This window comes from Gopherus evgoodei, chromosome 2, assembly GCF_007399415.2.
Source record: "Gopherus evgoodei ecotype Sinaloan lineage chromosome 2, rGopEvg1_v1.p, whole genome shotgun sequence".
Lineage (NCBI taxonomy): Eukaryota > Metazoa > Chordata > Testudines > Testudinidae > Gopherus > Gopherus evgoodei.
This window is the reverse complement of record NC_044323.1, coordinates 30,696,867-30,841,045: the sequence shown is the minus strand read 5'-3', so window position 1 is coordinate 30,841,045 and position 144,179 is coordinate 30,696,867. Positions and strand designations below refer to the sequence as shown.

Sequence of the window (144,179 nt, the reverse complement as noted above, 5' to 3'; positions counted from 1 at the left end):
CATTGGCCTGCTAAACTCAGGGTTGTGAGGGGACCACTTAGGGATCTGGGGCAAAATCAGTACTTGGTCCTGCTAGTGAAGGCAGGGGGCTGGACTCGATGCCCCTTCGGGGTCCCTTCCAGTTCAAGGAGATGGCTCTACTGACTCTGGCCGCTAGTCCACACAGCCTTGATAGAGAGGACAAGTAGATTGACTTTGACTGGTAGGCCACATTACTCCTGAGACCCAGAGGGGTCCCGCAGACTTGAGCCTATAATGACCCGTGCCTCATCCCAAAAGGGGACAGGATGTGCATGACCCGCGACAGCCTGCAAAAGCCCGGATTGGGTGACCTGCAAGAACCTTCTGTGTGACACTATTCCTGGGGAATGGGCTGGCTGGGGTGATTGTAGCAGGGGGCAAATAGGCGGATGAAGTGAATTATGTTGTTTGGGGTCAGCAACAGGTTGTGGGAGGGCGTATCTTTCTAAGGGGTGAGAACTCACAGCCCAGGTGTGAGGGGAGGAAGCTGGCTTTAAATCATCTTTGCATCTTCCCAATCCTAGGCTGCTGTGGGGGCTGAGGAGCCCCCAGCATAATATAGACAGCAGCTTCGTTCCTGACATATCCCGGCAGCCCACCCCCACGCCAGCGCAGCGCTTACGAGCAGTCTTTAAAAGGCAGCCAGAAGGCTGTTGCCACAGCACCTGGGTTGGATTATCCTCTCCTGGCTGGAGGCAGGGGCCCTTTTACATTGCTCCAGCCCTTTTACATGGTTTAAGGGAGGTAGCTTTTGGTGGAGTACCCTATTCTGTTAGGCTTTTCCATTGCTTTCCTGTACACTTAGTAAAGTGACGTGAGTTCGAGATAAATGCATTTTGGCAATTCAAGAAAATAACTCTTCTCAAGTAATTTCTGGGGGTTTTAATCTGCCTAGCAGCGGGGTTTGCTCTGCTGCCCTTGAGAGACTGCCACAGTCCCTAGTCTTCCCGTTAGAAAACTTTTCCTGATATTCATCCTGAATATTTCTTTGCTCAGTTGCATCCCACTAATCATGGTTATGCCACCTTCGATCTAGCCTTCCCTGTGGAAAGGAGTTATTTATACCCTTCAGGTACTTATCACTGATTTAAGCAAAGGGTTGGGTTGGGATGTATGGCTGCTATGTCAGGCCAGGTCTACACTAGAAAGTTGTGTCAGCAGGGCTGGCTCCAGGCCCCAGCACGCCAAGCGTGTGATTGGGGCGGCATGCCTCAGGGGGCGCTCTGCTGGTTGCCGGGAGGGCGGCAGGCGGCTCCATTGGACCTCCCGCAGGCATGCATGTGGAGGGTCCGCTGGTCCCGCGGCTCTGGTGAAGCATCCGCAGGCACGTCTGCGGGAGGTCCACCAGAGCCGCGGGACCAGCGGACCCTCCACAGGGATGCCTGCGGGAGGTCCACTGGAGCCGCGGGACTGGCGAGCGGCAGAGCGCCCCCGCGGCATGTCGCTGTGCTTGGGGCGGCAAAATGGCTACAGCCAGCTCTGTTTGTCAGCATGGCGATGTCTGTCAATGGTGTGGAAAAAACTATACCCCTAGCTGACTTAGCTCTGCTGGCAAAGCTCCAGTGCAGAAACAGCTTTGCCAACAAAGGAATGCTTCTGTTGGCATAGCTAATGTCATTCAAGGAATTAGATGCCAGCTGCAAAACTCCTGTTGATGTACATTGCATCTACACTAAGTGGGCTCTGCTAATACAGAAACTCCTCACTTAGTCGTCCCGGTTAATGTTGTTTCGTTACGTTACGTTGCTGATCAACCAGGGAACGTGATCATTTAAAGTTGCGCAATGCTCCACTATTACGTTGTTTGGCTGCCTGCTTTCTCCACAGCTGGCAGCTTCCCTATGCCCCAACCCCTCCCGACAGTGCATCCCGCCCACTGGCAGACCCTGCGGATCAGTGCCTTCCCCCTCCTCCCCCTGCCTCCTGCCTGTGGCAATCAGCTGGCTTGCGGCATTTAGGAGGCAAGGGGGAGGGGGGACGAGCGAGGACATAGCGTGCGAAGTAAAGGGGGAGGAGGTGGGGGGAGAAGAGGTGGGTCAAGGGTCGTAGCTTGGGGGAAGAGGTGGAGTGGATGGGCCAAGAGTTGAGCCCCCTCCCCCTGGAAAAGTCAGTGCCTGTGCTTGCAAGAACAGCGAGAGGAGCAGCTTGACAATCCATATTCTTCCACTCTCTGACTCCACCACCTCAACCAAGCTTCATACTCAGCAGTGATGACTGTAGTATTAAATTGTTTGTTTAAAACTTATACCTGTATTAAATGGCTTGTTTAAAATTGTTTAAAATGTATATAATGCTTTTGTCTGGCAAAAACTTTTTCCCCCTGGAACCTAACCCCCCCATTTACATTAATTCTTGTGGGGAAATTGGATTTGCTTAACATCATTTCACTTAAAGTCATATTTTTCAGGAACATAACTACAACGTTAAGTGAGGAGTTACTGTACAGCTACACTGGCAAAGCATTTGTAGTATAGACAAGGCTTCAGTAACTTGCATGTTGATAAGAGCTGACAGACTGTGGAGGAGACCAAATGGTGACATCCTAAATATCTATCCTAAATTCTTAAACTGTTTTCAAATTAGGAAAGTTACGGACTTTTTTTTGTGTTGGATATCTGGGCATACACCTCACCCTTTTAGAGTATGAAGATGCTGTAAGTTCCTATCAATAAAGTGCATGTGCATGCCACACACTGAAATGTGCGTTGCATCTGGGCAGCATATGTCACTTGGAAATGAATGCCCATGTCTGGCACACATGTTTCATACATGCTAGTGTTGCTCTGTTGCAAATGAGCTGTTACAGTATAATCAATAAAAGTATCTAAAATACACACAGCACACGTATCTAAATATGTGAGATATGCAGGTCTGGAAGGGGCCACAGAGAAATATTACAGATTTTATCCCTTTCATTACAGTCTTTTTTTTTTCTTAAAACAAAAAGTACATTTTTTTCTGAGCACGAAACTGGTGTGTGACTAACACTGCTGCCTGCTCAATAGCAGTAAACAGCATCCCTTAGCCAAGCTTGAGTTAAGTGAGCTGGCTTTATTTGCCATGTTAGCTAATAATATTTTTCATCTTCAAATGATATTGAAATCCTCTGTGAGGTAGGTAAGCATCATTAGCTCCATTTTACAAACGGGGAAGTTGAGGCAGACAGGTTCAGTGACTTCAGTGCCACAGAGAAAGCTGGTATCAGCAGGGGCGGCTCTAGGCATTTTGCCACCCCAAGCACAGCAGGCAGGCTGCCTTCGGCTTCCTGAAGCCGTGGGACCAGCGGACCCTCCGCAGGCATGCCACCGAAGGCAGCCTGCCTGCTGCCTTCGTGGCAACTGACAGAGCGCCCCCACTGGCTTGCCGCCTCAAGCACGCGCTTGGCATGCTGGTGCCTGGAGCCGTCCCTAGGTATCAGGAAGGATTAACACTCAGGAGTTCCAAACTCACTGGCCTGTGCTTAGATCCCTTGACTTTGTCTATCAAAAAGCCATATAGCAAAGAGCCTGCCTCTACATTAGAGTCGGCTAGTTTGCGTAGGTGCTCTCTCTCTTTCTCTCTCTCTCTCTCTCTCTCTCTCTCTCCACAGAGGCAGATTAAGATTTATTGGAGCCTTGGGAGCAAAGAACATTTGGGTTTCCCAGGGGCACCGGAACCATGCCTGCCCACTTTTTACCATGGGCATAGTAGCCTCAGGCAGGTGTGGAGCGGTGGTGGCGGCAGGGACTGTGCTTCGCAGCAGGGGAGCTGATAAGATGATTAGCTCCCCTGCTGTAAAGTGTAGCCCCTGCTAGGGCAGATGGAGGGTATGGGGCTCCCCACAGCGGCCCAGGTTCAATGAGCGGCTCTTACCATGGCCTAGTTCTGGCTTCCAGCCTGGTCAGGGGGCAGGGCCTCGGGGGGGAAGAGGAGGAGCAGGGGGCAGGGCCACAGTTCTGAAGATGGTGGCTGCCCCACTTCTGCACCGGTTCTGGTGCTTCTGCAGAGGCCCCCAAATTGGCCAGGGCCATGGGGCACAGGCCCTGTGTGCCTGTGCGTTAATCCACCACTGTATATAGCTTCTTTATGAGGGGAAAATCTAATATTTCTCCTCCTTCATGTGATCAGGGAACTGATTCAATGCCCATCATTCTGGAAGCCACTGCTTGTTAGAATTCCTTCTCATTAAACTGTGAAAGATTTTCCTCTGGAGACGTTTCTAAAATTATCACACAATTGCAGAGAATATTATCATTTCTGTCAAAATGACCCTGATGTTTCTTGTTAGTATCAATGATATGCTAGCACTTCAGAGAAAGCAGATGCTCAAAGGGTCTCTTGAGAGTAATAGGAGGGAAAAACTGTTTTGACGCCTTTGCTAGAAGCATCTGTCTTCTCTGTATCTTTATAGTACAATCGGAGCTGGTGCTAGTGTAAGAACCTTTAAGTCTGTGGTGAGATGGGGAGGAGGGAAGCAAGCTAAAGAGGAAATTAAATGGAGAAAGCTGGGGAGAGAGAGTCCCTAGCTTGTGTAGCAGGTGAAAGACCCCCAGCTAAACAAAATTCTATGAATTCTATGCAGGCTCCTATACAGCCCTTATCAGTGTAGTATCCGAGAGCTTTCCAGAAGAATCTTCCTTTGCTGTCACTAATAGGCCTTTTATATGCTGTAAGCTAGCCACTAGAGGGTAGCGGTGCACATGCACACTAACTGGTGCTCTAAAATATTCACCTCTGCCTCTCTTCATGAGTGTGGTTGATTGACTAGAGACTTGTTAAATACTAGCCAAGACAAGGGAGCCCTGGCTTCTGAGTGTCCGTTGGCAGCAATGTCACAAACCTGCCTAGTGTCAGAGGAAATGAAAGAGATTGAGCAGTGAAATGTACTTCCCACCTCTGAGCACCTGTGGAGAGGAGGAAATCAAACTTGAGCTTGTCAAAGCAGCAAAGAATCCTGTGGCACCTTATAGACTAACAGACGTTTTGGAGCATGAGCTTTCGTGGGTGAATACCCACTTCCTCAGATGCATGTAATGGAAATATCCAGGGGCAGGTATATATATGTGTGCTAGCAAGCAAGCTAGAGATAACGAGGTCAGTTCAATCAGGGAGGATGAGGCCAATTACAGAACCAGTTTCTCCTCTCTTGGTTTTCACACCTCAACTGCTAGAACAGGGCCTCATCCTCCCTGATTGAACTGACCTCGTTATCTCTAGCTTGCTTGCTAGCACACACATATATACCTGCCCCTGGATATTTCCATTACATGCATCTGAGGAAGTGGGTATTCACCCACAAAAGCTCATGCTCCAAAACGTCTGTTAGTCTATAAGGTGCCACAGGATTCTTTGCTGCTTTTACAGATCCAGACTAACACGGCTACCCTCTGATACTTGAGCGTGTCAGAGCTGTGTGAGGGCTGCAAGAGCAATGAATTCAAGCTGTGTTAAAGGAGAGCAGTGCTCCAAGGTAAAGCAGTCACATTGTTGCCAAACCCCTGTCTGTTTGGTCAGGCTGAGTGGAGGGAAATGAGGTTAACTAGGTTCTCTGCTTTCCATTTGAGTTTAAGGAGAGGAGAGGAAATCGGCCCTTGAAATTTGCTTCTGTTGTTCCAGCTTGAGATGGGCCCCCAAGATGCTGTACAAATAGGATTTCCTTCTGCTGCCAGGTAGAGGAGGTGACAGACATTCCATTGTGATGTTAAGGCTTTTTTTAAAGCATGTCTGGTGAAGGAATGAGACCCGTGACATCTCTTTCAGAAATGTCAAGCTGGCTCACTCAGATAAGTGAGGGTCTCAGAGGATCCCCAGAACCCTACTTCATGCCTCGGAGACCAGAGGGAGATTCCCCACAACTCAAATTCGTCCCCAAGTGGTCTTTCTCTGGCCACAGTTTAGTGCCTATGTCTAGTGGTCACAAAATTAGCTCAAATTGGGCCTCATTCAGCATCTCCTGTTAGTTTATTGAAGACAATGAGATTTGAAGGCCCTCAGCATCTCACAGGGCTTAATATTTGAGAGTGGAGTAGGAAAGACTCCCTGTTAATTTTGAAGCTCACCTCAGTACACACGAGAAGAGCCCAGGACCCTAATTTCCTCTCACCAATATCATAGCCCTACCCATAAAAAAACAGGAGCACACTGTAAAGAAAGAAAAACAGGCAGCACAGCAGAGCTATGAAATAATTGCTGTTCATGCTATGCAGCTGTTAAATCTGTCTGCACCAGACAGTATCAGGGAAGCCATTTTCTACTCTGTACCCCATGACTCTCAGCTGATGATACAGTGTGCTATTGTGAGTTTTATATGCACAGGACATTCCTTTCCCTCTAACATAAAAGTATTCATTTTTCAAAGCACCTTGGATCTTATGCCCTCACAAAAACAATGTTTAGAGTCTAGCTCAAATGCACTAGAGTCAGGAAATTCAGGTTTTAGGGTGAAATACACTCCTCAAGGCTTCTTGAAGCTGTTAAAAGGGGTACTGTATCAGTGCATACCTAGGGGCTATTCTCCCTTTAGATTATTTTTGCTAAAATTCCTCAGGAAATTTTTGTTGATATAGGCTAGCAGAGCAAACTGCCTTGCTAAATGAAATGCCACGGTCTTGTTTTGCAGAGGGTTCTCTGCATGTCTGTTGGAATCCTGCATCAAGGATCCTCACTGTGGTCATAATTCTTGTAGATGAGGACGTTTCAATGCCCCCTCCTCAGAAATCAAAATGTTCAGTTTGGAATACCAGACAAAAGCTGGGTTTTGTGTTTAAAGTACTGGATACAGAGGTGGGAGATCTTTTCCTAGCTCTGCTACAGATTTTCTGTGTGACTGAGATAATAAACTTCTCCATGCCTCCATTTCTCTCTATAAATTGGGTGCAAAACAATGAACGGCATTCATTCCCTACTCCATGCTCTGTAGCAGGCCCAGTCCTTGTTGCAGCTAAGGAAGGGAGAGACCAAGGACAGAATTCAAGCCTCCAATAAAGCAACTTAGAAAAGTATCCCTGTTTGGACAGCCCACTATGCACAGTTTTTAAAGATGAGCTTTTCCAGTGCAGATAGTAGTTCTAGTGTGTATTACAGACCAGTAGATGCCAGGATTTTAAAAGTGATGACAAATATCTTGGGCCTGATTCACCACTGTCAGTTCAGTTACACTGGCATATCTCTCTGCTTATATGGCTTCTATTATTGTAGTATCTGAGCACCTCACAATCTCTAATGTATTTATCATCAACACCCCTGTGAGGTCGGGCAACACTACTATCCACATTTTACAGAGTGAGATTAGAGGCATGTCTAAGATCACATGAGAAGTCTGTGGCATAGCAAGGAACTTAACCTAGGTCTCCTGTGTTTCAGGGTAGGACCGGAACCACTGGTCCATCCTTCGTCACCAGTGCAAAACACTGGGCTGCCCTTTTATGTGGGTGCATACATAGTGCATGTATTTTGTGTGTGTGTATTTCTGTAAGGGAAGCCCTATGTGCCTTAGGATGTGCTTGCACTGGCAGGACTGATGGACTAGCTGACCTAATTTAATAGCTCTTTCTCATCTCCAATATCTGTGACTCTTTGACTACAGTAATTGCAGGGTTTCTGGTTAGCAGTTATAAAGTGGTTTTATTCACAGACTCTACAGGCAAAACCTTCCAAAAAGTCATTCTTCTGTGCATTTCTGGGCTGTGTTCCATGTGGAGCAGATTTTTAGTGCAACCTATGTTTCCATCAGAAAGATGTAGCCAAGAAAAAGCCAGTGGCGGCTGCAGGCACCAGCATAGCAAGTGTGTGCCTGGGGTGGCAAGCCGCAGGGGGTGCCCTGCTGGTCCCTGCGAGGGCAGCAGTCAGCCACAGGACCAGCGGACCTCCCGCAGGCAAGCTGCCAAAGGCAGCCTGCCTGCCATGTTTGGAGTGGCAAAAAAGCTAGAGCCACCCCTGGAAAAAGCATATACTTTCTCTGACAGACATGTGCTTTCACTGTTCTCTCTACTGGTTCAGAATGTGGCAGGTACATTCTGAAATGGGTTGTGGGGATCATGTCTGTGCTAACTCCTTGAAAGTCAGTGAATTGATTTTAAAATGTTGGGGCCTGATTCTTCAGTCACACTGATTAGGGCTGGCTCCCCCAGTCCAGCCACAACATGCGGGCACTGCTCCCCCATGGCATGAACCACAGTGGCCCCAGGGTGCCCCCTGCGCACAACGAGTTGCTGCTGCCAGGGCTGGCTCTAGGCTTTTGCCACCCGAAGCAAAAAAAAAAAAACAAAAAAAAACAGGATGGCCAGAATGCCGCCCCTGAAAATGTGCCGCCCCAAGCACATGCTTGGTTTGCTGGCGCCTAGAGCCGGCCCTGACACTGATCTGATATCACGTAACTATTGACTTCAGTGGATTTAATCCTAATTTTTACTAGGTGAGTGAGATCAGACTCAGGCCCATGGTATTTACATATAAAGTCATCTCTGGGTTGACACCTTACTTTTTATGTGAGATGCTCACCCTCAGGACGGCTGTGTAAAGGCCAGTTCTTTAAGGTCCTCTAGCTCAGTGATTCTCAACGTGAACTGGCACCAGTCCCTGAGATCTCCCTGACAGTTTAGGAAGGCAGTGAGTCGGTCTCTGGTATCAAAAAGATTGAGAAACACTGCTCTAGCGTATATCTTCTAACTTCTGACCAAGCCAGATCAAAAATAGACTGATTCTTCTCCCATTGAACTCTTGCAGTGTGGGATTCCCTCTGAAAGGCTCTCAGTGAAGTTCCTATGTAAATGGACTTTACAACAGAGATTCCTGAGCTTTCCCAAATGCTGGCCCTTACTTAGCGATCACTCAGATTCTCCTCAGAGTCCCTTGTGCCAGTTCTTATGTCACTCTAAAAAAATTATTGGGGGAATCAGTGCAGTGATTTATGGGACAGTCCTGCTGGTCTAGCAGAACAATTTACCATTGCAGTGCAGAGTAACACGACTAAAGTCAATGGAATCCCTCCTGTTGTACAGTAGGATAATGGAGAGCAGCATTTGACTCTTGGTGTTTGAGGAAGGCCAATGACTGACTGAACAGACTGTTTTCAGTAGAAGATGAAAGAGAGGGTTGGGATCAGACTCACATTCTCCACAGACAATTGCTAGTGACCTCCTTGAAGGTAGTAACCTGCAGGCTGAGAACCACAGTTTCCAAGACAGTCTAAATTTGTACTTTTCTTTTCAGATTATGGTTGGACTGTGGTGCTTCTCATATATTGCTTTTTAAATTTTATTGCAGTTCCCTCCAATGTGTAGCATATGTAGATGGGTATCCCATTTTGAAGATTCACTCTGCTGTGCCCTTACACTGCTAGATCACATGGTTAGCCTTCATCATTTTCAGAGGCCTTCTTAGTTACCATTTAGTAATGCACTTAAGGTATGGATGACAAAGAGCCGTATTTCACAAACATCAAAGTTACCATGCAGGATATTTTGCATCCTTCATACAGAATAGTTTTTCCCTTTATTAATTTCCTTTTCAAAAGCGACTTGCAGTACTTTAAGGAAACTACCAACTTATGTGCCAGATGCCTCATAGGTTCTTCCTGGTCTTTGGTTGAGGATGAAGTATAGTGTGACATTAAATATTTGATATGATCTCTATTGGGGGACTATATACAGTATTTGTAGGCTTGGAAGGATTCAATTTTTATTAGGGCTGTCGATTAATCGCAGTTAACTCATGCAATTAACTCAAAAAAATTAACTGTGATTAAAAAACAGTAGAATACCAATTGAAATGTATTAAATATTTTTTAATGTTTTTCTACATTTTTCAAATATATCGATTTCTACTACAACACAGAACACAAAGTGTACAGTGCTCACTTTATATATTTTTATTACAAATATTTGCACTGTAAAAATGATAAACAAAAGATATAGTATTTTTCAGTGCACCTCATACAAGTACTGTAGCGCAATCTCTATTGTGAAAGTGTAACTTACAAATGTAGAATTTTTTTTGTTACATAACTGCACTCAAAAACAAAACAATGTAAAACTTTAGAGCCTACAAGTCCACTCAGTCCTACTTGTTGTTCAGCCAATTGCTAAGACAAACAAGTTTGTTTACATTTATGGGAGATACTGCTGCCTGATTCTTATTTATAATGTCACCTGAAAGTGAGACCAGGCGTTCGCATGGCACTTTTGTTGCTGGTGTTGTGAGGTATTTACATGCCAGATATGCTAAACATTCGTATGTTCTTTTATGCTTCAGCCACCATTCTGGAGGACATGCTTCCATGCTGACGATGTTTGTTAAACAAATAATGCATTAATTACATTTGTGACTGAATTCCTTGGGGGAGAATTGTATATCTCCTGCTCTGTTTTACTGGCATTCTCCCATATATTTCATGGTATAGCAAGCTCGGATAATGACCCAGCACATGTTGTTTGATTTATGAATGCTGTCACTGCAGATCTGACAAAATGCAGAGAAGGTACCAATGTGAGATTTCTAAAAATAGCTACAGCATTAGACCCAAGGTTTAAGAATCTGACGTGCCATCCAAAATCTGAGAGGAATGAGGTGCGGAGCATGCTTTCAGAAGTCTTAAAAGAACAACACTCAGATGCGGAAATTACAGAACCTGAACCACCAAAAAAGAAAATCAACCTTCTCCTAGTGGCATCTGACTCAGATGATGAAAATGAACATGCATCGGTCCTCTCTGCTTTGGACTGTTATCAAGCAGAATCTGTCATCAGCACGGATGTATAGCCTCTAGAATAGTAGTTGAAGCACGAAGGAACATATGAATCTTTAGCACATCTGGCACGTAAGTATCTTGTGACACCGGTTAGAACAGTGCCATGCGAACACCTGTTCTCACTTTCAGGTGACACTGTAACCAAGAAGCCAGCAGCATTATCTCCTGAAAATGTAACCAAACTTGTTTGCCTGAGCGACTGGCTGAAGTAGGACTGAGTGGACTTGTAGGATCTAAAGTTTTACATTGTTTTATTTTTGAATGCAGTAATTTTTTTGTACATAAGTCTACATTTGTAAGTTCAACTTTCATGATTAAGAGATAGCACTACAGCAGTTGTATTAGATGAACTGAAAATACTGGTTCTTTTGTTTTTTACAGTGCAAATATTTGTAATCAAAATAAATATAAAGTGAGCACTGTACACTCTGTATTCTGTGTTGTAATTAAAATCAATATATTTGAAAATGTAGAAAACATCCAAAAATAGTTAAATAAATAGTATTCTATTATTGTTTAACAGTGCGATTAGTTGTGCGAATAACCATGATTAATTTTTTTAACCACTTCACAGCCCTAATTTTTATCAGTAAATTTTGGTAAATGTCAATTTCGCTTTACAAACACAAATGAAAAAATATTTCCATAGATGATAATTGAAATTTACAGGTAGTCAAAGTGAGAAAAATGCTGCTTGAGAATTTATAATTTGATTGAGGGACATTTACTTTGTATATTTTGACATGATGTTGACCATTTGTGTTGAAATGGTTATTAAGATTTAACTTTAAAAATTTCAGTGTCTGCTGTCATTGAACAATTATTGCCTGATCCTTCCCATAGTTTCCCCCAGCTGTGAAATTTAAATCAATAAAAAGTTTTATAAAGGCTTAAAAATAAACATTGATCTTATCCGCTGAAATTATATTTAAAAAATTGAATTCTGGCAAGCCGAAGTATATGTAAGTGGAGATTGATCACTGAGTCTAATAGGTCTTTTCAATATCCAACTTCTATTATTTAAAATAATGAGGCATATTTTTAAAATTAGGTATGTGGGAATTCAAGCAAACATTGGCATGTGTATAATTTATGTATATGAGATATTTGCATATGGCCAGTTAGACATGGTGCTTGTGACATCACTGACCCAATGCATGTTTGCACATCTCATGGAGCAGGAGTTGCAAGCCATGACTTCAGGGCACTTGAAAAGTAATAAGTTTATTAATATGATTTTATTATTTGTCGTAGTGCCCACTGTGTGACGGGCACTTTTCAAACATTTAAAATGAACAGTCCCTGCTCCGAGGAAGTCACAGTTTATGGAGAAATAAGTAGACAGAGACCAGGGGAAGAAGAATAACAATAGGTTATTTAATATAGACTTTATATATGTCAGCTTTACTGTCGATAGGCAGCACAGCAAAACTAGGTCTTTTAAGAGGGACTGAGATATGAAGAGTCTTGTGGATGAGCCAGGGAGGGTTGTATAATGTGCAGGGAGCCACAAGAAAGAGACATGGAGGTGATTATGAGAAGCTGGCAAATGCCTGGATGAGCATGGGCAGAGCAGCTAGGATAGAGTTGGAGGCCAGGTAATATTTCGCTTGACAATGGTGACTAAGCAGGGAGAGGCACTAGAACTTAGAATGTGGCAACCAAAAACTTCCCTTCCCTTTCCATTAGGACATTTAGTGGATATTCCTATATTATTTTATTATTCATATTACCATAGCATGTGGGAGCCCCCAGCATTGATCAGGACCCCATTATGCTAGGCTCTCTACAAATACAAAACAAAAAGATGGTCCCAGGTTCAAAAAGCTAACTTAATTACCAGACTTATAAAAAAGAGGACCGTGACCTACCTCTGGCAAACAAATCTGTTTTTGGAATGAGGTGAGGAAGGAAAAGGCACAATAACATTATTAATAATGCTCAATTCTATTTTGTTAAAATTATCATTAAAACACAGTAACATGCCTCCTGCTTTGAACACTTGTTTCTGCTTTTAAACAACGAAACTGTGAGGTGAAGGAAAGCTCACGTGACAGACTGGAGTTGTGTCCTTTAAAGCCTTACTCGGTATTGCCAGGAAACCAGAACTAATGTGATGTGGCAGCTTCACAAGGTGCAGTGTAGGACCTCTGTGTTTCTAGAGACTAGCCAAATAACAAGGTCAGATGTGGGAAGATGTATCTGCTACCTTGACTTATGAATGTTCTTTCATTTAAATATTTTCAAAAGAATGCACATGCTGAATCCAACTTGAAAAACACTTGATTGTTGATTGTGAAGTTGGCTCCAGACTTTCTCCCATTCCAGTTATTTGTCATTATTGTGTGTGAATGAGTGATAACTACTTTCATGTGGAAACAAAGGTGGTGGATGAATCATGAAAACAAGTCCAGGCAATTCAGCTGAAGAAGCATTCCCCATAATTTCTGCAAACTTCTAGTTTCAGTTGCATCCTATTTTGTTCTGTATGATGAAACCTTGAGCATTTTAGTCATTGCACTCTCAAAATGATCACTTTCTTGATGCAAGTATGAATAATCTCAGCAAATACATTTTTTTCTACTAGCCCCAGTAAAAGGATGGTGGCTCCTAATTAAGCCAGAGATATAAGGGATGAACTCTGAGAACAGGTTTACTGTATCTAGTTATGATTACTGAAATGTGGCAACTTGCCAAACCTGAGATTTTTTTAAAGGATTTAGTATTGTGAAAAATGTCCCTAGTTTGCTAGTTAGATTAATAGATTATAAATCCAGAAGGGGCTAATGTGATCATCTAGTCTGACCTTGTGCATTACGTAAGTCATAGAACTTCCATGAATTAATTCCTGTCTGAACTAGCACAAATCTTTGAGAAAAAACACCCAGTCTTGATTTTAAAATGTCCAGTAATGGAGAGTCCACCACAGGTCTTGGTAAATTATTCCAAAGTTTACTTACCCTAATTGTTAAAAATTGTTATGCCTTATGTCTAGTCTAAATTTATTTAGCGTCAACTTCCAGCCATTTGATCTTGTTATACCTTTCTGTTAGATTGAAGAGCCTTCCCATCCAATTTCTGGGTGTACGTACTTCTAGACTGTGATCAACTCACCCCGAAACCTTCTCTTTGATAAACTAAATAGATTGAGCTCTTTGAGTCTCTCACTGTAAGGCAAGTTTTCTAATCCCTTAATCATTCACATGGCTGGCTCTTCTCTGAAACCTCTTCAGTTCTTCAACGTCCTCTTTGAATTGCTCCAATTGTGATGGACAGAATTCCACTAAAACTAACTATGTGTGCCTATTAGTTTTCAGAAACTGGGCCAAATTCTGTACAAGCCCCTTGGAGTCTATGATTCAGTGGGATTGAAGAGGGGACAGGAGAGGACAGAACATGGACAAAAGTTTGTTTGGGGTGAGTTTTTTGGGGGGAGTTGAGATGAAGACAGAATGCTTGATGAGAAAGGGGTTGGAAGTTCAATACAGATATCTTATTACTTTACTATTTCATCCATTAAAGGAAGGATAATAGCAGTGTTGTGTAAGGCCTTGTCAATGCTAGCCTCTCTTCTCTTCCTTAAATTTTCCCAGTAGCTGCAGTGGAGGGAGTGGTAGTGTAGATACCAATGCCAATTGCCGAGGCCTACAGCAGCTGTTTAGATTGGCCACTAGGGAGCTGAATGGGAGAAGTGTGAAAGCACTAGAGCAGTGGTTTTCAACCTTTTTTTCATTTGTGGGCCCCTAAAAAATTTCAAATGGAGGTGCGGACCCCCTTGGAAATTGAAGACATAGTTTGCGGACCCGCAGGGGTCAGGGCACCACAGGTTGGAAACCACTGCTCTAGGGTAATAGGCAATAAATGTCATGCAGTTACCTTCATCCTGGTGCCCTGAGTCTGTGCATTTGACATAGACAAAGTGCTGACGGCCACTGGTGTCATCTAGATTTGCTCTGAGCCAAGCAATAGATAACACAATAGCTGAAATTCCAGCAACTACCAGAGCCTTCTGCACTACCACTCCCACCTTTGCTAACGCAGACAGCAAGTCTAATGTAGTTTCAGTTTCTGACACAGTGAATGTAGCACTTTGGGTTGCAAACATTAAACAGGTTTTTTTTATAATGTTACTGAACATTTTTCCTATAACGTTTTGTATTTACTTATAGAAAACTCTAACAACAATACCTTCCCCATTCTACTTGCTGGTTAAGACTATATGAAGCCAGTTTACTTTCTTAGAAACAATATTTAGTACATGATTCATGCAGATGAAAAGGCTTCTGTCACTTTTATTCTTTCTGAGAGTTTATTTTAGTGTCTTTGTTGTTTATGTTGAAAGTTTCAGGGCCTGTTTGGCAGCTCCAAATTTGCAATAGGGCTATTATCTAAACAAACACTCCCTATCATCTGGCTTTAAAGACACAGCATGTTTAATTTGTCCATGGAAGTTGACAACCCCATTTTGTGTTTTTATTCCAGGCATCATGTCCATGTTGTCCACATTATATTCTGAAGGAAAGAGACATTTATCTCTAACAGAAAGTGACTCTTGCATGACAAACTTTCCAGTGCAATGGGGTGAAACCTAGGTAATTAGGCAGTGTCACAGGGTATGGTGGTTTCCTACAGGAACACTATGTCATCCTGTGTTCCAAGGGATTGCCTGGTTTCCTCTGGTGCATTGCAGAGGGCATTTCTGCAGCTGCATTTATATCCCTGCTGCATTCACTGTTGTATGCAGTGTTGTTGTAGCCATGTCAGTCCTAAGATATTAGAGAGACAAAGTGATGAGGTAATATCTTTTGCTGGACCAAAGTTGGTCCAATAAAAGGTATTACCTCACCCACTTTGTCCCTGCTGTATTCAGTCACTCTGCCATATGCCATTGTGGGACAGACAGTTGAAATCTTTTACTCTGGTGGCTTATTCTTCCCTCTTCCTTCCCATTTTCTTGATGTTCCTGTTTTCCCCTTTCATTCTATTCTAGTTTTGTTGTTGTTGTTGTTTTGAAGTCCAGTTATGGGTGATCCTGGAACTATGCACGCTGCTTGTTTCTAGCGAACTGAGAAAGAAAATGCCCTGGGCCAAATTCATCCCTGGCATACCGCCACTGGAGGTCTAGGATGTTACTCCAATAAAACAAACAAGTAGAACTATTTCAAAATAGAACTCTTCTAGTTTTTTTCCCCAATACATCAGCTTCTCTGGGTATTTCCTTTCCCACTTATCCTCTAGCTGCAAATCACCTCTCTCTAAATTCCATTTTGGAGAGTCCATCCAGGTCATTATGTGGCTGGCATCTTTCTGAAAGTCAAGAAGATGAAATCTTGTTTTCCTTCTCCTTCACAGGCTGCAGTCATCTAGTCTACGGTGCTTTATGCTGGCCCTTTATGCAAACAATAGCACAATGAATTTCTTATATAGGAAGGATCATCATTGTCTCAGAAGCTATGATCAAGAACAATAGAGGAGGAGAGATGATAAAAGAATAACTCCATAAATGTTATATGTGCATATCTGGAGAGATGATGAAAGTCCAAAACTTAAAGAATAGTGCAGATTCGGGCCAGAGATTAGCAATCTTCATGACCTGGAAGTCAATCCTGAACCACCTTCATACATATTCCCTACGCACATTAATGCAGCCAGGTGGGTTTTTACAAGAGTCTTCAAAGCACCACACTAGAATGTTTATTTGTGTTTTTTTAAATACGTGAAATAAAAAATATACACAGATATAACATGGGTTGGAGCTCTTAAATACACATTATTTTAATGCTATAAATTTGAGTTAGCAGTGGGTCTTCAGGTGAAATGAGCATTCGGTGAAAGGAAATGAACTGACAGACAAGGAGCCTGAAGTCAATTGTTTATCTCCACAACAGTAGAGTCTGAGCATCAGCACTGCACACTTCCCAACACAAACTCATGGCATCTGTCCTTAGGGGGAAAGGATAGGTTGATCTTGATGTCTATTCAATCCTGAGCTTTTCTGCTGAGCCTACCAAAAAATAACCATTGTAATTTGGGCACATGTCCACTCAAAACAAGTCTGCGACCATCAACTCAGTCAACACAGGTCAGCAAAAGAAAAAGAGAATAGCTTTCATACCCACAACCTAGAGCTGAATGAGTTTGTATCCCATGACCAGTCCCCTAAACGATCCAATCTCTCATGCATAGCATTCTGATGAAGAGCACTCTTTGAAAAGCCATATGCTCCTGTACCTCTTCACTCGCATAATGTCCACAGAGGCACTTAATCTCCTCTATAATGTGACTCACAGATGGACTTGTCCTTCACTTGCACTTCTTTCTTTCTTCAGGGATGATAGACACTTAACACATGATCCACCTGTGCGGCAACTGCCGCGTGGAAAATTCCCTGGCTCGGGAAAAGCTTGGATCTTTTAAGGTGGATCTAGAGACACATCTAAGTGAGTCGAGATATCTGGTAAACTTTTTTTGGGACTTAAGAAAATAAAGGTAGACACTTGCCTTTGTTTCCCAATCTCATGTCTCTTAGGATGTCACTGAAATTTGCTTTAACATAGTACTATATAATATAAATGATTATTTTTCTCCTCCTGTCCTGTTTTTGCCAGGGATACCTGCTCTTGTGTTTAAAGCTTTTTCCATCAGTTTCTCCATTGATTCTCCATCCCTTTTTTCTTAGTTTCCCTCATCTGTTTCTTTGCTTTCATGGCTGTCTGGGGCTATTCTCATTACATAAATCATCTATAATGCAGACTTTCTTCAAAAGATAAAGTAATTAACAGCTTGCAATTTTTTTGGTAATTTTTCTTTCTGCACATTGTGATTGATAAACTCCCATTCTGTTCCTCACAGGTACATCTAAAAAGAGTATGTCAGCAAAGCTAAAACTAACAGACACTAGTAGATGGAATTCGTGTAGGTAATAAAACATTTCAAATCCATGAGGTTCCCTGCCTAGATAAGAGAAATGCCATTAGTAAAACAAAGCTACTTAAGGCAGGGAGTGGAGTAAATAAATTCTACTTCTTATCTCCCCATAATAAAGTTTGCTTCAGCTAGAGTCTTATTAGTCCTCATGGCATTTCCTTATGCATGCAATTAAGATTGATTCCGAAATTTAAAGTAATCTCCTAAAATACCACTTCTAAGTGAATTACATAGCTAAGTGCAAGTCCATTATATGTTTCCTTTTGTAAGTAAAACCTTATGGCTTGTATGTTGATGTAAAGGCTTCATAACACCTAGAGTCACCAGATAAACTAAATTCAAGCTGTTAATACAAGACGACTCATTTAGCAAATCCATGGTTGACTTGCCATATGAAGCTGTGGCTCTGCATGTTAACTACAGGCTCTCTCACCTTTTCTGTGCCAACAGAGGATTCTTTTTGGCAGTGCTGATGAGTAAATATTTTCGACCTTCATTAGTTCATAACAGTTCATAGGTTGTCTCATACAAAAAGGTACACAGCATCAGAGTAAGAGGACAGAGTTCTTGAATATACCAGCCAGTGTAACAATCAAAACTCACCCAAATTAGATAAGATAAAACATATATTTACTTCAAGGTAATATAAAGAAAATATGCACTGCTACCCTGATATAACATGGTTGGGGGAGCCAAAAATCCCTACCGTGTTATAAGTGAAATGCCATTATATTGAGGTAGCAGTGGCAGGGCTGCAGCGGTGATTTAAAGAGCTGCAGCTCCAGCCATGGGGAGCCCCAGGCCCTTTAAATAGCAGTCCTGGAGTAGCAGTAGCAGGGCTCCAGCGGTGATTTAAAGATATACTGTGGAACAGAGCGGCTGGCGGAGTGGAGCAGTTGCGGGGACAGCTGGAGTGGATCACGGGACAGCTGGTGGCAGTGGAGTGGCTGGCAGAGCCAAGTAGCTGTGGGACAGGTGGAGCGGCCCAGAGAGTGAGTGGAGCCGAGCAGTTTGCAGAGAGAACTGGAGCAGCTCATGGAGCAGAGCAGCTGGTGGAGCGGAGCAGTTTCTGAGGATGGCTGGAGGAGCAGAGTGGAGTGCTGGTGAAGCGGAGCAGTTCGTGGAGAAGGTGGAAGCAGAACCCACGGAGAGACAGGGCAGTTGGCCCCAGACCACGTAAGGTGCTTCTTTCTACCCAGGTCGGGGGGAGGGACCTCTACAGATAAACTCTCGAACTCTGGGGTGGCATTGACCAGAGACTTTTGGGTTGTTGGACTTTGGGGTGATTGGACTTAAAACCCTAAGGGGAAAAAGGACAGTGCCAAACATATTTGGAGGTGGGTTTTTGTTTATGGTTTGTGTTATAACCCTGTTTGTGGTGTTTCTCCAATGGGATGCCGCATTGATTCCTTCCTTTATTAAAAAGATTTTGCTACACTCAGACTCCGTGCTTGCGAGAGGGGAAGTATTGCCTCCTAGAGGTGCCCAGGAGGGTGTGATATGTGAGTGTCCCAGGTCACTGGGTGGGGGCTCGAGCCGGTTATGCATTGTGTTACTGAAACAGAACCCCTGGATACTGAACCCGGCCCTTGTTGCTGCCAACTCAGAGGGGCAGAAGGGTTACATGGATAAAAGTCCTTTTAATCTTTCCAGAGGGCAAGGGGATACATTCCTCCACCACATCTACTCAATGGCCAAGAGAATACTTCTGGATTGGTTAATGGCATTTTCTCTTTAGTAGAGTTCAGTGATTAAAACTCAATGGGAAAAAAAACATTTCTACATTAACAAGCTGCTTTTTTGTTGTTCTTGTTCTTGTTGTTGTTGATTGTCTGAAAGGACTTTCCCAGTCTCCCAGCAGAATCAAATTTGAAAGTTCTCACTTTGAACAAGACCTATTCACAATTCAGCCATTTCAAAGGCAGGATTCAAACAAGAAGTACAGTTACAAAAAAAGGGATTAAAATTGGACAGGCTATTAAATCTTTTCAGAGAGGCATAGGAAAATACAGTGGCTCTTAGATGGAAGTCAAGAGATTGAGAGTGTGGTTGAGTAAGTGATCTTATTTCTGCTAATGTTTGTCTTCATATGTCATTCACAAAGGTAGTATGTACCTAAGATAGAATGTATGTGACAATAGGTGCTGTTTTGTGATCGATATTTTTAATTCCTTTTGCAGGGTTGTTGCAGCTGTGTTGGTCCCAGCATATTAGAAAGACAAGGTGGCTGAGAAGTTGGTCCAATAAAACAGTGGTTCTCAATCAGGGGTCTGCCACCTTCTGGGGGTCCATGAGCAGGTTTCAGGGGGTCTGCCAAATAAACCCGAGAGTAGGTCCGGCGTTGGATTTGCTGAGGCCCAGGACAGAAAGCTGAAGCCCGAGACCCATTGCCTGGGGCTGAAGCCAGGGCTGGAGTCCAAGCCTGAGCCCAAGCAATTAGCTTTGTGGGCCCGCCCTGCATGCATTGCCCTGCTTGCTACCCCCTAATGCCACCCCTGGCTTTTAATCTACTGGATATGCAGAAAAACAGTTTTTGTGGCACAGGTGGGCTGTGAAGTTTATAGCATGTTGTGGGGGCCTCAGAAAGAAAAATGTTGAGAACCTTTCAGTAATAGATATTACCACACCCACCTTGTCTCTTTAATTCCCTTGTAATGTAATTATCAGAGGAGCGAGAGCATCAGTACTCCCTTAATATGTGGAGTGATTGCATTATAGCATTTTAATTCCTGTCCATTCTTTATGGGTCTTAGCTGTTGGCTGAACAGTGCCTACATGAGAGGAAATGCTGAGCAGGATACCCCTTAACTCCACAAACCCAGCTCTCAATGGCAGGCAGGGGCACATTCAACTTGGGATCTGCTGCCCTGCTTGTGCCCAGATATCCACAGGCAATGAAAAGACACACCTGCAGGCCTCACTGACAGGAAGCTTTAGGGCTAAGATTTGGATTATTCTCTAGTTTGTTTCCTCTTTACTTACATTGCTTCCCTCTCTGCCATAATTTCCCCTTTATCTCTCCTGACTGTGTCACTATCGTTCCCATGGCAGCACTTCCAGAAGGTGGGTCAGGCTGACTTTTGTTCCAGCTTCTGAATCTCTGGTTTGAGGGTTACACTGAGAACTATTTACCAGACACCTATTTGCTATCATTAGAGAACTTAAAAGAGAAATCTCTGCTGTTAATAGCTTAAGATGCCTTTATTCTCCTGCTAGGAACCCCATTATCTTTTAAAGCGAGTGCACAAGTCAAGGACCTCATAACCTTGAGCTCATTATTGTTCAAATGCCTTTCTGGGAGACTTAGTTCTTATTCACTTTCTTCCTCCTTTTCTCATTTTGCTTTGTGTGGCTTGTATCTCACTCTATCCAAGCTGTCTCCAAACCAAGGGCAAATTCCCAGATGAAATCTCTCCTCCCTGGCTCCCCATTTTGCAAGTTATACAGGTGTATAATTTGATTTCTTGTTCCCTTGTCTTACTTTATTCAAGATCTGCTAGCTATCTTCCTTGGCATAGTCGTCGTCCCTTTGAAATATCTTCTTTGCCAGACTTCAGACTTAGATGGTAGAATAGTTCTGTGCCCAGTTGTTTTAATTGTTCACAACCTGAGCAGAGCATCAATCTGGAAGACCTGTTCTCTAATATTCACTGGTTATTTTTCCATTTGTATAATAGTGAGTAGAGCCAAAGCATAAGTGCACTTGGCTGACACCTCTGTGAAGCCCATTAACCTTACAGTGCTCAAATATTGTTTAGTGTAAAATTAAATTTACTTCTTTTGAAACAGATTCCCTAGGGCCTTTGAGGTTTCATTAGTTAACTTTTCACCAAAAAGCATCAAATTCAGTCTCTGGTAAAATAATTTTTGCATCATCTAGATCCATAAGAGGTAGTTTCTGCATATCTTTTTGCCAAAATCCCAAATTCCTGGAAATTCAGGCTGGACAGTTGTAGGAACCTTAAATATAATAGTTTAAAAATTGCTCTGTAGCACTTCAAAATGATAAAGATGAATATTCATCACCTTCTCTTTCTCTTGCTCATCTAACCAGAAACAAGAGATGAAGCACAGCTTTAAAGAGGTAGGGAAAATGGAAAGTCCCTGTGTTAGTTAGCATTAGGTCAAAGGCTTCTCTTAAGGAAACCTGTCAATTTACTTAGAATATTGTGAGCAACGACAGAATAGTTTTCCACAACTTTCCTGCGAAGAATGAAGCAAAGTCCATGCAATAGGGGTTTAAATGGTCCAATTTTCTAAAGGACCATGCCATGGGGCAAGTATACCCCATCCCTCTTTGGGGGCAGGACAAGGGTGTCACAGCCCCATAGTTAAGTCTGCCTGCCTGCCTTTAGCCTTGGGGCAGTACAGCCCAATGGCTAGGGTCAATATGGTTGCCCTCTTCTTGAGGGCAGTATGGCTTAATAGCCATAGTCAGTATAACTGCCCTCCTCAGCAGGGCTGCGCTGCCTAGTGGCTTAACTCAACAAAGCTGCCATCCTCAGCAGGGCTATGCTGCCTAGTGGCTGGAGTCAGTGAAGCTGGTCTCCTTAGCAGGGCTATGCTGCCTGTGGCTGGAATCAGTGAAGCTGGTCTCCTCAGCAGGGCTATGCAGCCTAGTGGCTAGAGTTGGGGAAGTGGGCCACCACCTGGGGTGCTGGGGGTTGCAGCCAGGGTAGGGGGATGTGGACCATCCCCCTGCACTGGGTTCCTGCCCAGGACCTCGGTAGTGGCAAGTGGGCATGCCACTGTGTTGGTGGGGATCTGGCCGAAACACACAGATTCAAAACCTGGTTCACTAATCGGTCCACTGCCTAGTTCCCCTGGACTTGATCGTACTGTCTCCCCTGCTGCTGTGTCCTGGGCATCTTCTGGGTTCTTCAGGCTGTGCTACCCCCAGTGACTCCAACCCTCCACAGGGCATCTGCAGATATCCAGGCCCCTGCCTGGGTGTTGGCGTCTCTGGCTCCTACGATCTGAAGCTTTGGCTGCTCCTGGGCTGGAGCCAGCAGCGTGTGTCCTTCCTCTCCAGCGATGAGCCTAGAATGAGCCGGGCTGCTCCGTTTTATACTGACACAGCACGTACAGCATGCCCAGTAGTGGTGAGGGGGCATAGCTTCCTCTGTCCAGAGTGTGGGGCTAACCCCTTCCTGTCCAGTGTGGGGCAACCAAACCCCGTCAAAGATCTATATAAGCAACTTCTTATCCATTTTCAGTGCACCTGGCTTTAGTTAAGCATAGTATTTAGCAAAGTAAGTGTCTGCCCCTCCAGTCTTTGCTCAAGCAAAATTCCCATTTAAATCCATGGTGTTCTGTCTGAATGGACTGTTGGATTATGCTCAATACCATTACAGAGGATGGGATGAAAAGAGTACTGAGTTCTTCTTACTCTTTTTTCAGTGCATGCTTGATAACTGAAGCAGGGTTATGCTTCAGCAATGTGGCCACCGTGATGGTCTTGTTTGGTAGTGCAATACTGTGCTACTCTATGTGATCTGCTGGCATTCTGAATTCCCCTCCGGATTATGGTGTTTCTTTCCTTCTTGCCTTCCTCTGTTATCTCAGAAAAGCATTATTTAACACTCCTTCTCCCAAAAAAAACAACCAAAAACTATTTTACAACTTCTTCTAGTTCTTTACAATATTTGTCAGAACAAACTGAGCTTCCAGCTCTTTGAAAATGTGGAGTACCATGCTTTGTGTTGACTCTACCAGGCAAGGTTTAGGCAAAACTAATTTGTTAGTCTCTAAGGTGCCACAAGAACTCCTCGTTTTATCTCTGAACTGAGAATTTAAAAAAGATACACTGAGGATACTACTAATAAATAGTGATGCTTACTACTTTGCCTCTTCCGAATGCTTTACGAATGCCACCTGCTCATGGGACTCCCACTGAAGTTAATGGGAATTCTGGGCACTACGGCCTTGCAGATTGGGTCCATTAACATCAGGTGAATTATTCCTCTCAGCACCATTCTGAGGTAAATTGACTCTTCTGTGGCGCTTGAGATGTACTTAGTGCCCCTCAACTCCGCACTATGAGGCCAGTACTGCTTTAAGTATACCAGTACAATTAAAATAGATTAACTTCATAGTATAGACAACAAGCCCCAAGTCCTGAAATGGTGTCCTGAAGTTGTGGGTGTTTAGAACCTTGTCGAAGGCACTCAGCACATTGCAGGAACAAGTCATTTGTCAAATACACTGTAGTATCTCCCAGGGCCGCCCAGATGTGGGGGCAAGTGGGGCAATTTGATCCAGGCCCTGGGCCCCACAGGGGCCCCCACGAGAGTTTTTCAGGGCCCCTGGAGCGGGGTCCTTCACTTGCTCTGTGGGTCCCAGAAAACTCTCGAGGGGCCCGGGCCCCTGGAGCTTCTTGCACTCCGGGTCTTTGGTGGCAATTCAGCAGCAGGGGGTCCTTCTGCTCCGGGACCCGCTGCCGAAGTGCCCCGAAAACCCACGGCGGGGGGTCCTTCCGCCCTCGGACCTGCTGCCGAAGACCCCAAGCCCCCTGAATCCCCTGGGTGGCCCTGGTATCTCCTACTGCTGCAGTCCATCCTACCTATCACTAAAGGAATAAAGAACTGTATTCTTCTGGATACAGTCTCCTATTGCAGCATTATATAAGGTAGTTCCAGATTCTTAGGAAGCCACCATTGCAACTGAAATCTCTAGGTTGGTTGGACAGTGTTTTCACATATCTGGAAACCATATCAGCAGCAAGTGTATGTAATTTGGAGTCTGTATCTCCACACATTGAAAAGAGAATTATATTTTCCCTTCAGCTTCCTTTGTGCATCATTGTTTTCAATATCTTACTTTGCTCAAATGATCTTTTCCCTACTTCAGTCATTTAAACCATTTAAAATCTCATGATGAAATGAGGTCATTTTGAGGACACATTCCTCCTGTTTGAGGCAGGAAGGGAAAGGAGAGAGAAAGCAATCAAAAAACCACTCCCTTTTTCTTGCTTTGCTGTCAGCACCCTGATATGAACAAGTAGAGTATTATCCTATTCCTGTGGTGATAATTTCCTTTACTGCGCTGGCTAGAGAGTACTCATGACTATAAACTACAGTCACATTTTGGGTGTCAATTATAGGGTTGTAAAATTGTTATAAAAATTGAGCAGCCAGAGCACAAAATCTTCTTGCACATTTTTCACCATAACGATGATAGTTATGACTTCCAAATGTGATATTTTCATTCTAATACAAACATGTCAATATAAAGAAGCTTAGCTGTCAAAAAAATGACTTGCTTGGGGTGATTGGATGAATACCATTGTGCATGGCTGTTATATTATTACACCAAGTAATAGAGAATATTAATAAATAATGTGATGCAAAGAAAACATTAATAAACTAAGCCCCGATTCGGGGAAGTATTCAGGAAGGATGTTTGTGTATGTTGTTAAGCTTCATTGAAGTCAATAGGATTGAAGCACATGCTTAAGCACTTTCCTGAATTGGGACACTAATCCCTTAGTGTTGAGGAATCACCATCCCGCTATGTTGCTAAAGCTTTAGAAACCAGCCCAGTTATCTTTATGCTTCAGCCCAAGGTTCTGCCTGAAGTTAGCTGAGCTGTAGAGCTTTCTTGGTTCAGAGGAGGGGATCTATTCAGAGCTCAGTTTTTTCTGTTTAGGCCAGTTTTGTACACCTTGGAGCATTTGCCCCGTATGCATGTGGGTGTGTCAGGGCCGGTGCAAGGATGTTTCGCACCGTAGGCGAAACTTCCACCTTGCACCCCCACCCCCTGCACCCCCAACCTGAGGTGCCCCCCCACGGCAGCTCCCCCCCTCTGCCTTGAGGTGCCCCTCTTGCGGCAGTTCCCCACCCACCACCCTCTGCCCTGAGTCCTCCCCCCCGCCCCAGCTCACCCCTGCTTAGTGCACAAGCACCCCGAGCATGCCATGGCTGCTTCACTTCTCCCACCTCCCAGGCTTGTGGTGCCTAAGCTGATTGGTGCCTTAAGCCTGGGAGGTGGGAGAAGTGAAGCAGCTCACCCCTGCCCCGCCTTCTCCCCGAGCACATTGTCGCTACTTCACTTCTCCCGCCTCCCAGGCTTGCGGCGCCAATCAGCTTAGGCGCCACGAGCCTGGGAGGTGGGAGAAGTGAAGCAGCCACGGCATGCTCAGGGAGGAGGCGGGGCAGGGGTGAGTTGGGGCGGGGAGTTCCCCTGCATGTTGCCCCACCCCTTACTTGCTGCAGGCGGCTCTCCCTGCGCTCCCCTGCCCCAGCTCCTTCCGCCTAAATGCTGGCAGCAACCAGGGCAGCTGAAGATCCAGCCGCCGTGGTTGCTGCTGAAGAAAATGGCACCCCCCAAATCCCAGCACGTCGCCTAAATGGTTGCACTGGTCCTGGGGTGTGTGCATGAGAGACAGAGAGATTACTTTTCTTTATTAGCTCAGGTTTACTGGACAGCTGCATCTGAGTTGGCTTGAGTTTTTGGCTCATATTTTATTTGGGATTGTTTTTTATACAGCAGCCCACAATCTGCTAGGGGATGGATGCATTAAAATAATTAAATTGATAATGCTCTATATAAGTCCCATGTAGTATAGATAGGGCCCTACTAAATTTACAGTCCATTTTGGTCAATTTCATGGTCTTAGGGTTTTTTTAATTGTTAATTTCATTATTTCAGCTATTTAACTCTGATATTTCACAGTGTTGTAACTGTAGGGGGCCTGACACAAAAGAGGACTGTGGCAGAGTCACAAGTTTATTGTAGGAAGGTTGCAGTATTGCCACTCTTACGTCTGTGCTGCTGCTGACGGCAGCACTGTCTTCAGAGCTGGGCTGCTGGAGAGCTGTGGCTGCTGGCCTGATGCCCAGCTCTGAAGGCAGATGTGCAAAAGTAAGAGTGGCAATATCATACCATGCCATCCTTACTCTGGCATGGCTGCTGGCAGCAGCGCTGCCTTCAGAGTTGGGCGCCCTGCCAGCAGCCACCGCTCTCTGGCCCTCCAGCTCTGAAGGCAATGCAGAAGTAAGGGTGGCAATATAGAGAGCCACCCCCCTACAATAACCTTCTGACTCCCCCAGCTCCTCTTTTTGGGTTAGGACCCCCAGTTTGGGAAACACTGCTTGCCCCCATTAAATCTGTATAGTATAGATTAAAAGTACACAAAAGAGCACAATTCACAGGGAGAGACTAGATTTCATGGTCCATGACGTGTTTTTCATGGCCATGAATTTGAAAGGGTCCTAAGTATAGAAGAATGATAGTCTTATGGTTAATTCACTGGGCTGGGAGTCAGAAGTTCTTGGTTCTATTCCTGGCTCAGCCATAGCTGCCTTAATCAACAATTGCTCATCTGTAAGATGAGGATGACAATACTATCCTACCTCACAAGAGGATTGTGAAGATAAAGTCATTAATGTTTTGGAAGTGCTCAGATGCTGTGGTAATTTATTTATTTATTTATTTGGCTATGCAGTCCAGTCAAGCCACAGTATTCTGATCAACAATGTTCAAGGCACAAAGACCTCCAGGAAGTTGAGTCATCGCAGTCCTCAACAATGTGTGTCATGGTTTGTGGCTGGCCATATTGACATAGTGGACTGTCTCTAAAATGCCACCAAAATTCCGCTTCAGTACAAATTCCGTGTCAGTACAAAAGTGGTTGAGAAGGCTCCATTGCCTTCGTGGTAAATCAAACCCAGGTTGATGTTGAGTGGGTCTGAGACAATATAATTATTTGTTACTTTCTCTGTGAACCATGAAGCTCGCCATGTGTCCTCTACCGTAAATCCCTATTCACAAAAACTTACCCACCATGGGCACTGTGAGGGCAGACAACCATGTGGTGGATTAAACAAGTCTTTAATTAATGGTAGATGTGGCATATCACACAATTTTGTCACCAGTTTTGCCATGCTTTCTTTTCTGCAAAGGCTGGGTGGCGCAGTATTGCAGAGAACTGGTAACCAGTGGTAGAGGAGTAGATTTAAGTGTGCCTGAAATAATATGCATGGTGCAATTAAGTTGTATGTCGATCATCCTTGTGAGAGCCCAGTGAGCCCATACTGGACCTAGTACTCCACCACTGAATAAAAGAGTGCCAATGCTGAAGTTTATAACGTTTGGGTCATTCCGGCCAATTTCCCAAGCAGGGTGTTGTGCAATTTAACCTCAGTCAATGTCTTTGTAAGATGGTGTCATAAACAGATAGCTAAGGGTTAATGTCTTTTTCACCTGAAGCACCTGACCAGAGGACCAATCAGGAAACAGGATTTTTTCAACTCTGGGTGGAGGGTTTTTTGTGTGTGAGTCCTTTGTTCTTGGTCTTCTGCCTGTCCCTCTCAGCTATGAGAAGGATTTTTCTATTTCCTGCTTTCTAATCTTCTGTTTCCCAGTTGTAAGTACCAAAGATCAGATAGTGATTTATATGTTTTTTGTATTTACATGTTTATAGTTGCTGGAGTGCTTTGAATTGTATTCTTTTTGAATAAGGCTGTTTATTCAATATTCTTTTAAGCAAATGACCCTGTATTTGTCACCTTAGTACAGAAAGACCATTTTTATGTATTTTTCTTTCTTTTTATATAAAGCTTTCTTTTTAAGACCTGTTGGAGTTTTTTCTTTAGTGGGGGACTTCAGGGAATTGGTGGGAGGAAGAAGTTGGGGGAAATCTGTGTGTGTTAGATTTACTAGCCTGACTTTGCATTCCCTCTGGGTGAAGAGGGAAGTGCTTGTGTTTCCAGGCTGGAAACGGGGGAGGGTGGAATCCCTCTGCTTAGATTCACGGAGGTTGCTTCTGTGTATCTCTCCAGGAACACCTGGAGGGGGGAAGGGAAAAGGTTTATTTCCCTTTGTTGTGAGACTCAAGGGATTTGGGTCTTGGGGTCCCCAGGGAAGGTTTTTGGGAGGACCAGAGGGCCCCAAAACACTCTAATTTTTTGGGTGGTGGCAGCTTTACCAGATCCAAGCTGATAACTAAGCTTGGAGGTTTTCATGCTAACCCCCATATTTTGGACGCTAAGGTCCAAATCTGGGACTAGGTTATGACAGATGGTTAGAATACGTGAGAGTTCTATTGACCGTAGCAGCTGGTGCGAATCATGCTTTATTTACTGACTATTGAGAACTATATTCAGCTCTCTGCCCACTTGTACATGATGTAAGTAGAAGACACTTGACACAGTCTTACTTCCACTTGGTATCAGATGCCACCAACAATAATAATTGTCCATAGCCACCATATCTGCATTCAAAACACCCTCACGTATGTCAAAGGAATGTGACTGAGTGCCAAAGCATACATCATCTGCATATGCAAACTTGCAAGACCTGGTATGTGGCAGGTCATTCAAATATAAGTTGAATAATATTGAAGATAATACTGATCCTTGCAGGAGGCCATTCTTCTGGTGCCTCCAAGCACTTGTTCTATCACCTATATGCACACAGAAATGGCGATTTCTCAAAAACAGAGCCATTGCACATACCAGCCAACTGTGGTAATGAGTATTATTAATTATACAGCCTTCCCTAATTCTGGCTTGCAAAGCGCACACTTACCTTTGACCTCACTGCTAAAGCTTCAGAGACCATTATGAAATAGCTAGAAGATATACTTTATGTACACAAATTCTGTTGCTGGAAATATGCTGCTTGTGCTGAACAGTCTCAGCAGTATAGGCATAGCAGCACAAGAGCTAGAAGCAGCAACTTTAATCTAAGGATTGCAGTGGTCCCACAGCAATTAATTAGTGTTATTTATTAGTATTGGATCCTCCCAAATGTGAAAGCTGCTTACAGCCTCTCTCATCAAACTCTCCACTACCCCTCTCCCCACCTCTTCAGGAAAAGCTTTGGGAAGTAGATGTCTTGCAGCGTTCCCTGAAGCTCCGTAAATCCAGTCTCTGTGGAGCCAGAGCAAGAGACCAAGTTCTAGTCAAGGACACCTCATGCAAAAATGTGTTTATGTTAGAAGACAGTCTGGGGTTTGGCCATTCTCCACAGAGCCACATGTTTCCCTGCTGGTTGATGTGACCAACCTGCTGAAGGTGCTGCATCTGCTTTACTGAGTTAAAATGGACACAGCAAAGCTCCCTAGCCTTAAGAATCTGAGCTGTAGCTAGCAATTTGAAATGTATATGCCCCCTGGCTGATCCCTCAGCCTTTGCCCACACAACACGCTCCCTGCCTGCAAAATGCCCATTATCTCAGAAGGTAGACATATCATTACATGCAATGCAATTGCTAGCACAGCAGATGGTTAGATATAGATATCCAGCAGTATGTCTGCTGAGAGACAAAATACGGTACTAGTGCACCCTAAGGAAGTTAAAAAACAAACTGCAGCACCTGCTTACACCTGCTCTGGATCTGGCCCCTGAGTATATGGGATGACTACCATACTCAGGATAAAGTGGTAAATATTTCAGAGGAAGGTTAGGGAGGAAATAATGCCACCATTTTTATCCTCTTCCACTTAAAAAAAATCACACACACTGCTAAAAAAACAATGGCCTCAATACAACCAGGGTTATACAGTCTTGTCTTAGTGTAATGTGGGGCACAGAAGGTGGCTATGGTATTGCAAGACATCTGCAGCCCATGTTCACCGGCAAAAGGGTGGAGGTTCCAGCACCAGCCATCACAGCCCTAAAACTAAGTGGCATTGCCTGAAAGCATGGCCAGTGCACCTGGAGATGTGCCATATCACTGAATCCCCTGCACAGCCTCTATCTATCCTTCCAAGTTCTTACAGAGGGTACATCATCCTAGTAAATGCGTTTCTACTAGCAGGGCTCCTATGGAACACTGAGCACATGTTAAAGCTGCACTCCCTGGCTTGAGAACCAAGGAGACAGCAGCAATGTAACCCCCTCCCCCCCACATACACTGTATTTGTTGAAAAATCATTTTGGGAGATCATTTGGAGGGTCATTTGTGTGAAATTTGGGGATTGGTCCTGCTTTGAGCAGGATTAGATGACCTCCTGAGGTCCCTTCCAACCCCGAGATTCTATGATTTTATGAAAGGTTTTAGTTGAATTTTTTTCCCCCAAAGAGACAAAAAACATTGTTTCAAAGCATTTAATTTCATTTTTCAATTCAAAACAGCTTTTCAAATAAATTCTTGGCCAGTATTAAAAAAAACCAACAACCCATATACATATAAAAAAAAAAGTGAAAAATTCCCCAAATAATTAATTCTGAAATAATAATGTTTACAGACAACTCAAAACATCCAGCTGTCTTGAAAATAATATTTTTTTCTTTGCTTTTTTATTTCAACAAAACCTTTCAGGAAAGAAAAGATTTTTGGTTTGAATCAAACCTGATTTTTTGTTGTTGTTTTGGTTCATCTCATTCCGAACCAAAAAAACCATTATTCACTATGCCGCATGCATAGGTCATGAGCCTAAGATTGGTCTGAAGATCATGAGCTTTTATAAAATAATAATTTGGGGGTTCTGTTTATTTTTCTTCTGGTTTCATATGTTGAAGGCTTTCTTCACAAACATGAGGGCTAGAATTTTTATTTTTTTAATGAAAGCTGAGATGCTCATATAGTCACATATTCCAGGAACTGGGCCTCTGAAAAACACTAAGTATTCCAAGAGCTGGCAACATTGCCATAAACAAGACCATGTGATGACTCAAATGGATCATGGAGTCATCTTTGTGAAGAGTGTATGTTCTTTTTGAAAATTTGTATTTTACTGGAATCACTTCTTGTAACCTTAGTGGCACCCTCTAAGTTTTACAAGGGATTGAATGAGGCTTGAGGAGTAGGTTCTGGGAGATCATTCCAGGCATAGGGGCAGCAAATCCTGACAGAACTGGATTAGAGCAAATAAAGGAAAAAATAAGAGATAACAGCAAGGTCAGTGGAAGGGTAATTAGCAGTGCTTTGTGCCTGTCTGTTGCAGAGCACTCAGTACAATATTTGTGGTTAACTCTGATCCCGATCTTACTTTGGTTTTACCTTACTGTAACTCCATTGATACCAGTGGAGTTACTCATGATTTACGCTGGTGTACGAAAGCACAGAAACAGGCCCTCTTTGAGGGCAGGCTGATCTAGTGGATTAAGCATGAGCTGGGAATCACTCCCTGAATTTCACTCTTAGTTCTGACAATGACTTGCTATGTAGCCACTCTGCAACTCCATTTCACCATCTGTACAATGAGGAGAACAACATTTCTCTCCTAGGGATGCTGTGCAAATTGGTCAATTAAGGTTTGTGCCGCACATTGAAAAGGCAGCGTTATCTGATGTAAAGCCTCCAGAAAAGGGGCCGGGTGGAAAATGGAGATCGGCTTCTCATCTCCAGTTTCCTTTCTTCTGTCCATTTTTTGAGGCAGGAATTCAGTTCTGCTCTCAGATTGGTACATGCAACACCTCACTGACTTTCATTGGGAGACACAGGTATCTCTGAGGACAGATTTGGGTCTTGGGAGTTTATATAATTTTTTGTTTTTACTTCAGCAGTTGCATCTAGGAGGAGGAAGAGAATGAAAATACATTTCCAGGCAGCTTGGTTTCCATGGGATTTTGAGCTGATTGATCAGGTCACTTGATTCTCATAACACCTGCCATGAAGTTGCTATGATATAGTTTGTGGCATAGCATGGGCTTGCTAACACACAGATTTTTGCCATGTTAATAAGCAGGCGTTGGATACCATACAGCAGCAAAACTCCTTTTGGGCTCACTGCATTGTACACTGCCGTGCCAATCTGTATTGTAGAGGTGTTTATAAAGCAGAGTTTTAGCTCGGGCACTACAGTGATACAAAGAATAAATAATAATCCGTACATCCTAAGGGCTAGAGCTGGTTGGCAATTTTCTGATGGGAAGTTTGTCTGTTGGGAAATGACAATTTGTCAAAACTGAAATATTCCATGGAAACAGGCAGGTTTCAAAACCTGCCTAGTTTACTGCTGGCTTGCTTGGCCCTCAGTGGCCCAGGCTTCCAGCTCTTCAACAATCCATCTGGCAGACTGATGGGCTACCTGGAAGTCCTGGAATCCCAAGCTTCCAGCCTCATGGTCCTTGGCCATCTGGGTTCCCATGATCTGTAGTTCAACTAGGCAAGCCGTGAGTCCCCAGCAGCTCACATGGCAGCCAGGGACCCTGGACTTCCCAGGGAGTCAGGTGGCTGCTTTCTTGCCTGGCCAGCTGGCAGCTGTTCTGCAAAAAATTTGGAGGGTTTTTCATTTGCTGTGGAACAGAAGTTTTTTTAAAATCTCAGAAAATTCTGTTCCCGCTCAACTCTGTTAAGATCCTTGAAGGAGATATGAAATTCTGTATCTTTTCTACCTGCAGCTGGAGACATGAATACATGGATTTATTTGAATGACTATTATATTTTATTATTTTTCAAATAAAATACAATTAAATCAACATTAATACAAATATACAAAGAGATAGAGAATGTATAGTTAATTTACTAATCACACATTTAACAAATCTGCCTGTAGGTATTATAACGAGTGTAATTGTGTCTCCTTATTTAGACTGAAAGACAAGATCAAAACTGCAGTAAGGTCACAGTCATAAAAGCAAATAAATAATTACAGCAAATGTTATACACGTCCGTCTTTCTTCAGTGCACAGCGCCATGTTCTGCTCTCATTTACTCCAGTGCTAATCTTGAATAACCCAATTGACTTTATATCAGTGTAAGTGGAAGCACTCTAGAATATTAGTGCAAAGTAACTGACAATCTTGGAAACCAAAGTCCTTTACAGAAGAGAAGCAGTAAGGGTAATAGCCATCCATGCTTTCCTACAGCATCCTGCTACTGTGCCTTGTGCTTTAGCTCTGTTCTGGAAAGAAAGCTAGTTCCGTTTCCATGCCTACTCAGTACGACTTTTCTGTTGATACTGCATATTGCAACAGGGACACTTCTTCAGGATCTGAACTGAGACCACCAACTCATTCCATATAAGCCACCAGCAAGCTCTCAGAGGGCAGCTGCTTCTGATTGTGGGCAGCCTGAAGTAAATTAGAACAGGTTAACTAGAGGCAAGTAGCTTTGTATCCAGTTCAGTCCCCATGCCCAGTACGTGATCCTTTGATGCAATGCATCCTAACCTGGCATTTGTTAAGATATCAATAGAAATATACTGTACTCTGAGATGCACGTTAAATGTGGGTATGAAGGAAAATTACAGCATATTGCCTCTCTTCCAGCCTTTGTGTTGCTCAGTGAAAGATACCTGGACATCATAAAACCACCTTCAGACTCCAAAGACACACTTTTGTGGGGATCACTTATGATATTACAATATTTGGGCTCTGTACCATGCACAAAAGCCTGAGTATTGCTATTATATATGCAAAAGCCCTTTTCATTGGCTGGAATTTTCAATACTTCTTTGTAAGTGTTCCAGGAGCCCTCTCAGACTGTCTATTATTATATATGTATTAAAAACGTGTATTGCAGTGGCTCCCAGAGGCACCCGTCTCAAGATAGGGGCTCTGTTTTGCTAGGATGTTGTGCCAACACATACGCAGACGTGGTCCCTGTCCCAAGGAGTTTACTTACAAACTGAGGAATAGCTTACCATCTTTTCTTGAACCTCTCTGCACTGCCTTTGCCCTGCAAGTGAGGATGGTGGCCTCGTGTGTGTTTGCTGACTTGATGGAGTAACTGGGAAATGTCGATAAACAGGACAGAGGGAGGGATTGGTACTGATTCTATTGACAGAAGCTTCATTGCATTTCACCCCCTAATCAGAGAGCCTGGATTCCTCTCCTACAGCCATTCTTGGTTACAGGAAATGTCCCCTCACTTCCCTACAAGCGCTACCTGCATCTGGGGAGAGGGAAAGCAGCCTCCCTACAGTCCCTGCTCCCCCACCCACACGAGTAGGATGCAAGAAGATGGGCTGAGACAGGGAGTGGGTTTAGCCTTGGCTCCATCTCAAATGCCCCGGCAGGCCAGCACCTAGGAGGAAGTAAGCTGCGCCAGGAAAAAGACTGGCACAGTGTGCTTCCTCCCTGGGGCACAAGGGAAGCAGAGATTCCTTTCTGACTTTGAGTCACAGTTCAGTCCCTGCCGTGCTGCTGGAGCAGCACAACCTGCTCCCCTTGCAGTTACCTCAGGATCTATGAGGAGTTGAGTGTGATGACTTCTGTTGGAGCTGAGGGCACTCAGCACCATCCAGGACCTGCTCAGGCAGAATGAGGCCCTAACTGTCAGCTATACATATCTTCCCAGTAAAGTATGGCGCTTGTGACTTGTTTTCAAATCACTGGGTTATTTTTCTTAATTTTTCCATGTTTTATTGTAATATTTGGTAGGAAAAGCCGCTTTTATTCAGTTTTAACATAACTCCTAGTTTAAAATTTGAGGGCTGCCAAAATATCCTTATCTCTCTCCAGTACATCTAAACAGCTGAATGCGGCCAATCAGTGAGTGACCTATATGTATGTGACTAGCTTTGAATTTCTGCAGAATGAAAAACTCCAGGGGCGAGCAGTGTTTGACTGGTCCCATTTTCACTAACAACAGGTAGTTATAATTTTCACTCTCCCAGAGACAGTGTGTAATTTGGTTGCAACCCCCTCTGCAGCGTTATTTTGTGAATTAATCTTCAGATCTAGTAGGTGCAGCTTTGGTGTTTGAAGCTGAAAAGTCATAAGTGTTTAATTCCAACCTTCCAAAACCACAGAATGAATGCAGCTGAACAATGGAAGGACATTCAGTTTACCTGTAACCTGGAGCTTCAGTTCCATGTTTTCTGTACAATTCCCAGGAAATCCTGTTTTTTCTGCCCTCTCAGATGCTGTTAACTTTAGACAAGGTGTGCAAATGCTTGTTTATCCATATTGTTACTTATAGAGTACCCAAAAGTGTACTAGCTACACTACATTCATCCTTGTGCCCAAGGAGCATACCATCTTATCGTCTAAGTCAGTGGTTCCCAACCTTTTTCATCTGGCGGGCGCCAGACGATGAGCCACGGAGGACCGTGGTGGCGGACAAGCATCTGCTGAAATGCCTCCAACAAGTGGTTTCATCCAGAGGCATCGCCGCTGAAATGCTGCCGAATTTCTGCAGCATTTCAGTGGATGCTTGTCTGCTGGCCAGTACGTGGATGCACTTAGATGCCCCGGTGGGCACCATGGTGCCCACGGGCACTGCGTTGCAGACCCCTGGACTAAGTAGACAAAGAAAGAACAGATTAAGAAAGGACAAAAATGTAACATGACTGTTTCTTTTCCAGCGTTTCCCTTTGTATTTTTTTTTAATTTGACGCTTATTATTATTATTATTATTAGTTGTTTTACAATGGCATTTAGAGCCCCTCATGTGAGATCAGGGCTTCTTAGTTAGCTAAGTGCTGCATATACCCATAGTACGAGCTAATCCCTGCCAGGAACAGCGCATAGTCTCAGTGAGCCGGACAGAGGGAGAAAGAAAGGAAGGATAGTTGCTGCCACTTTACAGAGAAGAAACTGAGGCAAAAGGAGATTTGGGTCTAGATTTTCTAAGTAGCTCAGCACCCTCAATCAGTGACAAATTTCCAGAAGAACTTAGCTCCCATTTAGGCTGTCTACACTGCACACCTCTTTTGGCGGCATGTAGTGTACAAGTAGCTACATGCACAGTGAAACGCAGGTGGTGTCCACTCTGCAGTGTGTAACTACATGCCAGTGAAAGGCTCTGGCAGGAGAGAGACAGCAGGGAAAAGCTTCACTAGCTCCTCTGCTTGAGCCTTTCACTGAGGCAAGGAAAGCCTCTGGTGGTCAAAGGCATTTAGGAAAGGCTTAGCTTCCCCCCTGTCAGAGCCTTTCCTCATGAAGGGAAAAGATTGTGGCCACTGTGTGCTGCCGGAGTCTTTTCCTGCAGCAGAGGAAGGCTCTGGCAGCAGGGAGCCGGAAGGAGCCTTTCCTCACTGCCACAGTCTTCCCTTGCTGGGGGAGTCTTTTGCCTGCAGAGGGGAAGAGCTCCAGCAGCAGGTGTGTACATTACATGCCACCAAAAGTGGTGTGTAGTGTAGACGTAGCCTTAGACATCAAAATAAGCAGCCAGTTTTTCAGAACTCAGGACACTTTTGAAAGTCTGGCTCTTATTTAAATGCATTGAAAGTTTGGTCCCTACTGTGGGTGCTGAGCACTTGAAAATCTGACCCTAAGTAATGTCCCCTAAGTTGCACAGGAGGCCTGTGTTAGAGCCTGGTGCTGAACTCACATGAATATCATATGCAGAGAATACAAAATTATTCAAGAAAGTTAAGTCCAAAGCTGGCTGCGAAGAATTACAAAGGGATCTCACCAAACTGGGTGACTGGGCAACAAAATGGCAGATGAAATTCAGTGTTGATAAATGCAAAGTAATGCATATTGGAAAACATAATCCTAAATATACATATAAAATGATGAGGTCTAAATTAGCTGTTACCAATCAATAAAGAGATCTTGGAGTCATTGTGGATAGTTCTCTGAAAACATCCACTCGATATACAGTGGCAGGCAAAAAAAGGTAACAATGTTAGGAACCGTTAGGAAACGGATTGATAATGAAACAGAAAATATCATAATGCCACTATATAAATCCATGGTAGATCCACCATGGTAGACCTTGATAGTGTGCAGTTCTGCTCACCCCATCTCAAAAATGATTCATTAGAACTGGAAAAAGTACAGAGAAGGGCGACAAAAATGATTAGGGGTATGTAAGAGCTTCCATCTGAGGAGAGATTAAAAAGACTGGAACTGTTCAGTTTAGAAAAGAGACGACTAAGAGGGGATATTACAGAGGTCTATAAAATCACAAATTGTGTGACGAAAGTGACTAAGGAAGCGCTATTTACCCATTCCCAGAACACAAGAACCAGGGGTCATTCAATGAAATTAATAGGCAGCAGATTTAAAACAAACATTAGGAAGTTCTTCACATAAGGCACAGCCAACCTGTGGAACTTGTTGCCGGGGGATGTTGTGAAGGCCAAAAGTATCACTGGGTTCAAAAAAGAATTAGCTAAGGTCCACCAATGGCTATTAGCTGTGATGATCAGGGACACAACCTCTGCATGTGTGGCAGTCTGCTCTAATCCTTGGTAATTTTTTTTTGGTTTTTGGGCTGTGTTTGTATGTTATTTAGCCCTGGTTGAGCCATATTTGTGTCAAAGAAAATGACATAAACCAGATCCTGCCACTAATGAAAGGGGTGGAGCAATCTGTGTGTTTTTCGCTGGGAGAGTTCTGGGAGGCATTCTGCCCCTCTCAGGAGGAATGGCACCAACACTGCATTGAGGTCATGCTGTTGTACTCTGCCCCCAGTTTAAGATTGTACTGAGGTGGTGATCTATACTGCCGAATTTTGGGTGGAGGAAAGGCATGATTCAGCTTCTTCTTCAGCCATGGAGGTGCAATAGGATATTTCACTTTCCACACTCAATTAATGTTGGATAATTTCTGAATAAATATTGCCAGGATTTCCAAACTGATGGTAGTTTAACAGCAGGGAGAAAGTTCTTTAGCAGATGAAACAAAGGGAGACTGTAGCAGTTAATATGGGAAATCTTTTGTTTCAGCAAGACTGAATGCTTTGTTAGCAGTGTGGGAGGTAAACATTGGTTTGATAGTGTAGGTTTGGTGGTAATCTTTCTCTGTGTTTAATTCATAATGCTTTTTTATTAATTATATTTTCCCCTCAGCACTATCTTCAGTCAGATTAATGCCATGTTCTAGTCAGCAGTTTCGCCAACTGTAATATAAATAAGTAGCCAGAAGCAGGACACCTCATGTTGCAGCTGATAGGTAGATACTTTTTTTAGAAGTATGCGCTAAAATTTTGAGCCTGCATTCATTTCCCCACCCATATCAACTGTTTTGTTGTCTTCAGTCTTGCTGTGATAGCTAAGCAAATATTTACCAAACTGTTGAGAAAACAACACCCAGGACAGACAGGAGGTAGGCTAGCACTTAGATTTCAGTGGGCAAAGTTTCATGCAGGAAACAATCAGGGAAATTCCACTGACCTGCTGTGTGAACTTGGACAATTCACTTCACCTCTCCATGCCCATTTGCCTTCCCATTTTTTTTCTGTCTTCTCTATTTAGACTAAGCTCTTCAAAGCAGGGACTGGCTCTTACTGTGTATTTGTACAATGCCTAGCACAATGGGGCCCCAACTAGAGCCAGGTAAAAAATTTTGACTGAAGCTTTTTTCAGAGAAAAAGGCTGATTTAGTGACATTGAGCAAAATCATGTCAATTTCATCAAATTGTTTTGGTCAGGAAAAACAAAAAAAAAATTCCAAAAAAATGAAACATTTTGTTTCAACAGTTTTGAAACAAAATTTCAATTTTTTGATTCAAAATGGCTCTGTTTTGAAATTTCCTTTAATTTTTTTTTAAGTTGAAAAGCTCAGAATCAAAATGAAACACTTTGCTCAACTGGAGGTTTTTTTGTTTCTTTGTTTGTTTTAAATATCAATTTGTCAAAAATTAAAAAAAAATCACTTTGGGATCAACCTGAACTTATTTTTTCCCTGATTTTTTTCAGAATTGCCAGCAAACTGAAAGCTTCATTATTTGTACAGCTCCATCCTAACTTCCTACAAATGATTAATAATAAACAGATGGGTGAAACATTTATAAGAAAAGGGAGAGAACTTGGTGGACTAGCTGCAACACAGACTGGGAGATGGGAGTTCTAATCCCAATTTGCTGTCATTCAGGTTACTGGCAAAAATCTTACCGATTTCAGCAGGACTGCACAGAGGTTCTGAGAAACCTGGGGCAAAATCTGAAATATGGAGGATAGATCCATCAACGGCTATTAGCCAAAATGGTCAAGGATGCAACCCCATGCTCTGGTTGTCTCTAAACTTTTGACTGCCAGAAACTGGGACAGGATGACAGGGGATGAATCATTCAATAATTGCTCTGTTCTGTTTATTCCCTCTGAAGCACTTGGCAACAGCCACAGTTGGAAGACAGGATACTGGATTAGATGGACCATTGGTCTGACCTAGTATGGCCGTTCTTATGTTCTTACCAGGCCCCTAGCCTTCCAAAAAAATTACCACTGAGAGAAGGACCAATAGGGGGTAGGGAATGAGCCCACCCTGTGCTCACCCTGCAGTTGCAGCTCCTAGCCTATGGGGATGGGCCTGACTTCCTGCTTCTGGCATTGCAACCTGGTCTTTGGGGTCACAGTGCCATTCAAGTTTGGCCTGGCTACCCCTCAGTTCTAGAGGGGCAAGTGAGTCAAACTCATATGCCAGGTTACAACTGTCCCTTTTACCCTCCGCCCACTCCTGGGAGGCCCTGAATTTCAACAGGAGTAAGAACAGGTCTAATATCTTGTAGCCTCTATCTACCTCAGTTTCTCCATCTGTACAATGGGTATAATAGTACCTTCCTCACAGGACCATGGGAGCAGGCAAGATTGAGAGTCTGAACACATTGTCGGACCAAACTCGCCCTCTTCTTGGCAGTTGATTCTATTAATGAGGTAAATAATAATACAGCCTAAATTCCAACCCAATCCTTCTCCCCAGGCTTCTCCTCTCCTACTATGGAACCTGTAAATCCTATGAGAACTTCGTCTGCCAGCTCCAGGCTCCATGTCAGGGGACCTGGAAGCCCTTGAGTCTCTGACACTGGGGCAGTCTGCATGGCAGGCTCCACTAGAGCCGCTGACCCTGTAAGTCCTGGAGTACCTGATCCTGGGACAGTCCTCCAGGCTGCCAAGGAGATGGGTGGGTGAGCTGGCATGGAGCTAAGCAAGTTGCTGAGAGGAAGCTGTCTGTGTGTGGCATGCAAGTTTTGAAACCTGCATATATTCCCTCGAAAGATTCATCAAAATAGACATGTTTCCACCAAATGTTTCACTTCATTTTTGACAGAAAAGCGTTCTGTTGGAAAATTTCTGACAAGCTCTACAAACAAACACCTAGACACTGAATGAGCTATAAATCCTTCCCACCACTATTAAATGGGCTGGCTCCCCACAAATCCGTGTAGGGATTCAGTGTGAAATAATAGAACAACACTGGCTATGAAATGTTTCAAAGACAAGACCTCCAAGTTATAACAGTCACCATTCCATGTTGATTGCCTAACATTGGACTTCCCCAGAAAGCAAGGGAAGTTGTTATGCAGCCATAACTATAAGTCACAGATATGTACAGAACCTCTCTGTCCTAAAGGGGAACGTAGAAGCTTCAACAGGATGTAGGTAGTACATGCCACCCACCTCTAAAAGTAATAGTAAAGTACTCACAGCTGGCCAGGGCCATGTGCCAAAATAAAACAGTAGCTTTTTCAGCATATTAATATTAACTGAAATCCTCCCACAAATAGGAAGTCACTTCTGGAACAAATTACAACAGGAACTTATAATAAGGTATTGTTATATTAAAAAAAATTAGGGCCAAGTTACCCTCTTAAGTACAAGCAAATCCAAGTCTTTGGTCATTTCCTTCCTTGAATCCAAGAGCTCCCCTTTTCCTGCCTCGTGATCCATGATTGAGGCCACAGACTTCACCTCCTTAAATCCCTTTGTTTCTTCTATCTAACCAAATCAAAAATGTTTGTTATTGTGCACCCTTACCAGAGCGCCCTCTTTCAGCATTGTGCTGTGCAGCAGACACATCGCCTGAGTTTTCTGACTCTCTTCCTGGACGCTCAGCCACCACTGTCTTTTGGGTTGCAGAGACATAGCCTGCTGGCTAGGTCTCTTACTGTTCTACCCCTTCTGGGGCACTCAAAGTCCAAAACAAGTATAAAGCAACATAAATGCTTCCCATTCCTCTGGGAGATCTGCTTGGCACTGCCCTGGTCCTTAGGGTACAGCTTCACTGCACAGTTCACTCAGGTGATTAGCATCCAGCTCAGCCTAAGTCAGCTATGAGCAACCACCCACTGCAAAGCAAGACCTGAGTTACTGTGTCCTCACTGGTGCTGCACTGACCCCTGTGTATCACTAGGAGTTCTGGAGGCATAGGCCAGAGTTCTTTGTGTGGCTGAGCCACTCTATGATTCTTTCCCAATGAATTGTGGAAGGATTTATCTGTCCTTCTAGGCACACAGGGGGAATTATGGGAAAGCAGTGGAGGACTATCAGTATTTGAGTAATTTAGCCTGCATCCTCACTACAAAGTGAGTGGGTTATCAGCCTGAGTGAAAGCTGCACCTGAGTTCTAGCCTATACCTCCAGCGAGGGCCACTAGCTTGGGTTGACAGCGCCACCAAACTCAAGCGAGAGGTTTGGTGTGTGGACAGGAATGGGATTTGGGGCAACACTAGAGCTGGGCAACATTTTTCAGACCAATAGTTTGATGAAAAATGCATTTTCAGTTCACTTGAAACTATTCATAAATATGACATGAATAGTTTTGCCACTCACAAAATGGCTGGAGGAGGAGAAGCAGCAACTACCCTCTTATCACCTTTATTCATTACGGAACTCACTGGGGGAGCAGGAGATCCAGGTTCAAATGCTCTCTTTTTTGGATCAACCAAATATTCAGATTTGGTTTGATGCAAATGAATTTAATTTTTGTTGTTGTTGTTGCAATTTTTCAGAACTGCCACTGAACTGAAAAATCAGGTATTCTCCCAGCTCCAGTCAACACTAGAGTAAGAGCCTGAAATAACTCTGCAGTAAAGACATATCCTAAGGCATTCTGGGGAAAGTCATAAATTTTCCCTGTCAGGTTCTCTAAACTGCTTAATTTTGTCAAAAGAGCCAGCTAAGCAAGCAAAATTCCCACCCTGCTTTGAACAGTCTTTACAAACCATATACAGGCCAAATGTACCCTTTTCCTTACTGGTAATTCCAATTACAGAACAAAACACAAGCCTCAGCCCTGGGCCACCCTACAAATTGATGTTGGTTTAACTATGTCACTCAGGGGGCATGGAAAGAACTAAGCCTGGATAGAATGGTGTCTGTTTTCCTACTGCTTGGAAAATCTACCCCCTGAGAGCTGTAGTCTAACCCCTGATGTAGACAGCACTACGTCCCATCAGGCTACTCCCGTCGACATAGCTAGCGCCTCGGGGAGGTGGAGTACCTACGCTGACAGAAGAAGCTCTCCCATCCGCATAGAGAGTATCTTCACTAAGTGCTACAGCGGCGTAGATGCTCCACTGCAGCTCTGTAGGCATAGACAAGCCATCAGTCTGAATATTCTCCTCAGACTTGGCTATTCCCAGGACTTTCCTGCAGGACTTTCTCTGTGTCAGTTGCCTACTTCCTCTGCCCCAGAGAGATGCTCCAAACCTTCCTATAACCTCTAGGAACTTCTGGATAGCATGAGTCAGCCAGAATTACTCTGCATCTTTGGATGGCGGTTTAGCACCAAATCTTCTGGTGACTCAACAGAGGATCCCTGCATTCCTATGTGGAATCCTGGAACTCACCATCATAGATCCCTAAAATTCTTCCCCGTCTCACTTACATAACTGATACATGCCTGAATGATGGAACAAAGCCTTTGTCAGCATGGCTCGCTCTGGACAGGTATCGGGTTCAGCATGAGCTAAGATCCTGTATTAAAGGGCAACAAGGGTGTATTTGTGTACGTGTCTGAAGCCATGTTAGCTGGCTGTGTTTTAGCCTAGGTAGGAGGGTGTCATTATGTTAAGCTAATTTACTTGAACAATGCACCCTTTTTGCCCTTTAAGACAAAAAAAGGGGGACAAGGGGGCAATATGGCTGTGTTATCTGAATGGGATTTCAGGAGGTGCTGTTTTAAAAATAGATTAATTGAGATGCTCAGTACACCAGAAACACAGAATATGACCTAACTGGGAATAGTTGTGGCATTCAGGCCATCCTGGCATGTCCCCAATATCTCATCTGAACTGATTCAGTTTTAGTCTGGCCTAGTGCTGAATGTCCTGGCCATCATAACAGTCATTATCCTGTGCTGAGTGGCTCCATCCTTAATGCATTCATAAGACACATTGATGCTAGTGCTTAGTAAATTGTTTCATTTGGTTGGTTTTAATAGTTCATGTTTCCCTAGAGAAAAACAAACAAGATGTCAGCTTCCCTCCAGCAATCTGCTGTGAGTCTCTTGCCATGTCCAGTACAGAAAGACAAGGTGGGTGAGGTAATATCTTTTTTATTTGACCAACTTCTGGTGGGGAGAGAGACAAGCTTTTGAGCTCACACAGAGAAACTTGAAAGCTTCTCTCTCTCACCAATAGAAATTGGTCAATAAAAGATATTACCTAATCCACCTCGTCTCTCTAATATCCTGGGACCGACATGGCTACTGCTATGCTGCATAATTACAGTACACATAGTTCTGAGTCTCTTTCTCCATGCACCTGGATAGCATGGTGTCTGTGTTTTCCCACTGCTGGGCTGGGAGAGCAAGTGAGCTGGCTGAGATTTGCTCTAGTTAAGATGGAATGATATTGGTTGGGTGGGTGGGGATAGTATGTTACAGGGGGAGGGGTCTGCCCCTTACAGAATGTTTGTCCTTCTCTTGGCAAAGAGGCTTACAAATGAGGAGTCTCCGACTTTCTGATTGTCCCTGGAGTCCTAGGGGACAGTGGTGGAAGAAGGACCTTCTTTATCTGTTTAGCATAGTATTGGTGTCAGTTTCTCTGTGATCTGTGGGCTTTGCCACAGTTACCCAGTACCCTGTGACCCTCCACATTGGAGTAGTGCAATGTGCTCTGTAGGCGCTTCGACAATCGCTTGTGTAAATGCTACAGCCAGTGCAGGAGGCAGAGTTTTTTTTTTAGTGGGACAAGTCTTAAGGGGCATCCTTAACTCAGTGCTTCAGAGACTACACTGGCTTCCTGTTCACTTCCTAGTACAATTAAAAGTATTGTTACTGATTTTAAAACACCGTACAGTTTGACTCCTAGCTATCTGTGGACTGCTTCTCGCTCTCTGCTCTATTGAGATCAGTCAATGCATTTGCGATAAGAGTCTCGAGATTGGAATGTCCAGGGATAATGGAAGGGCATTTTCAGTGGAAGGCTATTGACTCTGGAATTTGTTTCCCTCATTGGTCTGACAGAGCTTGGGTCAGTTGACCTTCAGGTCCACCTGTTTTCCCTGGCTTTTCCCTGAGAGGATGTTCACAGCATATTGTGTTTAATGAGAAATTCTGCTGCATAACCTATTCAGTTTTAGTTAATATCTGTTAACTAGGGAGTTGGCTGTTGTTTTCATTTTTTTTTAAATTCAGATGCTTAGAGACAGTTGTGATAAGGGCAATTTTAGAAATTTTAAAAATTTAAATAAATTTTAAAAAAATTATTATGGCTGCCATCTAGAATAAAGTGACCCAGGACTGATCAACTAAAACCAATCCTGTTCTTCTAATGGCTTTGCATTGTTGCTAACGCTCACCTTTTAAATCAGGATTCTTGGGTTGTTTGCTGTATGTGTATGTTTAAGCCCCAGCCTCTGGAGTCCTTTGATTATGTGAGGAACTTAGCTTTCTTTTAAAATAAAAGTAAGAGTCTAGACCCCATAATTGCAGAAAAAAGCTTGAAAATGTGGCCCAAGTGCACCCTGTAGGGTAAAAACCAAACAAATAAAAAAATCTCAATTTTATTTTATGTTTTTTAAATCTCATGGTTTTAAGACAATGTCATGATTATTGGGGCCTAATGTGTGATTTTGTTAACACTTTGGGTTGGCATTTCTACTTATAGCAACTTCTTCCTTCTTCAGACGACTGTTTTGCCCTGGTCTTAGTCTCTATGCACCTTACAAGACTGACAAATTAAGCAAAATTGGTGCACCCATCCTGGTTCTCCATTGTGTGTTTTTATCAACAAAGTCTGCTATGAGCCCTTCATCCTTTTCATCCAGAAAGGGTGAGGATAGTGTGGGCATTTCTGCTGACATGCCATTGCTTGATAACATAGCTCACTGTAATTCATATTTCCTTTCATTTGTCATCCATGTTTCTCTAGTCAATGACTGAAATGCAAAATATAATTCCTAAATATTCAAATATAGGACACATTATAATATAGACTTCAGTGGGAATTGGCTGATTTCAGCAGTTTGTAGGACTAAGTCTTGTAAATGGGTTTCCCCTTTACCTCCTGGAATCCCTAGCTGGTAAGCCCTGTAGGTGAATTAAACAGCATACATAGTTCACCAGAGTACTGTCAGCAATGTCTTCATTATCATTTGCTCCCTTTGCCCCAGGTACAATACTAACATGGCAGTAGTTAATAGAAACCTCCCTTCAGGCTCCATGGCTCATCCTTTTATCCTACTTGCCTTCTTCTCCCTGCTATTCATTACCTCATTAGCCCATAAGGTTCTCTATAGATACAAGTGATCCCTTCTCATCTTCCAAACCCACTCCCACTCTAACCACACCCAGTGCCCTGGTTGATCTAAGTGACAAGGATGCAGGCTTCCAAAGGCTCTCTTTAGAGCTGCTAACAGTCCATATGTTTCAAAACAACATAATGAATGATCTGAGAGGAATGTTTGTCTCACATTTGGACACTAATTTGTTGCTGTTTAAGCTCAGAAAATAGCCATGGTCTGTAATGTTAGGGTTGGATGGGACGGGAATAGCCCTATGAAAGTATGTAAAAGGCTCTTTGCTTTGGAAGCAGCGTGCAGCTTTCAGGTCTGTGCTGTAATAGCAGCACAGTGCCAGATGGAGTGACCGTTGATAGCCTATACAACCCAAGAGGGAAAAATTAATAACCTCATTAACAAGGCATGTGTCCTAGTTGCAAATTCAGGCCATTAAGGCACAGGCACACGTTTAGATTATGCAGAACAGCACCAGCCAGGCGGAACTTTCAAATAGTACTGTAAGTCAAAGCGTGTCTCTGAGAATCACAAAATGCAGGGGATGAGTCTGTAGTGCCCTCCCCACTTTCAGAGGGTGAGGCTCATGCTCCCAGCTATCTCCAGTAGCTGGCGTGTAATCAATGGACCTTTAGATCCACTTCTGTCCTACTGACTTTTGATTGACTAGTACATATGGGGATGCTAGCAGGGAGAGACCTTGGTCTGAGATTATAGGGACTGCACCTGTACCTATTCTCTGTGCAGCGAATATAGGAATGAGAAAGCTCCTTGCACCCTCTCCCCTTTTGAGGGCCTAAAGAGAGATCAGGGACAATCAAGCCCATGCTGTTCCAGAAAGTGTCAATGACATGGATTTTCCTGTGACTGTGGCAATAATAAAGAGGTGTCTGGATTAGGAAAGTAATAGATTAGGTGGAGATTCACTGGGAGAAAATGCAGAGAGTAGGATGGACCATAATAGCAGTATCACAAAATCCTACATCAATTTGGGGATTCTGTTCATTGTATTTTCTGGTTTAGGTATATGCCCTTGCCTGGTTCACATTTCAGATGCATAGGTTTCCAACAGCCTCTTCTGTTCCAAATGCAAAATTGGCATAGCCAAAAAAAATTAGCTAAATTGCATGAGGCTGGCTCAGTCAGAAGAAGAGAGGCTTCCAAGGAACATGCAGAGTGCTTGGTGCAGGAAGTAGGGTTGGTGAGTCAGAAGGTGGTACTTCCTGTGTAGTGTGTATGGAACAAATGCCCCAGCATGTTATTAGGAAGCATTTTGTCACTAGACAGCTCGTGTGGATGAAATGTAAAGCAGCTCTTGATGGCTGGTGGTCATTAAAGAGGCACTTGGGCTTGATCCTCAGCGGTTGTAAATCAGCATAAATTCCAATGAAGCCAATGGAGCTCTGCCAATTTACACTAGCTGAAGTTTTGACCCCACACCCCACAAGAGTTAGGAGATTGACACTGATATATTGGCCAAATTCCAGCTCAGGTAATTACAGTACTTGCTACCTGCCTAACCCTACTGTAGTTTCAGCTGGCTATGTTATTCCCCACTTCCTAGCCTAAACTTTGGGGTAACGTTCCTGTGTTCTGTTAAACAGCTTCTGCATTTCACCCCAGCAGCGGCTATATTTTAGTGGTGCGTGAAATGATGTCTGCTGATAGTTTACAAATGAGTCAATTATGCTTTAAAGCACTTAGAATGCTTTGGGTTGAAAAGCATTATGTAAATGTAAGATGATATTATTTCTAGATCTCAAATTTACTTAAAATGGAGCAGAATTTCTGTTCATGGTGTTTTTGTTGTCAAGGACAGATTGGAGTGTATTCTTGTTCTCACTGGTTTTTTCCATGCAAATGATTCCCCTCTGTTAAGTCCAAAATTCAAGGGCATGTTTTATTTACAAAAATGACTTTCAGCTCAGAAAGGAGGCCTATTGGCTGAAATTTTTGTAAATCATTGCTTTTGAGGTGAGCACTGAAGTCTGTCACTTAGCCTAGCCAAACCATGATACTTTGCCACTGTGTCTGTTATGAGAAACCAGGCAATGAATACAGCTTTTCAGCTTGATTTTTTTTTTAAAGTTTTGTGGGCACAAGTTTTTTCCTGCATTTAACTATGACTACAGCTGTCTGCGAGTGCAAATGATAGTTTCAAGAGCTCTCGTTATCTCCTTGCTCCTGCTGACTGTCACCTATGCACCTATAAAACTGGAGAGCCCGGTGAGGCCCCTTTACAAATGTTGCTTTTTATTCTAAAAAGATGCTATTTGCTTTACTGAAATATTACATCTAACTATGCAATTGCCATGGATCATGATCAATCAAATTTCTCTGATGTCTGATGAAACACATCCTAACAGGTGTTGGGAACATTACTGTATAAGGTACTGTACCTTAAATAGGTTAGTCTGTAGAGTTCATCTGTTGTGTCTCACTTGTGTCAGTATCTAGCATGAAATTCCACACATGCCTTTTATTTAAGAAAGAACACAAAAGTATGTTATCTTATTCCTCTGGAATTTTCCACAGTTATTTAACATGTTAGTTTAGGCATAATTGGTATGAGGGCTCTTGAAATTTATATCTCAGAAGTTCTTATTTACATCAGGCTTAGAGTAGTTAATTTCACTTGAGGTAAACCTGAAGTATTAGACTGCGAACGTACCTAATCCATCTCTCCTCCCCCATGACTAGAAATCCTGTGGTTAAAATAACACAGCCTCTATTCAGAGCACAAACTTAGAGCCGCTAGCTGAAGCAGACTTGGGATTTAGAGAACTCTCAGCAGATGAGTCTGTTAGGGTTTTGGTGGGGTTTTTTATCCTACTTCTGATCCATGAGAGGAAACCAGGATTTCTCCTGTTTGCATGCAAGGTAAAAATTTCCTGCAATCTGTTTATATATCTGTGTGTGTGTCTCTGTGTGAAAACTGCAAAAATGTTGCTACTAATAGAGCAAGAAGCATTTGGCAAATGGCTTCACATTCTTTAACTGTTAATCTGGTTTTGTGGCTATTTCACTACAATAGGAGTGAAATGATGAAATGATAAGCTTACATGGAGAGAGGAGAGCAGCACTGATTCTCTCCCTGTTACACGGAAAAGAGGCTGAGTGTTTAGAGAATAGATAAAATAGGGTTTGGTGCAGTAACAAAACTGGATTTTATTCTGTTCGAGTCAGCCTAATGCTAAACTAGAACCTGATTTGTTTTGTTGAATGTTAAGTACAGTCCACTCCCAGGGTTGTCTGATCAGTGTAATCTCCATGCAAAAGCTGTGCACTCTAGGATTTCACTGGATATGTTTACAGTGTATATGTTAGTGCTGTTAAATAACAACAGAGCTATTATTCTGGAGTATTTCTGATGCAGTGTTGCTGGATAATTAAGTGCCTTTATATTTGCTGTGTTGCTTTCAAAGACGTGGTATAGTAAAAAATCATTATCTCTTTCTTGAAACCCTATTTGATTCTGAAATCAGGCATGAAACGTAGTGCTCCAAACAGAGCTTGAACTGTATTCAGAGGTTTGAACTGCACAAATTGTACCTGCCTTGCTTCTCCCCCACAGTTTAGATTATCACAGATCCTGGGCATGAAATCAGTCCTTAAGGTCTTCATTCTTGGAAATCAGTGGTCATACCATCTGAAAATACTGGCAGTGTCCATTACTGAGATAATTGCTTGTTTAATTTTTTTTCATGTTGTCACTCACTAGCCTGCTCTTTGTGTTCTCCCTAACTGCACACAGCATCAAACAAATGCTGTTACAGGTGGCACTCTGAATCCTCCAGCCCATCCACATTTTGCGGTGCTGACTTTCCCACTGCCCCCTCTCTTCCACTTCATCCTTTTTCTCTGTTTGATAGCTGGTAGAGTGGCTTCAGCCTGTGGGCTGTATTCATACAGTAAGTGGTCATCACCTGCCCCCACTATCCCCAACATGCGTCACCTCCCACAGTATGTCCTGGACTCCACTGGTCCTAAGGAGAAGCAGTCCTAAGATGGGTAGCAAAGTCAGGTTTCTCATGCCACAGACTATGCAATGCCAGTATAAAGCCATTAGGTTGGCAAAACCACGCACATCTTTAAAACTGACAGTGCCTCTTTGTCTTGTAGAGAGAAATGCAGCTTTATCACTCCGTATCACCGCTTGCTTTGTGGTATGGAACACAGGGAATTATAGTGAATACACATGCACAGCTTTTAATGATACCCATGAACAGTAAGCCATATTAAAGAGGCAGCCAAGAGGAGAGTGAATATTCTCAGGACAAAGAAATGTGGTTAGGCAGCAACTATAAAATTTCAGTCTAGAAAGTCAAGCTGATGTCATTTTAACTTCACAGGCTAGTGCCAAGAATTGTAATTTCCGTATCAAGATTCAGAGGAAAAAACCCCCACATACTTACAATTTGTTCATGTGGAAAAATGAACTTTTATGGAAGATATTTATGGGAATCTGCCAGAGGAGTGTGTGTTGTATTATTTTTGTATTGATGATGATGCGTATGTTCAGAGAACCAGTACATTTTACTGTAAGCTCCTTTACCCAAGAAAGGAGAAGCTCAAATGTGCATGAATGTTATGGAGGGAGGATGGTTCCAGCAAAACTGGTCGATAGCATTGCCAGCCTTTCGCTTTTTCTACTGTTTGAATGTTGTTATATATACAGCACCATAGATGGGCATGGTGCTTTAACAGATGAATGCAAATGATTGAAATGTAAAATGGAGGTCCTGACCACTTGGAGTCCCACCTACTTTCCAACCTAGGTAATTAGGTTCTTCCAGTCTAAATGCCCCCGGAGTGTCAAGTTTTTGGGTATCTTTCATTTTCTGCCCTATCCTGTTGTGCACAAAACTACACTATTGAGCAGCTGCTGTGCTTCACTGCGAAGTGGCTGTGTACTAGTGGTGAGTAAATTCATGTACAGAGATGATTTAGGCAATGCTGCCAAACCTTCAGCTGCAGGGGGCCTTGGATTATGGGGATCCAGCCCATCAGAGATGCGTTGATACTTGTGACTTATGTTCCAGTGACATGTTTTGTGGAGAACAAACAGCTTCTCCCTCCCCCTATTTAAGAGGACACCTCCATCCACTATCCCCCTAACTCCATTTGCAAGCATACATACCCGTTCTGGACACATTCCCTGTTGCCTTCATGTGTTTGAACTCTCCCTTGGTGGAGGCAATTTGAGGGACAGAATCCTGTATGATCTGACCTAGCACAAAGGAGCACTGGCTTTGAGGCTGAATCGGTTACTGCTTCTGAAGTGCTCTGAGATGCTCATGTGAAAGCTATTGAAGAAGAAATCATTATAGTATATTCATTATTAGCATTGTTTATTTACTATCTACTGGGTGAATATGGTGCTCAGGAAGGTGATGGACTAATATAGCCATTGGATTATAGTCCAGGAATGTGATCACCATTGTGCCTAGTGCAGGCATGAATTTTACAAGCTTCTTCACATGGCTCTAGAAGAGCATCTCATCCCTAACCAGCAACACTTGCTGTCCCAGTCCTTTCATTATTAGTAAACAGTGCAGTAGCTGACACATACGACAAACATCTCTCAGGAACTAACCTGACACCATCCAACTCATTTTTATTTCTAACCCAGTTGGGATTTGAACCCAGCTTTTACTGCACCACTTACCCCAAATAGTTACTCTTTATATTTGGTTTGCTATAACCCATTAGGTTATTGCCTAAACCAACAATTACTGGAGTACTGTTATTGGGGATCTGGTTGGAGAGTTGGTGTTTGCTGCACAGGGCCACTGGGGAGGGGGGCAAATGGGGCAATTTACCCTGGGCCCTACAGGGGCCCCCATGAGAGTTTTTCAGGGCCCCTGGAGTGGGGTCCTTCACGTGCTCCGGGGGCCCCGGAGCTCCTTCCGCTCCGGGTCTTCAGCGGCAATTCAACAGCGGGGGGGTCCTTCCGCTCCGGGACCTGCCACCGAAGTGCCGGGTCTTCGGCGGCAATTCGGTGGTGGGGCCCCCTGCCGCCGAAGACCCCAGGCCCTCTGAATCCTCTGGGCAGCCCTTTTGCTGGAGAGTAATGGACATGAAGCTAATTCTGCAGTTCCTCACAGAAAAATGATGGCTCTTGTGCGATTTATCTTCCCAACTGGTTTCCACATACACCTCTACCTTGATATAATGCTGTCCTTGGGAGCCAAAAAATCTTACCATGTTATAGGTGAAACCACGTTATATTGAACTTGCTTTGATCCACCGGAGTGTGCAGTCCTGCGCCCCCAGAGCACTGCTTTACCACATTATATCCAAATTCGTGTTATATCTGGTGGCATTATATTGAGGTAGCGGTGTACTTATGAATTAATTGCCTTTAATTCTTACAGATCATTATTTGTTGTTAATGATACACTTTAAAATATAACAAAGAGTCCTGTGGCACCTTATAGACTAACAAATGTATCAGAGCATAAGCTTTCGTGGGTGAATACCCACTTCATCAGACGCATGTATTTACCCACAAAAGCTTATGCTCCTATACATCTGTTAGTCTATAAGGTGCCACAGGACTCTCTGTTGCTTTTTACAGATCCAGACTAACATGGTTACCCCTCTGATACTTTAAAATATGTTTCATATGTTCCCTCTCTTCTGTCACTGGGGCCCAGGTCCTCAGATCTGCCGTGTCTGTGCTGCAGGGGGGCAGGGTTTGCAAAAGTGGTTTGAAGCTAGCTTTATAGTTCCCAGATCTTGAGGCCACTAAGCACCAAGGCACAATTTAGAGCAAGGTCATGGCTGCTCTAAGTTGCTCAGACTGCCCAAGGCTCAGGGACTGTTCCAGCAGGGCAAGGATTGCCAGGGCATGGGGCACTCTAGCCATATCTTTTTTTTGCACCCACACCCCTTCCACCATGGACCAGGGGGGAAGATAACATGTCTAGGGTAGTCCTGCCACTACTCTAGACATACTCCACTTGGTGATTCCCTCATGCTAGAAGATTATTCGGGCAGCTTGGTCTACCATCTGCACGGTGGCTTTGTGTCAGCAGACTGGTACAAAGAACTGCAGCAGGTGTCAGAATCTGTTCCTGTGTTATGCTCAAACCAGTGAGATGGGGTAAGGGAAATCTGTGATGAACAATTCAGATAACGGCAGAAAGGATTTTGTCTCCCAAGGAATACAATCTTAGGTGACAATACAATCTCTTGTAACAAATTTTCTTGATGTTCCAAACAATATGTTTCTATATAAAACAGATCACACGCTATAATAGGCCTCATGTTATCTTCACACACCACCACTAAACAATGTGTACATTTGGAGATGTGAGACCCTTAAAGAAGTTTATAAACTTCAGGGTTAATACAAAAAAAAAATCTGATTTTTAAGACTTGGTTTGTTTTCTATTGGCTTGTGATTCAGTTCCGACTGAGGAGAGAATAGAAGTCTGGTAACAGAGAGAGAACAATATCTGGCCTTACTTTTTGATTAACAGTAGAAGTAGATGGATAACTAATTATTAGATGCCCACTAAGTGGGTGCTTTAGGTATGTACTTTCATTCTTGTGAGTATGGGTATGTCTGCACTACAATTAATAATCCTCAGCTGGCCTGCGCCAGCTGATGTGGGCTTACAGGGCTCAGGTTAAGGGGCTGTTTAATTATACTGTAGATGCTCAGGCTGGAGCCCAAACTCTGAGAACCCTGCAAGGTGGAAGGGTCCCGGCGCTGGGCTGAGCCCGAACATCTGCTCTGCAATTAAACAGCCCCTTAGCCCAAGCCCCGCGTTCCCAAGTTGGCTGGCATGGGCCAGCTGCAGGTGTCTAGTTGCAGTGAAGACATCCCCTCAGTTACTTGTGTATATCATACTGTTTTGAAATGCGAGGCACACTGTGAGCTGGTTGTTTCATTGTGTGTCAAATACTTTAAAGCAGAGGAGGCATCTAGAGGCCGAGTCAGGGAAGTTCGGCGAATTGCATTGCTAGTGGTGCTGGGTGAATTTAGGAAGGAAGCAGCAATGAGGAACAAACCACTGGGTATGAGCAGTCAGTTCTTAACCCGTGCTGTCCAGCATACCAACTCCTGGATATCCATCAGACGTGTATCTCCTGGACTGTTGAAATTACCTGGTATGTCATGATGGTATCAGTGCAATGCAAATGTAGTTGCACAGAATCATGTGTGAAGACAAGGGGTTGATGTACTACCTCTTGTTTGAGAATACCTAAATCAGTAAAAATAAGCAGAAGTGACCCAGAGCCACAAAACTTAGGGGATAGTTCTTTATATTTATTTAAGGCCTCCCTCATCTGAGGGATGACTTCAAAGTCCTGTTCAGATTGGGCACTGAATCTAGGTGGTGTGAGGGGAGAGTGGGTGTTTCACCACTTGACAGTAATAAGGCCCCTCCTGGAAATTCAGATCCAGATGCAGGTTTTGATTCTGAACTCCTCTAAAGTTTGGGCCCATTTTTAAAATTAAATGTATAAATTGCCAGAGACTTACATAGGGAAAATATAAGTAATTGAACAGAATATATGCAGGGCTCTAATCACATCAAAAGCACTGGAGTTTTGGTGCCTAGTCAAAGCCTCTTGATACAGAAATGATATTCCCTTTTACTTAATAGTGTGGCACCTTGGCAGTGTGTTCCCATTCTCTCTCTCTCTCTCTCTGTCCCTCTTTCTCTTATTTTGCAGATACTGAAGCTTGGCTGTTTATGCTCTTGGCATTTTCTACCTGCAGGGAAGAAAGTGCCTCCTTCTGTTAAACCTCTGCTGTAGTCTGATGTTAAACTTTGCACTGTGCTGAGCTACGCTGCACAACTCAGCACAGTGCCCAAAAGGGAGCCATAGGAGCCTAACAAACATAACTCTTGTGGTTTCCATGCCTGTGCCCCACACAGATCACAAAGGTTTTTTAAAAATGAAAATGTACCTAGAACTTCCAGTCCTAGCATCGGGGGCAATCACCAAGCCATTGTCAAAGAGCTGCCACAACGCATGATGGAGCATAACTTGACATGCCTCCTTTTGCCCCTTACCTGCCCCATGCACACTCAGAGTGTCTAGTTCTGAGTACGGACTTCTGCAGTATCCATTGTAAGTTAGCTATCATCTGTGACAGCACTTCACACTAGAGGCTAAATGCTCTGTTTACGTACACCCAGGGCAATTTTACCAATTTAGGCGGGGTGAAAAGGGTGTATGTCAGCACAGAAAGGGCTTTATTTACTGTGTACTAACCTTTGCTGCAATCACTCATATATACTTCAGTGCAAAGTAGACATTTAAGATAGAAATACTGTTGTCAATACTGCATCTTGAAGAAACACAAATAGCCTCCTCCCTGCTCTTTATTCCATGCTGAAGATCTTTCTCACACACACACACACTTTTCACGTGTTGAAACAGTCTACTTTTAACTCACATAATGCACCTTTCCTTTAAATATGAATCAAGACAAAATATTGCCCACTAAGACAGTCATATTTTAGCCATGTTATTTTAGTGGATCTCATTTTGTAAAAGGCCTGGGATCTTACTGATAGGCAGATCATTCCTAGGGGCTGCCACAATCACAGTGCCGAGTGTCAGACAATCTCTGAGTTGATTTTTTTTTTGCAAGTTTTCTAATTGGTATTATTGCTGTCCCAGAAATTTAATGTTCTAATGACTTCCAGGAAGAGGAATTGTTTTGGTCCACGGCAGGGCCGGCTCCAGGCACCAGCATTCCAAGTTGGTGCCTGGGGCGGCAGTCTGTAAGGTGCAGCAGTCCCTGTTGTTTTGCCCCCAAGCAGCACATGGCATTGCCGCTGCGGACGGCGCGGGCAGTTCCTGTGCCCTTAGGGCAGCAGGCGTGTTTCTGCGGTGGCACCAATTTGGCGGCAGCTTCTATGTTTAGCTGTCAGTGGCGGCTTTAGCTAAACATAGAAGCTGCCGCCGAATTGCTGCCCTGCCGCGGAAATGCTCCTGCTGCCCTAAGGGCACAGGGACTGCCCCCGCCGTCCGTGGAGGCAATTCGGTGCACTGCTTAGGGCAGCGAAAACAGTAGAGCCGGCCCTGGTCCACGGTCAATTATTTCTGAAGACATGCAATGCTAACAGCATGGGTTCTTTTTCTGTTGTCATTAATAAGCAGTAACTCTTACAAGCTTGAGTGAAAATACAAACATCTGTATCAAATATTTGTTTTAACTTAAACAAACTGAATTTTAAAACCAAATTTGATTAAGTAATAATTCTCCAACAGAGGGATAATCTAGTGTTTTTTCCACAGGATCAGATGACTACATGAGGCACCTCAATAAATGGCCTGATTTCAACAATGCTCAATACTCTCAGCTCTCATTGAAGTCAACACAAGCTCTACGTGCTCTGTTCCTTGCCTAAAAAGGCCTAGATTCACAAAATTATTTAGGTGCCTAAAGCCTGATTGAGGAGCCTAGGTCTGGTTTTAGGTTTCTAAGTCCCAGTTTTAGGCTCCACTGTGATTCACAAAACTCCCACTGAAACTTGTAGGCACCTAAGCTCACTTGGTGCCTAAATTGTTTCAGCAAAAAGCTTCCTAGGCACCTGTGTTTTTGCAAAAATGGTACAAGCTCTTAACTCCAAAGAGGGTCCCAGGTTGTGAATTGCTAGCAGGAGGCTGCAGGGAGATCCTAAGATCTCCATAAGAAAGGCACCCCTCTGGTTGGCATCTGCCACTGATTAGCTTAGGCAGCTCCCTGCCTAGCATGTTGGCTTTTGTGAATTTCTGTCCTGCCTCCCTTGATTTTACTTCCTCAATCATCCACCATTTTGATGCAAACAAGCAGTGACAAAACCTCTGCAAGCATAGATTTGGAGTGGAAAACTGACTCTTCACTTCTAAATGGTAGAAGAGAAGGAAGAGACTCAGGATTATGATCCATCACCTATAATTCAGCCTCTTCTTCCTGTTCTAGGCCATTTGGGTTTAGTCATTACGGCAAAGCAATGGAAAGAGTCTGTTGCGTCTCTGAATCTTTTTTTGATCTTGTCCTTGTGTGGTTTTGAGTTCGTTCTTGTTAATTACATCAGGCCAGATTTCCACAGAAACTACAATAGCATCATCAGCCTGCAATCTGTCAAGTCCCTCTGAAACCTTCAATTGCTTTGGTAAACCTAGTGTTTTTCTGTAGAGTCTCTTATGTATAAAATGCACTGTTTGAATCAAAACCCGTCTTGTACTGAGTGCAAATCCCAACATACTTATGATAGTTTTGAACTAACTGAAGAGAATGCATCCTCCTGAGAGCTCCATGGAGTGTTTTTGGGATAGATGGGGTTTCCGTCATCCTTTTCATTCAATCAACCCTGAGGCTGATGATGGCTGCAGAAGCATTTTTGAATTTGCACAATGCACTGTAACATTGCTTTATATATTACAATTTTTTCCATAAGGTTAATATATTGTGCTGAATATCTAGACCACAGTAGTTCTCATCCTTTTCATTCTATTTTCATTGATGGAGCAACTGCAAAATACCTTTTGTCATACTGTTTTCTGAATTATTGGACGGCATCTGCAGCAAAATGGATGCAATGTTCCACAGTTTAATTTCAGATGTAGAATCAATACTTTATTACCTCAATCCATTAAGCAGAAACACATTTTTCCCTGTTTGGGAAGTTGTAGCCATTATACAGCCATTCCTCATGCTCAGCCAACCATCCTGCATTAGTGTCAATGTTGATTCTTTAAGGCTCTTCCTTTAATTTTCCGCTCTGTCTTCACTTGCGTCATGTAGTAGTGGACTTGTAAGTTTAAATCTGTCCAGAAGAATATATCCAGGGAGAAGAGCTTCAGCTATTTCTTTAAATTGCTATTTTGTGCTACATTATCTGAACAGTCCTTTATTAACACAAACTAAGCTTGGAACTTTTCTATCTTTTCTAGTTTAAGTCTCTGCATTTCAGTTGTTTTTATAACAATTTCCAGACCAAGAGCATGTTAAGGAGAGCTGGCTGGAAATCCCTGTGGTTATGTGACTCCCATAGTGTATCACAGTGGTTCAACCAAGGGGTAGAATTGACTACAAGGGGAGCTGTAAGTGCTCAGCACTTCAGATAATCAGACCACTCATATTTAGGTGCTTAACCTTAGGCATCTATGTTTGAAAATTCTGGCATTTTAAAATTAGAAATCCAAAAAAATTGAGATTAGAAACTATTTTTGAAAATGAGGCCTCATCCTCTCAGTTTCATCTTCCCCATCTGTAAAACCTGGATAAGAATAGTTGCCTAAGGAGCTGTAGTGATTAATTCCATAGTGTCTGTAGAGCACTATGAACATGGAAAGCTGGATAAGTGCTAACTATTAATTATTACTTATTAACTAAAAACACAACGTAGTCATTTAGTCTCAGTTTGACTGGAATTATCCAAACATGAACCCAATATATGTATATATCAGTCTTGCTGGTCTCCAGGTAGCGTCTAGCATCAGTCTAGGCACTATACATTGTTTACACCGAACCATGGTTACTTTAACTGTGTAAGTTATTTAATATCATTTTGTCAGTCAGATAAGTAAATATTTTGAACAACTCCTGAACTCCATAACAAGCTACAGCTATTCTGGCAATGCATATTGCTGACCAGCTCTGAACGAATAAATTGCCCTGATTATACCCCATGCAACCTCACTAAAGTTAATGGGGCAGTATTGGCTCATTGTGGTTTTTTTTTAATTCCTAAGCCTTTTAGAACTAATAAGATGAACAAGCCAGTTAAAGGTGTTCACAATAGAACCACTTTCCTTCAGTTCCAAATAGTATATTGCTGTGAGTCAAATCCTCCTAATCCTCTTATCCTGAATCAATTGTATTGGGGGGGCTCTGCAGCATTAGGGATGGACAGAATCCCTTCATGAGTCACTATTACAACCTCAGTGTTTGGACTCCAGCGTGGGCTCAGATACCACGGAAGTATAGTATGATAGTGGGTTTGGAATCTGTATAGCTGCAGATTCTCTGCATAACTGGGCACCTGTTCCACTGCCTTTGCCTCCCACATGTCCATGATGGAAGGATGAATTTGTTATGAACTCCATTGCCTGCTAGTTTTAGTGATAGGCCATTGTGCTTTTGAAAATGCACCAGTTAAAGAGGCTGATCTAAGCTTTGCATCTGCAGCATTCAATCTACTGTGTGGTTTAGGATGTATTTTATGAAATATTTCTTGATATTTCCTATGACTATTTGATTTTTATTTCTTTAGGGATTCAATGCATTATATCAGTTCACTTCCCTATACAAAGGGGATCATATTACAAGCAGGAATGCTTAAGTAAAACCATCTGAGCCTTTCCAACAGCAATTTGTTGGAACTGAATGAGTGAGGAGGAGAAGGGGAAATGGGAAGACCACCAAGACTTCATGTATGAGCAATGCTATTCCACTCTTTCAGAGAGGTGTAGCCTGGGCAATCTGCAGATAGGGGTTGAGTCTGCTCCAATTGAAATCAATGGCAAAACTTTCATTGACTTTAATAATGCAGCGCTGAGCCCCAAAATGTTAATTTAAGGCCTGATCTGAAAACTACAACCAGGAATAGAACTTTCCAAATGACTAGTCTCACTGTCTTCTAGGGAACTATTCCCATTACTAAGGCTATATCTACACTGCAGGGCTGCTGCAGACACGCCGTTGCAAGGTGCACAATGTAGCTGGTGTTTGTCGTTGAGAGAGAGCTCTTCCAGTAACAAAATAAAACCAACCCCAGTGAAGGGCAGTAGCTTCATTGCTGAGAGAGCTGATGACGAAGTGCTGTCCACACCGGCGCTTTTCGTTGTTAAAACTTCTGTCATTTGGGATGGGAGGGTTCCACACCCCTGAGCGACAAAAGTTTTAACCATGAAAGTGCAGTGTAGACAAAGCCTATGTCCTAAGCTTGCTAGGAAGTGTTTGCAAGATCAGACCCATAGTACTCAGCTCTTAGGCCCTAACTCAACAAAGCTCTTAAGCTCATGTTTAACTTTAAGCATGGTTTTAAATCTCATTGACTTAAAGTTAAGCAGGTGCTTAAGTGATTGGCTGAACTGGGTCTTCAGTAGAGATGCAGTTTATAGCAACGTTCACTTAATTGGTACCCTGGATTGGGAATTAGTTTTGTAAAATCCTATTAAAGGAATTCCACATCTTCATTTTTGCTGGGCTTCCTCTGAAATCTCTTGGTAGACACTGGTCTTTGTAAGTTGATTTTTAATATCTCTGGACATCTACACCTCTACCCCTATATAATGCTGTCCTTGGGAGCCAAAAAATCTTACTGCATTATAGGTGAAACCGTGTTATATCGAACTGGCTTTGATCCATCAGATCACATCCCTCCCACCCCACCCCCAGAGCACTGCTTTACCATGTTATATCCGAATTCGTGTTGTATCGGGTGGCGTTATAACGGGGGAGAGGTGTGCTTATTTATCAAGTACCAACCATGTGCATGGTGCTGTTCACATACAGAAGACAGAGGGTGGGATCCACAAAATCACTGAGGCACCTAGACCCCAGACTTAGGTGCCTAAATGCAGGGTGTAGACACGTAAGTCCCAGTTTCGGCTCCACTGCGATCCACAAAACTCCTACCCAACCTATAGGACCCTAAACTCACGCAGCACCTACATTTTTCAGAGTAAAAACTTCCTAGGCATCTGTGTTCCTACCTTTGGGTATGCACAATCCTGCCTCACTAGCTGTCTGGATACCTATCTAAGCCCCAGAGTGAGCGACTGGACCAGGGAAAGATAGGCATTCACCCACCTAAGTCACAGGCGGGACCCAATCTGCTAGTCAGCCTCCAAGCACACCTACTGGATCGACTCCCATTCAGAATTGAGAAGGTAGTGGTGATGGTGCTGCCAGTGCCCAACTTATAACTTTTAGCCTAGTGATTAGAGACTCAGGTTCAAATCTCACCTCTGCTAGTGTAGGCGAAAGGGTTTGAACAGGGGTTTCCTACCCCCCAGGAGAGGTCTTCAATCATAGCTATGGGATATTCTGATGTGGGGCTCCCTCAGTCTCTCCTATTGAAGTTGTTGCATTCTGGATAAATAATGAAAAAGATAGTTGCAAAGAGTCCTGTGGCACCTTATAGACTAACAGACGTTTTGGAGCATGAGCTTTCGTGGGTGAATACCCACTTCATCAGATGCATGTCCATCTATGGCGGCCAGGGGTCAGCTCCCTCATGCATCTGACGAAGTGGGTATTCACCCACGAAAGCTCATGCTCCAAAACGTCTGTTAGTCTATAAGGTGCTACAGGACTCTTTGCTGCTTTTACAGATCCAGACTAACACGGCTACCCCTCTGATACTTGAAAAAATAGTTGGAGCATCAGGAACGGACCCAGAGTCTTCTACTTCCCAGGTGGATGCCTGTGCTCTATCTCTCTGGCCCAATGACTGTTCCACTGTGGATAAATACTTAGACAGTCATTGGGCTGGCAAAATTGAGAGTGACTCTAGTCCAGTGGTTAGGGCACTGTGATGCTTCAGGGTTGTGAGGCTGCTACCTTGCTACCATCTGCCCTTAGCATGAGGAAGCCTGTCTATGGTGGCCAGGGGTCAGCTCCCTAACTCCGCTGATCACAAGCAACACAGTATCAGAGGGGTAGCTGTGTTAGTCTGGATCTGTAAAAGCAGCAAAGAATCCTGTTGCACCTTATAGACTAACAGACGTTTTGGAGCATGAGCTTTCGTGGGTGAATACCCACTTCGTCAGATGCATGTAGTGGAAATTTCCAGGGGCAGGTATATATATGCAGGCAAGCTAGAGATAATGAGGTAGGTTCAATCAGGGAGGATGAGGCCCTGTTCTAGCAGTTGAGGTATGAAAACCAAGGGAGGAGAAACTGGTTCTGTAATTGGCAAGCCATTCACAGTCTTTGTTTAATCCTGAGCTGATGGCGTCAAATTTGCAGATGAACTGAAGCTCAGCAGTTTCTATTTGAAGTCTTGTCCTGAAGTATTTTTGCTGCAGGATGGCCACCTTAAGGTCTGCTATCGTGTGGCCAGGGAGGTTGAAGTGTTCTCCTACAGGTTTTTGTATATTGCCATTCCTAATATCTGATTTGTGTCCGTTTATCCTTTTCCATAGCGCCTGTCCAGTTTGGCCGACGTACATAGCAGAAGGGCATTGCTGGCATATGATGGCGTATATTACATTGGTGGATGTGCAGGTGAATGAACCGGTGATGGTGTGGCTGATCTGGTTAGGTCCTGTGATGGTGTCGCTGGTATAGATATGTGGGCAGAGTTGGCATCGAGGTTTGTGGCATGGATTGGTTCCTGAGCTAGAGTTCCTATGGTGCGGTGTGCAGTTACTGGTGAGAATATGTTTCAGGTTGGCATGTTGTCTGTGGGCGAGGACTGGCCTACCACCCAAGGCCTGTGAAAGTGTGGGATCGTTGTCCAGGATGGGTTGTAGATCCCTGATAATGTGTTGGAGGGGTTTTAGCTGGGGACTGTATGTGATGGCCAGTGGAATCCTGCTGGTTTCTTTCTTTCTTTCATTCACACCTCAGCTGCTAGAACAGGGCCTCACCCTCCCTGATTGAACCAACCTCATTATCTCTAGCTTGCCTGCATATATATACCTGCCCCTGGAAATTTCCACCACATGCATCTGACGAAGTGGGTATTCACCCACGAAAGCTCATGCTCCAAAATGTCTGTTAGTCTATAAGGTGCCACAGGATTCTTTGCTGCTTTTACAAGCAACACAGACCCTTTCCTCTCGTCCTGCACAGGCTCCACTGTCCCTCTGCGGATTAGGGATAGGTACCCTGAGCCCTGTGAACATCTGCCTGGAGGGTCCTGCCCCTGCTCCACTGAACACTCACAGTAGTTAGTCACTGCTCCCAGCTTACCAGTACATTCCAGCTCACCAGTTTTACCTCTGATCACTGCTCTGTTTAACACACAGCATTTAGATACGTTTATACACAGATGCCAACTTTTCCTTTACCGGGGTGGGGGCTCCACCCCTGCTTCATCCTGAGGCCCTAACCCCACTCCACCCCTTCCCCCAAAGCCTCACCTTCACTTTGCCCCTTCCTGCCCTCATTCCAGCCTGTCCCCAAAGGCCCTACCCTTTCCCCAGCTCTTCCCGCCCCAACTCTGTCCCCTCTCCGAGGCCCCTGTCCATTTGCTGCTCTCCACCCTCCCCAAACCTCTTCCCGAACTGCCAAACAGCTGTTTGATGGCAGCACGGCCCCCATCAGCTGTTGGGCGGCAGCGCCCCACCATCAGCTGATGAGCGGGCCGGAGATCAGCTGTGACAGGTGAGTGCTGAGCATCCACAGAGTCAGTGCCTATGGGTTTATAGTGAAACCAAGCAAAAGTTTATTTTACAAAGAGATTCAAATGATAGCAAGTGGAAGTGTTAGAGCCAAAGGGGTACATATCAAATAAAGTCATAACACACATTCTAGAAGCTAGATTTATTTACTTAGATACTTTTGTGTCTTATAGAGCAAAGCTCACCCCAAAGTCCTTCCAGAGTTTTCAGCCAGGCCTTGCTGTGATCCTTTTTACATCAGACAAAACACACTGCCATTTGTCCCTTTGGTGAAGGATACTGTGCGTCTCTTTGCAACCTCAGATATATCAAAACAGTCCTTTGATCTTTAGTCATAAACAGACACCCTCCTGCTGAGTGTTTCTTCCTGTAGATTTCACGATCTTGTTAGTTTTGCATTCTTGATCAGCTGGTGGCTCAGTATGCAAATAGACAATGACCAGACAGAGAGAGAAGCATTTACTGCCCCATGCCTGAACAGGCTTGTCACCTCTTAGTGACCTGCTTTGAACTTCAAGGATTTAAGAACATAATTTCCAGTATAGGTCCATAAGTTCTTAAATATTATCTGTATTTCACAATCATTACAATGACCAGTGGGCTACTGGCTCTCAGGAGGGACCTTATAGGCCAATCTGTGGTGAATTATGGTGCACATACCTGATGCAAGGATTCTGTGTACCCCTTCTGCCCTCTGGCAGAAAGAGGTTTTTGGGGTCACAGACTCCCACCTGCGAGGTGGGAGACCCTGGGTCCATTCCCCCTCTCCCAGCTACTCTTCATTACTTATCTAGAGTGCAACAGGAGGGACTGAGAGAGCCCCACATCAGAATATCCCATAGCTCCAGGGTTAGACTGGTCTCCGGAGGGGAGGGGAGGGAAACCCCTGTTCCTTCCTCTGACAGGGAGAGGGGAATTGAACCTGGGTCTCCTACATATTGGCCTGTGTGCTAACCACTAGGCTAAATGTTTGTGTAGAGTGAGACAGATACATCACTCATTCCTGCAAGTTACTGCGTAGATACCTAAGCCACCTGCCTACAAACAGCTGGTTCCCACTCAGAGTGCTAAGCGGCATGAGGTGCCTTCCTGCAGCCTGAACACCATGATGCTCAGCATTGCAGTGCCTAAGTCCCCTTGTGGCTCTCACCCAGAGCCTGCAGAAGATTCATGGGACAATCTAATTCAAACACAGACCATATTTGATACATACAACATAGATTCAAACTTCCAGAGACTCTGGTCTCTTTGCTTATTTGTTTGTGGCTACAGCCATCTGTGTCTCTCTCTTGCTCTGTATATGTGTGTTGATTTTTAGGCAGAAGGAAAGGGAGGAAGTGCTGCACTTTAATGATAGCATGGAGGAAAGCACAAAGGTGAGAGCAGGAGAAAGGTACAAGTACAGCATTTAGAATGTAGGCAGAATTAAAATACAAGTGGTATTTTTGAAGTGCCTAATGTATGGTAATAAAGCCTATGAAATTTTCTTTACATTCGGTTAGCATTTCTATGGGCATACATCTCTCTCACATCACAGTAGAACATTTCCTAATGTATGAGGTATATGTAGTAAAAGTGCAATTACTGTACAGATTAAAGTGCTAGTCAGGGGACGTGCATAGAAAATAAAGGTCACATTCAAATTCCATGCTCAGTTAATCTAAATTAACCTAGGCATTACCTCTTACTACAAGTGTCCTGGGTTATATTCCTACTGTAAAAATCAGTTGTCTGAACAGCTATTTGCATGTGCAACCACCCAATTTGCTCATCAAATCAGTGCAGCTGCATGTAACTATAGAGATGAACAGCACGTGGCCCAAAATGTATAATTCTGAACAAACGGTGAATTCCCTTTTCCAGTCTGGCCCACTTTGGCCTGCTCTGGTGGCACAAAGGAGCCTAAAAGGATCTCCCCACCTGGAGATTGTATAATCCAGGTCCTGCAGCACCACTCCCTCCAGCCTCCACTGTAGAGGCCAAATCTAGTCCATAATTCCTTTCAGTGGAGGTAAGACTAAATCTCTTGAGGCTTTTTACCAAATTTGTTATTGAGAAAGTCTGGCTAATTAGGGATACCACTGTGGAGACAAATGTGCTGTTAACCAAATTCTAAAATAAAAGGTTAAAGAAACCAAGCAGAGACAGGTTTGCTCCACACTAAGTGAATTCCTTCTTATCTTTATTGCTCCCCCGGCCCCCAAACCTGTCACTGATTTTTGGTCCATTAGTGATTTTTTTTCTTGTCTCTGATTTTTCTGTCAAAGACTCTCGAGGTATGAAGGGAATATTGTCAGATCTCATTCACATGATGGAAGAGGCTTAAAATCCACTCCATATATCATGTGCCCCAGGTTTCCAACACCACAAAGGATTTCTTCAAGTCCTCCTCATTATCTTGTGTCACATTTTAATAGAAAAGCTAAAAGGCTGGTGCCAAATGGCCTCATTTATCACATTTAATAGACTATTCTTTTAAGCCCATGAAATACACACTTTGGGACAAAGGCAGGGAAAAATAACACGTCATTTGCACTGGTTTGCTGCCAGGTCACATTAAAAAGTTCAAGAAGTATGAAAACCAGTTAATTCGGTGTTCTTTCTGGTGCAACGTCCCTCCATTCACACCACCTCTCTTTCCCTTCAGATACACACTATACAGGGTGAGAGGTTGAATATGAGAGTCCTAAATGTCCTTCATTAATAACATTCATATTTTTATTAGAAATGTACATATGCAGAGCAAGTGCCCTGCTATTCACAAAGGGTGGAACTGAGTGAAGGCACAGAAGAGCCCCCAAAGCAGAAGAAATACAGCAATTCACTGTTCTGGGGGTGGTCACTCTGTAACTTTTTATTTTTTTTTTTTTTTATTTATGTTACAGGACCTAACTGAGACTGGGATCCCATCGCGCTAAGGGCTGTGCAATGCCATCATGACAGACACTCCCTGCTCTAAAGAGCTTACTATTTAAATCAACAACTGAATAGTGGGAGTGGGAGAGAAATTGGCCACAGGCAGACATGAAGTTACTCACCCAAGCTCCCACAGCAGACCATTGGCAGCACAGGGATTTGAATCTTGGTTTCCTGCATCCTAGTCCAGAGCCCTGGCCACAGCTCTGTGTTGCCTCTCTGGAGGCAAGCAAGGGGGCCACATACTGAGCTGGGGGTGTGAGCTATAGGCCTGCAATGCTCATGTCCACATGGGGTGCTGCAGTGCTCCAGGCTTGGCATGCAGTCTGTGGTGTGACTTCTCTCCAAAGCCCTTTATTCAAGTTTTTTGTGAGGGAGGCAGAGATTGCCCTTCACCAGGGCCAGCGCTAGGTTTTTGCCACCCCAAGCAAAAATTTTTTAGCTGTTTCCCCTCCCCCCACCTGCACCAGTGCCATCCCCCACCTGCACCCCCTGCTGCCCCAGCCCTGGGCTCTTCCCCCCCCCACCAGTGCTATTCCCCACCTACACCCCCTGCCGCCCCAGCCCTGGGCTCTCTCGCCCCCCACACACTCCCTGCTGCTGCAGCCCTGGGCTCCCCCCCACCAGTGCTGACTCTGCCCATTCCCACCTTGCCTCCAGCCGGTCCAGTGCTGGCAGGGTCAGGGTAAGCAGTGGGGCTCCTGGGCTGCGCCTCAGCCCAGGGTCCCTCCAGCGAGGGCTCCTGCCTCCAGGACTGGCTGGGACCCAGGAGGGCAGAGCTGGGGGACCACCTCGGCAGGGGCTGAGAAGCCAGGGCAAGGCAGCTCCAGAAAAAGCGGAGCCCTGGAGAGCAGGACATGGGTCCCGCATGGCAGCACCCTGCCCTATCTAGCCCCGCTGCTGCTGCTGCTTCTTCTGGCCGCCCTGCCACAGTCACTGGGCAGCCCGGGCCACTTCGCTCAGCCCCAACTGCGGCGCTGGGGGGGGGTCCACCCTGCGGCATCTGCAGGCTACTCTGTGTGCCCCTCGGGGCAGCCCCCAGCCCGAGTGTTCCCTTCTCTGCGCCTGCCCAGCCCAGCCACAACATGCGGGCGCTGCTCCCTCACGGCACGAACCACAGTGGCCCCAGGGAGCCCCCCCGGGCACGATGCGCTGCTGCTGCCAGGGCTGGCTCTAGGCTTTTGCTGCCTGAAGAGAAAAAAAAAAGAAAAGAAAAGAAAAAGAAAAAGGATTGCCGGAATGCTGCCCCTGAAAATGTGCTGACCCAAGCATGTGCTTGGTTTGCTGGTGCCTAGAGCCAGCCCTGCAATTCACCGTACCAATAATTATCCCCAGGGCCACAGAGAACACCCTCACTTTGCCAGGGAAAGGGAAGGGCTACACAGACCATTCGGTACAGCATGTGTATCATGCTAATCAGCAAATCACCACACAGACTCCCCCTATAAATGACAACCACTGCCATTTCCAACAAACCTCATAGTAAAGGTTATGCTCAGGCTGAGGGGTCTCTCATGCAATGTAAATATTAAAGCCTATCTTCTTTCTCCAACCCTAACCCTTCTCCCACCCCATGCTTGGTACCAAGGGGGCTCCATAAGGGTTGGGGTGTCAGGAATCTTCTCCCCCTTCCTAGCCCTCTCTAGCTTGCAGGGTAGTAGCTGGACTTGAAGCTGCAGCAACTGGAGCTGCTGCCTTGGAGGCATTGGCCAGTCATTCCATGCAATGGTGGACCCTGTGGCCCTGTTCCCATTTCTCCTCTTACCTGTTCTGCTTCATCCTCTGCCAACCCCACTCTGTTGCGATGTGTGGGATGCTCCTACAAAACTAGGTTCCATTTCACATAGGGAGCAGAGTCACTGACTTCTGCCACACACCCTCTATGGAATCACCCAAATTCCTCAACCACTGGCCCTTGAGGAGCAGTCAGAATCCTACCCTAAACAAGGGACACTGACAACTCCTGCCCTGACTGACATCAGTAGGATTATCCAGGCTGGTCGATAACGGCAGGATTGGGCTCAGTGGCTTCTAAGGCAGGGCTAAACAGTTCAGACTCTTCACTCTTCTCTAGTTCATTCTGGACCCTGGCTATGCCTCAGGGGGCTGGTCTCCAGTGTGAATTTGTACAATATTTTAGCAGTCCAGTAAGAATTAGTTCAAGGTTTCAGTTACTCTAGTTCAGATGAAGAAAATGGTGGGTTTTGAGGAGGGCAGTGAAATCCCACCCTGCAGATTTTCCCTTAATTGTATATTTATTTTGCAATCACTTTCCTCTTCTGTGTCTGAAATCTGCAGTTTCTGAAGGCAAGAGACATGGGAGGAGGAGGAGGAGGAGGGAATGGCTGTGTGATATAGTAGTTCTTTTCTGTGCCACCATTTGTTTAACGGAGGGAATGTATCTAATGACAGTTACTACTATTTAAGGAAATAGGTTCCTATACAAAATCCTGTGGTTTCGATGTGATCCTTTTATAGGCATAAAGAGATTTTTCCACATCTCTTTCATTTTTGTTTCACTCAAACGTGGCCATTCAAACAGATAGTTCCAGAACACCATGGAACTGGACACTCTGCTCCTGTTAGTGCTATGAGAGATGAACTGTCCCACCAATTTACCAACAAAAGCCACAGGGATGCACTCTGGACCAAGCTGAGGTCAGTAGAGTTATCCTAGATTTTACAGCAATGTAAGAGGGAGCAGAATTTGGCCATATTTATCCAGATGGGTTTTGAACTGGAAATACCTCATCATGTAGTTTGATTAACAGAATAATATTCTATATGGCAAGATGTTGCAGGACATAAAACAATTTCTAATGACTGGCTGATTCCCAGTTCCTTTACAAATGCCAGTAACATGGACTAGTTAAAATTAACTATAGGTTACCATATAAATACTAATACAGCTTTTTAGAGTGATTCATCTCTGATATCTTCCACCTGAGTTTAAGAAGCCACTGACTCCCTTGCACCAGTTTTACACCTGTGTAGTTCTATTAACTTCCAATTGGCTATTTCTGATTTACAACAGTGTAAGTAAGAGGGGAATCAGGCCCTGACTGTTTAGCCAAAGTTCTGGAAATAACATGAACTTTACACAATTTAGAGCTTTATTGAGATCTTTAATTTATTACAGCATGCTATATAATCATGTATGATGCTGGCAGTAGCTGTTCTGCATGCAATTACAAAACAAAGATTTAGTGAGTTCCAGTAGCTGCTCAGTGCCAGATGAGTATTATCTCATCACATACATATGCAGTGCAAAGAAGCTGGTGCTAGTATTTTCCTTCCCTACTGCAGAGGCATGCCTGGTACCACCAGTTTGTACTGTCATAAATAATAACCTGTTCAAGCATCTCCCAAATCAAGTGCTTGGGGGGGAAGGGCAGATACAATGTTTCAGAAAGAAACATAACTGAAGTCCATTCACTGATCTAGCTTTCCAATTATATAACTATCTTGAGTAAGAGTTGGGAGCAAGAGATTCATATACAAATTAATTGCATATTTTATTTGATTGCTTATGCATTTCTTTTATTATTGTAATTTATATGAAACTATAGATCTTTGTTTCTATTACAAACCCTTCTTTTCAGTGAAGGGCTCTGAACTAAAGGCCTGTTTCCTCTGGAGGCCTAGGATTTGATTTCCTGCTCACTTACTCCAGTATTATACTGGAGTAACTATTGGCTTAAATGGAGAAGCTCCTGATTAACCCCATTCTGAGTAAAATATCTATTGGGTTTCAGTCCTGACTCAGGGTCACAGGTGGGAAAGATTTGAATGGCCTCAACCTAAACTTTAATCAGCATTTCTCCCTGGTAGAAACCACCCCTGTCCCTGTTCTTTTACCTGTCCCTGTTCTTTTATTAGTTGTCCCCCGCACTCAGTGGGTTCTGTGGCCCTGTGGTTCCTCCCCTTAGGCTGGGGGAGGATCCTTTAGCAGTGGGCGGGCTTCGCCCACCCACTTCCCAGACACCCAATAGATGCTTCTTGAGCCCTTCCCCAGGGCCAGAGGTTGCTCTGCAGGTGACTTACCTCACTTTCCTTTTCTTCAAGGGACTTCTTAAATCAACTTCATACAGACTTTCTTGAATGCAATGACAACAGCCCTCCTTAGGGCATGGTTTATTATACTAAAGTTCAGCAATAAACCCAGAAGTTTTCTCTCCAGCCTTAAGCTAGGAATAGCCCCAAACTCTTCTGGTGTCTCAAGGTCCTTCCTGCCTTAGCAGGTTACTCCTAGCCCTCCCTAGTTAGAGAAACTTCCCTTGTCTCAAGGTCTTCCCTGCAGGAACCTCTCCCGTGTTCTACAGTCTCTCTTTAAGCTTCCTGAATACATTTTCCCCACCTACTCCTCTGTATGGGAGAATCAGCTCTTACATACTCAGCTGGTCCTACTAATTAACCCCAGACCCCATCCCAGGTGTGTGAGGCAGGCTAACAGGATGGAGATGGCCAGCTCCAGGTCTCAGAGCTTTAAAAGAGCAGGCCACCCCAGCACCCACAGGAAGTTTCAGATCAGGATTAAGGTGTATTGGTAGAAGTGGGATCCAGAATGGAACAGTGCCTGCCCACACAAGGACAAATTTAATGGTGTTATTCCAGATTCTCACTAGTGTAAGAGTGGTTCATTGTGCTTAGTTCTAGCTAATGAAGAGCATCAAATTCACACATGCAGAAGTGACTCCAATGGAATTATTTACTTTGAATATACCAGTAAGTATTGTAACAAACATTTTGGTAATGTCTGTATACCTATAGTTACAGGTCTACCTGCATCTCTAGTATACAGTCAGCCCCTGTTCACAGAGTACTGCAACTTGGTTAGGAAAATTAGCTCCAAGTGTAAAGTTAGCTTTAAAGAATTTATTCAAAGAATGAAGCTGCTAATAGTTAGTGGTTATTTTTTTCACCCTGATAGTACAAAAGTCTGCCAGATGTTTCTGATATGAAAGTGGAATAGGCAACTAATATTGCTAAAGATAACAGTGCTTGTCAACTTAAGAGCATGCATCAGAAACACTATCAATTGTAATTCAGTAATTACATACTGCATAAGTGTTTATTTCTCAAAGCATGCCAGAATTTCTGGGTCTGGTTCTCTTATTTATACCAGTGCACATCAGGTGTCATTGTTTTCACTTGTACTGTTAGTAATTTTGTAAAGGTTTCAATGACAGCATATTACTTCTCCACAACTGATTTGGTAGCTTCCCAATTAAAATAAAACACAAGACATACATGCAAAACCATGCTTTAACTTCCTGCAGTGTTGACTGGAGACTGGCTAAAGGTAACAATACACTTTAAAATAGGCCCTACAATAAGACTGTACAAGCAAGTATTAAGAGTTGCACAGGGTGGGGTTAGCTGCCGTGGGGGCAGTTTCCCCAGGTGGGTTAGCTGCTGCAGGGAGGGGGGGTTACTGTTGTGGGGGGGAGATCCCTAGTGGGGGCTGGCTTAGCTGGCAGGGGGTGGCACAAGGTGGAAGTTTTGCCTAGGGCACAAAAATTCCTTGCACCAGCCCTGCCAAGGTCTGTTCCTTTAGCTTGTCCCTCCATTATGAGTAAAGGTGACACAAATGGCAGCAAGGAGTAATTCCTTTTAGAGCTGTATCAAACTATGCCTTTGTCTTTGTGTAAGCTTTTGGATAGCCTAAAGTACAACTTCCTTTCATACACATGACTTAATGATAGTCTTCAGTGCTGTAGAATGATTTCAATCCTGGATTTACCCTGATATCAATTAACACTTCAAAATGCCACAGATAAAAAGAAGTTTAATCCTTTCTTCTTTCATTGTTTCTTTATTGCTTTTACAAACACAGATTTTAACTTGTGGTCTTTTTTGCAATTTAAAAAATGCATATCAGTTAATTTACCAGTTGTGTGGCTAACTAGTTTAGGACGCAGACCTCTATTAACATGTAAATTACATGTTTACCCTGGCTCCTCTCTTTCTGAGATCTCAAGTGGGAAATGCCGTGTTTGGATTAGAGATTGTTAGAGAAATCCCAACATCTACAAGATTATGAATACAAATAGATGAAGTGACATGAATATCAGATGAGATACTGGAAAGCTGGGCTATGTGCCCCATGGCTTTTTATATTTCACCATTAAAGCCTTAGGGTGCATCCATTGGCTTATTGGCAATGAGTGCACATATCAAAGGATAAGCAACATACTTTCTACCTCCATGTGAAGCAAATGAGAAGCTTTCTTCAGCAGGTGGTGCAATTTCTGGATCAACTTCAAAGGGAACCCAAAGCAGAACAAACTGTAGGAATCTAGCCCAGAGGTGATGGAAGAATATGTGGAATCCTCCATATTAGTGAGCAAAGCTAGTCAAAAAGTGTTCCTGCCAAAAAGTGAGATTTCATCAAAAATGATGCTTGTTGCAGGAAGATGTCACTTTGGATTAAATTTTTCAATGGAAAAACTCAAAGTGAACTGAAACTAGCATTTTCATTTAATTTCACATTTAATTTAAATTGTTTCATTTTTTGAAAACATTTTTTCAAAATTTTGAATTTTTGTTTTTCCTCCTTTCTCTCTTTTTGTCACTCAGTTCAATACAATGAATAATGTACAATGGTTTTTCTTGTTTTTTTTACATTTTTCTATCTTTCCTTTTGAAAAATCACAGTGTAAAAAGAACAAAAACGGCTCCAACTTTAGAAAACTTGCAGAGTTGCAAGAGGAAAGTACTGTAGCTTTTCTAAAGCTGATGAAGTTTTTAAAAGGTAGAGTGGAAAGGGAAAGGTGGAAATAAATGAGGGAGAAAACTAAACATTTTTTCAGCCTATTGAATTCAGCAGTGAAAAGGCAGGATAGAGAAAATGGCAAGCATTTTAATACAGCTAAATGTAATTGTAAACATCTAGGAACAAAGAATGTACTTTCAGGGAAGCAGTGACTCTGAAAAAGATTTGGGGAGGGAGAGGGATAATCTGCTGAACATAAGCTCCGACTGTGATGCTGTAGCCAAAAGGGCTAATGTGATCCTTGGATGAATAAATAGGGGGATCTTGAGTAAAGGTAGAGAGGTTATTTTACCTCTGTATTTGCCACTGGTGTGACTTCTGCTGCAATATTATGTCCAGTACTGGTGCTCACAATTTAAGAAAGTTTTTGAATAATTAGAGAGGGTTCAGAGAAGAGCCATGAGAATGATTAAAGGATTAGAAAACCTGCCTTATAGTGACTGAGCTCCTTGAGTCTATTTAGCTTAACAAAGAGGAGCTTAAGGGGTGATTTGATTACAGCCTGTAAGTAACTACATAAGGAACAAATATTTAATAGTGGGCTCTTCAATCTAACTGCAAAAGGTATAACATAATCCAATGGCTGGAAGTTGAAACTAGACAAATTCAGACTGTGAGAATTTTTAACAGTGAGTGTAATTAACCGTTGGAACAATTTACCACGGTTGTGGGGAATTTTCTATCATGGACAATGTTTAACTCAAGATTGGATGTTTTTTCTAAGATTTTGGGGAAGTTTTATGGCCTGTGATTCACAGAAGGCCAGATGAGATTATCACAATGGTCCCTTCCAGCTTTGGGATCTATGGAAAAACAAAATCCAAAATTTTGACCTTTCAACCTTTTTTTAGTTTTCAAAAAAACGTTTGAATCAAACATAATCAAAATGTTGGATGGAAACACTATGTGTAATTTTCTGGGATAAGTGAAACACATGAAATGAGAAATTTTTGTTTCAAAATTTTTCATGAGGGGAAAAATGCATTTTTGACCAGCTGTAGTGGAGAAAAAATAATTAACTTTCCAAATAGCCAAGAGATGGTGTTATGGCAATCAGTCTGAACACAGAAGCTCATCTTAGTCTAGAGAGCAGGCCAGCGCCTTGACTTGTAGATGTTAAGCTCTTTGAAAATAGCAAAAGTGGCCTCTAAATTCTGACTTTTCTGAAAGAGATAATACCCTGTGCCCCTCAACTCCCCCAAGTTAGAAAGCTATGAACAATTTTTTAAAAATTGCTACAGATAGCTTCATGCTTTCTTCAAGTATCATGCACAGAACTGTTCCCTCTCTCTGCTCTCTTCAGGTGCTAGAGACCAGCACAGAAAGTCAAAGGCTGAAACGGTCACAGATTTTTACACTCTGTTCTTCTACACTCCCCTTTCCTCCACCCCCTCTGTTGTGTTATTTAGACACCACTCTGCATTGGGGTGGGGAGATTTCCTTTCAGAGCTCCCTGGCACACATACAGGGGTGCCACATATTCCCCCCATCAACCTTGTCCGCTCTGCTTGCCAGTGCTTGGGGACAGATCCATAACCTCATCTCCTCCACACCCACTGTTTCAAGGGGTATAGAGAGGGAGCAGTTTCTGGACTCCAAAACAGGCAGGGAATGCATTTGTTCCTGGCTGCCACTCAGAGGCACCCTACTCCCTTCCTTGCATATCTGCAGAGCAGCATGGCACAGCTTGGTCCCCAGAAACTGCAGCTAAAGAGCTTTCCCAGCTGTTCTAGTCCTCTCATTATTTCAGCCCCATCCTAGTGAAGATTTGAATTATTACTTTGCCAGCAGCACATACCTTGTTACCTTTCTTTATTAACGCTCAAAATTAAGTCTTAGATGACAATGCGCTTTCCATGCTGAAATTCCATTTTAAATGATAAAGCCGTAAGGGTGCTACATTTAGAAACTGAGATAAGATTCAACTGGAATGTTAATGTCAAGTCCACCAGAGCTGGAGTTAATAAATAGCTCAATACTGGAAAAGACATAGAGTTTAAAAAAAAAACACCAATTGAATATTTATAACCATGACCAAGTAGGACAAGTCTCTTTGGTGTTTACCTGTCAGAATTTCTAAGATACAGGCTATCTTGTAATGGACTGGCTTGTGTTTACCATCCTCCTTTGCTAGGGCGATATGTCAGATTGCTTACAGGTAAACGCTACTGGCCAAGCTCACCGGTTCATTCTGTTACCAGTGCCACAAATGTGCAGTTAGCTGCTGATCATGGTGTCTGCACATCTGATATATATTATGATGCTTTAAAGAATAATACAGACAAATGCACATACACAGAAGTAAGTTTTCAAAGGGCCTAAGGTCTGTGTGTGCACATGCCTGTACACAGTAATCGGGAAACTGCATACTTTAGTACCCACTTTGGCTATGTAAATCTGTGGTTTGGAGGCCTGAGCAAATGCTCAGTGTACAGAAAGTGGGGGTCCTTTGAAAACTGGGCCCACATTCATGCTGGCAGCCATTCAAGAAAGCAGCAGCTACGAGAAAAGACAGTGGCATCCAAAATAAAAAGGTGAGCTAATGATTATGACAATAACCCAGTAGAACTCCTGGGTTATTTTGTTTGGTTTCTTTAAGTGAGTGTAGTGTAGGTGAATTTTCATTGCCAGGCTGAGGCTCCTGGAGACTGGAAATCTCTGTTCACCTACAGAGCAGAAACAGCACAGGCAGCAGTGTGAGAGTCCCGTTACTGTCCTGCCTCAACCCCCATGGAAGGGGTCAACCCTGGGGCAAAGGTAGTGCATATTCCCTGTCCATTCAGCCCTCGCTCTCCCTGCTGAGTCTGCCAACAAGAATACCTGTTAGTGCCAATTGTGGTGGTAGTTTATTTATGGATGCACGCCCACTAGGAGCTGGACTCTTGGGCCAAATCATCCTGTGGGGTAAACTGGTGTAGCTCCTTCGGCTTCAGTGAAGTTAACCCAATTTTCACCAGCTGAAGATCTGTTTCTAGTTAACAACTCTCTCTAATTTGTTTTTAAATGTGTATCTGATGTTTGCGTCTGTGATCTCCTCAGATTGGCACCCTTGCTATTACTGGTGGAGAATGACAACCGTTCCAAGAGAGCTCTGGGGTGACAGCCGCTTTTATCCTGATGGTGTAGCTGGAGAGTTCAGTGGTGTTGAAATGCATTCCCAGGAGGCTTTTCCCTTTCTAGCAGGCTGTCATTAGGGAAGTGCACCCTTTCACTGATGTTTCAATGCCCAAGTGTGTCCAATTATCACAGACATAACTCTTACCAATTTTGCTGTCAAGGCAGAAGTATAATGTCGTGCCTCAAAAGCAGCAGGACCTGCTGTATGTGCTGTTCCCGTCCTCTCCACCATGTGTTACATCCACCTCTTGGCTTTGTGCAGAATCATCTTGATCACTGGAGGGTGCATAGTTTGGCGACACTCTTTTATTAAAAGATGAGAGACTATTTTCTCCAGCCTTCAGAGAGTGCAAAACATGTGTTGCTTCACAGGTCTGCCTTTGTACCATTCCAATTAGATTTGTGTACTGTACAGTAGAGACCACTGAAAGGTGAAATCCCTGCAGGGACGGATTTGTGAGATTCTGCAGGAAATTGGTATTACATGTAATTGTTTCCTGCTGAGGGATCTATCAGAAATTCACAGAAAAGCTACACTTTCATCAGTCTCCTGTAAAAAGTACCTAGAAAACTAAGGTTCACTTACTCCTCAGTTATCCTGTGGTGCACACATGCCACTCTGTATGCACTCCTGTTACAGTGGCTATCTGTCTAGTTATGACTAACTATGCTGCGGTAGGCTTGTAAAGATATAATAATCTGTAAATTATAAATCTGCTTAAATGGCAAATGAGAAGAGGTTGGATGTTTAGGATCCTCTGCACTAGGACTTTGTCAGCTTAGGTTGGATATTAGGAAATACATTTTCACTAGGAGGGTGGTGAAGCACTGGAATGGGTTACCTAGGGAGGTGGTGGAATCTCCTTCCTTAGAGGTTTTTAAGGCCAGGTTTGACAAAGCCATGGCTGGGATGATTTGGTTGGGAATTGGTCTTTAGCGTGTTAGATTACAGAGCCTTTTTCTAAAGTTAAAACAAAATGTTATGTCATTTTAAAAAAAAAATCCTCTCCTAGACAGTTAACAGTGTTAAGATGTGCCACCTTCATTCTCAAAGAGATTGGCTACAGCTCAATTTTCTTTTGATTCCCCCTAATTTCATAATGTGCCCGATGTTTCTTCACGTTAACATGATCTTATATGCCATCGTGTGAGTGCCTTCTTATTTCAAATATGATAGCTTTGCAGTAATACTGATTTCTGCCTGTATGTAGAGTTTGGTGTAAATGCTGGCTTATCCCCCTCAAGAATCCAGTTGTTGCTCTAACCTATGATACTTCTGATAGGCTATTTTCAGAGTAATGTTAACTGTAGATGGGAGCTTGCATCCTGGTGTACTCGGTCCTTCCCTCACTCCCTGTAGATTGGCAAAAGTAGGCCACTGCCAGCAGCTGGTTTGGGTGCACTGTCTCCATTGAATGTGGGCCCTGTATTATTCATTTGGCTCTGCGACAGCTCTAAACTTGAAGCAACTGAGACTTTGAACTAGATAAAAGGAAATTGCTGCTGCAATTATTGCAATCAGCAAAATATCTAGTGCATTGTAACTATTTTTGTAATACAAATACTTTGCCATTTCCAGCCTAAGTAAAACCTCTGTGTTTGGCTTTCCAAGAAAATTGCTACTTGGACCTATTTCATGGGATTGAAAGATATATAAACTCCTGAAATCATGCTTGCTAGGTCTGCTGCTCCCCCGGTGCCAGTAATTTCAGAAGAAATGATGGTCCCTTTGAAACATGCTTTGTAATACAACTGGAGTACAATGGCCAGCTACAGGAAACATACAGTATACCACATGTATACAGATGGACAGCCAATTTCTCTTCTGAGATGCTCACAGTAGTGGTCATCTTCAGTATTCTGCAAACCTATATGTGTAGATTTCCTGCTAATGTCAAGCAGGAAACATACACACACAGGCAGAGGAGACACTACATCTGCACATTACTGTGCAAGACTGAGAGCAGAACTTTTTCTTCTTCCGTCATTCCTATATTTAAAGAGTTTCTTCATCCTTCTAATCATGGTGCTGATAACATTGTAACTTGTGGTATTTAGGGTTTAAATGGAAACTTTTACTTCTAATCCTGGATTTACTTCTAATTCCTTTTTGAAATGTATCTCCACATCTGCATGCTAGTCTTTAAGGTATCAATATGAGAATGCAGCACACTATTGGGAGGGAGGGAGGGATTTTTTCTTTGTGGTGTTGGTGTAACTCACTGAAAACTTTTTATCCAGGGTGGATACATTTTTTCAGGAATGAGCTATGCTAAGAGCGTTTGACTTTAATGTTATAAGCCTCTGATTGGAAACCTAAGTCTACCTGCCAACAGATCAGTTCATCTGGTGGCTTGTTATAATCATTGCCTGACATCATCAGGAATAAACATGTTAAATCGATTAGGCCTTTTACAGTCTAGCACGGATTTAGGTAAACTGCATTAAAGTTTGCCAAACAGAAGAGTTTGATGAGAAGAGCAGATTGTTCATGTGGAACCCTGCGAGAGACAAATATTTGAGAAGTGCAAGAGTGTCTGTTACATGGACCCCTGACTGCTTTATCACATGAGAGAAGAATCTAGCCAAATGTAATGCACTTATAGCATAAGAACTTGGTTGAAAGATTTTTGTCAGATCACCCAAACAGATATTCCATCTCCAGCAAAAGATACTGCCATCAGAATAGATAGTTCCCCGCACACGTTTCTCAACTGCTCATTTATTTGTCTGCACACCATGCATAAAGAGAATTTGCTTTTTGTATTTGGGATGAATTCAGTGCAGTGAAATGGTGAGGTGCTCTCTCTCTTTGTACCTAGATTTTCACAACTTTCTTATTTTTATGTCTAGCTTAAGGGGAGAGGAATATGGATGACAAATTCAGCATTGCATTGGGATGCTTGGTTAACTTAAACAACTATGTAGGGCTAAGAATGAGTTTATATTGTGCTTCTAGTCTCTTGTGTAATTGTTAGAGATTCAGGAGAGGTCTGCTCAAATCATGAGAGAAAAAATAAATAATAAACACTAAATGCTTAATTCGGTTAATGCTAATTTTAAGGGGAGCTTTTTGTGGGGGGGGGGGGGGTTGTTCTGATTTGGTTTTTTTTAAAGGAAATTTGTGTGGTCATCAAAAGTTCTAGAATGGCCTGCCTGGAAACTGAAGTCCTCTGTCTGGTCACAGGGCAAGCAGCAATGTAAGCTCTCCAGGCTGCCACATTTGTGTCTCAGTCCTGATCTGGAGTAACCACAGCTAAGACTACGAGGGTAGTTCCGTTTCCACACCATTCACTCGTTACCATCTCTGTTGAGACCAATAAGGATGCTAAGTACTAAGGCCAATTGTGGTGCTGTTTGTGGTGAGGAGACCATTGAGAAATAGAGGGAGACCATTGTTTAAGGATCAGAAAACAAACTCCTCTGTTGCTTGCTTTCTAAAAAATGGTGGAAATTAAGAGGTAGGGCACCACTCACCATTCTTCACTCAGGTCATTTTTGCCTTGCATTTGCAGTATAAATTGTACTGTGTGCACGATCACACATGTGCTCTTGGATTCCTACAAGCCACAACAAAAGAAGGATGTAGTAAAGATTTAACTCTATTTTAATTTCCTGGTCTTGGTGGATTTAAGTTAGATCTTCAGTGTTGTTCTGATATATCGCAAGATTTTGTGTGTTAATTTCATTTTCAATGGTAATTTCTTCAGATGTTGCTTATCTATGCCCCCAAACTTTTCTGAATGCACACAGGGGTCTTAAACTACTGTTTTGGCCAAGAATTTCCTTCAAGGCTCATGTCCATTTTGGAATACTCACGGGTTGAAGGGAGCTGAATACCCTTTCTGGGATAGATCCTCAACTGGTCTATTCTGATGTAGCTCTGTTTACTCTACAAAGTCCCTCCTTCTCGCTGGGGGTGGGGACAAGGGCGAGGGGCTGCTTTCATTCCCCGCCCCTGAGAAGAGAGCGGTCCAGGCTCCCCGGTCCTGTTCCGACTTCCAGCTTGGCCAGGGGCAGGGTCTCTGGGGGAAGAGGTGGATTGGGGGTGGGGCTTTGGGAGAAGAGAGGCCTCGGGGGGGGGGAATAGGAGGGTGGGCCCCCAGCCCCCTCCCACTTTTGGGAAGGCTCCAATGCCCTTGCTATAATGTCCCTTTGGGAAGTGCTGAGCCTGGAAGATAGGGTTTCCACAAATGATGGTTCAGCTCTGGCAATGATGTTTCACTGCTGCTGAATTGTCCTGAGAAAGACATTGTGTGGTAGGGGGCTGATGAGGGTTCAGGTAACAAGCTGAAACAATGTGAACTGCTCCATTCATTTCAGTGGGTGCTAACCCAGATGCTAGTGTTCATACTTTAAATGGTAATATTAACACTTTCACTGCTCATCCTAATATGTAAGGAAAGGGAGGATCCCTTGAGGAAGAACCCAGTGTATTCTGAAGCTTGGTCTGCACTTTTAAGTTATAGGAGTGTATTTACATTGGTCAGGGGAGTGAAAACAAATGCACCCTGGCAGATCTGTGCTGACATAACCTCCAGTGTAGACGCAGCTACATCAACAGAAGAGTGGTTCCTTAGATGTAGCTAACATTGTGCCAGGAGGCAGTGTTTCTACACTGACAGAAAACCCTTTCTGTCAGTGTAGGCCGTGACTACCCTACAGGGCTATGCTAACACTGCTATGCTGGTATATCCATAGCATTGACATACCTTGTGACCTTCATTTGGCCTTTAACAATGCCTGCCAGGGCTCAAGAGAGGCACAACTGGTTTCATATTTCTGAAGGGGCCCTCAGCTTTCAAAAGTGTAAGATATCCTAGGTAGTCTGACCAGCTACTTAACAAGGCTGTAGAACCTCCCGTGGTGATTCCTGCCCCCAACAACTTGTAGTTGAACCAGAGCATGTCATGTTAGTAGGGAATAGATGGGGTGGGGGAAGACCCCATGACAGCATGGCTCCTAGTGTATTGTTGTGTGGAGTGGGCTGACTAGGAAGCATGTGAAAGGGCTAGGCTGGCTGTGCAGCTGCCTGGGAAACTGCCAGCTTGCAGCCTGATTGGTTTGTGTAGCCCTAGCCTGCATGTGGTATCTAGGCCACACTCTCTCCCCTAGTATGGGGTTGGACATCCCTACCCCGTGAAATGAGACCGGGAAGGCAACTTCATGAGATGAACCTTGCAGAGTTCCTCCTGGGCATTTTTCTCTGCAGTGGGGAGTTGCCCATGGGGATGACTGGGCTCATAATTTGAGAGCTGAACTCTACATTCTGTCCTTCCATCGGTTACCCTGTGTTCACAACCTCTTTTTTGCTCTGAGTATCACCCTCTCAGGTTGTAGTCAGTCCACTACCAATAAGGGATTGCTAGAAAGTTTATAATTTCCTCTGTGTGATATCAGTGATGTGTGTGTTAGGAATGAACAGATTAATTTTTGAATCCCATGTGATCTCTACTGCTGTAGGATTGGTATATGATTAGAAAAAGAATTTGTACAGTACAAGTGTATCCTCTCTTTATTCACGCCTTTAATCAGCCTAACCTTTAAAAAGAGTACTTGAAGGTTATTTCTCACAATGCTTGTAACTCATCCAATGTCAGGATTGGGACTTAAACCAATAAAAACAAATAAGAGATTAATTAAGATTTTCACAGTATTCTTTATTTACCTTTTTGATCCTAAGTGCGGTACATATGGCATTGTATACAGGTACAACTATAGTTCTGAACCCCCTACAAGAGAACCATATGGGCATAACCTGGGCAAGTTAAAGATGCAGTGGCAGCCTTAAATCATATTTTCCTGGATTTAAAAAAAGCCTTATAAAATGTACGTTGGCTCCTTCTTATTAATCCAAATGAGACTTTGCCTACTAAAGGATTTTATTGTTGTAACGTTTAGCCCCGGTTAATTAAGCACTGGTACCTTCCGTTCTGGAATACAGAGGAAGTAACACCTTAACTTCATTTTTTTAAAAAAAGTTATAACACGAAAGTAACAATCTGTGCTGACGCCTTTTAACTCCTAACAAGTTTTGTTTGTAATAACAACAATTTTCTGACAAAAGGCTATTGGTATAAAGAATTAATAGATTTCAAAGACTTTCATCTTGGTAGGATGACTACTTCTTTCCTAGCCTTTTTATGTAAATATACTACACTAACATTATCATGACCCTTGGGAGAAATCAGTGTAATTAACATGACTTTTTCACCACTAATATACATTTCTCTTAGTCATCACCAGTATGTGTTCAGAGGGCATTAGAGTAGACACAATTATTTTAAAACAGCCAAATCATGCAGTTCTTAGTTGGTCTTCCTCGGGAAGCATTTCCAGTGGAGCTGAGCTAAGATTTTAGTGAGACATTAGTGGTTGGTCCTAAGTGTATATAAAGGAGGAAGTGTGTAATGTGCATGGGGTAAATTCTGCCTTTGTATATGTGCACGGGCCATGCACTGAATGCAATGAGACTCACACCTGTTTGTCTAAAAGGCAGAAGCTCACCTAAAGGCAGAATCTCTCCATGTTATGAGGGGTTCAAGGGAAAATGAAGCTGGTCTATCATGCATTTGTGCAACTGGTATGCTTCATCTAGAGATAATTTTGCCTGGACTCATATGTTCAACATACATTGGACCGAAGTGGACCAATGCTTTTGCATAGATAACAGTACAACCATGGAACAGTTGGCTAGCTGTGTCACCTGCCAGTCAGTAATTTTAGAATGATTTTCTATTAAAAACTTGTTAAAATCCTAGGGCCTTATAGAAATATTAAGGATCATTTGTGACATTGGATAACTGTAGAATAGCTCTCCCTGTTCCTGTCTTGATGGGCTGCTCTTAGATTGGTTCATTTCCCTGGCCTCTTTCCAGCAGCTCCAGAATCTGTATAACCTCCCATGTCAGGATTTGTTTGGATTTGTACAAATTGTGGCACTTCTGGTATATATCAGTTAGATAACAAGAACTTTTACCCATCTCGGAACTGGATTGTCCAATGCTCAGTGTTCCTCAGTTAAGGACACGTATCTATATTTTTCTGTCTACTGTTTAACCCAGTGGCTGACAGTTGCATCTATAAGGCTAGTATTTTGAGGTAAATATAGCAGTTCAAATTCAAAACCAAAAACTGCCCTCAAAATATTCTTGTCAATTCAAAATTATTGTAGTTCTTTAGTTCCTCGGGTAGTGTATTTCTTTTTGGGGAGAGTCTAATGGTTTGGAGGGGTTCTGCAGTCTCTCACAGAGCTATCTGGATGTGTCTATAGAAGATGCATGTTTCTCCACACTGCACCATCGTTATCATATACTAACTACTTTCCTTATGGAAGAGTCATGTAGAATGTTATCCTTGCAGTAGACACTTTTAAACCAACCAAATGATTCTATATCAGGGGAATAATTCCTCATTAACATCTGTAGGACGGTTCAAAAAGGATTTATGTTCATAAAATATTTATAAAATTCTATTTAATTTCTATAGAAGCCTATTGGTTTCCTCCCTCTTAAATTCTATAGAACTGTAGGGTCTGAAGCACAAAGCTCTTACAATAAGCTATTTTTATTACTGCCATTTACCTCACGGCTTGGTCACTGTTTTAGTTACTTTCCTACTGTAACATAAAATGCTGTGCTAAAGATATTATTGCATCATTGCCTTTGACGCAGTGCTCTGTGTTAAATTAGGAAACCACTGTATCAAACCAATTAACCATTGTTTCATACTAATGGGTGCCATTTTGTTGATTTCTTTTTTCCAAACAAATAAATTGAAGAATGAAAATCTCTTCCCATTGACCTATGGAAGCTCAATGACATGCGATATGTGAAACTATGCCAGACAAGGTACTAGGTAACATACTGTGAGGAGTATTCTTGCTCTGGCAGGTGGATGGACTAAGTGATTTAATCTTTTCCTTCTCTAACTCCTATGATATCCTAATTCAGTTTTGTGAAAAAAAATCTTTGAAGATATAATTCTCTTACTTTCCAATAACAAACATGGAACCTTGAAATTGCAGTGCTGGATCAAACCCAACGTCTACCTGGTCCAATATTTGATCAATATTGACAGTGGCCAATACCAGCTGCTTCAGAGGAAGAAACCCTTTAGTAGGCATTTATGGGGTAACCTGCTCCAGAGAAAGTTTCTTCCTAACCCTCTTGTAGCTAGAGGTTGGTTTATGTCCTGAAACTTGAAGGATTATATTCCTTCCAAACTCTTATTTTTGAATATTTATTATAGTAAGTAATTGTTTTTGTTATCAATATAATTTTTCTGGTTCCTGCCAAGCTCTGGGCTGCAGTGATATCTTGTGACAATGAGATCCACAGTCCAACCGGTTACTTGTGTGAAAAATAATTTGCTCTTATCCTCTTTCCTCTTAGTTTTGAATTTGGTGCCCTCTAGTTTCATTGATTTTTGCCCTTGTTCTTATATTATGAGACAGGTGAATAGAAACTCTCAGTCTACCATACCTTCTTTTTATCCTTCAATGTTTAGATACTTTCATCACGTCTTCTCTCTCAGAAACACAACCCTAGTCATTTCAATCTCTCTTTATATGAGTGAACAGGTGAGTTTCTCATGATATACGCTATGTCTTTGTAAGTTAAATTACTTCTAGCACCTGAGAACGTGTATGCAGCTGTTCTGAAAGTGGAATTGCTCTTTTCAACTAGCTGTACAGTTAGTTTAATAAAGGAGGCTAAGGGTGTTTGGGCATCATTAGTTACCCTCCATATTTGTGAGTGGCTATATTGGACCTGATTCTGTTCTCACACCAGTTTTACACCAGTGTAACACCATTTGGTCAGATCCTATTTTCATCTGTGTAAATCTGGAGTGACTCCTTTGAGACTAGATTTACAGTGGTACAAGTGAGGCCAGGATGAGCCCTACTACTTCAGTGGAGTTACTTCAGCTTTAGGACTCAGTTCTACAATGTGCTGAGCACCTCCTGGGAGCTGGTGAGTGCCCTCCACTACCATTTGAAGTTAATGAGAGTTGAAGGCATTAGCACCTCCCAGGAGCTGCTTAATACCTTTCAGGATCAGGGCTCTATGCCATTGTAAATGAGATCCGGACCAGGCCTATTGCTTTTTATCTTTTGTTGCACTAATTTATTTTTCTCATTACAGCTACACACTTACTAAGGCCTTTCATCACCTGACTCTTATGGGATTCACACCTTTTGCTGGTACTTTATTTCCATATTCTCCAGACCAGGAAATCATGTTAGAAACCTGGTCTGTATTTGAAAATGATGAACTGCTAACAGTAGGTGTCGACAATGGGTTTAGCTGAGCAATTGCTGATACCCATTGTCAACAATGAGTAGTTTTGCCAGTGTAGACAAGGCTTGAGTGCTGACTGGTTTAAGCACAGCTCTCTAGAAAAATGCTAGCATCGTTTCCTTGGCCGTGGTTCTGTGGACAGAACCCACATCCCCTGACCCTTAGCCCTTTGCTTTAACTATAAGATGATCCATGTCTTTCTAATCTTTAATGAGTTGAGCTCAGCACTCCATATCACTTTCATGAATCTAGTTCAAGGGACCAGAATTCTATAGAGCAATACAATTCTAAAATAAACATTAGAAACACATCATAGGTCTAAGGTGCAGTATTGTGTGCTGCAGTGTAACAGACCTCATTATCATTTAGGGCAGATTTTCTTCTGCATCTGAGCTCTTCTTAGGGCCCCTACACCAGCTGAGGATCAGCAGAACAGAGGTCTACCCTGGTGCCAATAGGTCCCTCTGTCCCTGACGCACTCTATACCAAGCTGGGGGTGGTTGGTGCAAGTGCTGGATCTGCTAACTTTACACCAACTGAGAGATTCCTCCAATCCATGCCAGAATAATTTTCAGCTGGCCAGTTTTAGCAAATATTTGGTCCCTTTCTCACTTAGTTTGTAATCAATTTAGTTCATATTAGGTCTAGATAACAATTGCTTGACATTGGGGATTTTCTGGAGCTCATGTGAGAAATGACAGGGCAGAGAACTCCACTCAGGAAATTTCTCTGCCATGGTCACAGGGTGAAAAGAAAAGTTTCGTAAATAGACAGAGGGCTCTGTAAGCCTTGTTCAGATACTTAGCATATGTCTACACTGTGATAAAAGACCCATGGTGCAGCAGCAGCTGACCTGGGTCAGCTGACTCAGGCCCATGAGGCTCAGGCTATGGGGCTATAAAATTGAGGTTTTCAGAAATGGAGGTTGTTCATAACTCTGAAATGTTCATCACTCTGAACAAAAACATTTTGGTTCTTTCAAAAGTTTACAACTGAATGTTGACTTAATACAGCTTAACTTTACTATGCAGAAGAAAAATGCTGCTTTTAACCATCTTAATTTAAATGAAACAAGCACATTGTCAAATCTTTGATGTAAACTTTCCCTTAATTTTTTTAGTAGTTTACATTTAACAAGTACTGTACTGTATTGGCTTTTTTTTTTTGGTTTCTGCTACTTCCTGATAGCGTAATTCTGGTTCTAAACGCATGTGGTTGACCGGTCAGTTTGTAACTCTCATGTTCATAACTCTGAGGTTCTACTGTATTTTAGGAGCTTATTTTTCCCATTATTATTTCATGTTTTAGAGGCTCCAAGCAGTTTCAGTTTAAGTGTTAGCTGAAATCTTATGTTTGGCGGGAGGAGGGGAGGAAGGAAGGAATTTAATTTAATGTAGTGTATTAATTCCACCACTAGTGCCCCTATCAGTGCACCAAATGCTCTTACCTGTCCCAGTGACCCAGGTGTCCAAGGCACAAAGTCTAACACCACAGCGAGCCTCAGTAGGGAGGCCAAAGACTGAAGGGACTTGAAAGATCTCTTGAAGTGGTCCCTCTAGGTCAGGGCTGAAGCACGCTGACCAAGCTGTGCAAGGAACCTACACTGCTGCTACCAATGCTCTATCAGTTCAGTGACTTAAACACAGAACTTAGTTCCCCATGGCTTCCAGTACTGCACTTTTCAAGAACTCTAAATACATCTTCAATTATTTTAAAAGAATAACCACTGAAAAATACCTTGACTGATTCCCCACCACTGAAAGGCAGCCCTTCTAATCTGCTTGCTAAAGAATGTTTAGGAAGCTGTTTAGAAATTGAATCCCCAAGTGACGAGGGTCAAAATACTGCTGAAGAAGCAGAAAAGAACTGACAAATGAAAACATCTCCTCTCTGTTGCAAGTCTTGACTCTTCCCTTCACGTAACTGTAAAATATTTCAAGCTAACATGCTCCAAATGAAAAAAAGGTGCCAATTCTATAAACAGGTGTTTGCTGACTGTATGGGCAATGTAACATGTTTTTCTGCAAATGCATAATGGTAATTTTGCTTATGAATAGCATCTGTTCCAAGAAAGTTTAATATATTATGGCTGTAATGTGTGCCATATAGGACAGAAGAGGGAGGAAAAATAGCCATGGATTTAATACTACATCTGTGACTAGTTAGTTATGGTAACTCTCAGGTATGTGGTGGTTTCAGGATATGGTCTAGAATACAGCAATAGACTAGCAACAAAAGCTATAGAGAAAATTTTGAAAAATCAGTTAACTTACTCGTTGGAAAAAAACCAAACCGTGCAAAGTGTTTTAAGTCCTGTGTCATTAATTGAACACTTGCTGGGCCTGCACCTCTCGCCTCTATCACATTCCCAACCAGGCGGTGTGCAAAAATCATTGACACAAGATCACTTTCAGAAATGAGACATAACACTAATAATGAGCTTAGCAGAAATGGAGGGAAAGCACTGACCCTGATGAGCAAAGCCAAGGTGGAACATGAACTGTAACCTTAGGGGAATGAGCAGTTGGGAAAGAATTGCTAAAGGCCAAGTCCTGATCCCACTAAAGTCAATGGTAAAACTCCTGACTTCATTGAAAGCAGAATTCGGCCCAAAGTGAACCAGAAAGTCAGCAGGGAAATGCACTGAGCAGTGCAGTGCTTCCCACTTAATCACCATTGCAAAGAAATGACCTAGGCTCCAGTACCCCAAAGAAGCAAGACTCCTGTTGCCACAAAGACCTGGCCATTGCATGGTTTGCGTTTGTTCCCTCGTCTGTGCTCCCTGCTTATTACTTTTATATGTTCCCCTATCCAGCCAGTTTCTTCTGTATTTGTATGTTCCAGCTTTGGATGTGTAACACCGACAGACACCCTGTCGCCGACAGGCAGGATCAAACCTGGGACCTCTGGAGCTAAATGCATAAGTCTCTACTGCATGAGCTAAAAGGCTTATGCCTCTTAGTGAAGGCTCTGGAGCAGACTCATTAATTGCTCTAAGTGGTCTTGATGCTACTAGATGGGAAAGAACACCTCACCCAGGGTTACAGATACAGCAGTTTTCTTTCCATACTAGCCACTGACTCCAGCTTATGGATGCTGCTTTCTAGTTCCTCAGGACCAAACCCCTTGCATTCCTGTGCTGGGAATTTGTCACCGCCAGATATTTTGAAACTGTTTTAAATGTCCTGAAGTACACCTGTCAGAATGTGAGCTGACTGAATAGGTGGCAACTTTACCTAGGACTCCGCTCGGCTTGCCTCCTTCCCTGGGTCCTAGTCCAGCCCTCGGCTATGTCTTCCTGCAATTCTGAAACCTTCTCCCCTGTGCTCGCCCTGCCTTCTGCAGTCTGTACAAAATGCTCCTGGATCGTGTCACTCCTCTCTCAGGATCCCTCCACAGCTTCTTCTCTCCTTCCCCTAACGCCTTTACCTTTTGGATCCTGTACAGTGCCACCCCCATTCACATCTTTTCCTTCCTTTCCTCTTTCCAGTTTCCTCTCCGAAATGTCCCCCTTCTTGGACACTTCTCCCACTGCTATCTTTTACTTTTTTCAATCCCTTTGATGCTTGAATCTGCATACTCTTGAGTGCCAAACACCTACCCTCTTCTCCAGAGGGTGGAGTCAATTGAACCAAGAGGGGGAGCTCCCTACACCAATCAAGGTAGAGGGGGACCTGTGGGGAAACACTGTTCAGCCAGGACAGCCCTCACCATGTTCCATGCTCCTCCTTACTTTAGCCCTGATCTTCTCACTGGAGTTACTATTTGTAGTATAGTAGCAGCTACAGGGCCCCAGCTGAGAGAAGGGCCCATTTTTCTGGGTGCTGTACAAACACACAGTAAGAGACAATATCTGCTTTGAGAAATCTAGAGTCCAAAGGGTGAAAGAGGAAACGGAAGTGAAATGACTTTCTCAAGGTCACACTGCAAAATAGCGTCAGAGCCAGGCACAGAACCTAGGTTTCCTGAGTCCCTGTCCAGTGCCTTATCCACAAGTCATCCTCTTATTCAGATCTATCCCTCACATGCACTTCCAGAACTGCCACCCTGAGCATTTAAAAACCACAAGTCTGGCCCCAAAACATCAGATGTTATGGCTTAAAAATCATTTAGCTTTTTTAAAAATAATCCTTTTTTAAAAATATTTGCCATCCAGTTTCTGAGTATTTAGGTTACACTGAGTTCACATTGTTAGGCTTTTCAGAACCTTTTTTTTTTAAATGAAAGTTGAGATTCTCAGCTCCAAGAGCTGGGACTTTAAGAAAAACAGGAACTATGGCAAGATTTCCAATAAAATCGCTGGAGTTGACAGCTCTGCACTTCTTCCATAATTCTATCAATAGCAAGCCCCAATCTAAGAATTCTGGAAAATTACATTACCAAAAACTATCCACACTGCTCTGAGATGTGAGCAGTATCCAATTATATCGTGGATTGTGTATTTGTACTGTACTGTACTTAGACTGTAAACCCCTTGAGGCAAAGACTGTCCTTTCCTTTTTTCTGCACCCTGATGGTGCTCAATAAATAACAATCCCGTCCTCTACGGTGACAACTCACCCCGTTCTCACTCACTTGAATGCCATGGCAGCCTTTCCCTAATGAAATCAGCAGAGTTGTGAAATTACCAGCGCTGGAGTGAAGAGGGGTTTTGTATATTGCATAGTAAACACCACAATAACAAGTGAGAGGTGTTGAGGCCAAGGAGGAAGGGGGAAGTAAACAACTCTGCTTCCCATGACTCTGTTCTCCTAGTGAACAGCTGCCATAGAATAGCAAACAGTTCGTGATTGAGATAAGAGTACACACATGCAAATGTCGCTAATCATCCCAGAACGGTTTTTGCAAAAAGTCAGATTCTGGTTATTTTTTATTTGAACTACCTCCCAGTTTTCTTAACACAACAGTGAAGAGATTTAAATGTTCAATCCACTGTCAGTCCTTCTGACTATGACAAATTGTGTTACCACATCTAGGGAGTATCTGTGATACTACCCCTATGGTTGTAGTGAGACTATGTAATTTTTCTATGATGAGTGTAGCTGGCTGAAACATGGTGTAGACATTTAGCAGCAAAAGGAGTACAGCTTTTTCTGTACAGACCCTGATCCTGTGGGTACTAAGCCCATACATAACTTTATGCATGTGAGTAGCCTCATTGAAGGCAGTGACATCCCACTGGAGTCAGTGGGGAGTACTCATGTGGAAAGTTATGCATGTGCTTAAGTGCTGGCAGGTTAGATAAGAAAAAAGGATTGTTAGATAACAGAAAATGCCTGGAGAAGGGTGGTCTTACGGCTAAAGCTTAAGAATGGGGGAGCAGGAAATCTGTATTCCATACTGGCTCTTTTGCATACTCTTGGGATGACCTTAGGCAAGTCACTTAGATTCTCTTCCTGTTTCCCTGGCTGTGTAATGGAGCTATAGTGCATCGCATATCTGACAGGGATGATGTGAGGCTCTGTTCATGAACATGGTCAAAGCCCTTTGAGAGCCTTGGGTAGGCAGGTAAAGCCAAGTGAATAATGAAAGAAATGATTCACAAATATGGAAAATTTCATTAAGCTGGAATCTATTCACCAATGATTTGCCCAGCTCTATAGCTTGAGCAAATGATGGAAAAAATATTCCTCCAATTCCTCTTTAAAAGAGATCATGAAATTCATCAACTAAATTACTCAAATCACATTGGGCCAACTCTGGTGGTAGTATCATTAAAACAGAGCTAGCTGGGACAGGATTCTATTACAACAGGCCTATCTGGGTGCACTTCAGAAGCCAAATAATTCTGTGTTTTAGTTTGGAGAAGCTGCCGGTGGGTGGATTTGGAAGCATAGGGCTGTCTCTCCAACCATCACTTACATGTGAATATTATCATCTCCTGCCACCAGCATCCTGGCTCCCAGGTGCCCCAAAAGCACTTCTCTAGAGGAGGAGGGGACCCCTTTGATTTCTTGTCCTGGGTACCAGCCAAGCCTGTGAGACAGCATTAATTTTAAAAGTGCATCCTATTTTCCCTTTGATAGACTATAATCTTCCATCCTACAGATTTTCCATGCACAGAGAGAGCTGATGTTTTCCTTATTAACTGTATAGCACTTACAGCCTCAGCAGCTCCTGTAGGAGAGCTGGAGGTGTTTTGTTTGTCCTCTCAAAGGAAACAATATACTCCATGCTGAAGGATGTTCCCAGCAAGTCTGCTGTTGTCAGAACTGGTGGCTGATGCTCTTGGGCCAGGTTTTTCTGCTTCCCTGGTGGTGTTTTTCTGGGAGCATACTGCATTTGGAAGTCTGTCTGACTCGGCTTCATAGCTAGACGCCTGTGTGGGAGGCCTGCAAAGGCACGCTGCTCTGAGTGATGGGGATATCTGCTTGAAGCTAACCAGCCACATAGCTCCTCAGACATTCCCTTTTATTTAGCTTTCAAATGCAGTGTGTATGCTTTACCTCCTGGAAGTGCTGCACAGGACTGACTTCCCACTGCACAAGTAAGCACGTTTACAGGGGTGGATTAGAGCACGATTCATGGAGCTGTAGATCTAGGCCTTGGGCTGGAGGGGAACGCATACACCCATAAACTCCCAAGGGTCCCAAACCAACAACTTGTTCTGCACAGCAAGATTCTCCACCTATGCAAAACAAGTTGCAAGGCTGGGGCCAAAGTTCAGATCTGTAGGAAGGGGCTCCACAGGGAGTCTGTTGCAGGGACGGGACATGAGGGATGATTATCAGGTGGGGGGGGCAAGAGTATATTTGATTTGTGATGGGCTGCTCTTTGCTTTGGGGAGAGCCCTTGGACTGAATTGGATCTGGGCCCCATTTCATCTTAACCCAGCATCACAGGTTTGTGAAGATTAATGTTTGAAGGGGGTGTGCGTGTGTGTCTGCAGCACATTAACAAGAATGTTCTTAATCCTGGGGGCTAAGCTACTTCACATGGCTAGAATTGTTCAGAGAGGTGATAATGAAGAGAGATCAGATGGAATTACACAACAGCCATGCCACCTGGGTTGAAACTAGAGTGGTTTATTCCTTTAAAAAAAAAGTTTTCTGTTGTGGAGGAATCTTTAATAATTTGCAGGAAGCTTGAGGTTCACTTCAAAGTCCTTAAGCTGCTGGGGAGGAAAGACAAGGCAAGCTGTCTGCACTAGGCATGCTCCGCAGTGACTGCTTCATGCAAGGCTGGGCTCGCTCACAATACTCCCAAACGCAGAGAACAGAGGAAAGCATGGGGGAGCCGCTTGGTAAGTCAGTGATATTCTCTTCCTACATCTCCAAGTTAAAGCCACTTAATTTATTCAGCTTGAATTAAGATTCAAGGGAATTGTGTGGCTGGCTTTGTTTTTCTGTAAAGCATGCTGCAAAAACGAACCAATCCACTGCAAAGCTGTCATGCAGCTGCCAGCGATTCAAACTGCATCTCTTAAGTTTCTCTCCTCATGTCAAACCACAGGCTTTTTTCCCTGTTCCGGAGCTCTGAGTGTATGCTGCACATGCTGCTCTGACTGTTTTCAAACAGATTAATAGTTTTGCTGGAGCAGCGGTAGATTATTTGGTCTCTGCTGGTGCCAGTTGCAGATGTAACTGTTTGAGTACCAGAGAGTGTGTTTACAAGCAGCTTGGCTCTCTCTTTCAATTGTTTGAAGACTACGTGAGGTATGTGTTCCCCATTTGGCTTGGACATAGGGGGGCCTAAAGTCTGCCGCTAGCAGCTCCCCTTACACTTTTGCACTGGGGAGGTGGAATTGAAGAGCTCAGAGCAGAAAGGTTGGCTTGCCGCACAGCAGTGGAAAGATCATATTTTCAGGGCAGGTTTTAGATCAGATGTAGGCTTCTAATGAGTCTTCTGCCGTAAATTGCAGCCTATGGTCCCTTCAGGTGACCTGCTGGTTAATTGATTCAGTTTCTGTACTGATAGCCCTGCAAAGTTTACAGACTCCCCCCCCCCCCCCATTTTTGACTTTTAAAATGTTGCATCAAAGAAATAATGATGTTAACTGAGGCTGCGGAAAGCACCACCCCGCACAGAGAGGGTGTAGTGCTTTAGGGATTAGGGTTTGGTAATCTGTGACTGTGAAATCTAAGTGCCTCTGTGCTACATGCCTCCTTCATGGTGCCTTGCTGCTACATCCCACGAGTTTTCTTATGGTGTTTGTTATTCCCAACTAAGCCCCTGTAAGGGAGATGCTGTAAAGATTGTTTATTGAGCACTATAGCCAGCCCAAAGTCTCTGATTTTCCAAGCATCTCTCTCAAGATGTTACCAGTTTAGCCATAAAATGAAACATTTAGGTACTTTTATAGCAGGGAGATGACTGTTCTGCTGCAAAACAAACTAGCTTACTAATAAGAGAACCTGCATTAGCTTCTTGCCAGGAATAACAGAAATTTTAATGCTTGGGATCCATCTGGATGTTTCAAAAACTAAATTCTACACTAGAATCATAACAACAAAGCATCAGTTACTCTAATTTATACATGGGAGACAAAATGTGTGGACAGTTAATACCAGGCAGCTACTGGAAACTAACCTTTGTTCCTTCCCCCCCATGGCGGGTGAATTAGCAGTAGACATGAGAAACACCAGCGCTTTTGTAACTAAATTAAAGACATTTAGTTAAATCCCCAAATCTTGCAAAGTATTTTTTGTGAAGAGCCATAATCTTATTTCGTGTCTAAGCACACCAACTAAGAAAACAGATTGTGAAGCAATCCTCTCTCTCTCTCTCTAGCTTTTGAATTTCTTTCCAGCTTTGCTATTTTCTCTCTTTTAAAGCTACAAACTTGCCTTCACCCTGAAAAGCGTGTGTGTGGGGGGTACTGCCTGTGACAGTTTGAGGCTTCTGTCTCTGTTCATATCCCTTTTCTACATTGTCAGATCATAGAATATTAGGGTTGGAAGGGACCTTAAGAGATCATCTAGTCCAACTCCCTGCTCAAAGCAAGACCAATCCCCAAATGGCCCCCTCAAGAATTGAACTTGCAACCCTGAGTTTAGCAGGCTAATGCTCAAACCACTGAGCTATCCCCCCCACTCTCCGATTTTCTGACCAGGAGAGATGAATACTTTAGTGAGGTAAAAGGCCCTGGTTCTGCAAATGTGACCCAACTCATGCTTAACTTTACTCCCATGAAGAGTCACAATCAAGTTAATGCCAGTCTTAAAAACTAAAATTGCCTTTAAAAACCTGATTGTTAGAATGTGATAATACAGTCATAGGCACTAATCCCTTGGCCTGATCTATACAGCTACCTCTGTGTCTATATATGAGCCCCATTGACTTTACTGGTGGTCCACTTGCACAGATTAGTTTGCAGGATCAGGGCCTTAAACCTGAGTCTGCAAAGGTTTATTATCAGTCTTTGTATCAGAGGGGTAGCCATGTTAGTCTGGATCTGTAAAAGCAGCAAAGAATCCTGTGGCACCTTATAGACTAACAGACGTTTTGGAGCATGAGCTTTCGTGGGTGAATACCCACTTCGTCAGATGCATGTCGACATGCATCTGACGAAGTGGGTATTCACCCACGAAAGCTCATGCTCCAAAACGTCTGTTAGTCTATAAGGTGCCACAGGATTCTTTGCTGCTTTTATCAGTCTTTGCGCTTTCTATTATAAGCGGGCCCTTTTACACTTTACTCAGTTACCATTGCAAAGAGAAGAAAAAACCTGTTGTTTTTCCATTTGGTGTTAGGCTGAATGTTACATTTTTAAATTGTCCTAGAACTACAAATTAGAGCCCTGATTTGGGCATCGAATCCTTGCCAATGGACTTTTGTGTGTCTATGGAATCTCTTCTGGATTGAGTTTTTGTTAAAGATTCAGAAAACTGGTTTTCAGTTGTTAAAGTCCCAGAAGCTAAGACACTTCAGCTCACGCTCTTGAGTAAAAATCTGAGTACAACTGCATGAGCAAGCATTTTGATCCGGGTTGTCAGGATACCAAATCTTAGTGACAATGCAATGCGTACCTTGCCTTCTAGCCTAAAGCATTCAGCCACGCTCCTGAGCAGTAGCTGAACCGTTTTCCTTTCATTGCTTTAAAGGGTCTGCATTAAGCCAAAAAAGATGCTACCATTTGTTGTTGTTATAAACAGTTATGTGGAAAATAACGACCCAATTAAATTCAATTGTTAAAGAGCAGAATAAGCCACTTCTGAATAAATTACTGCAGTATGAATTGGCAAGGAATCTCATGGCTTTTACTCACTTGGGACCTGGTTCTGCGACTCTTATTGTGTGCCCACTATTCTCCACAAAGCAGGAGAGTCGGTAGTGACAGGAACATTGGTTCTGCGCTTCTTCCCCAGTGCACCAGCCCGTGCAGTTGAATTGCCATGGAATAGGGGTTGTAATCTGGAAAGGACCAATAGCAAATTACTATCGCCTGGATCGCTGGGTGGGATGGTGAATCTCTGAGGTACAATTCCTTCCCTGCACTGCTCCTTGGTGGCATGGCACCACACCACTACATGCACAAGACAGATTGTGAAATCACACTCTAGCCCATTGTTTTCAGGATGGGGCCCTAGGTTGTGTCCTCACTTCCTGTAGCATTATTCAAAATTGCTGGCTGTAAAACACATTCTCCTGTGCTCAGAAAATACTAATCCAACTGAATCTATAGGTTTTAGGCTTTGGAATGTTAACAGATTACAGTAGTATATTGTTAGATACATAACTTGACTGGTTTTCTCACAACCTAAAAAGCACACATAAAATAAACAAGGATCTATTGTTCAGTGGGGAAAAGCAAATGTTTTCTGCATTGCTATATAATTAAGACAAGATCATTTTAAAATATTCTCCTGACTGTCATAGCAGTGACATGGCACATGCATACTTGGTTTGCAGTTCTGGTTGGAGGGTGATGCATTTCTGAACTTCTCCATCATTTTCGAGCTGCTTACGAGCAGGCTGCAAGGTCCTGCCCAAATCTTGTATTTTAATGAATTTGGCCAGAGTCCATCCTAATTAATCTTGAGGGAGTTTAGGGGTAGGAGAGCAGAATATGAAACAATTGTTCTCTTGTAATTTTCGTTTCACAGTGTGTTGAGCTATATCTTCAAAATCCTTTGGGTCTCTTGCTGAACTCATTACACCAATTTGTTTGGTTTTAACAGATGTTGTTTTCCTCTTCATGAGTGGAAAGGGTTATCTCACTTGCTAAAACCTTGCTATTGTGCTTTTGTTTCAAGAGCCTGTGGACTTGTGGAATGCTGGGGGAAGCTTACTCACTAGGTCCAGCTACAAAGGAAAGGGTAGGTCAATCTTTCAACAACTTTATACCACCTTTAAGATCCAAATGTAGATATCTACATAGATTAATGGGATCTTTTAACATCTACAGCAGGAATAAGCTAAATATGTCTCTGTGCAATATAATGCTGATTATAGTAGACAGTGAAAGATTGCAACAGCATGCACATTGCGCAAGTAGTTCATGATTAGAACATTATTGAAATTGGTCAGTGATCACTCAGACAATATTAGATGGGAAATATGTTTATAGTGTTAACTATACTGGCCCAATTTTTCAAAAGTGGCTACTAATTTTGCATGCAAAAGACAGTCATATCTTAAAGTTGGCATCTAAAATTTGTGGCCATTTTTGAAAATTCAAGACAGTCCCTCTTTCTCTGTGGTACTGATTGGCCATCACTTGCCTATTCAGTCTCTAAGGGCTTGTCTACACTAGATAGATTTACCACTTTAACTACACCAGTACAATTAAAGTAACAAACCCTTCCCTAGTGTGGTTGCAGTTGTACTAGTATAGTTTTATTCTAGTTTGGAAAGATGAATAATCTGTATTGGTGTAAGGTACCTTTATACTAGTATAAATGTCCACACTAGGGTTAAAAAATCACCCTGAGCAATATATTATCTTGGTATAAATTTTCTTGTGTATGCTAGCCCTTAAATTCTGCTTTCCTTACTGTCAAATGCCAAATATTAAACTACTTAATGTAGAATGAATAATATTAACAATGTGGAAACTGAAGCAAGGAGGTTTTCACTGACCCATGGCCACACAGTGTGTCAGTGACATCCTCTGAATTAGAATTTAGGATTCTTGAATCTCAGTCTTATCCTTACTCCACTGGACCACGATACCTCTAAAATATTCCTCTGGTGTTTAAGTTCTTGCAGCGTATTAACAACAAGAACAACAACAACAGCCTTGCTGTGAATATATGGTAGGATACAGACAAGAGAGGAAGATGGGGTTTGGCATCTGTGGTACAAGTATAGATCTGGGGCGCAGTTCAGAAGAGGGACATTGATTCCTCATAGAAGTATGCTAACGGGACACAAGAGATGCTGGTAACATGTGAAAGTAAGTGAGCAAAGCAGACACAGATGTGCTCAAAGTCTATTTACTCCAGTAGATATGATCTTTATAGAGGTGTCTGAAAGGAGGAGAAGCCAGGACAAACCCTGCAGAGCCCCCACCACAAGACACCAACTACATTTGTGAGGAGGGGAAAGTGTGTGTTTGTTTGTGTTTTGTTTTCTTGAATCCTGGCCTGAATGGCTGGCTGATCCTGCTGTGATTAGGAGAATGCTCATGTGTGTAATCCTTTTGATCATGGAGCCCAAGCTTTATAATCCAATGTCACTGTCATCTCAAAGAAGTCCAGCTCTGTGATGGATCCCGTATTAAAACATTTCTTACTCCATATGACTAAAAACAATTATGGTGATCTCCTTTGTTTTTTGCCCAAACTGAGAGCTGTTTGTTTAGTGTGGGAACAATTTATTGGGGCTTTGCATGTAGGTATTTAAAGTGGAACTGTTAGCTCTCAAGGACTTAATTTTAAGAGTCAAGAAATGTAAGTTTCCTTTATTTTGTTCCAGCAAAGCATTGATAGATTTTACCCATGGAAAGCAGCATGAACAGCATGAGAACACGTGCCTCAGTTTGAAAACATGTTTTCTTTTGTAGGTGGGTTTTGGGGGAGGAGAGGGCACGGGGGGAAGGGAGTTGGCTGTTTACTTTTTGTTTAATAAAATATTTTACTATTTATTGCAACAGTAGAACTGTCAGAGGAAATACTTCTACCACACACCGCCAAGGAACCTGTTACATCTTCAGTATGGAATGTCAGTGAACAGTGTTTAAAAATCATTCCTTCTTCTTTATTAAAAAGAAACCAGAAAAAAGAAAAACTTCTTGGCCTGTTTTCAGACTAGTAATGTGGTGCTTTGTCATCCGTGGCAGCAAGCTCTCGACATTCTGAAAACCGGCTCTTTGGTGCTGATCATAATGGTGAATATTCAAAGATTCCCCCCAGCCTTTGTGTTTACCTTATCTGGATTTGTGCATGCTACAATAAAAGAGCGCTTATCCAGTGCTCTGGGCAAACTTTTTAAAATACACAAAATAACTAAACAGACCAGATCTATTTCCCCCAGGCTACCCAATAACAACATATATACTAGAAAAATGGCTCAACTCTCAATGCACATTCAATTCCCACCAGAGTTCCACATCACCACAAACAGCCCTATCCAGCACCTGTCTTCTCATGAACACTGAGGAAAGCTTTGCAGCATGCCCTGAAACGTAGCAAACTCAGGCTGTTACAGACCTGGGCAGGAGCTGTTCCCAAAGGTCTGGGGCTCCAGTGGAGAATGCCCTGCGAGCCATTCCCTCACTCTTCTAACAATGTTGCTTCAGCTCAGGTGCCTCAACTGATCACCACTGTGCCAATATGTTACATAGTGAACTTGGTGGGATAATACACACGACTGGAATGTTGGTGTGGATGGGTATAGTTTGCTCAGGAAGGATAGACAGGGGAAAAAGGGAGGAGGTGTTGCCTTATATATTAAAAATGTACACACTTGGTCTGAGGTGGAGATGGACATAGGAGACAGAAGGGTGGAGAGTCTCTGGGTTAGGCTAAAAGGGGTAAAAAACACAGGTGATGTCGTGCTGGGAGTCTACTACAGGCCACCTAATCAGGCGGAAGAGGTGGATGAGGCTTTTTTCAAACAATTAACAAAATCATCCAAAGCCCAAGATTTGGTGGTGATGGGGGACTTCAACTACCCAGATATATGTTGGGAAAATAACACCGCGGGGCACAGACTATCCAATAAGTTCCTGGACTGCATTGCAGACAACTTTTTATTTCAGAAAGTTGAAAAAGCTACTAGGGGGGAAGCTGTTCTAGACTTGATCTTAACTAATAGGGAGGAACTTGTTGAGAATTTGGAAGTAGAAGGAAGCTTGGGTGAAAGTGATCATGAACTCATAGAATTTGCAATTCTAAGGAAAGGTAGAAGGGAGTACAGCAGAATAGAGACCATGGATTTCAGGAAGGCGGATTTTGGTAAGCTCAGAGAGCTGATAGGCAAGGTCCCATGGGAATTAAGACTGAGGGGAAAAACAACTGAGGAAAGTTGGCAGTTTTTCAAAGGGACGCTATTAAGGGCCCAAAAGCAAGTTATTCCGATGGTTAGGAAAGATAGAAAATGTGGCAAAAGACCACCTTGGCTTACCCTTGAGATCTTGCGGGACCTACAAAATAAAAAGGCGTCATATAAAAAATGGAAACTAGGTCAGATCACGAAGGATGAATATAGGCAAATAACCCAGGAATGCAGAGGCAAGATTAGACAAGCAAAGGCACAAAATGAGCTCAAACTAGCTATGGGAATAAAGGGAAACAAGAAGACTTTTTATCAATACATTAGAAGCAAGAGGAAGACTAAGGACAGGGTAGGCCCACTGCTCAATGAGGAGGGGGGAACAGTAACGGGAGACTCGGAAATGGCAGAGATGCTTAATGACTTCTTTGTTTCGGTCTTCACTGAGAAGTCTGAAGGAATGTCTAGTATAGTGAATGCTTACGAGAAGAGGGTAGGTTTAGAAGAGAAAATAACGAAAGAGCAAGTAAAAAATCACTTAAAAAAGTTAAATGCCTGCAAGTCACCAGGGCCTGATGAAATGCATCCTAGAATACTCAAGGAGTTAATAGAAGAGGTATCTGAGCCTCTAGCTATTATCTTTGGGAAATCATGGGAGACGGGGGAGATTCCAGAAGACTGGAAGGGGGCAAATATAGTGCCCATCTATAAAAAGGGAAATAAAAACAACCCAGGAAATTACAGACCTGTTAGTTTAACTTCTGTGCCAGGGAAGATAATGGAGCAGGTAATCAAAGGCATCATCTGCAAACACTTGGAAGGTGGTAAGGTAATAGGGAATAGCCAGCATGGATTTGTAAAGAACAAATCGTGTCAAACCAATCTGATAGCGTTCTTTGATAGGATAACGAGCCTTGTGGATAAGGGAGAAGCGGTGGATGTGATATACCTAGACTTTAGTAAGGCATTTGATACGGTCTCGCATGATATTCTTATAGATAAGCTAGGAAAGTACAACTTAGATGGGGCTACTATAAGGTGGGTGCATAACTGGCTGGATAACCGTACTCAGAGAGTAGTTGTTAATGGCTCCCAATCCTGCTGGAAAGGTATAACAAGTGGGGTTCCGCAGGGGTCTGTTTTGGGGCCGGTTCTGTTCAATATCTTCATCAACGATTTAGATGTTGGCATAGAAAGTACGCTTATTAAGTTTGCGGATGATACCAAACTGGGAGGGATTGCAACTGCTTTGGAGGACAGGGTCAAAATTCAAAATGATCTGGACAAGTTGGAGAAATGGTCTGAGGTAAACAGGATGAAGTTCAATAAAGATAAATGCAAAGTGCTCCACTTAGGAAGGAACAATCAGTTTCACACATACAGAATGGGAAGAGACTGTCTAGGAAGAAGTATGGCAGAAAGAGATCTAGGGGTCATAGTGGACCACAAGCTTAATATGAGTCAACAGTGTGATACTGTTGCAAAAAAAGCAAACGTGATTCTGGGATGCATAAACAGGTGTGTTGTAAACAAGACACGAGAAGTCATTCTTCCGCTTTACTCTGCGCTGGTTAGGCCTCAACTGGAGTATTGTGTCCAGTTCTGGGCACCGCATTTCAAGAAAGATGTGGAGAAATTGGAGAGGGTCCAGAGAAGAGCAACAAGAATGATTAAAGGTCTTGAGAACATGACCTATGAAGGAAGGCTGAAGGAATTGGGTTTGTTTAGTTTGGAAAAGAGAAGACTGAGAGGGGACCTGATAGCAGTTTTCAGGTATCTAAAAGGGTGTCATCAGGAGGAGGGAGAAAACTTGTTCACGTTAGCCTCTAATGATAGAACAAGAAACAATGGGCTTAAACTGCAGCAAGGGAGATTTAGGTTGGACATTAGGAAAAAGTTCCTAACTGTCAGGGTAGTTAAACACTGGAATAGATTGCCTAGGGAAGTTGTGGAATCTCCATCGCTGGAGATATTTAAGAGTAGGTTAGATAAATGTCTATCAGGGATGGTCTAGACAGTATTTGGTCCTGCCATGAGGGCAGGGGACTGGACTCGATGACCTCTCGAGGTCCCTTCCAGTCCTAGAGTCTATGAGTCTATGGCAAGAGTCAGTTTCTGAAATATGCTATTTAGTCTCTTCTGGTAATACTTTTTTTTTTTTTTTGCCCCCACTTCCAAACTTTCTTGGGAGCCGTATTATGCCATAATATTTTATTATTAGGCACAACACCTGATTAATTTCATTGGGGAACTCTGCTCAGAAATTGATGGTAGAATATGGACCATGATTTTCAGTGAATGTGAACATATACACTCTTTGCTTTCTCCTTGGGAAAAGTGTATGCACTCGCCTGTTTGCAGTGAAGGTTAAATGCAAAATTCACAGATTTGTATCTTCTTGTGAGCTGAATTAGAGAGATGGGACCCTGTGTGCTCTCGGGCATGCACAACATAAAGTTACATTTCCCAGTCTACAATGACCTTGACATACACTTTTTACCTGCAATCATCAGAGATGTTTTTCAGTTAGGTCTGTTGCCTTTGAACCCCTAAGTATGGTATTGGTTGTAATGGAAACTCTCCTAACAGCCTTGTGGTGATGGGTGTCTGTGATCTGATTCAGGTGGTTGGTGTCAGAATATTTCACTTTTTTTTTTTAACTGGCCCAAAATACTTCATTTTGAATCAGTTCAACAAAATATTAAACTGCATTTGGTCACTTCCTTGTCCTGAAGAGTTTTCAGTCTAATTGGATTTTACTATTTAAAAGAAGATTAAATGGTCAAGGTAAAAACCAGATCCTATTTAAAATGTTTATTTTTAATAAACTGCTACATAAAAGAAAAGGAGTGAGAAATAAGAGGTTAAACCTCAAAACTAGCACTGCCCAACACTTCCATATAAGATCCCATTTTCAGTTGCTTATAACTTTGCCAAACTTTAACCGTTTGAGCTGAAATTTCCCATGCAGAATATGAGCCACAGGATAAATTTCTTTCGAAAATTTCAGCTGAAAGTGGTTATCTGTTTCTGAGAACAAGGTTGGGAGAAATACATTGTTTTGCTCTTACTGAAAAAAATAATAATCTTGCAGCCATTTCATTCATTGAGAAGCTCTAGTGTCCCCGTGTTTTGGATCAGCAACTTGAAATTTGTCATGGTGTGACCTCTGTCAGGAATATCTGCTTTTCGCTGTACCTGTGAAAATCCACCCTGTTAGCATACTTTATGTGGCATCAATATCCCTCTTCTGGACTGCCCCCCCAGATCTATAATTGTACCATAGATGCCCAGTCCCATCTTCCTCTCTTGTCTGCATCCAGGGTGGTGGTGGTGATTAATACGCTGTAAGAACTTAAACACCAAAGTAATATTTTAGCGGTATCACGGTCCAGTGGAGTAAGCATAAGACTGAGATTAAGGCATCCTAAATTCTAATTCAGGAAGTGTCACTGACATACTGTGTGGCCATAGGTCAGCCAAAACCTCTTTGCCTCAGTTTCCACATTGTTAATAGTATTCATTCCACATTGAGTAGTTCTGTGGCCTACAGTGTGCAGGAGGTCAGACTAGATGATCATGATGGTTTTTTCTGACCTTAAAGTCTGAGTTTATGAGGAAGCTGTCTGAGTGAAATGTAGAGGCAACGAAAGCTGAACTGGGGTAAAGGACGAAGAGGAGTAGATTGGGAGATGGGGTCTGCTGAGCTAGGACTGGAACAGGAGAGGAAAACTGTGATGGAGCATGATGGGGGAGACTGGTACTGTATGGGCAAGGAGGCTGAGAGCTGAGGAGAAGGGGGATGTTCGGGTGGGGGAGGAGGCTGGGACTAGGAGCTGGAGGATGAGGGAGGGTAGACTCCGGCAGGTTGGCAACCGGGAGCCAGGGGGAGACTGGAACTGTGAACCAGTGAGGGAAATGGGGGATGAACTAGAAGCCAGTTCCTTGGTTGTTTAGAGGGGGCCTTGGCCACTGAGATTGGATGAGAAGCTGCACGGAGGAGGGGAGAGTGGGCTTGGCTGGACAAGGAAACTGGGACACAGAGACAGGGAGTGGGGATCCTGGCAAGAGGAGGGGGTGAGAAGAGACTGAAGTTGGATGAAGAGCCCTGTGGCCGATTGGGCACAGGCCCCGTCTGCCCAGTGGCTAGTTGCCTCAGCCAATTGGGGAAAAATGAGCACCCCTGTGCCCTGACCCCGCTCTCTGGCAGGCGCACCGGGCGGGTGGAGTGGGGCAAGCCACCGTGCCCTGCTCCTGCTCCCAGTAGGAGTACTGAGTGGAGGGGGCAAGCACCTATGCCCTGGCAGGAGTGCAAGGGTACAGGGGACTGCAGGTGGGAGGGGTGGGGAAGGGCCCCCACTTGCTGTGGCCCAGAGCCCCACAAAACCCTAATCCGCCTCTGGAAGGGGCCAGAGAGACAGACTTGGACTGAGAGGCAGTGAGGGGGAGCGATGAGGCAGATCAGACCAGGGGCCAGAAGAGGAGAATTGGAACTAGCTGGGCAAGGAGACTCACACAGAAAAATAAGACGGAAAAAAAATCACTTGTGGGTGAACACTTTTTACGAAGCAGTCACTCTATAGCACTCCTCATCCTAAAAGGAAACTTGCACAACACTTTCAAAAGACGAGCCTGGGAGCTTAGATTCATTACTCTGCTAGACACTAAAACTTATGAACAGAACAGAGACATTGGAGTTATGGCTTATTACAACAATCTGTAGTTCGCTAACCCCCTCTTTTTGTCCTATGACTGCAGAAGTGTTAACAGATCACTCTACCTCAAATGGTCCCTTACAATATGTGCTATCTACTTACGCTAAACAATTTGTTCCACCTTGTATTTAGCTGTGATGCTGGGAGTTCCTTTCCCAGATCTGAAGAAGAGCTCTGTGTAGCTCAAAAATCTTCTCTCACCAACAAAATTTGGTCCGATAAAAGATATTACCTCAGCCATCTTGTCTCTCTAAGGAAATAGACAAATCACTTAAACCAAACTTTTCACAGGTGGTCACTATTGTGTGTTCCTCATTTTCTGGGTGTCTGACTTGAGACCCTGAGGTCTGATTTGCAGAAGTGCTGAGCACTCAGAACTGCAACTGAAGTCATTGGGAGCTGTGTGTGAACATATAACATAGCAGGGGTTGTTACTCATTGAGGGTCTGCTTTACAGAGATGCTGGGCATGGCACCTCCCACTGGCTTCAATTAGAGTTGTCAGTGCCCAGCATTTCTGCAGCTCAGGCTCTAATGGACTATGGACTATGTAGAGAACAAGAGAATGTATATCAAAGACTCGGATGATGAGATAGAACATACACTGTGCAGCACTCTCCAGTTCTGCCACTTCGCTGAGGCACAGTCATTCAATTCACAGGATGAATACTGCTTGTATACACTCATTAGGTCCAGCATATGCATCTTTCAGTGATACTGCACCAGGGTATCGATATCATTTATCTTCTCTCGCCCTTCAGGCAAGAATGACAATTCTTTCTTTTGAAAGCTAAGGAAATGTTAAGGGCCCAAGACAAATGCACAAACGAAGGTGTTTGATAATATACAACCAGGAACTCTCTTAATGTCTCCCTCCAGGGGTTCCATTGTATCCAAGTACTGGCGCTTTTAGTCCTTAACTATGCTCACGTATGTGTGTTCTAATGCAGTTTTTTCATGGGTGAGTGCATACTTGTTTCTTTTACTCTGAGCATTGTAGCTTAGAGGTAGCCAAAGAAAGTTTGACCCATGTTTCCACTGCACTATGAAGTTGGACTGGCTGATTTTGACAAGTCGGAAACACTGGCGAGATAACAGGCATCCTCAGGAAGCAAAACCTATCAGAACACGGTGATGTCATTGGCAAACAAAACAAATGAGCTCTGGGAAAACAAACTGTTTTCCAGCATTGTTGATCTTACCTCAAATTAGAACCGCTGCACATCCACTTTCTGGCCCAGTTTGAGAGTCTTTAAAAGAGAGCAATAGTTCAAGTCTCTCACCGCCCCCTCCTCCATGGGGAACGTTATTTTGCTGTCGTTTGCTTTTTAATATACATAATTTTCATTTGTTCCTCAACCAGAACTTAACAGGATAGTAAACCAGGATTGTGTCCATGGGCATTAAGTTAACCCTGTGTGTGCCAAATAAAATCAATGTGTTCAGGCAACATGTGGAGAGCTCAGTGTTTGAGGTCTTGTTTTAAATACTTTTTTGCCTCGAGAAGCCATTTGGAGGCTGAAATAATGCAAGATCTGATCTTCTTACAGTATTTCCACAATCCAAGAACGATAATGTTGTGAGAGGACTAGATCTCACATTTCCATCTTGTAAAATGACTGCTTAGTGCCTGTGGAAAACCATGCAAATATTAGAACCTACATACACTTCTGTAACAAATCACATTTGAAGACCCAAGGAAAAGTTTTGCAAAGCCCAATCCCATATTCAAAAGGGACTTAGGCACTTACGAGTCTGGTTCCTTGAAAGTCAGTGTGATCTAGGCTCTTAAGTCACTTACTGCTTTTGAAGACATTACCTCTGAACCAGAACATAAGAATGGCCCTACTGGGTCAGACCAAGGGTCCATCTAGCCCAGTATCCTGTCTTCTGACAGTGGCCAATGCCAGGTGCCCCAGACGGAATGAACAGAACAGTTAATCACCAAGTGATCCGTCCTGTCGCTCATTCCCAACTTCTGGCAAACAGAGACTAGGGACACCATTTCTGCCCATCCTGGCTAATTGCCAGTTGATGAAATCTCATGCTCCAGTGCATCAGCAGATTGCCACAGAGGTCAAGAAGGAATTTCTTTCCTGCATAGTACAATTGTCAGGTATATTTGGTGTGTATGTGCCATTGTTGAAAATATAATACTATTCACCATACTAAATCAGATCAAGCATATGTCCCTGTTCTGAAGCAGGTCCCATCAGTGGCCTATGCAGCTGTCTGAAAGACAAAAAAAACATTTTCCCATGAGATTTTGTAACTATAGCAATGTTCAAAATGGATATATTTTTCAAACCCACTTCTGGGATCTCATCAATTTTTTTCTATCAAAATGTTACCAGAATTGTGTTTGAAATAGTTAGTTATTTTAAACCGTGACAACATTTAAAAGTTTGATAAACAGTTTGATTAACATCACACAAACTTTTGTGAAAATGTTGAAGTGTTGACAATATTTTACAAAAAGTTCTGTTTTCAGTAAAAAGCCATTTTTTGTTAGGAAACGTTTTGTGCAAAAAATAGTGGATGGATCTGGTGGCCAGTCTCCTTTTTATCCTTCTTATGTCATGTTCATCTCTGCCTTGAACTGAGTTGTTGTTGTTTTTTTAATTTTGATGTTGGTGTTAAATCCTGCTCTCTTTTTTTGCTCTTGGGTGAGAACTTCTGCATCTGTTTCTTTAATTTGTCGTGTATACGCTAGACGACATGCAGACAGGAACCTAATCCTGTCCATATGCATGAAATATTGATTGTTACTGAGTGTTATACTCTTTGATGGGGTATCATGATAGCAACCTTTTTCCCCCAGTCAGCTTCAGAATGGTACCTTTCACTCTCTTGGGCTGAAAGATTCATGATCATCTGCTGTTCACAGGAACCCTTCTCCACAGTAGCTCCACCCTCTCCTGCCAAGCATAGACTTTGAAGGAAGCTGAGATCTTGTGTATTAAACTAAACTCTAATGATCTGCAGCCCCTTGCTTTACAGGTTCTCTTGGTTAACATGCAGACTGCTGATCCACTTCAAGGCTTCATCAATAGTGCTCCTGATCTGCTATCGTGGAGCCAAGGTATCGCTCCCATCACTTCCAATACACTCACACACTTTTGACCCAAATTCTTTGCATTACCACATTGGAGCCAGAGTCTAGAACTGGACGTGATTCTAAGAATTCAGTGTTGCTGTGGTGGGACACACCCTTTCCTGCCTGCCTCTGAATCACAGTGGTAGAGGGAATGAGCAGGATAAGTTCTTTGTCATATTGCCAGGAGTAAAATCCATCCCTACTTTTTCATTGACCAAGGAGATGGGAAAAATTTATTAGATTATCTAGGCCATCTCCTTGCCAGTGCCCAATTGTCCCCATTTTTACATTCACTAGTGTTTTATTTTGGTTACTTTTAAAGGGATTTGTCAATTTAAAACTCCCACGTCTGTCTGAAAGTTTTGTACCTACAACTGTTAAAAGTAGCTGCTAAGATACCTTGACTGAAAGAAGCTAAGGAGGGGGATTTCTCTTTCCTGTTGGCTTAGTTTGTGCATTTGATATCACTGTGCGCATAGACGGTTTCATTGTTTTTCCAATCTGGTCAGTCAGTTGGTTTCCTTTATGTTGTGCAAAACATCCACACAAACAAGTGTGATAAAAAATTTTTAAAAGAAAATGTTAGTGTAAAACCACAACAAATTGGCTGGCGGACTCAGGGACACGTGCTTTACTTGAAATCACTTTTAACTCATTCTCTGAAACTGCTTAGATTTCAAGTGGACAACAATACTTGAAATGCCCCAAATGATCAGGGCTTCCACCTCTTTCTATTAGAAACTGTTCCACAGGATTAGAGATCTTGCAGACAGGAATGTTTCCTCATATTCAACCTCCATCTACCTTTTTTAAATTTCATCCACTTACTCCTGGTAAAAGGAACTGGCCTCCCACCTGAAAAGTAGAAACCTTGGCTTTGAAACACTAGGAAAATTGCCAATATGTACAATATGTGTACATGGGGCTTGAGCCTTTCTATCTGTTTTGGTAATGGGAGCAATATAAGTACCTATAATGTGTCTAACATATTTATCCTCACAATACCCCTGCGAAAGAGGGAAGTGCTGCTAACCCCTTTTCATGATGGACATCTGAGGAACAGAACAACCAAGAGACTTGTCGCAGATCACACAGAAGGTGTGTGTCAGAGGAAGAAATTGAACGGAGGTCTCCCAAGTCGCAGTCTAGCACTCGCCCCATGGCACTGTCTGCCATTCTGAATCTATCCTGACTTCATTTATGCTAGTCTTACTGGGAGCTAATGGAACTAAGCCCTATCAATAATGTCACTGTGCTGGAGACAGCTGTGTAGCACAGCGGAGGTACTGCAGTGTGCAGTGCCATTGGCCACCACTGGGGAGAGTCTGAAGCTGCAGTCTCTGTACTCGGGATGTCATTATAGGTGGCTGCTCTGAGTAGTCCTGGCTCTGAAGCCCATAGACTCCGAGGCACAAAGCATGGAATACTGGTTCCTGTAGGACCACTTCTCTCTTGGTGTGGAGTATAGGGCTTCCTGCAGCCACAGTCCTTCCCTGCTGCCTCTATTTCTCCAGGACCAGCAGTGTACAGGTGGGTGTAGCGTAGTCCTGAGTGAGTTGTTGGTGGATGTCTGGTAGGAGGGAGGCGGGTTCTGTGCTTGTGGAGGAGTTTTCTGACGTGTGTGTGTGTGTGTGTGTGTGTGTGTGTGTGTGTGTGTGTGTGTGTGTCTGATGGAAATGGGGGGAAAGGTTTCAGAGTTGAAGGGCTGGTTATGAGATGTGGAGAGGTTAGGTAGGCAGTGGAAGGGCTTTTGGATAGGTATGAGGGCAGGGTTGCCACCTGGCCACGTTTTCCCAGGATCATCCCTTTTTTCTGAAGTCGGTGTCCTGGAAAATGCTCATACACACAGCTGGCTGTCTAGTTTTATGGGCTCTTAAAATCATCCGAGTTGTCCTGGCTTTTTGTACTTCAGAGGTGGCAACCGTCGTGGGGGACAGGGTCTGCACTGGTTGGGTTGAAGGAAGCTGGGAAGGCTTGGGGAGGTTCTGAGCTAGGAGTGGGATGTGCTAGGTTTACAGAGTTGAGTTCAAGGGGCAATTAAATCCTTTAGTGAATGAGGCTGGGGGTGACTTGGTTGTGAGTGTGGGAATGGGGAGACAGCAGGGAGATGACAGGCTAGAGCTATCTAGGAGGGAGGGGGAGAGGTTGAGATGAGGAGAGAACTGTGTTCACCCACCCTGCCCTTTATGGTGAAGTGTCTCTGTTTTTCACTCTGAAGAGCAGGGCACTGACGTGGAAGAGGGCATCTCCTATCTCCCCTGCCACTTCCCCATATCCCCACCAAAGGACTTTCCTGTAACACCTCCCCAATGCTATCCCAGTTTTTTATTTTCAAATATGATTAACCTTGAGGGGTTATTTTGGGCACCAGCTACTACTGGGTTTTTCCCATGATGTAACTCCACTGAAGTTACTACTCGTAACTCTCAGTACTGAAAGTGAGATCAGAATAAGACCCATGGTCCAAAGGTTTTGTCTATTTCTAAATTGCCAGTTTCTCTCTCTGCATATTGCCTCCTTCAACCCCTGACAAATATTGTTTTCATTTGGCCACTATCCAGGGCAGTAGGAGAGAAAGGGTTAATATTGATACACACCCCCCAAGCAATAACAACAGGAAAAGCATATTTCTTCCTTGCACCTGTGTGCTGTCCAGTGGGCATTCTATTGTTTATGCAGTCACAGTGGATCTTTTTCTCTTTAGAGGTTGAATAGCTCTAGCAGCCAGCTGTTCTGTCTTCTGTGTTTTTTACCTCCTCTCACAATTCCAGGTCTTTGTGTTCTAGAAACAATTAGGAATAGAGAAATCATTCGAGTGGACCTGATCTGACCCCACCTCCTGTTACTGAAGGGTTTAAAAATAAACAACAACACCGTCTTTTCCTTTAAAGAAAGGGATTCCACTCCTTTCTTCCATTAATTTGACTAGTACCTCTTGGCTGGCTTTTTTATCCCTGTGACTATCTGCTGATCATTCTACTCTTCTAGTACAGTGTATCATTTAGTAGGTTTGAGGAGCCCTGCTTTGGCCAAAAAAAACCCCCAAAAAACAACCACCCACCATTCCACAAATGTTACTGAGAAGTGTTTTATTTCTTTAAAGTGTACAATACCACATATAGAGGGGACAGATTCTTTAGGCTCTATGCAGAGGCTGGTATAGGTTCTAAACTGGTTTAGAAATGAATTATTTTCAAACCCTTAAATAACAATTGCATGATCTGCACAGGCACTGTTTAAAGTTTGGTTCTGTGTTGAAAACTGACTTCTGGAACTCACTAAGTAAATGTGTCATGTCCCCCTTTAGTGTCTACTCCATATAAAGTGTCTCATTGATAGCAGTGAATGAAGTTCCTTCTTTAGCACAGAGTAGAGACTCTTTGTAAAGATCAGCCTTGGTGACAGAACCCAGGAGTTCATGCACCAAAGCACTGGCCTGTAGCACTTCAGCTGAAGGAGAAACTTCATTAGCTTCTAGAAGGTTCTTATTCTTTATGCAGACATGCCACTACTGGGGACATGAAACACTGCGCATGTTATACAAGCCTCCTGTCAAGTGTCCTATTCAGTGTCATACTCAGGTTTTGCTCTCTAAGCGTGTTTCAAGTCTCATCCACTCACTTCAGTGATGTGGCAGAACAGCACTGCTAAGAGATGGTGAGCTGGAGTCTATTCATCTAGGGAAGTGTTTACCAAGTTCCAAACCAGTGAAGGCTTGGTACCCCAGAAATATGACAAGCTAGAAGAGTAGAATAGACAGTAGATTACAAGAGTGAGCTAGCCAAGAGAAACTGTTACAGATCAACTAATTTGATCTGCAGAACCTATTACTAATAGCAATGTGCAACCAGCAAAGAACTCAGGGTGAGTCTGTAGGGCTGGCAGATAGGAGGAAAAATCTTTTAACTTTGGATTGATGCCATTTGCTTTGGAAATCCTTGTGCAACAACACACGTGGCTCTAGATGCAGTTTACTTGGCTTCTTTGATTTGTATTACACCTATTAGCTGATTGCAGATTTCAACAGGCTCACCTAGGCAATACAGAAATCTCCCCGAAAAGCAACCTTTAAAGACTGTAAACAAGGGAGTCTAATTGGGGGCACAGCAGCAGTGCCTTTATGGGCTAACATAATAACCTTTTTTTCTTTTCTTGTTATGCATTATTTTTGTGCCTGTTCACCTGCTAATTTTGATAGAATTTGCAGGACTCCAGGAGGAGGCTGTACTGCCCTGCAATCTAACCCCTCTCCGAGCATAAAGCACAACTCCACCTGATCACAGTAAAAACCATTTTTGGAGAAAATGCTTTTCTCAAGGGTTTTCTTATCTCCAGTGCAAAGCTTCCCAAGATCACTTATCAAAATCTGAAAGCTGCAATCATCACCAAATTCTTCACGCAAATGGACTGACTCAGCAGCAGCAGCTCTGCATCTGTTCCCTGGCTGAACAAATTTAGGTATATTATCTAGGGAAGGTCGACACATGATTCATCAGCATCTGCATGTGCTTTAGTCTTAGGTATTTTATTATGTTGAGGCAAGAGAATGAAACTCTGCATCCAGTAGCCCGCAGATTGAGTTAAGTTGTCTTTCCTTATTAGAGCAGCCTTCTGTTCCCTCTTTCAGTGATGGATCCTGCTGGAGAGAGCTTTCTCCTGGCACAGCAGTGAGTGAAACCAGCACAACATGTTCAGTGTGGAGGACCTCCTGATTTCTCATGGATACAAATTGTCCAAAAATTCCTCTACTTCATACGAGAACAGAAATGATGGATACCAGCCTGAGATTACAGAAAATAGAACTAGTCGGGGAACGCTAAACGGGTTTGAGATAGACTCTGGAGCCTGCATTTACAACAAGAAACCACTGGCAAAAGGCAACTTGAGCAGCAGTGAAGGCAGTCATTGGAGCCAAGGGAGGCATGCTGGTCCCGGTTACCACCCAGACCTCCAGGGTTTGTCCACTTCTCATACTTCAGAAGGGAGGTAAGTGTCTGTATCATGCCATGGCTTGGCTTTCTCCTCTCTCCCCTTTCATTCTAGCAGATGACTGAGCATGACTTCAGCCTCACTTACCCCTCTACCTGTGATAAGTGAGCATTTGTTTGCTTCTGTGCCTGGCAATGCACTGAAATGTTACATGCAGCACACTAACATTAACACACCTTTTTGTAGTGTGTAGTCTTTATCAAAATAGCAGAGGGAGGGGGAGGGGCAGTTTAATGAATCAGTAACACCCTTTACAAAAGGTGGGGAGGAGAAGCGCAGGTCAGATAGGATAGGTCTGCACAGTAACTGAACACCCGTGGCTGGCCTGTGCCAGCTGACTCAGGGTCATGGGGCTCAGGCTGCAGGGCTATTTCATTGCTGTGTAGACTTCTGGGCTAGGGCTGAAGCCTGAGCTCTGGGACCCTGCCACCCTGCAGGGTCCTAGAGCCTGGGCTCTAGCCTGAGCCCAGAAGTCTACACAGCAATGAAACAGCCTTGCAAGCCTGAGTCAGTTGGCATGGGCCAACCTTGGGTGTCTAGTTCCTGTGTAGACATATCCTATGTCTACAGTGTAAACCTAGGGTTAGTAGGATTCAAGCTGTCTGACCTGTGTCAGGAACCCTGGGCATTTTAACCCTAGGTTAATAATTTTCTGACCTGTGCTTGAATCAAGGGATCTGTTGTGCACACAGCAGTGCATAGACCTGAGTCAAAGTAAAGATATCCCAAAGTGCCTAGCCACTCCACAGTGTCGACATTCTAGCCCTAGGAACATGGTGCACTGTGGGAAAACTCTACTGCCCACCCTGTGTTCTTGATGGGACTCAGGTGCCTGTACGGAGTGAGTACACAAAGCTTGTAATTAGTTCCTTTGGTGGCTGTCTCTGTAGAATGACTGCAGTTTGAGAAGGCTTTATACCGTTACACTCTAATCTGAGAATTGAGTTCTCCAGCTCTAGGCTGAGTCACACTGGCAGGAAAACACCCATGTGCACCTGTTCTGAGGACAATTAGGACACCAGTCTCCAGGGCTGGCAAACTATTCAAATGAAACATTGCAATTCTTAATGTTTAAAATGGGATGTCCAGTGAAGGGGTTTGTGTTGGGCTGCTCTTTTATTTATTTTTATCTGTTTTGAGGTTTGAGATAAAATGTAGTTTCAAAGGAAAAACACACAAACACCCCAGCCTAGCTGTTGCCTGCTACAGAGGAGTGAAGTGTATCCTCAGGGCTTGGGATGCAGTTGCTCCAGCACCCCTTGGGGATTCCTTATCCCTGCCCTAACTGCACCCCAGGAGGCAGGGCTAAGGGATCCCCGGGAGGCTGTGGGGAAATTCTGGGGCTGGCTCCCACTCATTGCCCTTACAGTGCACACTGCCCGGGTGCCTCTGCACACACAGCCCCAGGAAGTCCAGAGGGGGCCAGGGAGCAAGGGCCAGAGAACAGAGCAGGATCAAACACGGCCCTGAAGGGTGTGGGGAGCAGTCAGGGTGTTGGGAGTATTCCCTCTCCCAGCTGTGCTAATCCAGGAACTCTGCTGCTCCCCTTCCCTGCAGGGTAGCACTTGGTCCCCGCACTGGTTTCTGGCCCTTGCTCCCAGGACCCCTGCCCTCCATGGGGCTGCGTGCAGGGGCTGCATGCACTGTCATGGCAGAAAGTAGGAGCCAGGCTCAAAATTTCCCTATAGTGCAGAAGAGCTGGAGCTGCTATTGCAGGAGGCTGCAGGGAATTTTTGGGTCTGGTTCCTACTTACTTCCCTGAGAGTTCACACAGCCTGGGCACCTCTACACATGCAGCCCAGGAGGGGCAGAGTCCCAGTTTAACACGGGTTCAGACCCTCCAGCCCTGCAGGTCTTGGGACCCTTGGTCCAAGCCCTAGGTTAGCACAATTGGTGTGTGGTTGCAAGGGGAGTTTGGCTTGAGCCTAGGCTCACGTTGCCTTTTTTGTTCACTATTGGGATGTTTACACAGCAAAGATTTTGCTTAAGAAAATGAATAGTTGTAAAACAGAACCCACTCCTTATTTCTCATGTGTGCGTCGATCCCTGGTGGATATCCAGCTGAATGCAGCTACTTCTGGGGGAGCTCTCTCACTAAAGAGGGTCACAGTCTTGATTTTTTGGCAGCTCTCATGGAGTAAATAAGAGACGGTGTCTGTAAGTTCCTGTTAAAGCAGCTCAGACTCAGTGGAAGCCCTTGTCACCACTTCATAAAATGTGCTTGCACCACTGCACCTCCCGTCATGTACAGTGTGTGCACTTTTGAATTGGAATAAAATGGACAGGAAGGACTCTGTCTAGAATGTGTATGGAGCAGTCAAGTTTTTGCAGCCACTTGTATGCTAAAAATGAGCAAAGGAAAGAGCCTGGGAAGATATATAAAGCAAGGCAAAATATACTGGGTGGTTATCAGAAAAAGAGGGTCAGTTTCCTCTCCACCTTCCTCTGTCCAAAGGGTCTGGAAAGTGTTACAGTCCTGGGTGAGCAAATGGGATTTTGTCTTGGGGCATTCTTCTCCAGTGCTGGCCTAACTCACCTGTACTGCCTCCTCAGGCTGCCAGGCTTTTCTGCTCTGTCCTCCACATCTCCTCCCCTTGCAGGTCACCTGTAAGCTGTTGATCTGGGCACAGAAGTGTTCTTTCTTCCCACCTAGAATTACTGAAAGAAGCAAATTCAACAGCTGTGCAGCAGCAGTAAGGCAGCCAGGGAGCTCAAAAGGATCTCTGGTCTAGGTGTGGTTCCAAGCTTGTTTGGCCGCCTTTTTTTGTTTTTTTTGCTGGGGAGGGGAGGTGTCTTTCAAGAATGAGGATGGGGAGCCAGTGGAGGAGGTTCTTTTAGGAGCAGGCCTTCCCTTTGTTGGAGGGAGAGAGACTAGTCGTCAGCAGCAAAGTAATACGCTATTAGAGATGGAAAAACGGCAAACGCAGACAGAGCATATGGAAGGTGGAAGGGAGAACTCTGGTTGGACTTGGAGTTGGGTACATATATTAAGGGCACATCAACATTACAAGAAAATACTAGCTTGCTTGTCTTGCCATAGCCAAGATGGGAATGTCTTTTAATGCTAGTGTGGATGGGGAAAATTTGGCAGACTGGCTGTGGTAGCTTTTAAAAAGAGTAGGGTTAAAAAACAGAACTGGGTGTCCACTCTGTGTGTCTCTCCCTAACCTCTTAGGAAATGGGAAATAATGGAGTAGAACCTGTCTGCTTACACTGTAGTTTAATATTAAATCTTGTTTTTAAAAAGCTCCCTTTTGCCCCTTAAAATAGGGACCCAAATATTGGGCCTGAACTGCCGTAGTCGTGGCCTTTTCATTAAATTAGGTACCTCTCTTTTTCCATGTTGCAAGTCTTACTACACAGCAGCCTTGCGAGGAAATCGTGCAGACACCAGCAGTTATTGTCTATGGAACGCATTTGGTTTAAACTCTTGTGTTTTCTGTCTTGCAATCCATTTTTCTTGCATCCAGAGAGAAATATATGAGCTTGTGCGGCAATCACTTGGTGGGGGGATGATCTTGCAAACACTCTCTCTTCCAAATGGGGACACTCAAACACCTCTAGAGGGCAGAGTTTATTTTTCTTTCAGCTACCAATCTAATTAACATTGGTAGCTAATTAGGTTGGTTGCTGATGGAAACTCAGTCCCTATCCTGTCATTAAGCAATGGGCCTTCTCTTGTCTGGTTTCTCCATCTCCCGCTTTGGCAATGATTTTTTTGGTGTGCCCTCTATTCTGCACCCCCGTATGAGGCCCCCTAACCCTTGGTTCGCACCGCCCCCTTCAGGGCCTATGCTTTCCACTCCCTCCCTTGAGCCCTAAAACAGTGTTAAGGAAAGATGACCCTTTCCTCTCCCAGACTGCAGCAGTTGGCCTCACTGGCTGAAAAACTGAGATGGGGTGGAGCAGAAGCCTCTGTTAATTGGATTTCCTCCTGGTGCTGGAGCCATGGCCCCACTTTTTACTGGCTGTAAGGATGAGCGATGGGTGGGGAGGGGCTGGAGAGTAATGAGCGGGCGTGGGGCCTTGGGGAGGAAGAGGCAGCACAGGTGCAGGGCCTTGGGGGAAGGGTAGTGTGGGGGGGCACATGGTTCAGGCACCGGTGGCCCTCCACTTTTAGGAAGCTTCCATCACTCTTGTCCTGGGGAGCTGGTGGTTTGAAGCTCTTCTCCCCATCCTGATTTTCAGCAGGGGACAGTAGAACTAAGGTCACATGGTTCCTCCCTAACCAATTGGAGCAGTGGCTGTAGAAGCAATAGTGGTGAGGCTTGGAAGCTGCTTCTTTCCTCCTGAGCTGCATCTGATCAGCATGGATCAGGGGCATAGCCTTGGGTGGGCTGCGGATCACCCACATAGCATCCAGGCCCACCCAAATTGGGGCTGGAGCCCCCCAAATCCACGGGGTGAGTCATCCCAGGCAGGGGGCACTCCTCGTGGGGGTGGGTCTGGGTGGGACTAATGCTGGGGGCAGAGACTAGGGCGGCAGCAGCAGGTGGTGCCGGCAGGAGAGGAACCCAGGCGGATAGACACCAAGGCGTGGGTGGGATGGGTGGGCGGAGCTTCAGCCCCATCTGCCCCATGGGCACACCTCGCAGCCTGTGTGCTCTGGAAGGTCTCATCAGCTGGTGTTCGCTGAGCAGTAAGGGCCAGCTGCAGGGTGTGAGAGAAGGCGGGCTTTCCATCCTTCCTCCTCCCCCTTCCCCTGCCCCCTCCCCTGTCATTGCCCACCCACCCAAAAGTTGGGGCCTACCCAATTTTCCTGTCCTAGCTACACCACTGGCAGGGATCCTAGTTTTCTGTATTTAAAAACTAAATTATCTGAGTTAAAATAACCTAAAAATCTACGTTTTTCCACAATTAAAAGGAAAGGCAGCTGGGGCTCGGGCAGTCAGCCTCGCATGATACTTCCAGTGATGATATAATTGATACGTTTTTATTTTTTCACAGAATATACAAACTAAAGATTTGCTGTAAAATACAGCAATATACAAACTAAAGAGTCTGTGTTTTTCCGCAGAGAACAGATTTCTAGGATCCCTGCTGATCAGTGATTAGCAGAACTGCCCCCAATCTGGGATACAGTAGATTATGGAGACCTGTGGGGGAGGGGGGAACTACATAATTCCTACAGTTGTCAGGTGAATTTAAAGCCCTGTGGTCTCCTCCATGAGAATATTGTTCATAGGGTGTGTTGAGGACTAAGTAGCTAATAGACATACAGTGTTTTGAACACCAGATACTGCATAGTGATTATTATTAGTGTAAGCAAGTCACACTTGTAAATGCTGATGGATGATGACCAGAGACCGTGCCCCCTAGTGGATAGTGTTGGCAAAGGCACTGAGTTCGAACACTGCTACAGTTGCTCTTTTGTTTAAAAATTTCCAAAATTGTGTTTAAAACTTTGTCATCAGTGTAATTTCAGATAGAACTAATTCACACCACATCTAGGGAAGTTATCAAAGAAACTCTGATCCAGAATATTTCCAATATGTGTGTTTTAAAATAGAGAGACAGCAAATGGGCTTGACAGCACACGTGTACTAGCTAGAGCAGTCATTCTCAAGCTTCTGTGCTGGTGACCCCTTTCACATAGCAAGCCTCTGAGTGTGATCCTCCCCTTACCAATTAAAAATACTTTTTAATATATTTAACACCATTATAAATGCTGGAAGCAAAGCGAGGTTTGGGGTGGAGGCTGACAGCTCATGACCCCCCATGTAAGAACCTCACGACACCCAGAGGGGTCCTGACACCAAGTGTGAGATCCCCTGAGCTATAGGAACAGCTGTTAGAAAATAATTTTTACCACATGGGTCATGATCCTGTAAACACCATCCAATGTGGTACGCCTCTCGGTCCCCCTATGCTTAGAAAGTACATGTTTGCAGGATTGGGTCCCGAATAAGGTATATTTAGAACTCTCACTGCACCTCTGTCCGAAGATCTCAAAGCGCTTTAGAAAGATGGTTATTAGCGCAAATTTACAAATGAGGAAACTGAGCCACAGGGAGGCTAAGTGGTTTGAACAAGACTACCCTGCAAGCTACTGGCAGAGTGGAGAATAAAATCTAAGTCTCCTGACCCTACTCTCCAGCTCTTAATGGATTGGCTAACAAGCTTTCCTTATTACTGATTTATTCTGTTAAATATAGTGGCCTACATTTTCAAACATGTCTGGTGATTTTTGATGTCCCAGTAATTGAACACCCAACTGAAGAGCTGGTAAGCAGGGCTGATTTTACAGAGGGCAGATGTACTGTATAACATTTTTGGTTTTGCTTCAGTATGACCAGTTATATTGCAAGTAGTGTAGGGCAGAATTGCACAGTAAGTGGTGATGTTACCGGATATCAGAAAATTTCACAACAGGTGCCTCTTGATCATTCTCTCCATGATAACAATTCAGTTATATTCTCAGCTGTGGATATGGCCACAGTGTCCTGGATACAAAATTATTTTTCCATGTGAACTAGTTCAAAGCTATTACTTGTCATCGGAGATGTGGTAACTGCTTCTGAAATCACCTCAAGTTTAACTCAAAGTAAGGTCACAGACCTTCTTTTCTATTACTACTATTTTCTTCTAACAAGAGAAATTGGACAGGGGGGTTGGAGGAGAGAGAGATTTTAAAATTTCTGTCTTCTTACCAAAATAACATGAACATTTCAATCCAGTAATTTAATTTTTTTCCTCAGGATTTTTCTCCATACCATGTCCCTACTATCCTCACAGCAATTAGATTCAGGAATGAGTCACATGATATAAACTGAATAATATTCTGTCTCATTAATATACATATGTTACAAGGTTTAGAAAAGCCCTAACGTTACCTTTCTTTAAACATGCTTTCTGCATTCTAGTTGCTATGATGACATAATGTAGATCTTCAGTATGGTGTTTTACGTCCTGTTTAGAACTTCATTCGTTACTATAACTACAAAATACTGTTTAAACAACTTCTGTATAAAAAAAAATGTGGTTACCTTCTCACTTTTAAAGAGGCAGGATTTTCTCTCCTCTGAAGCATACATTATGACTAGGGGAAACAATCACATAATTTTGTACATTGAAGGCTGACTCTTTTGTTTTCTGGTGGATTCCCACTAGAAATCTAGGTAACACTTTCCCAGGAGTTTTATTCACACACACTACTTTCATATAGCCAGGGCATTTCACTGATCCATCATCAATAACAGTAATAACTAACCTCAGTGTTGATTTACTGCCTAGAAGACCCTCCAGTGGTTTTGATATTATATAGTCTTGAATAAGTACTGCTTGTGATTTTGTACTTGGTATGTTTTTAATAGTTTAATATGACTGATCTCTCCATGTATTTTCTATCTTCTGTGCAAGATCTGGTAAATAATGCCTAGCTTGTCTGTTCCCTAGACCCAGTCACTCTCACTCCCTCCAGTCAATAGCTACACAACAGCATTATAGCATTATGAGAAAACATAAAGGTAGCAGAGGTGGCCTTGGTAATCTCCAGAGGCTGACAGCATACAGTCAGCTGCAGACTCCCTCATTCTGAAAGATATAGTGGTTTAACTGTGGTAAAATTTCCAATATAGGAGATATTCCATTATAGCCCATGGATTAATATAGGCTTTTAATATTGACCAGGATCCAGATAGCAAATTGCATTTTATATGAGAAACTTTTTGTTCAGACAATGGGTTTTAATCCATCAGACTTAAAACAAAAATAGTCTTTATCCCAATTCGTTTTAAACATTTTGCTTGATAGGATAAAGTTTGCATACGTAAAAGAAAATTATTGAAGAGTGTTCTTGAATGTGGATTGCTTCATTTTCATTAGGAATTCTGAATTTTCTTATCTATTTAAACCTTTTTTGTGAGACGATTATTAGTTTTTTGGCAGAAACCAAGAGCAGACTGTACATATAACTCAGGGTGGGGGAAGAGGAAGGAATTTCTTGGGTTCCGGCTACATTCTTGTCCTATTTATGTCAATTTTGATTTTTCTCTCTTGTGTTATGCCGGTGGTAGTTGCATAGTAAAATAATGGCAGTTAGATTTTTGGACACCTTATTTACAAGAACAGCAGAACCACAGTATAACTAAAAGATAAATTTTTAATGCAGGAAGCTATCCATTTTCCTTTGGAATACTATGTAAAGTATTTCACACTATGTCTGGAAACATGGGAAGGATCTGATATTGTCTGCTGGATATAATTCAGAAATCTGAAGTTCTATACCTAAAGTTGTTTGTTTTTATCCTTCCTTTTTCATGTTTCAGTGATGTGTTTTGCTAGAAACAAACTTAAAAGGTTACACACAAAAATTAACCGGTTATTTAAAATCTCATTAGAACTAGATTCACATAAAATGATTCATACCACAATGGTGATAAATTTGAAACATCTAGAGAGACTTATTCCTTAAACAAACGCAAAAGATCAAATTAACCAGAACCGCCTTCTTTCAACCCTTGTGCTGTAATGCAAAATCCTGTTTCTTACAGAAATTTATGTTAAGAGAGTCCCCCTACTGCCTTCTCTTTTTAAATCTAGAGCCATATTATATTATGCTTGGTTACCCCTGTACAACCCTGTGAAGTCAATAGGTTTTGATGTAACTGAGAGCAGAAATTAAGGTTCAAAGCCTTGTTTAACATAGTCAATTCACTTTTCATAGTATATATTCAATAGGACTCTACATACCTGCACAGCGTACAACATTGTGCACATTGTTTTCAACAGCTATGCATACCAATTAAAAAAAAATGCCATACTAACGTGCACGTGTATATAGCTTAGCCGCCTTACTTGCCTGGGAGAAAATGTGTATGTTAATTACTAAGAGAGGATTTTAATGTCCTATGGTTGTGAATAAATTATAGAAACTGAGAGTGGAAACCCTATTGGCATAACTCAGCATTTGACCCTCTAATAAAATTCCCCATAAAGGAAAGAGGCTGCATTTTTATAGCTTGCCTGTGACACTGCATTTCTTTTGCAGGTTTTATGACAGACATCTGTTAGCATGGTCTTCGGGGCCCAAGACTGATAAAGATCTGGCCTACTGGAGAAGAAGAGGACAAGACTTTAGCATGTTTCTGGGTTACACTGACAAAGGAGACTCTGAAATGAAAGGATTGGCACCACCCCATGAGGTGTACAGACATGCTAAAGAAAGTCAGCTGGAGGTTGGAGCAGGAACAGAGAGTGTGACAAGAAGTGGCTTGCAGGAGACCTGGAAAGTGCCTGGTGATTACAAATGGCAAAGTTTAAGAACAGAAAGCTGGAAACAACCTAAAAAATTAGGAAGACAAATGTCTGATGGTGATAGAGAGAAACTACTTCAAGATCTATACTCATTGAGCCTGGGAGACAATGTACTTAGCTCCCATAATAAAGGGAAATCACAATCATTGCCAAGAGTTCTTTCACCAGAGACCCTGAAGTGTGTGGAAATACCCTCCCTGGTGAATAATCATCACTTCCTAAGTGGAACTAAAGCACTCTCGGGTCCCCAAAACAGACTGCCTTTGGAATTTACAAAATCCAGGGAAACAGGAAGCCACCTTCTTCCTCTGGCCAAGCCCAAGTATGGCAGACCCCTTAAACCTCCATCCTATGAACTGCACCGACAGATGAGGGCACCTGTAGAAACCAGTGGCTTTCAGGACCACCAGCAAATAGATGAGCCCATTTCATATTTAGCCAAAGGTAATGAGCCGAAGCAAGATATTTACATTCCAGACTCTGGTTTAGAGCCCCCTGTCTATATACCACCTCCATCTTACAAGTCCCCACCTCAGCCAAGTGTGAATCAGCATTCCCTCAATGAAGTGCCTAACTATGACTTGTGCTTTGACAACGGTCAGCAGCATTCAGTAGAGAGGACCCTCAGCAGCCATCGACCCTCCGCTAACACATTGGAAACTGGAGGTGAACACTGCAAAGATGACCACCTTCTTCATGGAAAACGAAGCCATTCCAGGCACACTGATGACTACCTGAATTCCATTCAGTATATTCCTTTTGATGATCCTCGAATACGGCATATTAAAATAGCACATCCTGAGAGCCGCCAGAACAACACTAAACACACTGATAATACATGTAGGACCAATCCTACTGCTTTGCAGGAGAGAACTATCGAACTACAATACAATAGTGCCTTTTTGGATCCATCAAACTTACTAAATACTGTAAAGGGTGAGAGAACGCCTGACAGCACCACACTTTACAACAGGTGGTTGGCAGCATCTAACGGAGATCAGGAAAACTGGGCCCTGCCTGACCAAAGAGACAGTGGTGACACAGATAATCACTCCCCTGAAAATGAAACTAATCAGGAGTACACAAAGGGCAACTTTTCTGTAAGAAACCCACATATGGATAGCACCTGTGAGACTGTTACTAGAGTAAAAAAGTTTGAACCTGGAACTGGGATGCAGAGCAAAAAGAGTTCAAAGAAAAAAATGAATGAAACTATATTTTGTTTGGTGTCCATCCCAGTTAAATCTGAATCAAATCTGCCAGATACTGATAGGAACAATAACTTAACACAGAGCCCTGATAAGAAGAATGAATTTGATAACAATGGAGCTTTGCAAGAACAAAGTCTTTTAAGTATGTCTTCCACTGACTTGGAGTTACAAGCTCTCACAGGAAGTATGACCAATAAAACTGAGTTACAAAAACAAGAGCTGTGGAAACCAGAGGAGTTCAAACAAATGAATGACCTCAGATTTACTCAGCCTAGAAAACACAGGGAACTCAAATACTCTGGCTCTTGGCCAGGCGATCAGTACAAAGACCAGCAAACACAGACCTGTTTCACTGAAGACCCTAAAAACTCACAATTTTTCCATGGTATGAAACCTGGTGAATCAAATAATAAACTGATGGCTCCAAAATTCTTAACCTGTGCAGCATCTTTGGTTGGGTCAGAAGAGGCAGGTTTATTCCCCGATGACAGAAAATGTAGGCAGAATACATACAATATGAAAGGTCAGATGAACCTCAGTCCATCCAGCAATAGTGCATTTTCAAGGACTGCCACCTCCGTAATTCAGGCACATTCACCAAAGGCTTCCCAGAGCCAGGCTTATGGGTCCTACACAGCCATGCCTACCCAGGAAAAGGAAACTGGCACAATTCCCAGGGGTGATGTGGTCAAGGGCGAAGCAAGTGCTCCCTGCAAGAGTAAAGAACTATTCGGTCAGTTTCTCTTGAAACCTGTCGGTCGCCGTCCCTGGGATGCAATAAGTGAGTTAGAAAGTTTTAACAAGGAGCTCCAAGAACAGGAAGAAAGCACTAGTAGTGAAGATGGTGCGGAGAGTGAGGGAACAAAGCAGGACTGTGTTCCTACAAAGATAGGGACCTCCAGGACTGATGAATCAACCCAGGAACTCGGACCTTGTAAGCAGCTAAAAACTGTGGTACCAGAAGTTCCTATATTTAAGCAAGGAAGAGTTAAAAGTAAGTCTGAAAGTTGGAGTACAGAGCTTAAGTCTGATGATCCACATATCTGTGTTGGATCACACAGCTCCTTGAATGCAAAAGAGAGCAGTAGTTTAATCAAGCCAGCAGATGGAAGTGTGATAACAGAAACAAGGAAGCAGGAAGCCAAGAACAGAACAAACAAACAGGGAGCAAGTTCAGGCCCAGTCAATAGAGTTTTGTCCAGTAGTCCAAGTAATGCAAATCAGAGTAATCCATTCAATCATGCGGACTTAAAGGAGACAAAAGAAGATAGAAATTACATAGCTAATATTTTAGATTTTGTAAAACGGAACAAAAGCGCAACTCCCAGGAGTGATAAACCTTTAGAGAGAGGATCTATAGTAAGATTGTCTTTAACTAATAGAAATCAAGGTCATTCTGAGCCAGATTTGAGGTCTGTGGGACTGGATATTGACCCTGAACCAGGTGCTAACAACTCTGATTTTTTTTCTAATGCAAATGCGATGGAGATCCCCCAAAATGAGTCACTGCAGGCAAGAGCTGCAAGGATTCTGGGTATAGAGGTAGCAGTGGAGTCTCTAATTCCTGGGGACAGAACTGGCCTCCACCAATACACCAACCTTGCAAATAGAGGCCAGGATCCTGAATTTCCAGTAGGGAGAACAGTACGTGACAAAGTAGAAACAAAAGACAGCTCTTATGAGGGCAGACGAAAGTGTGGCTGGACAGAAAGTTCTCTCTTTGTTGGAGAGGAAGACTTCCCATTTTGGACTGGTGAATACCAAAGCTCTGACCAAGAAGCCAGATCTAAAACTCTGGTAACTGAACGAGGGTTTGAACAGCGTGCGGGTCTCAACAGGCAAGATGAGGATCCAGACCTGCCTTGCAAGTCTGTTACGCATCAACTTGCTGAAAGAAACGTGATCATTCCGAGCTCGGAAAAAAAAGTTAGAAGCACCTCAAAGGTGATTGAGACGTTACAAGGCAAACTTGCCTCTCCTCCTAGCCGAACAGTCATGGATCGTTTGGTGCGAATGAAAGAGATTGACTCAGTTTCCCGTATGCGGCGTCTGAGTATCAAGAGTGCAGATTCAGGGGAGGAAGTAGATGAGGAGAAACCATCAAGGGTACAAGAGGAGAGAGGAAGCTATGCGCCACTCAGCAGTAATGAACTCTCTCGCAAAATGGTGCACACAGGTGCTGTTTCCAAGCGCATTATCTCTCTTGACGAAAATGGACACGTAACTACGATAGGCAAGAAGAAGGCTGACCGAGATTTTTGTTTAGGTAAGGCCCAGTTTTATCATTATCTGGGATTCAGTTAGGCTCTGTTTTAATAGGAAACGTACATCTACTCCCCCTGTGGTATCCTCAAAAGAAGTAATCTTCCTGTTTACCTACTGCCATATACTACAGCTGCTATAGTATAGTAATTTGATAGGCTATAAAAGGATTAGTTGTCAATAAAGAATTGTAGTTTTCTTGCAGTGAGCATTATCCTCTGTTATTGCAGCCACTTGGGTTCTGATTATTGAAGTTCATTCATAAAGATGTAGGACTTTCCCCATTACCTAACGGTTTCAGAAGACTGTGTCAAAAATAAAGTGAAATTTCACAATACCTGCCCTGGTTTTACGCTCACACATTATGCTCCTACCCTTTCCATGAATATCCAGCTTTTTATTCTCAAAGTCAATTCTAGTTCGATTCTATAGTCAATAGACAGGACACATCAGAACTGAGAAGAAATAAAAAATAGAACTTATAAACCTGCTATATTCTAATCTGAAGCCACAGGGAAAGGGTTAAATATTCAGGGTAGAAATTGTCTAGATAATATTCATGAGACATTATACAAAATGTTTCAGATAACTGATATCCCCAGAGAAAACACGAGGCTGAATCTTTCAGCATATGCTTTAGAGTCCTCTGCTCCTTGGGTCAAGGATAGTCTTGCCTGCTTCTTAAGTAATTCCAAGTTAACTTATGAATTGATCAGCTCTCACATATGGTCTTTTGAACATAGTGATGTGCTAATTAAATTAATGGGTACCCTTGAGAAATGTAGCAATAGCTCTTTATAAAGTCAGACATGCCACCTGTTCAGAGACTTTAAATTGGTTGGAAAGAGTAAATGCGTGGTACTTGCTATGCAGGTCGATAACCCAATACTTAATGTTTCTTTTGTTTTCCCCACTTCCTCTCTAATAGCTGAAAACCCACAATTGGAAATTCACAAACACAAAAAATTCACAATCCATATTTAACCCAGTCGGTATAAATTTCTGTAAAATTCTCCCGTGTAGGGCAATGGAGATTAACTTAACCAGACTTTAAAGGGATTTTATTTGTTCCCTCCCCAGACCCTGGAGTGAATTGCATGAATTCTAAGTAAGCATCAGAATTCCTCCCAGCTCCTACCGTTCAGGCCTTAGTCTTTGTTTCATTTCATGCCCCCTCCATCTCAGATTCTCCTTCCCCATTGAACTATACTGTACACTTCAGACTCACAGTGTAGGCAAATTAAACTTCCGTGCACTAGCCAGGCCTACTGTGCCTAATAGTGGTTTCCTGTGTCTTACTCCCTTGAGACTTTCTGCTGGGTATGAGAGCAGCAGCTGAGCCTCTCTAGGAGCCCTTCTAGTGTATGCTGCTGCAGGGATGTATCAAATCAGACGTTACGATTTATTTATTTATATTACTATAATGCCTTAGCGCCCCAGTGGTTTCCCAGGACCCCATTGTGCTAGGCACTGTTCAATCACAGAACAAAAAACCAGCCCCTGGCCCAAAGAGCTTCCAATCTAAGTGCCCTGGTTTATGCCAGAGTAAATCAGAGCTGAATTGACCTTTATTGCTGAATTATACAGTTTGTTCCCTTCTAGGTACATCCTTCCTTGGTGGGGACAATGCCACTTCAACAGAGCACAGACAGGAGTTTTGCTCCTTTGCGGCTGTAACAGCATTTCCCACAACTGGATAAAGTGTGATCTTCATTTCCTCTTAATCAGGTCTTATACTACAGGGCATAGTGCTCAAGGGTTGGGAAGGAATCGCCTCCACCAGCATCCTCCCGTCCTCAAAACACTAACTTGTTCATGCCCAAATATGGATACAAGTGACACAGAAAATCTCAGGTCTTGGCCTCTGAGGTGTAGTCTGGAGGATAAAACTAAGTTTTGTAGAGAGGCTTCATGCTTTGCCTTCTCTGCTATCCCACACCACCCAAGTCCCATGATGGCCTACAGTACAACCTCCAAGTTATGAACACCTCAGGAATGGAGGTTGTTCCTAACTCTGAAAAAAATGTTATAGTGGTTTGTTCACAAGTTTACAGCTGAACATTGACTTAATACAGCTTTGAAACATTACTATGCAGAAGAAAAATGCTGCTTTTAACTATCTTAATTTAAATGAAACAAGTGCAGAAATAGTTTCCTTACTTGTCAAATCTTTTTTTCAAACTTTTCCTGTTTTTTTTTTTTTAGTAGTTCAATGCAGTCCTTTATTTTTATTTTTATTGTTTTGGTCTCTGCTGCTGCCTGATTGTTTACTTCCAATTCCGAATGAGGAGTGTGGCTTACCGCTCAGCTGGTAACTCTGGTGTTTGTAACCCTGAGGTTCTACTTTATGTCTAGTAAGAGGATAGACTGGAATGCGGAGGTGGTGTAAGGACTCACTACATATCCAGTAGAGTTTTACAGAAAAGAGCCAAAGTTCCATGCAGCTTGGACTGGGAAAGCCTGATGTCTATCATAGTTTCAGACTAGGTCAATCACCAAGGCTAGAGGAATCAGCAAACAGCAAGACAAGGCTTTGGATGAGAATCTCTATTTTTATACAGTAACTTGTCAAACGTACCAGTTATTTTTAAATGAGGGAGTTGGAGTTAATGTGAAACACTGTACAAGAGACAACCCCTTATTATGCAAATTACCATTGTAACAGACCACCCTAATGTATTCCCAAACACACGAGTACATTTCTGCTCCACCATTATTAAAAGATCACTTAAGCTGCTGATTTTGTTTTTTGAGTGCATCCTTAAGACAGGTTTCACTGTATTTTGAATGAATGGAAATAAATCAATGCCATTGTCTTCAAAGGACACTGTAAAAATATTTCACACTATTCAAAAAAAACAATTCCTCCCAACTGTTTATAATAATTATCTTGGAACCTTGAAATTGAAATCTTTTACCTTTCCAAGCTTTTATTCCATTGTCCAGTGTGCACCCATAACCCTGCCTTTCCATCCCTCCCAGCCGCCACCCCCACACACACTGGCTTTAGGGCCAATTGTAATTACTGGGCTGCAAGCATTTGGGTGAGTTCCGGTCTCATTGATGTCGGTGGGAGTTTTACCAGTGACTGCAGTGGGACGAGGATTTCCTCCTTAGTATGTTGGTCTTGCTAATTAGTTTTATACAGTAAGCTAATGAGCTATCTAACTGAGGGGATGTGGGTGGGGGGGACTTTTGGGATTTTTGTTGTCAGATGTGAGGAAGAAAAGTCAGAGTTAAAAGCCAGGGCTGGGAATCAGGAGACTTGGTCTTAGGTCCGTCTTCGGCTGTGGAAATGCCACTGTGGCCATGGGCAAGTCACTTAACTTCTGTGAAGTGCTGGTGCTAATTAGTCACCCACCTAGCAGGGGGGATCTGGCTTTATTCCCTAATGGCGGTGAGTGCTTTGAGATCCATCTGGTGGGAGGAGCTATTGAAGTGCAGTGTATTCCTAAATAGTAAGCAGAAGGGCAATAGTACAAACTGGCTTAGATTACATGAGGCTGTCTCATGAAATAAAATATTCAACCAGCTCATTTCATCCCTGGTGTAACCCCACCCACTTCAATGAATTTGATTGAGTGTGCTCAGAGCCTGTTGGGCACATCAGTCTCTGTCATGCATGAATAGGCTCCTAGGAGCAGAGACAGCAGGACAGTGATAGTCTGCATCCACGTTTGATGGAAAGTTGGACATTTGCAAACCTACAACTCAAGGGCCACAGTCTGTTCAGCTCCTGCATGTGTTGACAGTGGGGAAGGTGGAAGAAGCTGTGGACAGGGACCAGCCAGGATTCCACTGGGAAGTGAAGTGCCTGTTCCCTGTTAATGCCCTCCATGGTTGGTAGCTGTCTGTGGGCAGAGTAAAACAGTCCCAGGCGCTGCACTGGCTGGGTGCTGAGCAGGAGCATGCTGCACCGTCCCAGGGTAGCAGACCTCCTACTCTAGCATCTGCTCCCCCAACCTGCCTGCCAGCTCTGTGACACAGCCAAAATTCTCCCTGGAGAGTCCAGCCGCAACCCAGTCCTTTTGCTGCCCCTCATACACCAGGCAGAATCTTGCCCTAATTAATTTGGCTTCAGTTCAGAGGGCTGAGAGTGTGAGTAACTTTTCAGAGAATAAATAGTCTTCAGGCTGGAGGAGCTTCCACCATTCTGTGTCCTGATTGTCACGGGCCTGCGCACTTGCAGCTCTCTTGGGAGTTGATGGGCGTAGCAAGTGTTCAGCACTTCTGGCATTTTGGGAGAGCCATGATTCAAAAACGTGAATTCCTTTCTAGCCTTGTCTTAATGTCCTCCTACGAAGCATAGTTCCTACAACCAAAAGGCTGGGTGTATATAAATGGTGAAAAAAAATTACATGGGGTAAAGTGCCCGTACCTCGTGGGTTCTTCCCGCACGATTGATCCATAGGGCTTAGATGCATGCTTCAATGTCTTTTAGACTACAGCAGTTCTAACAGTATTCATCTATTGACTTTGACCAATGTTGTCCATTAATACAAACGTTTGGACTCTGTCAGAAGAAGGAAACTGACACATTTTCTAAAATATATCAGTTGTTGACAAGGTTTCCTTTATTGATTGCCCTGTAAATACTGCAGGGAGGGAGGAAGAGAGTGGCAAGAGAGGAGAAAAAATGATATGACAGCAATCTGTCAGCTGCAAGGAATGTTTATTCTTATAATCTTTACATGGAGTCAAATCCAGAAGTTCTTACTTGGGAAAACTTTCCATTGATTTAGGCCTTGATCCTGCAAGCACTTGTGCATATGAGTAAATCTGCATAGTCATTCCTGTACACACACGAGTAAAGTTACTGACATGCACCAGTGTTTGTGGGATCAGGCACTGCAGTGGGGGAGTTACACGACCACCGAGTGAGTGTGGTTTTCAAGGACCTAAGTGATTTAGATGCACACATCCCACTGACTTTCAGTGCAGTCCCACCCCAGGACTGCAAGCTGATATGCATGGGATGATGCAGATATTTGCTTGCATGTAAAAGGGCTTGTCTACACTACGCAGCTTTTAGCAACAAGACTATGTCAACTTGTCACTAAAAGTCAGCGTGTGTGAACTCTCGGTATTTTGTCGTCAAAATACTTCCAGCCCCACGAGCGGCATGAGCTTTATCGGCAGGAGAGCGCTGCTGCTGACAAAGCTGCATTCACACTGTTGCTTGCGTCAGCAAAACTTTTGTCTTTCGCGAGTACTTACAAAAAAAAACCCCGTGAAAGACAAAAGTTTTGGTGACAATGTCGCAATGTAGATGAGCACTTACCTGATCAGAACCTGAGTAAGAACTTCAGTTTGAAACCTGCTGAAAATATAATAGACCGGCTTTTGTGTATTTTTAGCTAGAAAAATGGGTATAATCTGGTGATGATGCTATTTGTTTACTTGTTGCATTCACCAAAGCATGGGGCTGATTTTCTTTAATAATAATCACATCTTTTGTCTAGCAGTCTGTTCACACAAAATAACTGAAAACCATGGCCTGGAGTTTTGCACGCTGGAGGAAGACAGCCTGGCCACAGTGATGTAACACAGCCTCTCTTTGCAGTATAGTGTTTAATGCAAATACATTATTCTGCCGAGTACAGGAGACACTGAGTGCTGAAAAATGAAGACAGAACTGTATCCCCACCTTGTAAAATGGTCATATGGGTCTGGATGGAGACACATTGCCAGGAGGTGTACGCTGCCCCTGCTTTTCTCTGCGGTATTAAGATACGTCTGTGCTGCAGCTCAGAGTGAGCCTCCCAGCTGGGGCAGACAAACTTGCCCTAGCGGGCTAAAAATAGCAGTGTGGCCATTGTGGCACCGGAGGAGGCTTGGGCCCACCCAAGCTCAAGGTGACCTTATCCCCTGGGTCCAAGTTCAGGTGGCCAGCCCAAGCCACCTCTAGTACAGCAATGTTCATACCGCTCTATGTAGCGCGCTAGCGTGAGCTCTGCTAGCGGAATCTGTCCACCTGGGCTGGCAAATTCGCTCCCAGCTGCAGTATAGACACACCCTTAGGGGCCAAGTCCTGGCCCCACTCAATTAAACGGTAAAATAGCGAAACTCCTTTTCTAGTTGGTGGGTCTGATCCTGATCTCATCTACACAAGTTCTACACTGGTGTAGTTCCATTGACTTCAGTGGAGTTACTCCCAAATCGCACTAGTATAAGTGAGGCCTAATGGGACAGGAATCAGGCTCTAGTCAAGAATTTGCGTCTCCAGGGCTCTGTCCAGCCCCAGCACTGAATTCTCCCACACAGCGTACAAAAAGAATAATTGCAAGTTAATTATTCAATTTTTAAATTGACTTTTGTAAAAGAACAGTGTGTTTGCAAGGGTTTTTCTGTACTTCTAAATTAAGAAAACAGGGTCTTATTTCTCTTTCCAGCTGCATGTACTAAACTTGAGTAGATTTCAGAACCCATCACTCATGGTTTTCTCGTCTTGCATTTTTCAGATATGTACGATCCCTCCAGAGTTGAAAGGGTGTGAGCTGAACACAGATGAGACTCTAGAGATGTCTGATCTCCTAAGAATGTTTTGCTGATTTTGCTCTGTGTTTTAACACTTGGAAATTGCCTCCATTTGTGGTGTTTATGATATTCTGATAAAGCCTTTACCACTGCCAGTAGGAAATTAGTTATTCACACATATCTGCTTTGCCGAGATCACAGAAAACTCTGACTCTTACTTGGATACCATCTGTTTTTTGTAGCATTAAGACTTAATGCCTACACTTGGCAAAGAGTTTTTATCTAAGCGATGTTTATCAGTCTTCAGCTGGGATGGTAAACTCACTGAGGCGAGGCTTTGGAGCTTATTCTTCTGTGTGCATTGAAACACAGGAGATTAGTAAAATGCTTTTAAAGGAATGTGAATTTATAAGCTAAACTTCTGAATCTCTAAAGCCCAAACTGCATAAGTTGAGGAATCTCTGGCCATAAGACATGAGTGCTGCTGCACTCTGTGTGTGTGTGTGTGTGTGTGTGTGTGTGTGTGTGTGTGTGTGTGTGTGTGTGTGTGTGTGTGTGGAGGGGAGGTGGGAGGGATGCTTTGGAATGAATGCAAGACAAGGCGAATGAATATTGATTTATTGCGAAATCAGTTTGGACTTCCACAGTTTGAGTTAATTTTGATTAAATACTTATTTGTCACATATAGAGAAAATTAAAGCAAATTCCCCAAAGCTCCTAAAAGATCAAGACTTTTGTAGTACAGTGTACAGAACATGTAATTACAGTAGCTGACAACAAAATGTTTTGAACCAATGCAGACAATACCACTGGCTGTTTTGCACTCAGTATTATCTATTTGTGTTTTGCTATTTAGAAATTCTTTATATGACACAATAATTGCTGGTTTAAAATAGCCCATTTTAACAAAGTTAACTATATTTCTTGTTACAGAATACTGTCTATTTTTCTATGATGTAAACAATTGTTAAGTGGCCAGTATAAAGAAGTATTATTATTATTATTATTATATTTTAAGAAGAATAATTCTTTTGACAGAAGACAGACCAAGGAGGAGTCACTTATGTATCTTAATGCACATTCCATATGGCCTCATATCCAGTACTGCCACTTTCTTTTGTTGTGAAAAGAACAATCAATGTATATGTATGTATGTGGAGTACAGGGTTAATGTCTACAATTTTCCACTCAACTGTTGGATTGTTCTTTTTGGAGCAGCTCTTTGGAGAACACAGCTGAGAACCATCCGTGCTGGTATTCCTGCCATAACATTCCACAGACTGTAATTACCAAAAAGTGGGGTTGGAGCCCTGTCTCATGTGAGCAGCTCTGATAAAGTACCTGGGTTTGTTTGTTAAACAGTTTTTATGCGGCTTGGTTTTGAATTAGGCTAGTGTATGAAAATAAATAAATCTGGGTCAAATTCATCCTTGGAGCCAGTGGGCATCACCGAAGGGGGTAGACAGATTTGGACTGCTTCTTTGTGACATTCAAATATATGGCTTTTTCAATAAAAATTAAAGAGTATATAAAAAGGCCTGTACATTCTGCTGTGTTTAATACTGAATTAACCTGCACAATGTTTGTGTTAAAGCCTTTCTGTCCACTTCTGTGGTGGTTTTTTAAAGTGTTGTTGTTTGCTGACATTCTTTTGACAATTTATCCATGAATTTCGAGGGCTTTGTTACTAGCTATTCTTGTTTTGTAGAACCACTTTATCTTTTAAACATTTCAAATTCCTGAAATATAAATTTTCGGGTGGTCTGTGAGTTGGCAAAAACAGACCAAAAACACATACTGTGCTTCAGCAGCAAGAATTTCTTATCTGTAACACCTGATTCGGTTACACAGGAACTTCATGGGATTTTTAAACGTTTGTAACATATTCAAAGAAAATGTGATTGTGTCATTGATTGACTAGAACCTTGCAGACTTTCTCCAGCTCTGTGTGTGAACCATCTGTATCCATAAGGCTTCCTGTCGCCATGCTCCTTTCGAAATCTCATGTTAGTGCCAGTGCCAGTGCAATGACTCCACCTTCAGGAAGAAGGTGAGAGCCCCAAATTCCGAGACAGTTTTCTCCTGTCAGGGGAAGAAGGGTAAGTAGTGAGCTTCCACAGCTCCTTTCCAGGCTTCTCTCTATTGTTCACTCCTTTGCCTACCACACACAATGGGGAGTCGCGCTGGTTCCTAGCCTATGGGATGCAGGGGGCAGACCCTCTATTCCCACATGTTGTTCTGCGGAAGCCCGCAGGATTGTCTGCAGGCCTAAGCACTCAGTCGCACAGATCCATCCTTCTGCGGGACTGGGGTTCATTTGCAGTTTACATTTTCCTTTAAAGAATCGCTACTTTTCTAGCACAGGTTCCAGACCTTGCTGAGGTGGAGGAGATAGGGACAGGAGAGTGTGGCCTGGATTTAGGAAAATATGCGCTTAGGTTCCCTTGAAGTAAATGGAGTCTATCTGGAAAAGTCTGTTAATGGCCAAAGAAATCTGGCAATTGAAATGCCCAGCCATGTACTTGCATGAGTGCTCACCTAGCCATTGAATTAACTTGGAGCACCCTTTCTAAGAGTAAAAAATACCATAATTTAGCCTTCACAAACTCAGGTCATTCAAAGCAAAGATCAAGGTAGATTGTACCAGTGGGGTAGTCTGTGAGTCAGACACCCGTATCCTGTACAGGGCCGCCAAGCTCCCTCAATTTAGATCCAGTGAGGAGACTTCCAAGTAGTACAGAGTCATTAGAGGTAAGTACACTGCTTCATACGCTACAGCAACCAACCAACCTTGAGAAAAAGGGATTGTTTGTTTAAAATTTACAAGTAATAAAAATATATCAAGTTTGTGCCTATCTGAAAATCTCCTGTCCGGCAGGCTTGTTTATATGTAAATATCTGAATTTAGTAAAAAGGCTTTTGCTTCTTCAGTGTGCTAAGCTGACAGTAATATATATGGTCAGTGTTCCACTGCCTTGGAAGCACATGCACCCTGTTGACTGAGAGGTTTTTAGTGCTGGCACTTACGCTGGGAATAGAAATTTAACGTTTGCTGTGCTTCGCTTTCATTAGGAGTAGGACTGAACTCCTCCATACCAGGTGTAGGGGGAGGGGAGAAAGAAGGTGAGTGTAGAGGGCAGGAAGACAGTAAAGTTATTTTGCGTTACTAGTTGTGAATAGCAGAAGATCCTTCAACTATACACTGGCTGCTGCAGCTCAGATTCTGATCTCCCAGGTTAAGCTGGTATAACTGGAAACAGACTCTTTCCTTGATGGGACCCATTAGACCAAAGAGGCAAGTGGAGGCATGAGCTAAACTGCAGCATAAACTGGGTTAAGTGGAATGGAGAGATTTGGTAGATTGTCTGTGGATCATGGTCCATAAACTAATTATTTCTGCAACAGCTGGTTTCTTCTAGGTTGGGCTTAACTGCTCTCCATAATTTGGTTATGTAGACACCAAGGCAATGATATAGCAGCCCTTATTAATTGGCATAAGCTTTACTCATGTGAGGAGCCCCACTGATTTAATTGAGATTACGCCGAAGGGTGTGAGTGTGTCTGCAAACCCACAGACAATGGCTACATTGCTGAGGCCATTAGAACACTGTTAAGGAGGTTAAAATGCTAAACATTATTGGCAATTTAAATCTCTTTATTTCCAACTCACATGAAAATATTCACCAGAAGCCTGTGTGGGAGTAAATCAAAGCTGTTTATCCTAATGACTATTTAAAATAAATTGTTTGAAACATAGAAAAAGATGAATCCTGATGTCCCTATTAAACCCAAAATCCACAATGCTTACTACCCTTGCTGCCAACTGTTGGCACCCGCCTCCCTGTGCTACAGAGCAGGGAGAGGGGGGAAAGAACACAAAGTCTGAAGTGACCAACACAGAGCAGAGAGAAGAAATAAAAAAAATGAAATTTCCCAGGATCATAAAGATTATATAATAAATGAGGAACATTCCACCCTAGACAGTAGAAAGCCTAGCTGTCCAACTCTCGACTGGTTGAAAAACTAACCAGAAACATCCCACAAGTAATTCCTAAACTGGGCGAAAAACAAGATGATGTAAAATACAGACAGTATGCATGTGTGGGTCTTTACGTAAAACGGAGAGTATTTCTAGTAGTATTTTGATCTCTGCTCTAGATAGGCCAAGAGGGGATTCAGAGGGATAAAGGAAGGAAACGGGTAAGCAACGACAATATTTGCATAATATCACAAGATGAATGTCTTTAAGGACTTTTGTATTTTTCTGCACAATGTAAACACTGTTTCCATGCTACCATGTAAGTCAGGTGGCGCTGTTGGCCAATAGACATTGTCCAAATAAAGGTTTTGCATGAACGTGCTGATCTTTGCTTTTTTGTTCTTGGAAGAAATAGGGTGTGTCAGCTGATGTTTCCCTTCACCTCGAGATAGGTAGTGGGACTATGGAAACTTTAAACCATCATGGTGTTTGTCAGGGGAGTGTGGTAGCAGCCATTAAACTATGGTCATGTTATGTCCTCATGAATTGTGAATTCACCTTGTAATTAAAGGGAGTGCCTTGAAAAATTACTTCCTGTGCCACAAAGCTGGCCCACTTCTTAGGGGATGGCATTATAGCTTGTAACAGACTTTAAATTCAGCTCACTGCCACCTTGGTTTTGCACCATCTATTTATTCTGCAGCTTTGGAACCTCTTCTCCCTATATGTGTGAATCTGGTGGTCCTTTACTGCCTAGGTCCTTTACTCTCTGGGGTAACTGGGAGTAAACTGCTGCCAGGTCAGAACAAGAGCATTTGACATCCAAATGCACGGCATGACACTCCAGTTGTCACTTTAATTTTGTCTCTCTCACTTTGTCTTCACTGCAAAAAAAGATGTGTGTTTTTTTACACTGAGAGAACTAGTTATAGCCAAGAAATCCTAGCCTCAACTACCCACCAAGGTTAAAAACTGCAGTGCCTTGTCTCAGACAGGATTTTACATTGAGAGAGCTCTCTTGTCAGCTCTAAATGTAAAAACACCTTTCTTTGCAATGAAGGCATAGCGTAACTAGTGGCAGGAATGGCTGGGACATACAGGACAGGACATACAGGACATACAGCACTTCCATAAGTGCTGGAATTAGGGGTGCTGCTGCACCCCCAGGCTTGAAGTGGTTTCCATCATATACAAGGTTTACAGTTTGGTTCAATGACTCTCAGCACCCTCACTCTACAAATTGTTCCAGCACCCCGGCTCACCACTGTTCAGTTCTCTTTCTTTCGCACGCACGCACGCACCTCTCCCTGTGGTCTGAAGTGCATTTTTCCTAGCTTTGCCTAGCCAGAGGCAGGAATGTTTTCTCTAACAGCTGATGGGGGAAAAAAAAACCCTGAGCTTTGTCCTAATCTATTCAGGCCTTTTTATATGCTGGTTACTGCTTCTAAGGGCTGGTCTACACTACGGGGGAAAATCGATCTTAGATATGCAACTTCAGCTACATGAATAACGTAGCTGAAGTCGAAGTATCTAAGATCAAATTACTTACCATCCTCATGGTGCGGGATCGATGTCCGCAGCTCCCCCTGTCAATTCTGCAACTCCGTTCGGGTTGGTGGAGTTACAGAATTGATATAAGCGTGTTTGGGGATCGATATATCACGTCTAGACGAGACATGATATATCGATCCCCAAGCAATCGATTGCTACCTGCTGATATGGCGAGTAGTGAAGATGTATCCTAAGATGCACCACACTGTCGTGTGGCTTAAAGCTGCAGCCAGTGCTAGAGTGATGGGTAGAAAAACTACTCTGCAGTAGAAGCTACCAGGAGGAATTCTAACCAGCTGGGTGTACTTTCTTCTAGCCCTAGCCTGCCTTGTTCTTTGTGAGGAAGCTAGCATCACTGGCTGTTGGCACCAGCCATGCACATTACCTTTGCTTCCCAGCCCCATGCAATAAGGAAAAGTTCTTTTTCCCTTTACACAACTTCACAGGGCAGCCTGCATTTGGCACAGAGTCTGTCTGAGGGCATTTTAGACATTTAATATACAACCTTATCAGATCCGCCTGAACTTGGAGAAACTCCATACATTGAATCCTGAAGAAACCAGCGCTATAACTATCTTATCAGTGATACAATGTCTCTTAAACATACCTGTGATGGAGAGGACACCCAATTGTGCAGGAGGCCCAGTCACAGAGAGCGGTAACTACAAAACCACTAAAACTCTCATTAGTCTGTTCAGCCTTTTAATAACATCTTTTAGGGATATGCTGGGCTCTAAGTTGGAAGGGTTTGTAAAGTGGCCTGTGTTTCTTGCACTGAGAGTTCTGTGGACAGTATTTTACCCTGGTACTTTGGTGTCTTGTCTAGTTTTTCCTGGTTCTAAGTTTAATGCTAAAGATTGATTAGCTCAGACAATGATAGAGTCATAAGACTGGAAGGGACCTTGAGAGGTCATCTAGTCCACTCCTTTGCACTCAAGGCAGGACTAAGTATTATCTGGACCATCCCTGACAGTTGTTTGTCCAACCTCCTCTTAAAAATTCCCAATGATGGAGATTCCACAAGCTCCCTAGGCAATTTATTCCAGTGCTTAACAATTCTGACAGTTAGGAAGTTTTTTCTAATGTCCAATCTAAACTGCCCTTGCTGCAATTTAAGCCCATTGCTTCTTGTCCTATCCTCAGAGGTTAAGAAGAACAATTTTTCTCCCTCCTCTTTGTAACAACCTTTTATGTAGTTGAAAATTGTTATCATATCCCCTCTGTCTTCTCTTCTCTAGACTAAACAAAAACACATTTTTCAATCTTCCCTCATAGGTCACGTTTTCTAGACCTTTAATCATTTTTGTTGCTTTCCTCTGGACTTTCTCAAATTTTTCCACCTCTTTCCTGAAATGTGGCACCCAGAACTGGACACAATACTCGAGTTGAGGCCTAATCAGTGTGGAGTAGAGCAGAAGAATTAATTCTTGTGTCTGGCTTACAAATACTCCTGCTAATATATCCCACAATGATGTTCACTTTTTCTGCAACAGCATTACACTGTTGACTCATATTTAGCTTTTGATCCACTATGACCCCCAGATCCCTTTACGCAGTACTATTTCCTAAGCAGTCATTTCCCATTTTGCATGTGTGCAACTGAGTGTTCCTTCCTAAGTGGAGTGCTTTGCATTTGTCCTTATTGAATTTCATCCTATTTACTTCAGACCATTTCTCCAGTTTGTCCAGATCATTTTGAATTTTAATCCTATCCTCCAGAGCACTTGCAACCCCTCCCAGCTTGGATACTGAGCCATTCACTCTCAGGTCATGGGTTTTAATCTGCCTAGGTTAATGTCTGATTAACTGTTTGATGGTTGCTTGTTCCACATGAAAGAAGCTGGTTATCTCAGTCCATTTCTTAGAGAACCAGAGGGATCCATGTTACTATTGGCATTGCTGAATAGTTGATAGCCTCAGTGGACACAGAATGACTAGACATAGTGGATATATGTACACTAAATCTTACAGCCACTGCAGTAGTTACTGGGGTGGTGCATGTCCACACTACCCTCATTGGGTTGGTGGTGTGCATCTTCACCAGAAAGGCAGTGTGGGGAGCTGAGAGCCCAGTCACACCAGGAGCCCAGCTACCCCACAGGATCCTGGAGGACTGCCCCGCCCCACTCCCATTTCCTAACTGGAAGCAGTAGGAAGCCACCTGGGGCTTCTTGCCTCCTCATTCCCTGCTGGGAGCATGGTCTAGCCACCTGGGCTTCTCACCACAGCTCCCAAGTGGGAGTGGGGTCCAGCCACCCAGCTCTCCAGGGAATGTAACAGCCAATGTAAGTAACGGAGTGTCTACAAAGACACTGTTGCCCTAAACACCAGCGTACGCCCTGTGCCTCTGATGGAGGTGGAGTTATGATGTGGGTGTATTGGAGTACTTACATCGGTGGAAGCAAGGCTGTATTGTGTACACTGACATCATTAGATTGTAGTAAGCTGCCTCACGTCAGCCTAACTGTGTAGTGTAGACCAGGACAGTGACTGAACTTTCATCCTTAGAGTTGAGTCTTCAAAGCAAAGGTGAGACCCCCTGGCCAGGTGGTGTGGGGAAGCTTATGATGCCTATGTGGGATGAGTAGAGGATGGGAGTGCCCAGGGCTTTCCCTGCTTGGACTTGTTCCTGAGCACCAAAAGCCCTTTTAAAAGAGGCGAGTGGCAAGCTCAGCACTGAACACTGACTGGGCGGGTTCTTAGTTTGCCCTTGCGTTTGGTACCTGAGCTTATACAACAAACAACATTCACAGCATCATTTCAGGTGCATGCTGAGTTCCAGAAGGGCTAAGAACCCATAGCTCCAGTCAGCCCTAGCTCAATATGCCTTGAAAGTCCAAGAAATTCAGTACTAGGGTGACCAGATGTCCCAATTTTTATAGGGACAGTACTGATTGTTTGGGGCTTTGTCTTATATAAGTGCCTATTACCCCCCACCTCTTGTCTCGATTTTTCGCACTTGCTGTCTGGTCAGCCTATTCAGTACAAAGCCCTGTACACACCTTTCCTCCTATTTCTGCCTCACACAGGGCTGGATTCTGACAAGCCCCTATCAGCGTGTGAGGGGCAGGGCACAGAGAGCAATCACATGCTAACAGGAGCTGGCCACAGTCCTGTTGGGGAACATAGTCCCTGCTCCCACCTAGCAATTTTGTGGGCACTCTGACCAGCCAGCAAACTACTTGGGCCCAGAGGGGGTGTATCCTGTGTGTTTTGCAGAGAGAGGAGTGTAGTTTTCCTGCCATGCAGTGCTGCCCAGGAGGATTTCTAGCTGAGAGTCTGAGTGCTCCATGGCCTCCCTGCATGATCTCTAGCACATGCTGATGGTGCCTGAGCACTCACACATGACCCTTCTCTAGGCACGTAGTCACCGGGTAGAGTTGCCAGGTGTCCGGTTTTCAACTGAAACACCCAGTCGAAAAGGGACCATGGTGGCTTCGGTCAGCACTGCTCACTGGGCCATTAAAAGTCCAGTCAGCAGCACAGTGGCACTAAGGCAGGCTTCTTGCCTGCCTTGGCTCTGCACAGCTTCCGGAAGCAGCAGCATCTCCTCCCTCCTGCTCCTACACATAGGGCAGCCAGGGGGCTCCGCACGCTGCCCCCGCCCCATGCACTGGTTCTGCTGCTCCCATTGGCCAGGAACTGTGGCCAATGGGAATTGCAGGGGCAGCACTTGCGGACAGGGCAGTGTGGAGAGCTGCCTGGCCCTGCCTTTGTGTAGGAGCCAGAGAGGGGACATGCCACTGCTTCTGGGAGCTGCTTGAGGTAAGCACTGCCCGGAGTATGCAACCTTGACTCCCTCCTGTGCCCCAACCCCCTGCCCCAACCCTGATCCCCCTCCTCCTCCAAACCCCTTGATCCCAGCCTGGAGCAACCTCCTGTACCCCAATCCCCTTATCTCCAGCTCCACCCCGGAGCCTGCACCCCCAGCTGGAGCCCTCTCCTACACACTGAACCCATCAGCCCAAAGCTGGATCCCCTTCCTGCACACCAAATCCCTCATCCCCAGCCCCACACCAAAGCCCACACCCCCAGCCGTAGCCCTCACCACACCTGCAACCCCCCCCCCCCGACACACACACACAGCCCCAGCCCCTGAGCCAGCCTGGTGAAAATGAGCAGGTGAGTGAAGGTGGGAAGAGCGAGCGATGAGGGTGGGAGTGGAGCAAGAGTGTTCAGTTTTTGTGCGAGTAGAAAGATGGCAATCCTGTCACCGGGCCCAGAGTGCCCCGCACCGCTCGTACCTTTTACCACGCTGACTCCACTAGTTCTCTCTCGCTGAGCTCATTCAGGACCAGCGCAAACATTGTCTCCTACCCACTCACTCAAACCCATTCCAGTTCTTCCAACACCGTGCAGTGGGCTGCTGTTTTCCTGTGGAGAGTGAAAACTCGCCAATCCCTCAGCAGAGCTAATTCAGAGGTGTGCTAGCACTAGCCCACAGAATGGTGCTTTGTGGCCCTGGGATAAAGCCGGTGTCTCAGGCCGTACATGCTGCACAAAGGGAAGGGCGGCTGGCCCAGCTCCTTGAAGGTATGTAGGAACCTAACTCCCATTGATGTCAGTGAGCGTTAAGCAGTGGTGAGCTGGAGCCGGTTCCCACCGGTTCATGGGAACCGGCTGTTAAATTTAAAAGCCCTTTTCAAACCAGTTCTTCCTCACGGGACAACTGGTTCGAAAAGGGCTTTTAAATTTAACAAAAGCCTCAGACGGCTCCCCTGGCTGCTTCTTCCCCTCCTCGGCTTCCCGCGAATCAGCTGTTTGCGCAGGAAGCTTGAGAGGGCTGAGAAGGAAGCAGGTGAGCTGGGATGGGGCACAAGGAGGGCTCAGGCGTCACACGGCTCTGGCCCAGACCCCGACCCTATCCCCAAACGGCGCAGCTCTGGCCCGGCCAACCCCATCCCCGGGCAGCATGGCTCCGGCCCAGACCCCGATCCCGACCCCATCCCCAGGCAGCGCAGCTCCAGCCCGACCCCCATCTCCAGGCAGTGCAGTAATGGGGCAGGGAGCAGGGAAGGGGAGTTGGGGGGGGTGGATTAGTGTTGAGGTGATCAGAGGGCAGAGAACAGGGAGATTGAATGGGGGCAAGGGTTCTGGGGGGCAGTCTGGAAGGAGCAGGGGTTGGATGGGGTGGTGGGGGGCATGCAGGGGCAGGAGTTCCAGGGGCAGGCAGGGGACAGAGAGAAGGAGTGGTTGGATGGGGCAGGGGTCCCGGGGGGGCCCATCAGGAATGAGAAGAGGGGTTGGATGAGGCAGCAGGGGGCAGTCAGGGGACAGGGAAGGGGAGTGGATGGGTCAGGGGCCCTGGGGGGGGCTGTCAAGGAACAGGAGGGGTTGGACAGGGCAGGAGTCCCGGGGGGACTAAGAGGGGGATGATCCCCTCTTGGGGTGAGAAGGAGGGAACCAGTTGTTAATATTTTGGCAGCTCATCACTGGTGTTAAGGACTTAAATGCTTCTGAAGATCTGGGCCTCTGCCGCTGTGCTTTCCCATTGAAATAAAAACATTGTCTCATGATCATGACCAAAGAGGGAAGCAACATCATTTGGCAAAGCACCTTTCACTCAAACTAGCTGTACATGGGAGGCACTGTGTCCCATTGAATAAGGCACTGGCCTGGCAATCAGCAGGCCTGGATTCTAATCCAAGAGCTATCAGTGATCTACATTGTGACCTTGGGTAAGTCACTTAATTTGATGTGCCTCTCTTTCCCCTTGCTCTGTCGTCTTTATCTAGATTGTAAGTTCCTCGGGGCAGGAAGTGTCTTCTCCTGGTTGGTTGGTTGGGGCCCGTAGACTTTACCATAATACAAATAATAATAGCTTCATACAATGAATTGCTGGGCAGCAAACTGGCCAGCCAGTGTCATCTGAAGAAGTAGCAGAGCTGGGAAATCCTGAAGACAGGAAGATTTGTGTTTCATCCTAGCAGCTCCGTATTATCGTAGCGCAAAGTTTACAGTGGAAAGGAAATGCTCTGTTCTCCAAGTGGCTGGTCAGACTATAAATATCACAGATGGCGTAAGACAGGAGGTCTCTAGTTCTCAGGATGTGGGTCAAAGGATGGATGTAGGCTTTGCGTCTGGAAGATAGCGCTAATATCCCCTTGCAAGGGGCTCTGACAACACCCACAGCACAGGAAAGAAGAATAAACTCTGAGGTGCTGATCCTCAGCAGCTGTACAATATCATAGTGCCATGGACTTCAGGAGCTGCCTCTTATTCTCCTTCCCTTCTTGGCCAATCCCCTCAGTACATGGGCTGAAAAGTGCCACTGCTCCACAAAGATTCCCCTGCTGAATTACTTTCCAGCTCCCCCTTCCACATTCAGCTTCCTGTTCCCTGCAACACCCGTCATCCCCCATTTATAGCCCCAGTGTGCAGCCCAGTGGTCTCTCTGACAGGCCCCTCAATATCTTCACTTTGAATCCCATAGGCAGCAACTCTGCCTAATGTTTCCAACATTCACACCCTCCTCAGGAAGATGCGTCCAGTTACCTAAGCAGCAGTCACACTCTGCTAGAGCTGATCAACAGTTTTTGAACAACAAACATCTTCATCCACTCAAAAAAAAAAAAAAAAAAAAAAAAAAAAAGTGTGTTTCTGGGGGGAACAATCATGGACAGTGGTCAATATCGTAGACCCGTTTGGGGTTTTATGGAAAATGGGCCTTTTTCTGTGTATTTTAAACATATTTATTAAAAAATGCAATAAACATTTTAATTTTTGTAACCCTTTTCATGGCTTTGATCATTTGTGGTAGAAAAATTTGCAATGAAATTTGAATAAAGCACAAATGGATCCGAGGGGCTCCTTTGAAATGAAACCTTGTTGGTTCAACATTTTTTGCAAAATTAGTTTTTCATCTGTCAACCAGCTTTATTACCCCTCATGCCTGCCCACCTTCTCTTCCCACAGGATATTCCTTATC

General features: G+C 43.6%; 1 protein-coding gene across 9 annotated transcripts; it reads left to right on the top strand.

Annotated features, from left to right (window-relative positions):
- Positions 1-48,636: 48,636 nt before the first annotated feature.
- Positions 48,637-136,070, top strand: JCAD (junctional cadherin 5 associated). 9 transcript variants are annotated; one of them, XM_030550259.1, is made up of 5 exons: positions 48,637-48,797; positions 96,536-96,598; positions 112,155-112,513; positions 121,506-125,248; positions 126,847-127,309. In XM_030550259.1, exons 3-5 carry the CDS (start codon positions 112,215-112,217, stop codon positions 126,942-126,944), a joined length of 4,140 nt encoding a protein of 1,379 aa, XP_030406119.1. In that variant the 5' UTR covers positions 48,637-48,797; positions 96,536-96,598; positions 112,155-112,214; the 3' UTR covers positions 126,945-127,309. The 9 variants fall into 9 exon arrangements, with proteins under 9 accessions (XP_030406119.1, XP_030406121.1, XP_030406120.1 ...); XM_030550260.1 differs by lacking the exon at positions 48,637-48,797 and adding an exon at positions 68,683-68,804; XM_030550267.1 differs by lacking the exons at positions 48,637-48,797; positions 126,847-127,309 and adding exons at positions 92,463-92,583; positions 131,706-136,070.
- Positions 136,071-144,179: the final 8,109 nt, after the last annotated feature.

What these genes read in the sequence shown, in the direction of transcription:
- JCAD (XM_030550261.1), top strand. Translation starts at nt 112,215, where the DNA reads ATGTTCAGTGTGGAGGACCTCCTGATTTCTCATGGATACAAATTGTCC. An exon ending in TCTCATACTTCAGAAGGGAG is followed by an intron (nt 112,514 to 121,505) that starts GTAAGTGTCTGT and finishes TTTCTTTTGCAG; the next exon opens with GTTTTATGACAGACATCTGT. An exon ending in TGACCGAGATTTTTGTTTAG is followed by an intron (nt 125,249 to 126,846) that starts GTAAGGCCCAGT and finishes GTTCCCTTCTAG; the next exon opens with GTACATCCTTCCTTGGTGGG.